The 144179-nt window shown below is 46.4% G+C and overlaps 1 protein-coding gene across 4 annotated transcripts; it reads right to left on the bottom strand.

Annotated features, from left to right (window-relative positions):
- Positions 1–73406: 73406 nt before the first annotated feature.
- ZFP64 (ZFP64 zinc finger protein) lies at positions 73407–135201 on the bottom strand. Of its 4 annotated transcripts, XM_054573365.1 has the most exons (9): positions 135000–135201; positions 131889–132128; positions 123894–124055; positions 122929–122991; positions 119740–119991; positions 87244–87393; positions 86955–87017; positions 77091–77342; positions 73407–74116 (listed from the first exon to the last, which is right to left on the bottom strand). In XM_054573365.1, exons 1-9 carry the CDS (start codon positions 135043–135045, stop codon positions 73407–73409), a joined length of 1938 nt encoding a protein of 645 aa, XP_054429340.1. In that variant the 5' UTR covers positions 135046–135201. The 4 variants fall into 4 exon arrangements, with proteins under 4 accessions (XP_054429340.1, XP_054429341.1, XP_054429338.1 ...); XM_054573363.1 differs by lacking the exons at positions 73407–74116; positions 77091–77342; positions 86955–87017; positions 87244–87393 and adding an exon at positions 112889–114168; XM_054573364.1 differs by lacking the exons at positions 73407–74116; positions 77091–77342; positions 86955–87017; positions 87244–87393 and adding an exon at positions 112889–114168 and having other exon boundaries at positions 131889–132122.
- Between the last annotated feature and the right edge of the window lie 8978 nt (positions 135202–144179).

The following is a 144179-nucleotide window of genomic DNA, read 5'->3' as shown; positions in this document are numbered from 1 at the left end:
AATTAGTGTAGATTTTAGACCTGCTTGGATGTGTTGGATGCTCTGTTTGGACCCAGGATGAAAAAAATTGGAAAGTTTATTTAAAAGCCAGGGTTTGAAAGCCATCTCATTATTCCTCAAACTTTCTTGATCATAGAAATCACTTGCTGAAAATCACATGCTCATGATCAAACCAGAAAACATGGTGCCTGGCGCGTACTGGTGCTCAATAAATATTTGTTGAATAAATGATTGAAGTAAAAGAATTGCAAGTTGAAAACAAAATGTAAGATCTGATGCGGTACCTATTCAGCAACTTTCAATCTTTAACTAAAAATTTTACGTGAAAGGGGAAGGAGCTGGAGGTCCCTCTTACCAGATCTCTCTTGACTTGTGTTCTCCACTTCGGTGACCACTAGCAACATATGACTACTGAGCACATGAAGTGCAGCTGGTCTGGACCGAGAGGTGCGCTACCTGTAAAATACACAGGGGACTTCAAAGACTTCAAATGAAAAAGAAAAAAGAATGTACAATATCGAATTCATCATTTTTTGTATTGATTCCATGTTGAGATGATATTTTACCTATATTGGGCTAACATTATTGAAATTGATTTCAATCTGTTTCTGTTTATCTTCTTAAAAGAAAGCTACTGGCAAGTTTAAAATTTCACATGTGGTTCACATTGCATTTCCACTGGACAGTGTGGGTCTGAACCTCTCCAAAGACCTATTGATAACACAAACGATATGATTTTCATTGTAAAAGGGCATTGCCAAAGGCTCCTGGAATCTTCGGGAAACTGGCAGGAACTATCATTACTGTTCCCCGGCTGGCGAGGAGTAAGCAGAGTGCTCCTTCAGGGTCCGCACTACTTTCCTTCAATCCCTGAGCACGTGGGAAGGACGGGGACGGTGGCAGAATTAAATGCACGAGGACCTATTCCATACAGTTTCTTCACAAGAGCTGCGAGTGACAGAGTCACCCCAGTTAGCTGAGACTCACGCTTACCATGTGTCCTTTTTTGTACTATTGAATAGTTTACATGTGGTAGCCCTTCTATTTTTCCTGTCCAGGACCCCTTTTTGTTTTAAATTTTTAGAATGTACTTCTTGCTTTTAGAGAGAGAGGAAGGGGGTGAGAGAGAGACAGAGACACAGAGAGAGAGAGAGAGAAATGCTGACTTGTTGCTCCACTTACTCATGCATTCATGGGTTGCTTCCTGCATGTGCCCTGCCTGGGGGCGGAACCTACCACCTTGGCGAATCATATTGGGACAAGGCTCTCACTGGCTGATCTACCAGCCAGGACCCAAGGCCCCTCTCCACCCCCGTCTTTTTTGTTTTTTTAATCTTCATTCAAGGACCTTGTTTCATTGCTTTTAGAGAGAGAGAGACAGTGCTGTGAGAGAGAAACACCCATTAGTTGCCTCCTGTACACACCCTGACCAGGGACCGAACCCTCAGTCTAGGTATGTTCCCTGACCGGGAATGGAACCCACAACCTTTCAGGTACAGGACGATGCTCCAACCAACTGAACCAAACCAGCCAGGGCCCAGGGCCCCTTTTTATTTCTAACATTCCAATAAAAGGCTATACCTCAAAAGCTCCACTATTCCAAACGAGTGTTTTTTGAGGGCTGGGTAGTGATGTTGGGGAACAGAGTTTCACCAAAGCCATCCAATGGAAATGTACAGGTTTATCGTTTTTTCCCCATTTTCTGACCACCGGGCTAAGCTCCCATGGTCACTGGTTTTTCAGAAGCCTTCGCACGCTTGATTTTCATGGCGTACTTCAAAGAAGCAGCGGTACTGTTTTTTTGTTTGTTTGTGTTGCTTTGTCTCTGAACGAATGCCGGTTTTCTCGGCAGAGCGCGCATCTCTCTGAGGGTCCTGCACCTTCCCCCAGGATACTGAAGGGCGGGGGCAGCAAGAAGAAAACTGTCTCCTGCGGAAAAACTCAGCCACCGAGCGGGTGGCTGCTCTGCCTTGAACGAAGAGGCAAGTGAAATCTCTGAGTTAGGAATACCTTCCAAAAAGCGAAATATTTCGGGAGTGGGTGAGGGGGCGAAGGCTTGTGGGAAGGGGTAGTGTAGACAGTCGCTGGCGTCTACGGTGGACCTCGGTTCTGGGCCAAGGGTGAAAGTCGGCACTCAGGGCGACAACTGCATGTATCATGTCATTAGCTCGTGTGTCACCGCAGGAGAGAAAATGCTTTCCATTAAACTCTGAACACCACGGATGATGGGTATCTTCTGATTTCAGTGATGTTAAACGGCGGCCGAAACGTGTGAACTGTAACCCGTGAAATACGGGGTCAAAATGGGCTCGGACATCTCAGGGGAAGGAGGGGGCAGCTGTGGAATGTGTGGCTGCCTCTTGGGCTGGGCGGCCACTGAGCCAGCTGGCTACCCGTTTGGAGAGCACAGCTCTGTGACACATGCATCTTTAAACACCTGGTGCCTGGAGTTGAGATGCTGGCACCCGGAACCGAAGCTGCGGGGAGGGACGGCGGAGTCAGAGGCACCCCCCCACCCCACTGTCTGGTTCTGTCAGGGCCCCTGAGCAGACTGGCGCATGGGGGACATTTCTCTTGTTAATTTCCCCAGCTCCTGGGGGCACATTTCCCCCCATAAATGTTCATGTGATGCAAATATTTACTCTTGCCAGGGACTATGTTAGATACTTCTGACATGGATTAAATAAGATTAAATAATTTAATGCTCTCCCTACCCCTATATGACGGTGCCCATCATGATCCTCAATTTACAGATGAGGAAATGGAGGCACAGAGAGGTTAAGCAACAAACCAGAAGTTACGCAGTACGGGAGGTGAGAATAGGTTGAACAGGTGCAGAGCTTGATGCTCCATTTAAGGAAGACGGTATCTGGTCTCAGTGCCAACGAACCCAAAATGAGTCCAAAAGACTCATTTAGAGATTTTAGAAGAATTTAGAAGAACTTAGAGATTTTAGAAGAATTGAGAAAAAAAAAAAAGTCTTCTGACCGCAGCCCTTTGCACACATTTAAGGAATCGTGGCCAACTTTAGGGAGGGAGGATGACATTTGAAATGCTTTCTGCTGGCCCAACCTGAATGGTTACCTGCCACTGGCCTGGAGGAAGCGGGCTTGTTCTCGGCACTTACACAACGGCCCTGCGTTTGAGTTTCAGGAGGTGCCTAGTGTCTCTACAACTTGCCCTCTCAGAGATGATGCAGACAGGATGGTTTTCGAGTGATGATCAAGATTCTAAGATAACAGCCGCAAGGCTAGAGTTTAAATTATATGCAAGTTTATAGCCGGGACCCAGGTGATATGGCTGTTTGTAGGCTCGGCAGAAACGAATTGGGGGTAACTTTAAGGATATGCTTTTTGGGGAATCCTGAGTCCAGGTTAAACGTATTGTCATGGTAAAGAGAATAATAAAGGCAATCTGTCCTTTGCATTCCCAAGAAAGATTCATAGAAGCAGCCAACAATTACAGTCAAACCTTGGTTCTTGAATGTCTCCCATTTGGCTTTCGGCCAAGCTGTTCGTGGAGGAAAAAACCATCTTGGTTGCCGAACAAAACTTTGGTACTTTACCCGACAGCCCTTTCATGCTGATAACCTGTTGGATCAGTCACCTGCATGATTCGGTTTTTGAAAAATTGCTTCTTGAAGAGTCTTCTGGAACGAATTAAGCTCGGGAACCAAGGTTCTTCTGTACTTACGCAGCTCTTTATTTTCTCATTAAAAAATGGCAACTTTTTTCTAAATGACAACTTGAATTCTTTTTGAGTGCACTCAGTTAGATTGAGTGCACTGGTGTTTAAAGCCTGAAGAATCATCCCTATTGAGAGCATACTGTTTACCAGCCACTATGCTAAGTTCTTTACAGATAGTAGCTCCCTGATTCCTCCCAATAACCCAGTAGAGGTGGGGAGGACAGGTTGAGTATTATCTTTTTCTTTTTTAAAAGACTTTATTTATTTTTAGAGAGAGGGAAAGGGAGGGGGAAAGGGAGGAAGAAAGAGAGAAACATCAAAGTATGAGAGAAACAACTATCTCTTGCCTCTTGCACGTCCCCAACTGGGGACCCAGCCCGCAACTCAGGCATGTGCCCTGACTGGGAATTGAACCAGTGACCTTTTGCTTTGCAGAATGATGCTCAACCCACTGAGCCACACTGGTCAGGGCAATAGAGTATTCTCGGTTTCATGGATGGGAAGACTCAGGCTCAGAGAGGCTTGACAACTTTCCCGAGCTCCCACAGCTAATGAGTGGCTAAGCTGGGATTTGAACCAAAATCTGTGGCTGCAAAGACCTTTATTTTATTTACTTACATACTTATTTTTAAACTTTCTTTCCTACATGGTCTCCCTAGAATATCTCACAAAACATCTGGGCCATGTTCTCCATTTGTTCTGAAAAAACACAGCTTTTTCAATATATGCCTAGAGAAAAAATTATGAAAACTTTGAAAATTAGAAAATTGGTATCTATTTTGAACTGACTCGCTTGTGTCCCTCCAAAGGCCACGTTGAAGCTCTAACCCCCACTGGAAGCGCATCTGGAGACAGGCCATCAAGGCCTTGAAATCATAGGGCAGGCCCTCTTCCCCCAGCACTGGCTTCTTTGTAAGAAGAGGCAGAGACACCGGAGAGCTGTGTCTCCACGTGCCCGCAGAGAAAAGGCCACGTGAAGACAGGGCCAGAAAGGGCCCCCTGCTAGCCAAGGAGGGAGGTCTCGCCAGGAACCAACCCTGATCTTGGACCTCCAGCCGCCACAACTGTGAGAGGGCCAACTTCTGTTGTTAAACCGCCCAGTGTGTGGTATGCTGTTAAGGGAAACCCGAATGGACTGAGACTGTAACAAAAAGAATATACGACAGGAGGGAAGAGGCGAGCTTCCATACAGAAAGCAATGCCAATGGCCCGTTTGCTGGCGAAGTCACGTGGCAAACAGGAGAGCAGGGCTCTGCGCCCCGCGTATCCCCTCCCAAAGCCTGTGTCCTGGACCAGCCGGCGGAGCGGAGCCCCGCCAGGGCCTCAGGGCTGCTCGCCAGGCTTATTGAGGGTGCAAGGCTGTTCCATCGCTCACTCTATCAAGGGACCCAGGACAGGATGCTTTCAGCTGCATGTACCCATGGGTGGACTCCACTCAGCTCAAACAATAAGGCCATCTTTTATTTCATGTAATGAAAATCAGTTCAAGGCCTCATCCAGGAGCTCAGCAGTACCATGGAGAAACCAGCCCGCTCTGTCCTTCCATGCCATCATGCTTGCCACATTGGCAGGGTCCCTGAGTGAGGGTCCTCACAGTCACAAGACAGCTGCTGCTACCCCAGACCTGCCTCCCACAACAATGTCAAAGATAGAGCCTTGAGCACCCATCTTTAGGGAGGAGGCAAGCTTTCTGCAAAGCCCCCTAGCATGCTCTCCCTTTGGTCTCTGTGGCCAGAACTGGGTTATGTGCCAGCTTCTAGAACAATCCTTGGCAAAGGGGTTCAATGGATGGGTGGGAAGGTGATGGATGATAGCTTACTTTCCTTGAGTATCCGCCTCTAGACATCTAAATAAAATTCCAGACCAGGTTGGTGGCAAGGAAGAAAGGAGAACGGCATTTGGGTAGATGATCAGGAATTTCGGCCATGATCTTGTTTCAGAGAAACCTCACCCGGGAAGCTGGACAACTGGACCCACCTCCGAAACCCCTGGGCTCTCTCTTGCCCTGCCGTCTGCGCCCTCATTTCAGGCTTTTGGACCACCTTGCTGCTGCCGGCCAGAGAAGCTGAGGTGCTACGCTTCAAGGCAGGACCGCTCCATTACAAAAATACTGCCGGTAATGAAAACCTGGATTACAGAGAGTCCAATCGGCGAGACTAGCAGGGTATACTTTAACTAGTAACTCCACTAGGGTTCCTAAAGATGGAAAGACATGAATTTGGAGAGCCTGAAGTTTGACAAAGAACAGGGCATGAAATCAATGTGTATGTAAATTACTCCCAGTCAGAACTTCCCGGAAGATAAGAGTTGCCATAGGTCACACTTTCTTCTGGACACTTCACACTTTGAAACTCTCCCCAGAACCAGCCTATGTGTTTCAAAGGAGCTGGACACAGATGTCAGGAGTTGAGCATCTCATTGCAAAAAGAAGAAATGCCATTTTCCTTGCTGGTTTGCAGGGAATGAAGAGTACACAGTGTGCTTCCGGGCTATGACTTATTTTCTTTCCGAGGGGGACCCACATCCTGCACCACCCTCCATGGGAAGAAATAATAATTATACCACAAAGAATTGAATTGTTGGTGCTACCATCCAGTTTAAGGCTTGAGGCAATCTTTCCTGAGGGATATCGCGCTTACTTAATTGAAGGAAAGAGCTAATGACAATATAGTGGATGATAGGGATTGTGATGGCTATAGCTAGCATTTCCAGAGCACTGGCTACACACCAGGCATTGCGAGAAGTACTTCTGTAAAACTAGAGCTGCAAACTGGATGGCTATGAACCCACAGAGGTGGATCCCTTTGCTAGGATTCTGCAGATGAGGAGACTGAAATTTAGGGGGGTTATGTAATAATACTGGCAGTCAGAACACTTACGCCTTAGTTCTTGCCCTTTTACCAGCCAGTTATGTAACTGTAGCAAGTTGCATTGTGGTCCCCAAAAGATAGGTCCAAGCCCTAATCCCCAATAGCTGTGAATGTGACCTAACTTGGAAAATGGGTCTTTACCCATGCAATAAATGTAACTATCTTGGGACGAGATGATCCTGGGTTATTAGGGTGGGCCCTGAATCCAATGACTAAAGTCTTTATTAGAAGAGGAGAGACAGAGATACAGAGAGGAGGCCATGTGAAGACGGAAGCAGAGATAGGAGTGATGCGCCCACAAGCCAAGGAGCACCTGGAGCCCCAGTGAGCTGGAAGAGGTAGAAGCGTTCTCCGTTAGAGCCTTCAAAGGAAGCGTCACCCCACCACCCCCTTGAATTTGGACTTTTGTTCTCCATAATGGTGAGGAAATAAATTTCAGTTGTTTGAAGCCATCCAGTTGGTGATGATCTACTATGGCAGCTCTAGGAAGCTAATGCAGTGACTACAAACAGGCAGGTCACTCTGGGCTTTGGACTGCACTAGAGGTTCTGAATGGGACACCACGGACCTGGGCCAGTCTGTAATGGAGGACAAGGAAACCACGGGCTCTCAAAGGAGGGCAGGGAAGATGCCACTGGCACCGGGTGGGCAGAGGCCAGGGAAGCTGCTGAACATCCTACGTGACATGGGACAGTCCCCACAGCAGAGAACGATCCGCCCCAAAGTGTCAGTAGTGCTGAGATCGAGAAACCCTGATGTATGTCATGCTAAAGTGCCTCTCACAAAAAGTGTCCTACTAAATTTGCACAGCCGCTTTTGAAGGCAGATATTTTTAGTATTATTTCTCCTATTTAATGGACAAGCTCTGTGGAGGTTAAGAGAGGTGAAGTAATTTCCCCAAGGCCGCAGAACTAGGAGGTGGTTGACTGACTGGTATTTGCGGTTTTGCTTCCCCAACCCCCAAATATAGCTATACTTATTCAATTAAAAGAATACCCTTTATTCCAAAATTGTCCTTCCCTCCTCTAATTTTTGGTATTACAACACCAATTCTTAAGTGAAATGATGGTGTTGGTTGATGCTACTTTTTTGACTTAATATTCTTTTGGTTTGTGCAATAAAAAGTTAGGAATCCTAGCCCTGGCCAAATAGCCCAGTGGGTGAGAACACTATCCCAATATGCCAAGGTTGAGGGTTCGATCCCTGGTCAGGGCACATACAAGAAGCAACCAATGTATAAATAAGTGAAACAAACTGATGTTTCTCTTTCTCTTTCCCTCCCCAGCAATCAATAAATTAAAGAAAAAAGTTATGAATCCTGTATCTTGCAACACATTTTCTTAGGAAATTCTACCGATCTGAGAGACCCACAATTCTTGGAGACCCACTAGAAGAGGTTACTTGTCCCATTTCTTTTGATTCTAACACTGCAGACATATTTCTGCCCCAGCTGGGTATCCGCAAGATCCTCTAAGATACTAACAACGTTACCCTAAGCATTTACTGACGATGGACTAGTGACCCGGACGGGGTAATGTCTGTTTTGACCATCAACTACATCAAGGATGCAGTGATTCTATTATTAAAAAAAAAAAAAAAAAAAAAAAAAAAGATGGCTTGTATAGTACCAGATACCAAGAATTAACTACCATTCACATTTTGATTTGTTTATTCACATTTTAAAAGCTTATTGGCCAAGTGTTTTAAATTTTCTGATCCTTTGTTTTCTCACCTGCAGAATGATGCAAAGTAACATAGGTTTGTTGAGAAGACAAAATGTGAACAGGAGTGGACAAGCTATGGCCTGTGGTGCAAATATATTCCACCAACTGTTTCTGAATATCAGTGAGCTAAGAATGGTTTTTAAATTTTTTAAATGGTTGGGAAAAAAATCAAAAGAAGAACCATATTTTGTAACACATGAAAATTTATGTAACACTCAAATTTCGGTGTCCACAGTAAAGTCCTACCGGCACGTGGCCACGCCCCTTACATTTCGCCTCTGGCTACTTTCACCCTAAAGGGCAGAGTGAGCAGCTGCCAAGAGCCTGCGTGGCCGCAAAGCTGAAAATATTTACTCTTTGTCCCTTTACAGACGAAGTTTGCTGACCCCTGGATTAGATGACAGATATAAATTCCATTCCAGCTGCTCAATAACTAGTGTTATAAATCATAACAAATAGAATGATGTATCACTGAACTGTCCTGCAGGTCTGAAGTCAGTGTTTAAAATTATAAACTCTGGCAGACTTTGTCATTATTTGGAGGGAAAAGAGTTTTTTATCCATTGAGTGACCCAAAAGTCCAAAGATATAGGGAATTAACACTTATTTATTAAATAGAAATGTAACAGGAACAAACAGCTTAATCCCCAAGGCCTATTACCTCTCTTCCGCGGCCTCCTGCCAGTTCTTATCACCTGCAAATATGTACATTTTCGCTCTCGTTATAAGCATTTCTATATATTTTACATTTTTTTAAAGTCTGTACTTTCTTACCAGCTACCCTAAATTAAAGGAAACTTCTATGCCCAACGAGGGGACAATAATTAAATGAGCTTGGGTACCTTTAATATTCTATAAAATCACATCCATTTCTACCAAAAAGAATTAAGACTTTGTAGCAACATGGGAAAGTAATTATAATATAATGATAATTGAAAAAATACAACGGAGACAAAAATATATTTGTATATATGCAAATATATCTTATTTGTATAGTATAAATATAAAATATATTTTACATAGAAATATATTCTAATGTTTGTTATATATTAACATATATTGAAGCAACCATTTTTAGAGCTACATTAACAAAAGTATCATTAATTAAATTAAAGTTATTTGATTTTAATGTTACCTTTAACAAACATTAGAAAGACATATCCCTAAAAATGTTAATAGAAATATCTGATAATGTAGTAATTTTAATTTTCCTCATTATAAGTTTATAAGTTTCTGCATTTTTCAGTTTTTGTTATAACGAGTATAAGATGTTTTTACATTAGGAAAAACATTAAAAGAAAAAGTCAGAAACATAATTGCAGGATTCTCTGGTTCTAACTGAATCACATACACTTTAAAAAAGGACTATAAATGAATACACAAAACCAGAGTTGTTTCACATACAGTGAAATTCAATAGGCCATGTTGTTATTTTCTATTATAATTTTATTTATTTATTTTAAAAAAATTTTTTTAATTTATTTACTTTTAAAATACATTTGTCTCTGCCTCCCCCTCTATTATAATTTTAAAAGTAGAAAATTATATTGTTACTGGTCCTGTATCTTGCCATTTATTTTTAAAATGATAATGCTACATATTTTACTCATAGGAAAGTTTAATTGTTTAAGACAACATAGTCTTAAATAGAAATTTTAAAATTACATTACGTTCCACAATGTCCACATTATTTTAATAATACCTCTTTTCTTAAACAATTACTATTGGCTTGCACATATTGGTTCTGTATTTTAAAAAAACTCCTAATGCTTGCCAAGTACTGCCCCACATTGGAAGCAAGAAGAATGCTTTCTAAGTGATCAGCTGTTACACTTCTAAACCAACTCAAACCAGTTTTTCCAGCTTATAAGTAACCTTTGAATTATGCAAATAAAAGTACAACCTAAAAAGTAGGTCAGGAGAGGAAACTCTAATTAATTCAGGTAAACATAAGGACTGTTGTCTTTCCACCTAAGCGTGCGTTTCACCAACCAGGTGACATTAAAGTTAAAACCAGGCAGGTTTATCGGACAACATAATTAGAGACCTTAACATCCAGTTGGACTAAACCAGAAAAGAATTTTTTTTAATCAATGGGTATCCTGCGTTGAGCTTACCACACTCTGGAACCTCAAGGTTAAATGTGATGCTCATCAATGTCCACAGGGAACTCCGATCTTTTATACTTTTCTTACATTTTTATACTACTTTTAGTGCCATGGATTACTGCGTAAATAAACAGTTATGTGTATGTGCATTACAATGTTATTGCTGAGTGGTGAGATTTCAGGTTATTTATCCATTTTACTTGTCTATATATTTCTAATATTTTTTCCATGAACAGGTAGTATATTTATAATAAATTAAGTAAACAACATAACAGTGAAATCCTTAATGAACGTACCATTTAATTCAGTCACTCAGCATGGACTCCCTCACCTGGTCTCTCCCTTCAGAAGTGGGTTGGAAGCCAGGTGGTGAAGCCAGCGTAGTCCACCCCAAGCATTTGGAGCAGCAATGCGCAAACGAGCTCATACATAAGAAAAGCATTTTGTAAAGTAAAAAACCTTAAACAAAATAAGGGATTAATAGTCTTATAGGCCTAAGCAGGCTATTCCCACCCCCGCCTCGCCCCCGGTAAAACACAGCAGGAGGGCAAACCGCAGCTTTGCCAGTGGTGGGGTGTGTGTCCCCTGGAAGATGGGGTCCACTGCCTGGCATCAGCTCTGCTGCTGTGCTGGAAAGTGGCTGTCGTCCTAACCAGCGTGGGCTGCCTGTGGCTCCAGAAACAGTTCACTGACGGGCCCTGCAACTTGGACTTGATAGGATTTTTAAGAGTCAAGAAACATCATTCTTCTTTTGCTTTTTTCCCAACCATCTGAAAATGGAAAAACCATGCTTAGCTCATGTGACACCCAGAACAGGCGGGAGGGGTGCTCGCTGACCACAGCTCTGGTGTTCTGTCCTGGGACGTGGACGGCCAGGCCGGCGGAAGCCCACGGCCACGCTTCCCAGGATTCATCATTCCCGCGGCACAGTCCTCACGTTCTGCCCCTTCTGAGTACTCCATACTTTACCTGGTGCAGAGAAAACAATTTAACCCCTGTTCTTTTACTTTTACGCATGTATTTTAAGAGGAAATTGTGTGCCTGCGTATCACTATTACCAACGGAGAACCTCGTATCAGTTATCATAAACAGAAGGTAACGGTGTCACAGGTGGGCACAGCCAACCAGGTTCTTGGTGATCACAGACAAAAAATTGAACCGAACACATAGAGTTTATACAGAAAGCAAAAGAAAGCAGATTTACTAAGCCACACAGAACATGGGAGCAGGCCAACTCTGAGCAGAACGGAGCAGAGAAGAGCAGAGCAGAGCCTAACAGCAGCATCCCCGAACTCAGGGACTAGAGGGCTTTTAGTCCTTAGGGTGGGTCTCCCATGATTGCCTTGACTGGCTACAGCAAGAGGGTCCCACAATGCTAATTTATTATAATGAATTATAATGAAGCAGGGTTCAGGTAGCATCTTCTGCACAGCTGCGTTCCTGATCCACCAGGATTCAATGCTTTTCCAGATGCAGAAACTACCAGTCTTAGAACAGGGTCTCCACCCTTTATCCAAGCTCTTTATCGTAGCCCTGGGGCACCTCTGGAGTTTCCTGCTTCCTGACTGTCTCCTGCCTCAAGAGTAGAAATAGATTTGTTTAAAATTCAATTCTTGTTAGGTACTCTCACCTGCTGCATCTTGTTAACTGGGGAATTAGCAAGTGGGGAAAGGCATCAGGACCAGGCAGAGGTCCAGTCAGATCCACGGTGAACCCTTTCCTTATTGGACGCCACGTCCATGTATCACCTACGAGACCTAGCACAGGAGCTGAGTCTCCTCCAGACCACCCGGGACCCCATTCCTCGCCTGGGAAACTGACGTTGCCGGCGTTTCTCTGAGCGTGTTCCATGGTGACGAGCATTAAAATGTCCCCAAATCCAAGACTTTCTTCAATTCTTATGTATTGAATGAAGCGCAACTTGACTTTTTAGGACTACGGTTTGCTTACCGATTAACTTACCTAAAACTAACGGATGGTCTGTGAGTGTTAGAGCAAAGGCAAAGGTCACAGACCCTCCATGCTGCATCCAAAGAGGGGCTTTGAGGACAAAACGAGAATTCCTAATGAGCTCTGCTGTTGTTTTAGGGGAAGATCTTATCTGCCACTAGGCTCAGAAAGTTCATTTGCAACCTCATTCCTGTGAGTTTTTGGGTTCCTTCCGTATCTATTCTCCTGCTTTGGGGCTTTTAGAGTTGAATTTACTATCTGGGAACAATTTCCATTTTAGGGCCAGAGAAGGCCTATTTTCCCCTCCCTCTAGGCAAATGAGACTAAATTAGTATTTAAATTTTGTGTGAAGTTTACCAACATTTTCCACTCTTTATTTTTGTTGTTGGTTTAAGAGTAAAAGTGTGTCTTGTTCTTTTACATCATAATTGCTACTAGAGATTCTAGGTTGTAATTTTGCTGTTAAGTAAATGTCATTGCTTCAATAGAAAAACCCAGTAAATAGTATTTATTTGCTTAATCAGCCTTGGAAACGGATTCCTTTGGAAAAGAAATGCAGAAACTAATGAAAGCAAGACCCAATATCTGCCTAGATCCGGCTGGTCTGATTTTAAGCGAGTCCACGGGGGAGTGAACGGCCTTATTCACAGATGAGATGATGCAGTTCCAGCTGAGCATTCTTGGCTGTTCCTGATGACCCAGGAGAAACGTGACCAATATGTCAAGTGAAAATACACTTTCTTGATTCAAGTTGCAGTAACATATTATATGGAATAGCATAGGGGGTATACATGGCTCACGTTCCAGAAATACTAGAAATCAGTGGCTCAGCAACGTAACCCGTTAAAAGGGACAGCTACGCTGGATCAGGGGCGGGCGGGGGGTGGGGGGGGGCGGGGGCGTGGAGCCGTTGCGGAAAGCTTTCCACTTACACACTGAGGGTCGACAGAAGCCTAACTTAACTTTTATTCCAGATTAAAAGAAGTGTATTATGTACTTACAGCCGAGAGGGATACAGAAAACCCTAAAAAAAAACCCAGTGCCTTAAACAGACAGTTTATTTTCTTCCCATTAAAAACTAGGTAGGTGGTCCATGATGCTATAAAGTCCCTGGACCCAGGTCCTTCCCCTCTTCTCCACTGCTTTGCACACTCACTGACCTCAGGGCGGAGGTGGCAGCTGCCACGTTCTGAGCAGAGCTGCGCACCAGACACTTGACACTTCCACTGCCATCCAACTGCCCAGAACTGAGTCTCCCGACCTTACCTAAGCTCCCGGAGGTTTGGACATCGATTTTTCCCCTCTGGGTGGAAACTCCCAGCCCAGCTGCAGGAGACAGGATGTTGAGGGACAATGAGAAGTTTCTACCAAAACAAAGCTCTCTTTCTGGATTGAGCCCAAAGTGTTATGTGAGTAAAGATGAACATTTGTTCATCTGTTCCGTTATTCACTCAATTGTTTAACTCAAGGGGTATTTACTGTGCACCTGCTACGGGGCCAGGCACACTCCTAGGGGCTGAGCTACCTGTGAATAAACCACAACTCCCTGCCCTCATGGAGCTTACAGGCCAGAGGGGAGAGAAAGGCAGTGAATAATAAACCTAAGTAATTAAATTACACCGTATATTAGAAGGTATACATTATATCCACATGATAAGGGATCGGTCTCTTAGAGAAGATGACATTCGTACAGACTCGAAGGGCACAAGGGAGAGAGCCTTCAGAAATCTGGGGGAAGAGGGTCCTAGGCAGAGGGGCAGCCGGTGCAAAGGCCCTGAGGTGGGAGCATGACTGACGTGTGCAAAGAGGCAGGGAGGCCAGGGTTGGCTGGTGCAGAATGAATTTCAAAATGAGGCCTGAGAAGTAACAGGATGTTCGCTCATTCAGCGGGGGCTCCTGTGGCCCCTGCAAGTCCTTTGGCTTTTACTCTGAGTGAAACGGGAGCGACCGCAGTGCTGGGAGGGGTAGAGTTCTAAGTGCACAGAATTTTTAAGTAAATAAATACGCCCATACCGAGGGCTGCCGCAGCTGCTGGGCTGCGTGGTTTAAAGTTTGAAGTTTGGAGATGACTGGCCGCACCTACATTCTGCAACTGTGCACAGAGAGCGGAGACATAATGGCCTATTTATACTACACTGCACTTTATTCCTGAGCAGGAAACTGCGGGGTCATCGTGGGTGGCAATAATCCCTTCATTCTCAGGGACATTTATCAGGAACTCACTGTGGCCAGCCCTGATCTAAGCCCTATTCACGTTCACCTGTTGCATCTGCACACTCACTCAATTCTTATCCTCTGTGTTATAGACGAGGAAACAGAGAGGTAGAGAGCCTTGCCCAAGTCACACAGCTGGGAAGTGGTGAAGGCAGGGCTGGACGCCAGGCATGTGAACAGCCCACACCCAGACGGCCTCAGACAGGCCACGCACGCGTGGCCCGCAAACCCAATGCCCTGGGGGACGCACTCACCGCTGGCGCTGTTTAAGCCAGTGGAAGGTAAGGTATAGCTCTGAACAGCCGAGTGGGCTGCCACCTGCCATCTCTGGTCTGTCAGTCTTGATGCTAATATGATTTGCTGGCCCATCATGTATGTTTGTGTAAGTCTGTTTGTGTAGAACTGGACAGGTCCCTGAGGGTTGTGATGATGGTCGTTATCCATTGTTATTCCTAGAAGGGCCACTGGCATGTGACCTGAAACAGTCACCTGCATTCAAGCCAAGCCTCCTACAGCTACCTCGTCCTTTAGGCTTTATACTGTGCTTGCTACTTCCACATGGCTACTAGCACCATGTCCGACTCAAAGGTAAAGCAGAAGAAAGAGTGAGATATAATTTTGGGTCAGGGAAGACTTGGGTTTGGATTTCAGCTCTGGCATGGGACAGCTGTGTGATGTTGCGCAAGCTGCTTACCCTCTCTGTGCCTCTGGTTCCTCAGTGTGGTTCCTCCCTCAGAGGTCCTGGGAAGGGTTAAATACGATCATGCACATGAAGAGCGCATAGTAGCTGCTCCCTAGCCGTGGGCTATTGCCATCTTTAAACTTACGTAACCCATCCAGTAACCCATCCACTATTTTCCGGTAAAACCTGAGTGATAACTGTTTGGAAAAGTACAACAAATGTGAAGTTATGACCCCAAAATATTTGTACTTCAGTAACCTGGAAAGCTGTTTCTGAAAACACAAATGTGTCCCAATGCAGCTGATATACCAGAAGGCAATTCAAACATAACACAAATTATGTGTTCGCTTATGTGCAGTTTCCTTTGCAAGAAACACAGGTGAATGCTGAAAACTGCACCCAAGGAAACAAGACAGGCAGGGACACACAAAAGGCACACGCGCACACCTGGATTCCCTCCAGCTCCCTCTGCGCTCTAGGGGTTGTGAGCCACACCCACCCATACCGGGTGGGAAAACTCTCCTCTCTCACAGAACAGGAACTCCTGGCTCCGCCATACCCGTGCCCACCTCCACGGCACACTTGAGGTCTTTTTCAAGGTCAAGGGCTATTGTAGGATGTTTATTGGGGCCTGTCCAGAAAGTACACAGCCACGCTTATTGGAGAAGATACAAGAAACACTGTACATAGGACAATGACATCTCAGTCCCCTTCAAAGCAGACACCTTGGGACCTCACACAGTTCTCCCAACCGCCATCAGCTGCCCCACTGTATTTTCCTGAATCTCATCAATGGTCTGAAATTTCTTCCCTTTCAAAGGTGATTTTAGTTTTAGAAAAAGCCAGAAGTTGCAGGGCACCCAATCTGGGCTGTAGGAGGGCTGAGACACCTGAGAGACTCAATGTTTCCCCCAAAATCTCTGCATGAGATGAGATGCATGAGCGGGCTCATTGTTGTGACGAAGCTGCCAGTCACCAGTTGCCCAGAGCTCTGGCCTTCTGAATCATCTGCATAGTTTGCACAGAGGAATGTTCAAGCTTAACGCAAAATTTGATGCAGATTCGTTGCTCTACTCGCTCAGTCATCCTGAATGCGACGGCCACACAGCACACATGCTCACTCAACGGCATCTACCACCCTCACGGATTAGTACAATGAAGTCATCATTGTTCACACATGCGCATTCCAGTCCACTCTCCTTGGGTGCAAAGTGACAATGTCTCGCAAACCATTCTCGTTATACTAACAACGGCTGGACTTTTTCCAGACAGACTTTGTATATACAGGGTGGGGCAGAAGTAGGTTTACAGTTGTGAGTATGTGAAACACAGAGTTTACTCGTGTATTATTTTCCATACAAACAACTGTAAACCTACTCCTGCCCGACCCTGTCTACTTCCAAACAGTTTAGTCAGTGTGAAACTGTGCTACCATTTTACTGCGTCCCTGTCTTGTCTTTAACATGTCACTGACGAGGTTTTGCCAAAAGCCCTGTGGCCGCCTTTGTGCAATCTGGGAGAGTCCAGCGGTGTTTAGGGATCCACACGACACCTTACAGAACTGACTCACTACAAAATGCATGACATGCTCCCAGCAGAAAATCTAAAACAAAGGTTAGTAAGAAAAAAAAGGACACCAAAAATCACCCATCATTCCACCTCTCAGAAGAAATCACATTCCCTAACTTGTTTTCTCTGTATCTACACACAACCACACATACAACCACATATAAGCACAATCACGCACAACACACACATACCGCACACAAATGCCTCCCGTCCCCACCTCCCTCCACAACCACACACACGTATAACCGCCTCCCACTCACCACTCCCTCCCCCTTCAAATGCAACCAAACACCGTCCATGCATTAAACCTTCACCTACCACCTTACGTTTGTAGGCAGCACCTAATTCATTGTATGGAGGAACCCCAATTTGGGTTTAAAAACATAACTGATACTTGTTTTTTTAAATCTCGAAAAGAATACATTTGGTGTAAATAAACTCAGACATTATTGTTTTCTATCACGTAGGAAGGCAAGGTTGCCTGTAATCTCACGCCAGCCATCTGTCTGGCGAATATTGACTCAGAGCCCTTAGATGCTGGTTCCGAGCTAACCTGACACCTCAGCAGAGGGAAGGGACAGGAGCGAAACCAGCTCTGGGGAAGAGAGCGGTGTAGTGAGGGAGGAGGAGGGCAATCAAATAGCCTCAGAAGGCAACATGGCATTGCAGGACGTAGTCAGGGCTGGGTAGGAAATGTGCAATTTGCAAAGAGATACGACTCAGGTTGGGCGTCTGTGTGTGCGCATGTGGGGGTCCGTCTGAACGCGCCCCTCTGCAGCGTGCCACCTGGGTTTTTTCACAAGGTATATGCTAATTTTTTTCTTTTCTAGAAATGGACCCATGCTTATTAATTTATACACTTGCCCCTTTTTGCCTAACAATGCCCCCAAGGCAGCTTTCCAAGGCCATGTAGCACAGTCAGTAAGACCCTGGCTTCTGGGTCAGACCGGCCTGGGTTCAAAGCCTGCCTCTTTGCCTTCTGCTAGCTGTGTGTTCCCGGGCAAGGTCCATAACTCAGAATGCCTCAGTTTCTTCATCTGCAAAATGGGAATGATAGAAAGGGTGTTGAAAGGATTCAAAAGAGATGATATATGTAAAACTCTCAGCACTCAGCAAATGTTAGGTAAAGCTTAATGGCTGCATGGTATTAATTCATTGAAATCAGCGTTTCTCAATCTCAGAAACAATGTCATTTTGGTTCAGATAATTCTTTATGGCGGGGGCTGTGCTGAGCATTGTAGGATGTTTAGCAGTATTCCTGGTCCCTACCTACTAGATGACCGTAGCAGGTTCCCATTATGACAAGCAAAAATGTCTCCTGATATTGACAGATGTCCTCTGGGTGGTTGGGGACAAAGATCACCCCTGGCTGAGAACCACTGCTTTAAGTATATACACACATAATTTTAAATACATGTATCCCCACACACACAATATAGAATATATTATACACTTATGTATTTAAATAAAGTATTTATTAAATAGGAATAAATATTTTATGCATAGACACATATACTTAATATATTATACATAAATATGACTATAAGTACATTCATTTGTATCTATAATATACATAATGCATATAATATAAGTATATTATATATTTGTATATAATATACTTACATATATACATTTTATACACCACAAATACAAATAAAATCTAAACTATGTATATAAACATATATAAAATATATATTTATTTATACTTAAGGAAAGCATTGATGAAGACAGTAAAAGTTAAAAAACAAACAATAAAGCCACGTATAGAAAAAGAAAAACCCCATGGAATCCGAGGGCAGGCCTAAACGCAAGCAAATGTGGTCTGGCGTCTCATTTCCGCTGAATTGAAGTGTGGACCCAATGAGGGTCGGGATGAGTCGGCTCCATAGAGGAAGGCAGTTCGCTTTGGGGAAAACAAGCTATTTTGTGTGCGGGCGCGCACACCGGGCTGAGGTGGCCAGAATGGTTTCTTGGTCAGTGGCCTCTTGGTCAAGACACACAGGCAGGTTCTGGAAGCACTTGTGGGGAGAATACCACACTGCACTACCCTTTCAGGGAAAGCAACGCTCACTTTCCCCTTCAAAGATGCAGGAAGCGTTGGTGAGGGTGGCTCCCCAGGCTGAGCTGCGGGCTTGAGCCACTCCTTCCCTCTCTTGCTCCTTGTCTGGGTTTTCCACGTACGGGGACAGAGCCCCACTCAGGGCTGCAAAGGCCTGCCTGGCAGGGAGCCTGAGGGCCAACGCCGCCGAGAAGCTTCGGTCTGTCTTGTGGAAGGAGCCTCAGACGGTAGGGGGATGGGGAAGGACATCAGTGGTAACATTTACCCAGCGTTTTTGGGTGCTGCGCCCTGTCCTAAGTGCATCACATTTCCTCCCCACAGGAAGCCCAGGGAGACGGTATGGCTGTTCCTATCTCACAGGAAACGGCGGCCCAGAGGAGAGAAGTGACAGGTTCCACAGCTTGCAAGGGACAGAGCTGAACATGGGCAGCTGCCCCCAGAGCCCGAGCTTCTCCCTAGACCAGAGGGTCTCAAAGGGGTCAGTGTGTGTGGGGGCATTTTGACCCCTAGGGGACATCTGGCAATGTGTGCAGATGTTTCCGGTTGTCACAAGTTGGATGTACTAGTGGAATCTAGAAGCCGGGGATGCTGCTACAGCTCCTACAATGCACAGGATGAGCCCCACCCCAAATTACTCAGCCCCAAAGGTCAGCAGTGTGGCTGTTAAAAAAACCCTATTCTATGGTCTTTCAAGAAAAGATAAAGCTATCCATCTTCCAGAACGCTTCACAGTTATTTTGTCTTCTAAATCACAAATAATACACACAAATCGGAAAAACAGAAGCAAGATTGTTGTCTTGCAAGGGGGAACCTGGAAGATTTTCTCCTCAGTCCTGTGCCCCAGAGTAAACTTTACAGACACTTGGGCACATTCCCGCCTTTTCTACTTGCAGACAACTGTCAGTCCATCTCACCCTCCATTTATCTCGTTTTTTTCCCCTTGTCAAAAATGGATGCCATATGTATTTTTTTCTTCACATCTTTCTTTCACTCAGTGCTGAACTCCACACCGCAAGCCTCTGCACCTGCTTTCTCCCTTTCTGGAATGTTCTTCCTCCAGGTACCCACTGGCCTGCCCCTGTCTGTATTAGGACCTGCGTGTCCCTTGACTTCCCTGTGTCCCCCTCCCCACCTCCATCCCTCACCTGCTTAGTTCTTTAGCCTTTGCCTCTGACACCTGCGTGGACACTTATTTGCCCACTGGTGTGTCTTCCCTAAATGTCGGCTCCCGGGGGGCAGAAATGGTGTGTCTCTTGTAATGCCGCATCCCAGGACCTGGGGCAGAGCCTGGCACACCATGGGCAATCAACAGATATTTATTATAATCAATAAGTGGCTAGATAGATGAAAAATCAATGAATTTATCATGTATAGCCTTCAAAGTCCACACACGCAAAAAACCAAAACCAAAACCAAAAACAATCTCATTCTCTTTTAGGGCTGCAGAAGTCACTTCTCCGTTTCCACGGCGACGGAACTTCAGTGGTCCCCACTTGTTCTCTGTGGGGGCGGTGGGGCGCTTTTATGCGTCATACCACAATGGGCATCTTGGACATATATCTTGGCACACATGTGGAGGTGTTCCTAGACCGGCCAGAGTCCCAGAAGTGAAACTGTGAATCAAGTCTAAACGTTTGCTCAGGGTTGCCACAAACTGGGACTCCAAAGGCAGAACGCCCTTTCCCCGGTATCCTCATCAACATCGGAGAATCAGAGCTCATGTTAACTTGCCACTATGGTCTAAGACCTGTGTATGTGTCAACCTAGTTAATCCTTAGAAAAATCCCCAAAGAGTAATAGTAAATATTTCTGCAGGAACTTACTGCGTGCTAGACACTGTGCAAAGTGTTCTGTACCTTATCTCGTTTAGTGCCTGTAACAACTCCCTGGGGTAGGTACTGTGGTTATGATCCCTTCACAGAAGAGAAACCGAGGCCCCAGGTGGTAAGTCCAGTAATTTCTCTAGGGTCAGCCAGCTAGGAAGTGGGAAAGCCCAGGCTAAACCAGAAGGTCCGGTTCCAGAGCTCCCACTGCTGACCATTCTCCTCTCCTGCCTCTTTGTGGGGTGAGGACAACACACACCCCATTTTACAGAGACGAAAACTGAGGTACGGAGATGCTTAGAAACTTGACCAAGAGTATTATCAATCTTTTTAATTGTTGCAAATGTGATGGGTGAGAAATGGTATCTTGTGGCTTTAATCTCCAAGGGTATCTCTTTTTCTTTCTTTAAATTGACAATTGCATAATCTACTATTTGGGTAAAGAGACTTTCTTAACTAAAAACTTGCATCCTGACTAAAAATAAATGTCTGTACAATGGGACCTCTTTTTGTCATCTACATCTGACTGATTAAAATAAGTCCAGGCTCTTTTTACTCCTATAATGCCTCTTAAAATTAATTATTCGTTAATTTCCAAATAAATTATTTTTGAGAGGCAAACCACAGAAATAGCCAAATTTATAAACACCCAGATGTGGTGCCCTGGACTGGCTCGTGGACAAGGAAGGCCTCCGTGGGGACCTGGGGGGATCTGCGAAGGCTGTTCCGTGACTAGCATTGTGCCTGCAGCAGCGTCTCAGTTCTGACGAACGTGCACGTGCGTGGCTCTGGAAGACGGACCAGCCGGGGAGGCGGGGCCCCAGATGCTGTGCATTCATTTTGCAACTTTCCTGTCAGTCCAACATGATGCCAATGAAAAGTCTGAAAAAGAGTGTTTGCAGCTATTTTGTAGGTCTGTAAACACACTCCTCATGTGGCTCTGCAAACATGGAAAACACCTGGTTATGGCCACGGTTTTGGGTAAAAAGGGGGAAAAAAGAGATCTCTGTTATCCTGCTGGACAAAAGGCTATCTTTAGCCTCAGCGTTTTTTGTTTTGTTTTGTTTTGTTTTGTTTTGTTTTGTTTTGTTTTGTTTTTGGTGCAATGACCTTTGCATTCTGAGGTGAGTTAGCGGTTTACGTGTAAGAACGTGCCAATGGGGCTCCGCGCTCCTGTGGTATTTCACCTGTGTGTGTGGAGCAGCGTCACCGAGAGGACGTTTTCTCAGGTCGACGCTGGCACAGCACATCTGTGAGGTCTGGGGGAGGCAGGCAGGGGCAGCAGGCAGGGGCGGAGGGGGTGGGCGACGCTCACCCCGCCTGGACCAATCCCTTGAAATTCCCGTGCGGCATCTCAATTGCATGGTTTATAATCATCATCATCATCGTCGTCATGATAATAACAAGGAAAATTGATAAGAAGTCACAATAAGTTATAAATTAATGTTAATACAATGATATTTACATTATTAAATTATAAATAATAATCATCATCTTCATTGAATTATTGCTTTAGTGTGCTCTTTCTCTCTGGCTATTTTGACCTAAAATAAATGACCTTCTATTTTGTGGACAAAGAATTGTTTTGTTTTGTTTTTCTATGTTTCAGATATAATCTGAGAGAAATGTTGGAAAGTAAACCATGTTTCCCTGACCTCTAACTTCATATTCACTTCTCTTCACGGCAAACATTGGACATGTGAACATCTGTGCGCCTTTCATCTGTCCTCTAACAACTGTAGCGTTTCCAAGGCAGATAACAAAGAGGCCGGGTTTCAGAGAGTTCTGGTCATCTTGCTCATTCACGTACCCCAGGACCTAATGCGGCATCTGGCACATGCCTTGTCCTCATGTCTGTAGGGCAGACGAATGAAGAGGAAAAACTGACATAATATTCTTGCATGTGAGGTCCTTAGCAGGGATGAAAGCACAGCCTCTGAAGGAAGGTTAAAGCAGCTCATCTCATAACACCATTAAAGGAGGATGTTTGCTGCCCTTAACGTGCACGTTGGAGAACAGTCTCTATTCTAAGCAATTTCCAAGTTAAAAATTAGAATGAGGCAGGTTATTTTCCACTTATCACTCAAATCCGACAGCGACCTCTCAGAAACATTCAGATGCTTACATTTCGTTTTCATCCACGAGACAAATGCAGGGGTTTTGGTTGGGCTTCTATCCAAATGACATTTTAAAACGGGAGCATATGTTTCAAGGAGTAATTAGCGATGGTTTAATATAACGACCCTGCAGGCTGGAAAGGCTGTAGGTCACAACTGTTAACAGGGAAAGCAATGAAAAATAGTAAAGCATTAGCAGATAGCATAAATAGTCAAATTTGACCTCCAGAGGTCAAGAGAGAACTAAATAAGTTGGTCACAGCACTGGCTGATTTAAATCAATGCAATCCCAATTTCCTCTCCTGCTGGTGTGGCTTTGGTATTCCACGGTCTGGTAAACGCCAGGAGTCAGGGGAGCGAGCGAGCAGGGGAGCGAGCGAGCAGGGGAGCGCCCACTCAGTGATATAATTTTACTAAATGTGGGTGGTTTCCAGGGGAAAAAGAACCAGAAGTATTTCAGGAACCAAATGAAATTATTTAAACAGAACACTACTTGGTTTTGTTTCTCTAAGAATGATTTATGATGGTAACACCAATATAAATACAGAATTAGCTGTGGAAGTGTCCTGTATCTCACGTTTCCCACATTTTTCTCATTTGTAGGCTTAGAGTTCAAATGATATCCTTATCCTATAAAGCTGAAAATCAGCAAAATCTGTACATTGCTACACCAAATGATAAACTTTTATCTTAAAAAAAGTGATCTGAATTTTTTTCAATTTCTATCCAGAAATAACATTTATAATGGAAGGATTCTCTCTCTCTCAACTACTTCTATCTTTCCATCGAGGATTACTCTTCTTTGTACGTCTCCCACGTCGATAACATGAGGCTGTTTAAGTTTATTTTTTAAGGTAATACACTGATACCCAGTTTTGATTACGAAAAGGACATTTAAAGGGAGGGGGGGGGACTTCAGTGATTACAAAACCACTTTAAGACCCAGGGGGAACTATGCCTCAGTGACAAAACAAATTTGCCACAAATCATTGTACAAAAGAACAGCAGGGCCTGAGCCGAAACTCAGGGATGGCGCCTATTCATCGTCCATTTGTTTTGGAAACTCCACCCTCCCCCTGCCATGTTCAATATCTAATTGGCATTCTGACCCTTCAGATAACTCAACATCTGCTACTCGGGTGCATCTCGGAAACCCTTTGTTCCCCGCAGGCGGAGTTCAAGGGGCTCTTTACTGATACACAGGGCTCATGCATGCCATTGTGCGCGCTTCGCCTGGCCCTGCGTGGGGACAGAAACGTGCAGGCCGATATGAAAAATGGAGCTGCCCCTGCGTCCTACCCAAATATTCAACAGATGGAAAATTATGAGTGGCTGAAGGAGAGGGCAGGAAATTAACCAAACCGTTAAGCTTCACGTCTTTAATAAGCAACTGAGGGCTGCAATCCACACATCTATTTTGACTTGGACTTGTTTATATATTTTGGCTCGATGACCTTTGTTTTTCACAATTACAAGCCACGGTCTATGCTAAAGTTTAAGCTCCCTAAATGAATTACATGGATGCGCACTGGGATTTTTAAGGGCAGCCGCACAGATGACTGACTTTCTAACCTCAGGTTTCACGGAGTCCAGGACGCCACAGACTGTAAGGTGTGTACGCACTTTATGTACCACTAAGGAAGAAAAACTTATACTAATTAACTTATAACAGGCCTTTGATTGAGACATGGGCCTAATATCAGAGACGTAAAAATGCGAACAGAGCGCCTCTGGGATGATGGGATGTGGCGGCACGGGCACAACCCAGCACAGTTTTCTGGGGACAATTATGCAATTTATGCTTCTGCAATTTACTGGGAAACATGCCATCTATTCCATCTGTTTTCTCTCCCTCGGTGACTGTGTTTTGTTAAGAGATACCCATCCGATGGTTGTCTCTTCTCCTTCACTTTTAATCCTCCTCTAAGGAAGGTCCCCTCTGAAACTGTCCCCCCCAAATGTTCCCTGGTGTCACGTGCGGGGATGTGTTCCCTGGGCCATAAGTCAAAACCACATGTATGGGTAACTGATTTCCTTTTATTATTTTAATGGGTTGGCCAAAAAGTTTGGCTTTTTCTGTAAGATGGCTCTAATAGCACTTAGTTGTCTTTAACTTCATTCAGTACAATTTTGTTAGATTGTATTGTGACAGCTGTCTTATCAGCGTGCCTTAAAAAAAAACAACAACCCAACATACCAGCATTGGTGAATTTTTGTGTAGCCATTTTAATGTTGGAGGTGGAAGAAAATACACAGCACTTGTGGTATGTTATGCTTTGTTATTTCAAGGATGGTAAAAAAACACCTAAAACGCAAAACGTGATTTGTGCAGTGTATGGAGAAGGTACTGTGACTGATTGAATGTGTCAAAAGTAGTTTGCGAAGTTTCATGCTGGAGATTTCTTGTTGGATGATGCCCCATGGTTGGGTAGACCAGTTGAAGGTGATGGCGAGCGAATCAAGACATTGACTGAGAATAATCAACATAACTTCACGTGGGAGAGAGTCAACACGCTCAAAATATCCAAACTGATATGGTGAAAATGGAAAATGTCTCTTTCATTTTATGGAAAAAACTAAACAGACTTTTTGGCCCACCTGACACTTGACAGTTTGGTGTAGGATCAGGATGATAATTAAACATTATCTTCTGGGAAGAATTAAAAGACCCATAATGAGCTGAGAAATGTTTAGGTCCTTTTGAAACTGTGAGCTGTACTTCTCCCAGAAATACCTGCCCTTGAAAGTTGTCTTAAATTTTAGATTTTCCTGGAAGATTCTACTGATAACAGCTTAAGGTTCAGGAGAAGCCAAAAGAAGGACATGAACTCCAGACAAACTAATCAGGAAATTTGGGGCACCTTTAGAAATTTAAAAACTGACTTATTTTCTTTCCCTGGTTTAAACACTTGTGATGGATGTTATGGTGTTTGGGTTTAAATCTCTGATCTGCTTCTTTCTAGCTAGGAGGCTTTTGGGCAAATGTTTCAATTTATTAAATTTAATCACAGGATTAATGAGTTGATGCATATAAAGTGTTCAGCTCAGTGGCTTGTATACATTATTAATTGTACGACGAAATATGATTATTCTTGTTGTTAGACCCAGTCCTTTTGCCCCAAAGTTGAATAAAATCGCATCACATGCTGGCTCTCAAACAGATGCAGTGTTCTCTTGCTATGGCCTGGAATTTCTCTGATTTCTTAAAGGGTAAACTCGCACCATTGTTGTTAACATTATTATTAATGATGTGCTTTTCTTCCATTGTTTCTGCTGTTGTCTTCCCTTAAAACTTTAAGCCAGCATTTTTCTACATCTGGCAATAACTGGCCATCCCGCGGAATGCTTTCTACATGTGCTTTGTTTGTTTGTTTGTTTGTTTGTTTGTTTTCCCTATTATTAAGACCTGCTTAGAAATATTATTTTCTAGAGCTCTTGGGGTTTCAATGTCAGCCCTTTTTCCTCTTATGAGTTGAAAAGCCGCAGAATCAATGACCTATGTTTTGGGTTTCATCCATCATTGTCATCTTTTGACTATTATCATTATTTGCCAGAATTTCTGAGCAGGAGGAAACACTGCCGCGATCAGAGATCTTGCTTTAATTTAGCTCAACACTTAGAATCACCCTTCCCTTGTGTGAACAGTTGGGGGCTCTGCTCTGGAGAAACACGTGGTGGTTGGGGGGGGGCAGGAACCCACCCAGCTATTTCGTTGCTTTACTTTTAAAGGCCTTTAAAATTAGTCATTAGCTACCAGCAAGCAGGCCTGCGGCTAAGGTAAGGCAGAAAGTTTAAGGGGGCACCCCAAAACTCGGTCACCAAAATAATAAATACTATTTTAAGGCAATGTTTTGATCCGCCCCTTTCTAGCTCTGAGGCGCTGGGTGAGTACCTTTTGTGCCTTGGTTTCCTCATTCGTGAGATGGGAGTAATTATTCATCTCACGGGGTTGTTGAGGATTAAATGAGGTAACATCTATGAAGCCTAGTAGCTAAAAAAAAATTCACGATGAACAACATTTCTAAATTTGAGATAAAGCCTGGATCAGAGAGCAAGGTTTCACGGAGTGAGTTTTGAAAAGATCCAAATGGGTCATTTGGAGCTAAAGAACTACTCTTTAACATTAATTGTGATTCCAAATAAAGACAAGGCTAAGCTTGTGAATTTCCTCCTTCCTGTCTTCTCTCTCTTGTTAGAAAGCAGGTACCCCGGCAAGGCACAGGGTCTCAAGTGGGGCTGCCTTGAGTTTGAACTCTGGATCTACCACTTAGGAGCTGGGCAACCTTGGGAAAGTTACTCAACCTCTCTGAGCCCTCAGAGAGGAGGCACTCAGTGAGATCAGGCACCCAGGGCAAGCACTCAGCAGGAGGGGGCTGGTGTTGCTTGGCACAGCGCAGCTCGAAATGAGAGTGTCGGCTCCTCACTAGCGGTGCGGGCCACCGCTCTCAAGGGCTTTCTGCGCTTTACCCAGGCAGGTGGGACAAGAATGTATCTTTGACTCAGTGGACAGAGCCAAATGACACAGGACTTGGAAAAGGTCCACACCCCCGCTGCCTCTCTTCGGGACATTTGGAAACGCGTATCATGGTTAGCATCATTATTACTTGTGTAAAAATGTTTAAACAGACCCCAGCATGAAGCGACTGGTACTCTGAGCCCATTACTCAGACTCAATCATTATTAAGATTTTGCTACACACCTTCAGCTAGGCTCCCCTCCCCCATCTCTGCCTCACGGATTTTAAAGGGTGTCTTAGAATTCACATCTTTTCACCCTACGTACTATAGTATTCATGTAGAAAAATACCAAACAGTGTGTTTGGAACACACACACACACACACACACGCACGCACACACACAGAGGCACATGCAGTGCCATTATCACATCTAAGAAAACAAGCAGTGAGTCCTTGCTGGTTCCCAACCGGCGCAGCGATGTCTGCTATAGCCTGGAATTTCTCCAAAGCACCCAGACCCTGCGCCACTGGCCCTCCGTCATCTCAAAACCGCCTCCTTTAAAACCGCCTCCTTTCCTCTGGATTTGCTCCCGTCAGGATCCCGACACGGTCCGCCCACTGCACTGGGGTGTCATACGAGACCCTTTTCTGTAAGAACTCACAGCAGGTGACTCTTGAATTTCTAACATCTTCTACTTCCCTGGCCCCTAAGCACAGAACAAAAACAAAAACAAAACAAAAAAAAACCCCTCTATTTTTCAAACATGTTTATCCAAGAGAAAGGGTGGCAGGCCGGGGGCCCCGCGAGGAGGGAAGGGACCGGACGGCCTGTGTCCCCTCGCAGCACGGCAGCCCGGGCCGGCCCCAACCTCACACCCAGGTGCGGGGCCTCAAGCCCACTCTGGCCATTGTTTATCGCCCTCCCGCGGATTAATCCCCTGTCAGTCAAGCCAGAGATGCTCTCGGGGAGACAGGCCTGCGTAGCATCCCATGTGTCAAGGGGCCCTTTGATACACTTTATCTCCCCTTATCCCTTCGGACGCACCATGACCCCCCGCCACTCAGAGCCCGGAGCTTAGAATCTGCGCACAGAGACCGACACCCCTCATTTGGAAAGGAGGTGGGGGATTTTTCTCTTTTTTTGACAGAAATCATTGTCGATCTGATAAGACCGTTTTTTAGGGAAATCCAGTGACAAACGGGGAGTGCTCTGAGGCAGGGATTCGGCAGCAGTTACAGGGCTAAGCGGCTTTGCCTGTCCATTTGGACTCCCATGACGCCTGTTGGTCCTGTCAAAAGCCCAAACCGGGGACTTCTTTGGTTTATTTTTTTTTGGAGGGGGAGGGCGGTTCAGGAGGTGTGAGGCAGGAATAGGGTTTTAAATGCGTGTGGGAGTTAAAAAAGGGCCCTATGTTCAAATTTCAATTCTAAAATATCACAAAGTGTTCACCCCAAAGGGAAAAGACAAAGACAGGGAGGTCGCCATGTGTTGTTGTACAGTAAGTATCAGTGTGGCAATACTAACATTAAACCACATTGCTGAATGTTAATAGTGGCTTGGCTGAATGTTTATTTATTTAAAATGTTATTTATTTATTTTCGGAAAGAGGGGAAGGGAGGGAGACAGAGAGGGAGAAAAAAAAATCGATGTGCAAGAGAAACATCCTTCAGTTGCCTCTCACACACAACCCAGGCAGGTGCCCTGACTGGGAATCCAACCAGCAACCTTTCGGTTCACAGGCTGGCACTCAATCGATTAGGCCACACCAGCCAGGGCTGAATGTTTATTTATTTATTTTTGCAGCGGCTATTGCTGTTTTTATTACTTTTTATTTTTATTTTTTAGCAGGTTTGTCTTAGAGTTTGAAAATCAAATTTCAGTTATATAAGCAATGCACAAATTCAATTTGTGTTGTAAGAACATTCACGCTTCAGAGGTAAAAGTTCTTGACTACCCTCCCTTAACTCAGTCCCCTCCTACCTAACAGGCAGCTGCTGCTGTTGGTTTGTTCCATACAATCACAGGCCTCTCTTTCTCTACGTGGACATTCATCTATGAGCTCTGGACTTAAGTTTTAAATCCTTCCCCGAGTCAGCATATGGATGCTTAGAGGCTATTGTCTGATGGAGAGGATGGCAAGGCATCTCCAGGAGCTCCTACTGTAGCACATTAACATACTGAGTAATGCATGCTAAGTACATAAAACCAGCCAACTGCACAAATCTCCTTGGTAGAGGTGCCCAAGAATCTCTTGTCTCCTTGGCTAGGCCCAATTACAATAGGATACTGAGGATCGAGGTGTCAGGGGCAATGTTGAAAATGATCCCTCTTACCTCCCGCCTCAAATCTTAGATTTCTAAAACGGTCTATCAAAGTGGGATGAGAAGGAATTTTTCTAAAGCAGGGAGTCCCATTCACTTCTTCTCCCCTCTCCCAATCATAATATTTTGCATTATTTTCCTGCACGTCTGCCTCCCATTTACTCAGCCCACTGAACAGAAGACAGAGCTGGAATGAGAGGTCTCAATCAAAATGTTGTGTTTCCTAGTGAAAAATAAACAGGGTCTCACTCAACATTGATTTTGCATTCTTGGACGTTTCCCCAAGCTAATTGTTTCCTGAGCCACCGAGCCTCCCCAGTCAGGGCCCGCTTGTTAATTGTTGATGCCAAATATCCCTGCCATTAAAATACAATCTGCGAGCCAAAACAAGTCAAACACAGATGCTTGTAATTCCCTCCTAATATAAATTAAAGCACCAAAAGTATAAATTCACAAAATGACAGTAAAAATAATAAGTACCACTGACTCATGAGAGTCTTCGTGTTTCCACGTACCACTCAAAGAATTTCGCATGTATTTTCTCATTCTATCCAAAACAACCCCGTCAGGGAGGGACGGCTATAGAAATGCGAAAGAAATCAAAGCATTGGATGAAGTGGACCCAAACCCTCCCCTTGCAGAAGCTTACATTTTAGGGCCAAATACATATTAATTAATAAGAAAGCAGACGGGTATATCAAATCCTTGCCAATGATACTAGGGCTATGAATACAGTGTGATCCTCTTTCACCTTCAGAAATACACATCACGCAGTCATAGTGCCTAATACCGGGCGGTGCTTTTCTAAAACCTGTTTTTACTCTTTTGTCCAGGGGTGTCCAACCTGTGGCCTGTGGGCTGCATGCGGCCCAGGATGGCTATGAACATGGCCCAACACAAAATCGTAAATTTACTTAAATCATTTTGAGATTTTTTGGTGTGTGTGTGATTATTTGTCACAATGTATTTAACTTGCCCTCCAATCCTGTAATTAGGTTCTGACCCCCGCTTTCTATGTACGAGGAAATCGCGGCTCTGAGGGAGGGTCCGAGGTCACACAGTTGACCAGAGGCAGGACTGAAGATGGAATCTAGGAGCCTGACTGTCCCGAGCAACTTTATGTGGGATATTGCATGGTTATTACTGGAGGCTGTCTCCCCCTCTCCATCCCCAGCCATAGAAAACCAAATAAAGCTCTTCCAGATCACCACGTCAGGAAAACTTTTACATGTTTGTCAAAGAGAAAGGGTCACCATGTCCAATTACTCAACAGTGTTTGCTGAACTGCTGTGGGAATTTGTTGAGTTGCTGGGGATGCTCCCGTGAGCTGGACGGACACAGGTCCTGCTCACCGTCTAGCGGGGGATGCGGAAAACAAACCTCAGAATGAATACATCAAGGAACAGACAGGCTGGTGGCGCCAAGAGCGATGTCTGCGGTGAAGGAACGGGCACCTGGGTGGAAAACAGCCGAGTGGGCGGGGGACTGAGGCGGAAGTTTGGCAACGGTGGTCCAGGAGGGCTCTCCGAGGAGCTGAATTCTCAGCTGACAACACCTGGATGATGAGATTATGCAAAAATGTGGGGGGAAGTGCCTCCTGGGGGTGGGAATCAGCGCGGACCCAGCCCCTGCTGTGGGCACCTGCTGAGGGGGTTCAAGGAGGGCATGCGGGCCCATGACCATGGCAACTCTACGTCATTTGGAACTTATTCTGAGTTCTTTGGGGAGCCGTTGGGAGGGGAAAAAAACCCAAGAGACAAAAACGGAGTGACAGCACAGGGCTGCACAGTGTCCTGTGGAAGCCCCTCGAGGGGCATTTGGCACAAGGGCTGCCGACTCCAGGGCCTCAGAAAGAATCAATTAGCATCAGCTCCTGTAAACCCTCCGCCCACAGGAGCCCAGGCAGAGCTTCGAGGCCGATTCTCGGGGGCGTGAGCACTGGGTGCAAACGTCAGCTCTGGAGGCGCGGCGAGGTGCACGCGCGCACTGCAGTGCGTTCCTCGGAATCCAGCTTCCCGCTTTTGCTGGCCCAAGGGCGTGCTACTTTCTGTGGTGAAGGTTCCGCGAAAACTATCATTTCGAGTCTTAGAAGAAATTCAGGAGGGAACCCCCAAATTACATGTAATCAGAGCCGTCTGGGAGCATTTAAATACGGTATTGTGCGTACGGTTGCACGCTCTTCGATCAACGCCCCTGCGTCATCGGGGCCCCTCTGGCGACCTCCGAAAGGGCCCCGGGAAGCTGGAGACCCAGGGACGACTTCTCCCCGTATACCCTTTGTGCCTTTTAAATACTGATATGAGTCTATACTACCCTGATTTAAAAAAAAAAAAAAAAAAAAAGTGGACGTTATATAGAATTTCTACTCATTTTACCAGTTAAATAGGCTGAACTTTTCATGGACACCTTGTCTCAAATGTATCTTAAGCTTGACATTTTTCTCTGAGGTTTTGCAAATGCTTTTCATTATTATAATGCCACTGAATGCCTCTTAAGTGCACATCTTTGATAAATTCTTTTGTAGAACAACTTTCTTAACCGAAAGCGAGGTGAATGGCAAATTACACAAAAGTCAAACCATTATGTGCCAAGTTTAATGTACTCTGTTCCTTAAAGGGTGTTTTTGTTGTTGTTTAGAGAGATTTATATGAAATCATCACAGGGCCTCAGTGACTTGGAGTGATTTATTTGGTGGGGGGCAGATGTTTGGGGTGGCTGATAACCTGTGAAAAGCTATATTCTTTGCTGTTTGTTTTCTCAGGGTGGGTTGGCCGATGAGGATAAATATTAAGGTACCACACTACCCGGTCTTACTGACATGCCTGTGACTGATCTTTTTTTTATCAGTTAGTCAAAAACACACACACAAAGAAAGAAAATTAAATAATAAGACCTGAAAGTGTACGTAGTTCAAGACGTTAATTAAATTTAGATTGCTAACTTGCGCTCTTGCGCCTTAAAAATTTTTAAACAATAACTCCACACACACACACACACACACACACACACACACACACACATAACCTGTGGGCCGTGTTTCTAAAGGACTAGTGCTGGGTAAGGAAAAAGAAACCCCAAAACATGCTTTGGCCGTTTGGTTTGAACAAGTAGTACAATTGCTATTTGTATATTTTAAAAATTCCGAATCTTGTTGAATTAGATAAGTGGGCTTGATGAAGGTGCGGGAAACAACGGAACCACTTGTGTGGCTAATTTCAGAAACTTAAAGAAAACACAAACTGAGGAGCAAAAGGGGGAAAGGGGGACATGCGTCATAGTGTCAACAGTAAAAAAAAATAAAAAAAACACAACTTCGGGAATGTCACATTATACGGTTTTCAGGCAAAAAGCAGAGTGGGGGATCCTTGGCCATTTGCTCGATTTTCCTCCTTGTATCTGGATGGTCCCATGGATCACGCCTTCATCATAAAGATTGCCCAGGCGGGGCCAGAAGCCCCCAAATTCCAGCGCGGGTGGGTGTCTCAGCCAGTGACTAGAGCTCCCAGCCCACCCCTCTGCCTGGAGATGGGGCGCCCAGTGCGTGACTGATCGCTGGCTCATTTGTGGGGTTCAGACTTATTTCTGCCCCGGCCACCACCAGCTGCTGCTCAGGGTACAACCCAAGCCCTGGACCAAGGCAAAAGGCAGGTTGTTCTTTGTCATCCAACCAACATGATATCTTGGGGACAGTTTCTCTCACTTTACAGTGAACTGAAAATCAGACCATCTTTCCGGCTTTGGAGATAGGATCGTCCAGGCCTTTCTGAAAGGAACTTTATTTTTGATTTCCAGTGCCAGAAATAGAAAACGGTCAGCGGATCACCTGACCCAACAATGGGTCGGTACTCCGGCTTTGTATCTTTAGATGAAAAATTGTAACTTGAGAAAAAGTAGGTGTTTATATGCATAGTGTGACACTTCAGGGGACATTATCAGCAAGAGGAGCATACCTGACAGAGCGCATCTTTTCTTTTCTTTTCTTTTTTTTAATGTGATCCTTTGTGCACACTTAGGAATGTCCCAGGGGATAGGAAAGTTTTTCCTCTTTGCATCTTTTAATGGGAACGAGAACTCTGATGGCTTCAGCCACATGGCTGTGGGGCGAGGCCCCACTGAGCTCAAATGCAGGCACTGGGGCTGTGTCAACATGGCTAAAAATAGTCGCAAGTTGAAAGATTCAGTAAGTCAACACTCAGGGGGCTGCGGAGGAAGGGAAATACAGTCAATAACTCAGCTTCTATAGGCTTCTCTAATTATTATTATTATTTAGAAACAACGACGACACAAGCAGGGTTCGAAGTGCGTTACGCATAGAAACTCGCTCAGATCTCACAGGAACGCATCTTGTCCCGATTTTCATGATGAGAAAACTGAGGCATGAAGAAGAAGAGGTGCAAAATGGTCCTCAGGCCACTTCCGGCCCACAGCTGGACTTGGTCTGATCTACAAGGAGTTTGAAAGGTTGATAAAACTCACATAAAATTCGAGCTCCTGGCTTGAAAAAAAGGTAAAGACTTGGTAATTTCGGATTTGAGCAAGAAGACGGACACACATCTAGATGTGCCGGCTGGAGAGGCACACAGAGACATGGCACCTGGCTATGGAGTGGTTGGAGTTGGTGACATTTTATTTTAATCCTCACCTGAGGATATGCTTACTGAGTTTAGAGAGAGGGAAAGGATGGGAGAAAGAGAGGGAGAGAAACATTGATGTGAGAGAGAAGTATCGGTAGGTTGCCTCTTGTATCCACCCCAAACAGGACTGAACCTGCAACCTTGGCATGTGCCCCAACTAGGAATCAAACCTGCAACCTTTCGCTTTATGGGACAATGCCTGGCTCACTGAGCCACACTGGTCAGGGCAAGAAGCGCTGCTATCTCTTATGGGGACAATAACGCAAGGACGCCTGATCCGGGAGCACTGAGGTGTGCGCTCGGTGGGGGGCAGAAGGCCCAATTTGGGGGCGCGGTGACTACCCCAGGGACTGAAACAGCCACTGAGTCAAGTCAGAGACTCCAAGATCCTGGTCTTTCTGTCCCTTAGACCCAAACTACACAGCTCCCCTCAGCCGGTCCAAGCAGCAGAGGAGGCAATGGCTGCTAGCTGTGGAGGTGACAAAAGAATCTGGTTCACACCCCAGTTCTTCCCCTTGCATTCAGCCCAGCTGCGGAGCACAGGGAAGTTGTTTGCGTAGACTGAAGTTGGCCCTATCCTCTCCCAAGGTCACCTGGGCAGAGGGCTGGCTGTGTTCGGGCCTCGGAGGATGATTTTTATGAAGGCCCCTTCCCTGTCCCTTCCCAACTGTGTGTTCTCCATTCTTCTAACTGCTGCCAGGACCTTGGAGTTCCACTCGGCGCCTCGGGCTGCTCCTAACGCAATCCGTGGACCCTAGATCCACAGTCAGCCCCAGAGTCAGAGGCTGGGACAGAACTTTGGATAAGTTGCAGCAGTTACAAAGAAGCCACCTTGCCCCCGTTCTTCCATTCCTATGTCTACAGTCACAACGCAGGGAAGCCAGCGACATTCGCCACTGAGATGCCCGGCCGGGGAAGGAAGGCCGATGCGCTAACAATGACACCCAGAGCAACTTGAGAAAGCGACAGGCTGCAAACGGGAAGCCAGTCCACCCTTTTAAATATGCAAGGACTTTTTTGTTTTCTTTTTTTTTAAAAAAGAACGTGTGATGGTTTATACCGGCATGGCTCCGAATGACATGTTCTACGAGAAATCATTTAATGCATTCGCAAGACTAAGCCAGGCTGTGCGTGGCATGTAGGTGCCGGTGAGCCTTACCGAAATGCCGGCATGTTCTCCGCTACTGTACCTCCCCAGTACAAGTAAGATGTAGGGCTGTCCCCCCAGGAGGGTCCACCAGCAGCGGGGGCCAAGGGCCGGTCCCCTGCCAGGGGCTTTACAAGGATTGTCTCACTGAGTTCCCTCTACCGCCCTATGGCTAGTAAGTCAATGCCGAGTTCGTTTAAGAAGTGGCTAAGATTATTTAACAAACCTGGGTTCTTAGCCACCACCCAATATAGTCATCCAGACATTATGTGAGTGACAAAAAGAGATAAAGATCCAGAAATAACGAATACCTATGAATTCAATGCAAAATGTGCTTTATACATTATTGCATTTGTACCGCATGTTGGTTCTGTGGGGAAGATTACTGTTACTCCCATTAGAGAGATGAAGAAACTGAGGCTTGGGGAAACCGGGTGCTGCAGGCCACACAGCTCGTGATGGATTCACGGAAAGGCTGTATCAGCAGTTACCTTTGTCAGCTCCAGCTCCTACAACAAGACTCCAGGCTGGGGCGGGGGAGTTTAAGGGAAAGACATTGCTTCCTCACAGTTCTGGAGGCCGGGACGTCCAAACCAAGGTGGCAGCCGGTCAGGTGGCCCGCGAGGCTCTCTTCCTGGTTTGGGGACGGCCACCTCCTCATTGTGCCCTCTGAACCGGGCACTGTGTGCTCCTAAGACACAGGGCTCCCCCCTCATGACCTCATCACCCACTAAAGGTGCCCCCTCCAGAGAGTGTCACAGTGGGCAGCAGGGTCTCGGCACGTGACTTAGGGGGGTGGGGCCACAAACAAGCAGCCCAGAGCGGCAGCTGTGTCTTCGGAAATCAGAGAGGAGGAATTTCTTTTCTTTGCACAGAGGAGGGCTGCGCTGCCCACTTCTGACGGTTTACTTATGCTTTTGCTCAGCGCGGAACGTGCTTGGTCTCCTGGGCTCCAAATATCTGGTCAGAGGTACGCGCCAGCCTTCAACTTCCTGAAGCCACAGATTAAAAAAAGTAGGTGGTTTGTTGCCAGTCATGAAAGAGTTACCAGCTCTTTTGATTTTCAGTCTCCATCACTGCTGGACCAGGCAAGCAACTCCCTGCCCCCTACCCCCCGAGAAAAGGTTGTAAGTAAACACAGTATATAATGATAGCTCTGTGCTCCTTAATTCCAAGACACGGTTAGCCCCGGAAGGCTACAGGACACGCAGGGACCGACAACACAGGGGTGGGCAAAAGCAGGCTCACAGTCCTGCCTACGGAAAATACAATGATTAATAAACAACCGTCATACAAGAATGAACTTTGTGTTTCGCATACTCACAACTGTAAACCTGCTTTGCCCACCCTTGTATATGAGGACTGGGGAATGGAGTGGGAGACAGAGGTCTCTTTTCTCTTAGGATAGGTTTTTAACAAAAAGTTGAAGACCATTCAAATCAACTGAAAAGTACAGAACGTAGTATAACAAACATTTACATCCCCACTGCCCCTAATCGCCAAGTATAGTCATTGTGCAGCCATCTCTCACGAGTTGTTAAAATAAAAAAAGGAACATCACTGATAAGGTTACCATGCCGTGCTGTTCCTGAGACACCACGAAACGGGTGTTTCCTGAAACTGGTGTTTCCCTGCAGCCTACGCTACAGTAACTTAAATAGTCTATGTGCATGCAATATGTGTATCTTTGTTATGCTATTTTCACTTATATAAACAGTTCCAAGTTCTACCTCCTTTGTTTCTGAGACAAGTGGATGCCCACGATTCTTCTCCAGGGCTGATCCAGGATCACATTCCCTCGGAGAACCCATCATGTTGCACGAGCGCCCGCGAAGGCGGTCTGCAGGGTTTTGCTCTTCCAGCAGGGCTGAGAGCCTCTTTAGGACCGTGTGACAGTGGTGTGTGTTCCTAAGTTGTGTGGTGGGGACTTGCGCAGTGTCACCAGAAATCGACTCACCACTCTCAAGGCATCGCAGAAACTTACTCTGACCCCGGCCCCGGCCTTCCCTTTGGGCAAAAACAAGCCGCATTCAGAGCAGATCCGAGCTCCTCTCTGCAGCCCGGGCGACCCAGCGTGACCTGCAGGGGCCTGTCCTGCCTTCTTTCCTGCCCCCTGCTCCCAGGACACACCCTTCTCGGCCCTGGCCTTGGTCTAACTGGTCCTGGCCCGAGCGGCCCCTCTGTGGCTCGGTGCTCTTCCCCAGACCTGAGCTGGCTGACCTGACTGTCATGTGCCCCAGTGGACACCCGCACTTGCACTGTGGCCACTGTGTCGGCGGAACTGGGGTTCTAACTTCACTGTAATTTAATTTAAGACTTGAAAACCAACACTTCATTCAATTATTACACCACCTTTAAGTATACTCGGTACCATTTGGTTATATGAATGAATCTACCTATCTACCTTTTAAAAAAAGATTTTATTTTTTGGGGGGGGTGAAGGGAGGGAGACAGAGAGGGAGAGAAACATCAATGTGAGAGAGAAATATCTATCAGATGCCTCTCATATGTGTCCTGACTCGGCATTGAACCCGGAACCCAGGCACGTGCCCTGACCAGGAATCGAACCTGTGACCTTTTGCTTTCCAGGACGAAGCCCAACCAACCAGTCAAGGCTGAATCTACCCTTTCAACTGTGAATGTTTTGAAATCTAAATTTAGGTCAAATCTTTGTGGAAATTTAGTGTCCCAACTGAGATGTATTATTGGTATAAAATACACACTACGTTGAAAAGACACAGAATACATAAAAGTAAAAATCTCATGTTATTTTTTTCAAAAATCATTTTGAAATGATAATGTTTTGGATACACTGAGTGAAATAAAAATAAAATACGAAAACTAGCCTCATTTTTTTTTTTTACTTTTTAAAATCTGGCTCCTAGCAAACTTAACATAGGGATTAGAGATAATAAAATATATGACTGAATCAATTTTTAAAAATAAAATAACTAATGAATAGGAATAAATTTAAAATGTACAGTTTTTGAAACTAAAAATTTAAATTATAATACAAACCACATAAAATATGTTACTAAAATATACTAGAAAGTAACTTTATTTCCACCCATTTCTTTTTACCTCTTACTAGACGATGCGGCACACCACACGTGGCTCGCGTTGTATTTTAAACAGAGAGCGTGCCTGTCTCTCCCTAAGGCGGGCTCCTCCTTCCCCTCCTGACCTTTGCTATAACACCATCTTCTCACTGAGGCCTTTCCCGACCAGACAAACTTGAGCGTCTCCCATTCAGGAAGCAGTGGGCCCGCCCCCACCCCGCGCCCCGGCTGGCCCCACCCCGGTACCTTGTCTGTTCTCCTCATTACCACCTGCCATCTGAGGGCTGTTTAGTTTGTAGTTGTTCTTCTCTGCACTGGAACACTCTCAAACACCTCCCCAATGGGAGGAGTCTTCCCTCCTTGGTCCAGGCAGCCTGCAGGGTCCTAGAATGGTACCCGCCTCACGGTTCATGCTCATCACTATTTGCGGAGCCAAACTCATCCCAACCATTTCTTATGCACTTTCCAAGAATTTACAAAACGAACTACAAATGTAACCTTGAAACCTAACCCGAGAGACAGCATCGGTTTCCCCTTGGGACTCCTGGCACAGTCGGATCTGAGGATTCTTACAACTGTCACCAGCTTCCCGGAAAGGTGCCAGCGCGGGCTGGGGCGGAGGGAAAGGAAGGTGCAGTTTGAGTTTACGGAGGAAGCAAGTTGGCCTGCAGCTTGATAAAAGATCAGGGCCGGAACAAAAAAAAAAAAAAAGAAAGAAAGAAATCAATCAATCATTCCTTCCTTGATGGCTCTTTTAAATATTTAGCTGCAATTGTCCTCATCTGGGCGTCAGCTGTTTTCTCTGCAAACACCCGGCCCGCTGCTCACACACAATGCTGGGAGGCTGGGGGCTCCGTACTCTGCCTTTTCAATGGAAAGCCTCTGGGTTGATGGCTCGCAGCAACATGGAAAGAAATATACAACTAGCGAGTTGAGAAAGCAGTTTTCACTCATAAAACCCTTTGATAGTTTGGCCATCTGGTCAGAGCGCGGCCCCACCTAAAAGGGGCCCACGGAAGGTTAAAGGGCACACTCTCTCAGGGTCAAGGGGGCCCGGGCAGAGTTTGCTCTAGCGGACGCCACTAAAAGGACGCCTGACAAATTATTGCGCATTCCACAGCCTTTTGTGTGAGTATTTGATTACAGTGGACAGGAATGTTGTTGATATTTTCAGACCTGAGTCCGGGCGGAGGGGCCACAGCTCTGTCCGCGAGCTCCTCGCAGGTCGCCTCTCGGGCCTGGGCCGGCCGGGCGCTCCCCGTGGGGCCTTGTGCGGCGGGGGGGCGTGGGAGACGCTCCGGGCAGCACCGGCCCCTTCGGGAGCCTTTGGCTTTGGCAATGGTGTGAAGGGATACCCGCCTTCCCTTCGGGGTGTCGCCCTGCATTGCTGGGAGAGCCCCTTTGCTATTTTTCTGGCTGTGTAGTAATAAAATACAAAAGGAAACAGCAGTGCTTGGTACTCTGTGCTCTTTCCGGTGTGAATGTCAACAGAACTCAACATATTTATGGCTTTATTTCTCAGAGGGGATCGCAGACAGAGGGAATTTGAGGTGATTAAGTGTCTTTTTCTCCGGAGGCCTGGACAAAAGCAGAGGAAATCACTTGATTTTATGGGGTCTTTGATAACACAAGTACAGTGAGCGAATGGCAGGTCTTTGAACAGCTCTTGGATACATCTTGGGCATTTAAAATGTGCCAAGAAGGCACGACCCTTCCTTGAAAAGGACGGATGAAGACAGTACCCGTGAACACACTTCCTGGTGTGGCTTCTGAAGGCGAAGGCCACCATGCATTCCAGGGAAGGGCAGTTTCATTCTGCGAAGAGTCACATGCAGGTCTTTTTGAATAAGACCTTTTTTTTTTGTTTGTTTGTTTGTAAGGTCAGGAGGAAAGGACGAGCTGGGACAGGCAGATGTGCAGGCCGGCGGAGGAGGCAAGCCCGTGAACAGGGCCGCGGGCTCCAGCGGGCAGAAGGTCCACTGTGGCCGGGACTCCTCCTGCCCTCGCCAAGCGTCCCTGAGAGGGACCAGAAAGTCCCTTGGACCTCTTTCTACTTCTTACTGTGGTATTATACACATAACACCAAACCTACCATTTTCATTATTGTTAAGTATAAGATTCAGGGGCATATTTAGTACATTCACAGTGTTGTGCAACCTGCCAGACTATTTCGTTCCAGAACATTTTTACTAACTGAAAAGGAAACTCCATGCCCTCAGGTGGGGACCATGCAGTAAGTCCATAAAAAGCAGTGGGAAATTGCTTACCGGATCTGTTTGTTAGCTGGATCCATTTCCTTCAAGATAGGATATCGGGCCAGGAATGAAACACATACATACGGACATGCATGCGTATATTTTGCTCGCTGTATTTGTGTGTGTTGGCGGGGGGCGGGGGGCGGGGGGCGCGGAATCAGGGAAGAGCCATTTCACCATCTGCTGGTCACGTGTAATTTTAAGTTCTGCTGAGACTGAGGACGCTGCGTGTCATTTAGTCATTTCACTAACCTGTGTCGTATTAAAATCTCCCCTTGGTAAGCCTCAGCTTCTCCACATACCGCAAGTTTATGAGAATGACTGTGACTTACAACATTAATGTGAGTACAAAACAGAGTTAACCGCACAAGGCGCAGTACAAGGTGCCTCATCGCTGACCCACCCAGAGTGGGAAGCTGCACCACGGGAAGAGTGGCCCATCGTCCCATCTTGCAGATTAGGGCAGTGAGGGTTCTGTACAGGCAAAGCTACACAACCGATGGGCGCCAGGACACTGAAACCTGAAGCTCAATGCCATGGAGAAAGTGTGTGTTTAACAGTCAACCATACATCAAGTAACAGCAAAAAAATAGAGGCAGGTACCTAACTATACACAGGCCGTACGTACAACCTGAGTTCCTGGAAAGGGGGGCCGATAGCGTGGCCTCCTGAACAGCCCCTCGCGCTCATTCCCTCTGACGAGACGCCAGTTCCGGGCGGACCTCATGCTGCCAGCCACCTGGGCTCGCCTACACCAGCCCTCGATGTGCTCACTTAGAAACGAAAACTGAGAGAGCACTGTGAAATGCTTGCTAATTCATTCAGAATAACCACAGTCATACCATTCCATGCTAATAAACATAAACAGCAATTTTATGAACTATGTGTGGAACAACAATATGTTCCAAAATTAAAAACGAAAAACCTTTGGTGAGCAGAGCGGCACTCAGTCTTTTCCAGTTTTCGCAAATCTCGCTGGTGCCCGGCGATAATAGAAGGCGGCAGGATTCTCACGCCTGCGTCTGCCCTCAGGCTTCTGACGTGAGGCTTTCGTTGGAGGAGGAGGGAAAAAACGGATTCTCACAGATACGCGTTTGGAAAACACAGGAGTGTTTTAGTGGCCTTTTCACCTCGTTGTGGGGATTCCAACTTGATACTTCATCCAAACTGGGCAAGTGGTAGTTTTTCCCCAAAAGGTTATGTGTATATAGACCCTGAAATCCTATCGATGGACTTTATACACTGTCTTTTATATCAAAATCCATTGCTCTGTCTTGCCCTCTGAGTAGATCTTTTACCCACGCATGATTTTTTTTTAAAACAACATGCACTGGTCAAATGAAAAATGCTGATTTATGTAATGATACATATCGTCTTGACATCGGCATATTTAATCAAAAAACATACAAAAAAGTCCCATTTGTGAATATCACCCCTGACTCCATTAGAAAAGACAGTTGTGATGCTGTCAGGGTCATGGCGGCGGGTACAATATTTCAAAATTCTAATTTTTGCATTTGAACAGTCAAATGGTATCACTGGCAACAACTACTGTGTGGTGTTGTCCTTGAAATGTGTTTACTTCATTCATTGTCCAGCAAAACTCTGTCAAACACTGCAGTTTGAAAAGCCACCGCCCGTTGGTTGTACTTGGATGTGAAGATGGTGCTCCTTGAAACACGCGGCCGGCTCAGCTCTCACGACTCAAACACGCGCCTCCCCTCCGCCAATCATGCACCGCAGTGGGCCGGAGTGTTCTCTTTGTCGGAACTTCCTCTTTCACCACACACAAGATTTTTAAAAACGTGTACTCCGGGACGCTTATTAGGACAGTAAATTTTACTGTTTCATTAGCATCAGGACCTTTTTTTTCTCCCAAACTGAGAATGCAATGACCGCTAGCAACGTGCCGACGGGCCGTCATTGGCGGGCGCCACCAGCAACTGCCCCCTTCCCTTTGTTCAGACACCATCAGTGCAAATGCCCATACCAGGAGGACACCAGTAAGTTTTTAGCATTATGATGAAAACTGTTTGGGCCGCGCGGCCCCCTTGACTTAGAGGGTCTGAGAGACCCCAGAAATCCATGGGCTATACTCTTAAGGACCAGCTAGTCTGTACCAGTCAGGGCAATTCTGTAGCCTTTTGCGGAATTATGACTATTCTTGACGAGGTCATGTGGCCCACTTCTGGCCAATGAGATGGACATCAGCTGCGGGCCTCTGAACAAGACTTTCCTCCCTGACAGAAAGAGGGAGCCACGAGGGGAAAAAAGGCACTTCTGCTCCTTATTCCATCTTCCTTTGCTGGGTGAGACTATGATACTGGTGTGATGGCAACCACCTTGGGACCATGAGGTACAATATCGGTAAAATGCTGAGAGAGGGCAAATAGAGAACAGGAAGAGCCTGTGTCCTGGATGACATCTCTGAATCAAGTCAAATTGGAGGCACAAAACTTTCTGCTTTCTGAGACAATTAAATACCTTTGTTTAAACCAAACAGAGGGACCTTTGTATAAAAATGCATGATACACTATATAGCACAGTACAGAGATACTGGCAGCAGACTTTGGAGGGGACAGCATTGGAAACTCAGTTTATGACTTAAACCTAGGAATGTATGCACATACTGTTCACTCATTCGGTCAAGAAATATTTACTGAGTCCTGAACGAGGTAGGGTTAGTTCTGGCTGTGCTGCACAGAACACTCAAATTAACAGTGGTTTAAACAAAGGGATGAGTTTATTTCTCTCAGGTCCACAGCGGAGCGCCAATGCGGCAGTTTCACAGTTACAAGGGACTGAGGCTCCTCCCATCTAGCCATTCTGTGATCATCAAACTGTATGATGAGTTCCAGGTATCACGTCAATATTTACCGAAGAGCAAAGAGGAAGGAGAGACCCTGTGCGTGCCGTTACTGGGAAGTTACCTCTGCCACTTTCATTTACGTCCCATTGGCCAGAGGACATCACAGAACATCTAGCTGCAAGGGAGGCTGGGAAATGAGGCTTTATTCTGGACAGCACTGTGTCCCGCCATCGACCAGGGTTTTTGCTTTTAGAGAAGAAAAGGAGAATGGCTACTGGGGGGCAAGAGGGGTCTCTGGCGCAGGTGCCCATCGCGTGCGTCTGTGAAACAGTAACGTCACCATTTATCAGCACATCAGCTTACACTCGGAAAATAAAGTCACTTTCCATCGTTTGTATGTTCACTTATTCAACAACTATTGCTTGAGGGATAGTTGTACAACCTGTAAGATATGAGACACTCTGGTGATAGAAAAAATCAAGCAAAAGAAATTTTTTTTCTGTAAGAGAACTAGACTAATGGGGGAAAGAAAAGTTTACGATCAAGAAGTTAAAAAAAAAAAAAAGAAGTAAATAAAAAGCCACCACACACATCTTTTCTTAAGGGAATAATCAAAGGTTTATGCAGAGTTCTAGCTATGAGGAAGCTCCCTGTACTTTTCTATAAACCCATGAAAAATGGAAAGCAACTAAACACAGTTACTTTTAAAATCAACTGTGGCACATATTTAACGATGCTATAAAAAAAAAGATTGTAGTTAGCATTTGCTTGTCATCTACTTTCTGCCAGACACTGGAGTGGCTCTTTGCCTGTGTTAACTAAGGTAATCCTCTCAACAGTCTTCTGAGATAGATAATTACGACTCCCCCATTTTACAGAGGAAACTGTGGCACAGAAAAGTAACTTGATCTGCAGGTGGTGCATAATAAGTGGCAGAGCTGGGATTTGAACACAGAATCAAAGCTCTTCATCACTGCTCATTTATTCACCGATTAATGTCATTGAGCCTCTATTTCGTACCAGTGTGTTCTAGGTGCTTGGGAAACCTCCTTACAAAACTTGCATCCTAACTGAGGAACAGGTGTTCAGACAATGAATAACATATAAAAACCAAGTACAGTACACAATGTCAGAAGGCTCTATGTGCTATGGAAAAACTAGAGCACGAAGAAAAGGATCCAGGGCCCAGTAGGAGCATAAGGTGCTATTAACAATAGAGGGGTCAGAACTATCATCGGCAATACGATGTCCCAGCGAAGCTTTGAAGGAGGTGAGGCCATGTGGACGGGCGCCTGCAGGAAGAGCACAGAGAGAGGGAACAGCCAGTGCCAAGTCCCTGAGGCAGGCGCACATCCAAGATGCTGGGAGAACAGCAAGGAGGCTGGTGTGGCCGGAGCAGAATGAGCAAGGGGGAGAGTGGAAAAGCGACCAGAGCTTTAGGGAGGGATGGAGGAGGGGGCTGGTCCCCTCATCAGGGCCTCCCCATTCATCGCAAAGACTCTGGCTTTGACCCTTGGGGGTTCCAAGTAAAGGAGGGCCGAGGGCGGCCTGAGGTTTTAACCACAGGGCTCCGGCTGCAGCGTGAACACTAGACTGCAGGGCGCAGGCACAGCAGCAGGAGACCAGAAGCACCTATGCAAGGACACACAGACAGGTGTTCACATTAGAGTAAGACCTTTTTTTCAGTTATGCAACAGTATGCACACACATTACACTATTGCTGTGGTAGCCTTGACCGGGGCTGGCGGGGGGAGGGGGCTGAGTGAAGGGAGCTCTGTGCTCTTTGCAATGTCCTGTGGGACTATAACGATGTCCAGATAAAAAGTAAAACACAAATAAAAAACAGTATGGATAGAGGGATCCTATTTTTGTTTAAAAATGTCTATGCAAAGAAATAACCCTGAAATCTTCAACAGTTGGTCTCTCTGGGCGGTGGGAAAATAGGTAATTGTTTCCTTCTACATATCTTTTATAAGTGTCAGCAATGTTCACTTAACTGCTTTTTAAGAAAAAGGCTTTGCAAGGTCATCCAGGACAGTCCAAACCTGAGGGGTCCGCGCACAGACAGTAAGAGAATGAAGTATGAGGAAGGCTCAGGAACCGACTCTCTCTACAAAGGCCGGCGCGGGCCAAGCCTTCGGGGGCTGACGGGTCTGGAAGCTGACCTGACCCAGCGCCGGCCCATTGGGGCATCATCCGACTTACGGCCAGGCTCTAACACGCTGCGTCCAACCCCCAGTCATCACATGTCACGCTCGCCTTGGAGGAGGCCGCCACCCCCCTGGTGGTTCCATTTGTCACCAGAAACTGACATGTTTAGATAACACTCTAGCCCCCACCGAGCCCTCCGGCTCCCGCTCTCTGCCCCGTCCTTCCCTCCCGTCTCTGGGGTTTCCTGACTCTGCGCCTGACCCTCCCTGTGGCAGGTGAGCCCCCTGAGGGCAGGTAGGGGGTCTAGCTGGGCTTAGAGTAGGAGCTGTTAGGCGATCTGTCAGAACAACTTTAACTTCCGCTTGTACAGAAAGGGGCAACTCATTTTTGTTTGTTCTGCATGTTCCCTTAAAGGCGCCAGGTTCAAAATTTCCCCTCACGGTAACTGTGAACGTGCAAGCTGGCAAACTACGAGAGGTGACACTTTACAGTGATGCAAAGGGTGCCCCTCCAAACCCCAGGTGGCTCCTGGACCAGCTATTAAACATTTTTTCCAAAAGCAAAATGTTGGATGTAATTTTTCTTCTCTCGCTCTCTCGGTCCCTTCTTTATCTAGCAAACACACACGGATCGTGTCCTGTGTTCTAGAACGCAGACCCAGCGGCGTAGCCCTGCAGCATAAACGAAGAACAAGAATCACAGGGTCCCGGCTCTCGCGAAGTGGGCCGGGGAGGGGCAGCCGGGGGCTAAGTGGCTGGGCCCACGAGAAGGCGTCCCTGCCTTGGCCACAAGGGCGGGAGCGAGAGCTCTGAGCACAGGGTGAGGGCGGAGCAGCAGCCCTGGCCGCGACGTGAGGGAGACCCGGGGGGCACTGAGGGCTTCCCGGAAGTAGTGACTGTTTGTTTTCTGGATAAGAATATCAATACTCATTTCCACAGGCAGATGCTTGGGAGTACCATTCAGGGGGAGCATCGGAAAGAAATCTGGCCATTATTCCAGCCAGTAAATTTGGATTTAGAAGTTAAATGGAACGGGAAAGAGAAAGAGTAAGAGTGTGTGTGGTCATAATTACAACCGGAATTAACAGGCCAGACTTTTCTGCGCCAGAGAAGAGAAAATGCAAATGGCCTGAGCGAACCGCGGGAGAGGAGGCCCAGGCAACGCGCCGGTGAGGCAGAGGGCGACAGGAGCGACAGTTCCGCGGGCGAGCTCCAGGTCCTGCATTAACGCCCCGCAGCACATTAGGGAAGTGGACAAGGTACAGGTTCTCTGGGATGGGCGGTCTCTCTGCCTGAGGACATCTGCCACCCCTGGACCCGCCCACTGAGTGTCAGGGACAGTCCCTCGTTAGCGTGACAGCCACAAACACCTCGCCAATCTCCGGCACACCTCAAGTTGGTTTAAATGTCACGGCTACGCTTCCTTAGGGTCTCCTTCCGGTAGACCAGGGCCACGTGGCGGCCCAAAGGTGGGGCGAGGGGGGAGGGGACCAGATGAAACAAGGGGCAGAGTCTTCCCAAGGTGTGGTGCGCCCTGAGTGGGGGACAACGAGCATGATTCTCAGCGAGGAGGGGCTGCACTTTCCCCGAGACCCTGGGTCTGAAAGGCTACAGTCAGGAATCAATACAAGAACGGAGGAGGTCCCCATCCAAAAAGGGCCACCATGTCCTGGGGCGGAGTCCCCAACCTTGGCACTAGTGACGCTTGGGGCTGGATCTCCCTCCGTGGAGGGGCTGTGGGGTGCACTGTAGGATGTTCAGCAGCAGCCCTGCCTCTACCCACTAGATGCCAGGAGCACCCTTGAGGTGTGACAATAAAAAATATCTCCAGACACAGACCAACGTCCCCTGGAGGGAAACGGACCATGGTTGAGAACCGCTGTCCTAGAGGAAATACTTTTTAGGCTGAAGAATGAGCAGGAGCTCACCTTGCTGACAGCCAGGGGAGTCGCTAATGGACAGACAGAGACCCCCGCAACACAGGGCCCTCCCCACCCCTCGCCAGAAGGTGTCTTCTTAGGACTCACGTTGTTCTCATGGCCCTTTCAAAGGTCTCCAGGATTAAGAGGAGGCTGGGGGTCTGGTGAGGGGCCGGCGGAGCAGGGCCTTAGGAAAGGGGCGTGGAGAGGTGAGCTGGGCCCAGGTCACTGGTCTGGATTCAGGGGGTGTGGGTGGTATTCATGTCGCTGCCACATTGTACTTTTGTCTTTCCCAACAATCACTGCAACATTATGGTTATTGAAGAAGAACAGAACCTTGTAAATGGCAGTACGTTTAACGGTTAAAAACATGGAGTGCAGCCCTGTATTAAAATACCATGCAGCTCTCTTGAAAAATGTGGTCGGCAGCTCCTTCTGTCCTGATGATACAGGTCAGTCTCCAGGAAGCACAAGGAAGTGAAGAAAGCAGATCCAAATCAGCGCATCTAATGTGCTTCTTTGGAAGCAGCAAATAAAAAAGTATAAAAATATTCGCTTGTGAATGTGTAACAGTCTCCGGAAAGACACAGGAGGAACAGACTGGTGGTGGCCTCTGGGGAGGGACGGACGGGGGGACCGCGGGTGGGACAAAGGCCTTTTGCTGCGTAGGCCGTTGCACCTTGGAATAGGGACCCACCCCAGGAATGGTGAACGGATGACCTCTTTTCAATAAATAAATCACAAAGGCGAACAACAAACAAAAATCCCAACTGCAAAAATAACACAGGACTGTCAAAGGCATCCTGACCTGTCAAAATCAGGGAAGATGGCTTAGAATTTTCCTCTGACTTTAATCACGTCAGGGAACGAGGCTCCCAGAGGAATTCACTGAGGGGGTGACGGGCCTCCCACAGCCCTGGTGCCTGGTGCCGGCTCTGCCGTTCCAAGGCCGGTTCTGAGCTCTGTGCTGAGTTGTCACTGGAATCCTCATGGGAACGGGACACATCATGGTGTCTCCGTGGCTTTCCCTGCATGTTGGTATTCCCAGTGACTTGTGGTGATTCTTTGTGGCTTAAAAAAATTTTTTTTTCGTGCTGTATATTTGGTAACTAAAAATGAGAAAAATCGTAGCCCTGGCTGGGTGGTTCATTGGTTAGAGTATCGCCCTGATGTGCCAAAGTTTCAGATTCAATCTCTGGTCAGGGCACATACGAGAATCAGCCAATGAATGCATAGATAAGTGGAATGACAAATTGATGTTCCTCTCTCTCTATCTTCCTCTCTTTCTCTAAAATCAATAAGAAAATAAATCTATCTAAAAAAATGGGGGAAACAAATGTTATTTAAAATTAATATAACAAATATTAGGTCCTGATAAGGAAACACAAAGAAGTCTTTTTTTTAAAAAAAGAAAAGACAGAGAAAAGAGAAAGAGACATCTGCCTGGCAGTTGAGACTGTAAGGTATCTTTACTGTCTTAGGAATATTAAGCTCCCAACAAGTAGATTAAAAAGTTTACCCTCCATTAAATCCTAAAACAGTGAAAGTGAATGATCCATCTCCGCAGTGTCCTATTTCCGGAGGGTGACCATGATTATGAATGTCTCTTGGATCTGTACGCTCCATTAAGCCCTGTTAAGGAAGAATACTTTCAAGCTCCAATAGACAATTAATATATGGCTGGCAATGGCATTCTTGAATAGATGACTGGGATTTTAATTACACTTGGGCAGAAAGTAATACTTTCAGGGCTGAGTGAAAACACTCTTCGGAAGTCAAGTTGGGGGTCATAAAAACTGGGGATTACTTTAGCTGGTCATTTGTAACAGGTAAAACTTCCTGGAGTTGAAGCAGAAGGGGTCTCTGAGGAAGAGGGCGGGGGCTGGTTCAGGCAGGGGAAGGTCTATATGCAGTTTCCCAGGATTGCAAATTCATCCAATTGTCTTATTATACGAAGGACAGAAGTTAAGGATTAACCTCTCTATGAATTGTAAGTAACCCCTTGCACGTTGTTTACCCCATGCATTTATTGTCACTATAAGAAACGCAGACATCTCACAAAGTTGTTAAGAAAAACTGGGAAAAGCCACCAACTCTTCAGATGACTTTCACGGTCCAGCCCAGAGGTTCCTGGGCAGGGGCGATTTTGTCCCCAGGGGACGTGTGTCGGGAGACATTTTTGGTTTTCACAACGGTGGGTGCTACTGGCATCTAACGGGTCAGGGATGCTGCTGAATACCCACAATGCACAGACCACTCCCCAAAACAGTGAATGATCCAGCTCCAAGTGCCAGCTCAAAGAGCTGAGGGGGAGACCCTGGTTCGGGGCTCCCTTGAATGACGTATTGCAGGACTCTGCTCTTACATCCAACATAACACCAACTCAGGGCAGTACTCCCGCCTCAGGATGGGTCTTAGCCTGTGACATGTCATTGCACTCTGGTGCCAGGAGGCCTCGCCAGGAACCACCCATCACTGGAGATCAGCCGGGGGGCAAGGGAATGTGATCTGTCCCCAAGAAAGACAACTTATCCCCCGTCACGTAAGAAATAGCTATAAAGGCGTGAAAAGCAGAAATAAGATATTTCGTTCTTTCTTTGGTAAGGAGGGTGTAAGGAAAGCCAGGCAGAGTTGAAAGAGGAAGTGTGGCCTGCTAGTAAACTCTCTTAAGTGGAGAAGGACCGGCATTCTTTAAAAGATGAATTTTTCACAGACCTCCTTGAAATCAAACGCAGAATATAGTTTGTCGGTGCAGAGGGACGGTCGCTTTCATTGGATTCTCAGTGGGACTTATCAAAGGAATAAGGACCACGGCCGCAAAGAGTTCCGAATACCACTTGGGGCGAAATGCATCTTCTTTTCTAGTTCTGAATGAGCCTCACTGCACACTTGCATGTGGTAAAAACAAGATCGAACAGTATGAAAGGGTCGCCAGACCACGAGGAGGAGGAGCAGCGGCGTCCAAGACAAGTCAGGAATCAAGAGAACTTCTGTTTTAAGGCAATATTGAAAAAACTCAAAGTTAATGAAAATACAAAATTCATAGAAAAACCCATGATGAAGAAAATGTAAACATTTTAAAATAAAAAGGGGGTCAGTATTCCGGATCCCTGCTTCAAGCTCCGCGCCGACGTGGACGGGCACTGCTACCAATGATGGACCTGAGAAGTTTCCTGGGTGTCCTCCCAGGGAGATTCCGCACAAATGCGGCAAGTCTGTACGGGCTGATGACCGACAGGCGTGCTTTTTGTTCCACTATACACCCCGTTCTGTACCTTCCTTCCTTCCTTTTTATTTATTTTTTAGAGATTGGGGAAGGGAGGGGGAAAGAGAGGGAGAGAGACACTGATATGAGAGAGAAACACTGAGCAGTTGCCTCTGGAACGCACCCCAGTCGGGGATGGAACCGGTGACCTGAGCATGTGCCCCGAATGGAAGTCGAACCCGAGACCTTCTGCTTTGGGGGGACGATGTCAAACCCACCGAACCACACAGGTCAGAGCCTCTGCTTTCTTCACTCGCTGTTAATTTCAAGAGTGTTCCATTTGGGAATGAACCACATTACATAGTTGTTAGAAATATATCTATTGCATCTTTCATAATTATGCAAGAAAACTCACTGTTTTCTCTTTTAAAGTACTGATTTAACCAATTGCTTTATATAATTAAACTTCTGTAAATGACCCTCTTTTCCTTTAAAGTCCATTCCTCTAATACTGGATGCTACATTTGGTTGCCAGGTCATGTTGTACTAAACAAACAAACAAACAAAACCCTCCAGAGACCCACACTCCGTGAGTCCTCTAATTTTAAAAAGTACACGCCTCCCCTCCTCCCGCCCAGGGCTGCTAAAGGGTCTGGAAATGGCGAGCGTGGCTTGGCGAGACGCGCAGGTACACCGAGTGGCCTGGGGGACGCACGGGCCTCCTCAAGTTACTGGTCACTGCTAATTAGTTTAGAGAATATAAACCCTTCATATTCTCAAGTTCCGTTTTCAAAGAAACAGGAGGCTTAAGTTGCCGCAGATGCGAATGATGTCACTTAGAGGGACCTCATGCGCTGCCGAGGAGGCTCGTGGGAGGCAGGCAGGGCAACATAAGCCCACCGTGCGGCGCCCCCCGCCCCCCGCCCCGGGCTAATGTCATTTAGCCAACACGGGGACCATCCGGCTCGTCCCCTCAGGAGCTCAGTGGTCTCTCATAAATTCTGAAGAATACGTGCCTCTTGTTTCCGTTCAAGTATAAGAAAAAATCATGCAGAATCCTGGAAAGAGGGTTTTTGTTGAAAATTTGACCAGTATCTCGTCACGGGGTATTTTCCTTATGTCAATAAAGGCAATGATTTTGTTAACAATCACTGACTGAAAAGAGGACCCCAAGCGGGTCCTGTCCTGTGAGGGTTAAGCTAGAGAGCGCATTTGAAGAAGAGAAAAAGTTTTGCACATTTTAAAGTGCTTCCCAAAGCTTACTTAATATAGTCCCCTATTTTTTAAAAAAGGGTTGTCTCATTTTATTTATTTTTGTACTAACCATTTTAAAGGACACAATTAAGAGGCACTCAGTGTACTCAGTGCATGTTGTGCAGCCACCAAAGCGCATTGTCTTTTGGAATGTGTACGTTGCATGTGACAACTCTGGGCATGGGAGAGTTTGTCATTTTGCCCTTTAGTAATTTAGTGTCCTAGAAAGACACTAGGGTCCCTCGAGAAGTTCCCAACCCCTAGGCCTTTAGCTAACCCAGGGTCCTGTCTCTTCTCAATCTCCTCCTTGAATTTCGAAGTCTTACAATCGCAAGCAACAAATGGCTGTGGGTATTTATTCACAGCCTCTGTGACAGATGTCTGTTTTTACAAAGCAAGTGAATGTATGCATCTTTGGCTACGAAGCCAAAAATAATCCAAGTAACAAGAAAATTTTAATTATAATCATACTTGAAGACATCCAAATACTAATATTTGTACACAAACTGAAAATAGACCCTCCCTCCCCACCACCCAATTTTATCAGGCTCTTTGGCTGAAGTCACGCTCAGTGCTTACTTGAAAATGCCTAGAAATAAACGTCGGGCTCAACAACATCCAAGACGTTTAACTGCCAGTTCGAAGCCTTTTCCATAGCTGGCAACTGGAGCTATATCAGTTCTTTCTAAATGTAAGTAAGTTATTTTCAGTATTATCAGGGAAAAAATAGTCTATTTGCAGAGCAGTGTAAGAGGATTACTTTTATAAATGGTGCCTGTTTTCATAGGGATGAGCCCTGTTTTAATTTCTAGACAGGTAGTTTTATAGATGCACCAATTAAGAGAGACCCCGGCTATGTCTCTGAGCCACAAGCAAGCCCTGCGTTTCCGCTCGTTCTCGTCAATGCTCGGGGTGAGGCAGTTTGTTCGTGATCACAACAGCAGCGGCATCCAGTTCAAAGTAGGGGGGAAACACCCTTAAGGATGCAAGAATTTCCAAAAGTCCAAACATCCCTGGCCACGCAGCTCCCGCAAATGGAAACGGTGTCCCATCTGCATCATAATTGACCCTCCAGATTTCCATCCACAAAAGAAGGATGTGGTCACTAAGTAGCAACACTACCCTGGCAACAGAAACCTTTTTGCAAACTTTCCCCTCCCTCCCGCCCAGCAAAGTTCAGCAACCGACATCAACTTCAGCGAAATCGCTCGAGATTATCGCCAGCAGGTTCCAAAAGTGTTCCGAAGAGCAGTGGACCAGCTGGTCTGTGCGATTTTTTTTCTCCTGAGATGTGAAATGCTGATAAGCAGCCACGTGAGAGGTCCAGCCCTTACCCGCCTCCCCACCACCACCCTGTCCTTCTTCAAAAGCAAAACCATTCGAGGAGTTAGAGCTTTTTGCCCCAGCCCTCCACAAAAACAAGGGGGAGGGGGGGAAAAAGAGGGTGAAAATGAGGTAGAGTAAGAGAAGAAAGGAGAAATCTGATAGATAAAAGAAATTAAGCGCGTCATAAAGTCTGCGCTTTATTTTAGCTGAGTGGTAGGGTCCAGCTGTGCTGCCCATAATCCAGCCGCAAGAGGGGTCCCTGCTGGGTGGCTAATTAAAACAATTACAAATACAAAGAGGGTATCGATGGCATTCCAAGAGTCAAACAAAGAGATAAAGCGCTGCAGATTTAAATGGTCGAGGGCCAATCTTTTTTAAAGATTCTGAAGGAGGCAGCGCCCCCAAGGCTCCCCAACGTCCTTCTGTACTCACTGGTGTTTGCTTATGCGGGACCCTTCCGCCGATCGGGGTTGCAGACATCAAAACACATCGGCGGCGGCATGAAAGAAAATGTATTTACAGACTCGAAAGGACTCTGTTGTCCTAGCACGCCAGGGTAGGGGTCTTGAATTTAGAAATAAAATCTTGCATGGCAACAGGCCCCCGACCCTCCTTTTGGGCTCGTATTTTCAGAAACAAGAAAACAAAAGATCTTAAGACCTTTTTGCCTCCAATTAAAGTGACCAAGTGAACGTCTATGTAACATGCGACTACATATCAGTTTTTTAAAAAAGTACTGTGGGTAACTGTAGGAATGTTAAGCATGTAGCAAGTGTGTCAGAATGTGATTTGCAGAATTAATATGTTACCCAACAAGAATGAAAATTTTCCTTAATTTCTTAGAACAAACATTCCCTCTGCCCCGACCTGGTTCTGTTTTGTAGGTTGAGCCCTTAAAGAGACTCTCAGAAGTATCATAACCTAGAGTTGCATAGATTATTTCTCTGATTACGGTAAAGGTTCTCAAAAGGGGAGGAACTGAAAGCGGCAGGTAAGACCTAGGAAGACCTGCGGCAGCTGTGAGTAGGTGGCAGAGCAGGACGAGGTGGCTCGGACAGGGGTCCAAATGGGGGAAGAGCAACGTTCTGGATTCCTGTGGGCAGGAGCTGTCTCCCGTCCCGGGGGTGCGCCGGCCTCCCGCCTACGGGACAGCATTCCAGATGCGGCCTGTGCCCGCCTTGTCGCAACCTGCCCCGCCGCGCGGAGACCTCAGGGCCCTGGGGGAAGACTCTGGGGCTGCCGGCAGATGTTCCCGGGGGGCCCTTGGGAGGGTGTTCCCTTTGCTCGCGTGAGCTTGGGGGTACAGTGAGAGGCTGTCAGCTGCGCTTCAGGAGGAGGCAGAAGGTCCTGGCTCATCCGCACAGGGAGCAACTCTCCTCACCCTCAGAGGAACTGGTGTAACTGGTGTAACTGGAGGAAGCGTAGAGGGGGAAGGCAGGGAAGGGCCAGGAGGCTGAGACAAAGGGGTGGGGGGTTTTGGCCCTAGAAGAATCCTTTCCCTTCCTCCCCTCCCCCCTCCTTTCTCAACTCCTCCCCTGCCTCTCCCTCTCCTCCTCCTCTTCCTTCTCACTCTTCCTCCTCCTCCTGTATTATTTTGCCTCCAATTTGGTGGGATTGGGGGGGTGGTCAGCACCAAGGGCCTCAATCGTTACCCTTGTGTTATCTTCTCCTCCAAGTAACCAGAAGGTTCTCTCTCCCTGGTATCGAAATATCAGTACAAAGGTCTGAGAGGACGTGATGGAAACTGGCCCAGAGCATCTACCTGCCACACAGGATGGTGATTAGTAAAAAGAAAAACAGAATTTGACCAGAATGGCTTTTTTTTTGGGGGGGGGGCATGGGGGATAAAAATATTGCTTCAAAAAAAAAGTTATGTCCAATGAAATGCCTTTGATGGTCTTTGTATTTTTAAATTATTATGTAACCAGAGCATTAATGCAAAGCACAGAAACTCCTCTGAATGTTCAACTCGGAACTGTTCTTGATTTGAATAAAACTCCATGCTGAAGCAAAGACGCGGCAACTCTGCCTACTGCCAACAGAGGGCAGTAGATACTGGGATCTGTCACTTCAGGCCCCTCACCATTTTTAGGCTATGGTGAGGGTGGAGCTCAAATGTGCTCAGGGGGCGAAGCAAAACAGACGGGTGGATCTTCCAACAACATCCGTGGGCTATGGCCAGGGTCACTTGTGCCAGGAAGTGTAAAAGTCATAAATCAAGGTGAACGAATCTTGAATGAAACATTTAATCCTCTTGCTACGACATATATACGTCCTTAATGACAAAAGTGAAACACAGATATCAAGCTTTTAATTATGATTCAAAATCAGAAAACTATAAAAGATGAGAGACTTTTCTTATTGCACATGCCTGGGTATTCTGCTGACTGGCTTCGGATATGATTAGTGTGAACAACAAATAGAATTTATGAATTATATATTTATCCCATAGCATTTCTTTCTGTTGCTTCCATTTCAGTAAAAATTGTTAAATAGGTAGTTACAGTCAAGTTTTTACATAATTTACATTCTTTTAAGCAAAGTTTGGCAAAATATTTTTGTAAAGAGCCAAACAGTAAAAGTTTTAGGCTTTGTGATCTCTCTTGTATATTCTTATTTATCTGTTTTACAAACTTTCAAAAATATAAAAATCATCCTTAGGTCATGGGCTGGCTAAATATAGCCCTTGGGCTGTGAGAAATAAAATCCTGTCATTTGTTGACCCTCTGATACTGACAATAATCATCTAAATGAAAAGATAGGGGGGGAAACCAAATACAATTATATTCTAAGTATAAAAAATATTCATTATATTCATTTATAATGGACATATATTCATTAAAAAATTAAATTTTAAAAACAATAAGTACCTCATAAATGTTTTAAAATATTTTCTTCTAAAACACTCAAAATTAAGATGGAAAGGTAAAATACAAATGATAAATGACTTTTGGCTTTATATCAAAGTTACCTAAATTAAAGGGCTCGCTACATCCCATTGAGTATTTGTTCTAAAACTATTTTCGATTCCAGCAGTGTTCATTTCACTACTGATGCAAAGAATCTAAGCATGCTACATCAAGACCAATATATAAGCAAATTTGAAAGTGATATGAATTGCTTAATATTACAAAATGTTCCTTAACTGCCACGTGCAACTGGCACAAATACTGTAATCTTTGTAAGCACCTTTGGAATAATGAGTTGGGACAACGAGAAACAAGAAGGCGGTGCTCTGTATAGCCGGGAGGCTGGCTATCCGAGTATCCGATGCGTGCACCAGAGCGCAGCCAGTGAACTCAGGTGTCGGCAAGAATATCAGGGCAAACGCGCAAGGCATTCAGAAGTAAGTGCCTTTATTTAAAAAAATTTATTTGAGAGAGAGAGAGAGAGAAACACTGACTTGTTGTTCCACTTATTGATGCACCCGTTGGTTGCTTCTTCCGTGTGCCCTGACCTGAGATCCCACCCGCAGCCTTGGTGTCTCAGGACAACACTCTAACCCACTGAGCGGCGGCCAGGGCAGCAAGTGTCTCTGGTTTGCAGGCCTAGGACCAGAGATGCAAAGTGCTTCCCTGGGCCTGAACCGCGTTTAGTCACAAGAGATGTTCAGTGTCACCCCTGAGGACCTGACACTGAGGGGCAGATTTAACTGTGATTTTTAATTAAAAAATATCTATGTATATTTATTTTTTAGAGAGGGGAAGGGAGGGAGAGGGGGGAAGGGAGGGAGAAAGAGAGGGAGAGAAACATCAATGTGTGGTTGCCTCTCATGCAGCCTCCCTGGGGACCCGCCCACAACCCAGGCACGTGCCCTAGACTGGGAATTGAATGTTGACCCTTTGTTTGCAGGCCGCCACTCAATCCACTGAGTCACACCAGCCAGGACATGATTTTTAATGTGTGTGTGTGTGTGTGTGTGTGTGTGTGTGTGTGTTTTCTACTCAGAGCCACGAAAGTGAGGAGTCCAGGGCAGGGGCCCCTCTGGCCCATGTGGAAAGGTTGGCTACAGGTGAGAGGGTCAAGGACTGTTGACTCCAGATGGCAGAAGCTGAGAGATGACAGGAAGTGGCAGAGCCCGCGGTGATCTGGGGGGCAGTGGCTGAAATGGCCACATCCTGCCCTTACCCCGCTCCAGACGTGTGGGAAAGTGGGCCCGGGGTTGCCGACTGTCTGCTTTCTCAACTGATTGCCAAATGTGGGTTTTAATGTAAAAAAAAAAACCTCATACTGATAACTAAGGCAGATTTTAAAACTTTTAAAAGACACATGGGTGGGTGGAAGGAAAAAAAAAAAATCACATCTTAGGCTAATTTGTTCCCAAGGCCATCGTGCTCAGCCTTCTGGTCCACTGCATTCTGCCATGTCTGGGCTTATTTTTGAAGCATTTGTGATCACTAATTCCTCATCACGAAAAAGTACTAAAGCAAAGACAGGGTCAAAAGTGTGGACGACGCCAAGAGGCATGTGATTAGGTTAGAAAAGACAGTGAAGGATATGTTTGTGCTGATGCCACCCGGACTTGGCAGGGCACGGAATCGGCAATGTCCCGTTTCCTGGTAGAGTGGGTTCCCCATGTGCACGCGCTAGCCTGGGTGCGGCCCTGCCGCTCAGTTTAGGTGATTAAAAAAAAAAAGCCAATTAATTATTTATTATTATCATTTTGAGAGAGATGGAAAGGGAGGGAGAAAGAGAGGGAGAGAAACAGATTGGTTGCCTCTTGTACACCCCGCAACCCAGGAATGTGCCCTGACCTGGAGTCAAACCAGCGACCTTTCAGTTTGCAGGATGCCGCTGATAAATTTTTTAAAAAGATCTTCATTGTACTTCAACTTATTTCCATTCAAACAACACAAAAGCTCCCTGAGGAAATAAATACCAGGTTTTCTAGAGCACTGATTTTTTTAAAGCCATTTTTCTCGTATACCCTCTAATTTTTTTTAAAGAAAATTACTCCCTTGCAAGTTTTAAAGTTGGTATCTAAATTGTTTTCGTATATTTAAATAGCCCAAAAGAATTCTGGGGTATAGTAATTATTTGTTACATCATTGCTTTAAAATTTATGTAATAATTTTGGGGGGGTTTAGAAGTCTTTTATTGATCAGCCTTGTCAAACTTCTTAGCAATAAAATTTATACACAAATTTAAAAGAAGCTTTTTAACTTCCTTTGATCAGAACTGAGTTACTGCAGTGTTACAGTCATTATTTTTACGTCCCGGATGAAAACAAGGTGAACGCACTACACGGTCAGGACAACAGAGGGCGGAGGTTGTTGAAGCTTGGCCGTGGGTGCGGACAGGGTCGCTGTGATTCTCCTCTGTGTGTCTGAAATTTTCCGTAATAAAAAGTTTAAAAAGATACTGAAGAAATTACTAAGTCATAAATTCTGGTTAAACACTCCTAAACAAACAAACCAACCAAAAAAAAAAGGGTAAAACTTGATTGGCAATAACATTTTAAGAAGATGGACGTGACTTGAAGGGTCCCTTTCCTGCATGCTGATCAAAGAGCAACACTATTATCAGGTTCCTGTGTATCTTCTCAGTGACAGTGGATGAATATACAGATAAATACTCATATTTTTTAACGTACCAATGACAGCATATTGTGTGTACATTCTGCATCAACCATGTATTTTTTTGCATATGTATCTTCCCATGACCCTGTCCTATCAATCTCTATGTATACATACATACGTGCATTTGCTTTATATTTTCAAAATGTCTTCAGAGAATTCCACTGAATGAATGATCCCACGTTATTTAGCTAGACTCCTCCCTTCTTGGGGGCATTTCAGTAGTTTCCAATCTTTTGCATTTATGATCAGTGCTGCAATAAATGAGTATTGCAAATACTGCTGTGCTCATCTCTGAGTTTAGCTTGGGAAAAAAAAAAAACCAACACAAGTTTTTAAGACCAGTTTTAATGGAAGAATGACTTCTATCACTAGCTTAAGAAATGCCTTTCACAGATTTAAAAACTGATCAAAATGGATTCTCTCGGCTCAGTTTCAGGTGGGACCCTTGTCCCCTTCCTGAGTTTCTAATCTGAACTGGCTGACCTCAGTGACCTCACACAAATCTCTCCTCTCCTTATTTTCCTGATATTTCAGTGCAGCCGATGCTTCCTTTTCCCGAAAGGACAGAAGGGGGAAGCTGGTATTTACTGAGAACCTGTGATGTGCAGGCACTATAGAAGGAGGTGTGTTATATGACACATTATCTCATGGAGCCGCCACAACCAACCCTATAAAGTGGACATCATTTAACAATAAGGAAACTGAGGCTGTGAGAGGTCACTTGCCCAAAGTCACAGAGCTGGTAGGTGGTGGGAATATTTATTCCCTGTTCTGTCGGATTTCAGGAATTCATTCATTGCCTGGGGAATCCTTCAATACATATCCACACCAGCACAGTCTTGTACGTTCCAACACAGCACAACTCTATTAACTAAACTAGACATTTCACTTGTATTTTCCCAGTTTTCCCACTGATGTCCTTTTCTTCCTGCTCTGGGGTCCAATCCCAAATGCCACATTGCCTGCAGGATTTTCCAGTACAAGTCATTTCTTTCCTGTGTGTCCCAGATCCCCCACTACTCGAGAGCAGGAATATGATTGGGCATTTGAAGTCTACCTAGTACCCTTCAGGATGGAGCTGGGCCCACAGCACGGAGTCAATCACGGGACGTGATTCACTGGGCTTGAACGGACATAGGGAGGTTCTGGCCGAAGAGGGGGACGGGCCGGGGCTTCGGGATATCAGGTGCCCTGACGGTCCTGTGAAGCCAGGGGCCCGTCAGCACCCTGTCACCTTGTCTGCCCAGAGTTGGAAGAAACGGGAGGTTTGTTCATCACATCAGGCCATTTCCTCCCTCGCTGTCCGGGCCTCCTGGCTCTCTCACCAACAGCCAGCGGAAGCCGTGGACAAGTCACTTAGTGACATCTTAAGGTGGGGCAAAGAAGTGGCAGGGCGAGCTGCTCCTAAACTCGAGGGACCTTCCAAATCCAGAGTTCCCCCCCTTGGATGGGTTGCTACACAGAAACAGGAGACATTTCTAGAGGAAATGGACAACAGAAAATAGTCCATAAAAAGAAAATGCTGCCATTTAGTTTTACCCGATTCCCACGCTATCTAGTACCTGCTACCCAAAATAAGGTTTGTCTGGTTTTTTTAAAATGTGGGAGGCCTATTCATTTATTCGTTTAACAAACATTTACTGAATGCCCACTACGCTCCTGGCTCTTTGTTGGGGCTGTAAGAGCAGTAAATGATAGAGTCCTAACCCCTGCCTGAAAACAGTTTATACAGATACAGAAAGCAGAACGACAATCGGTCGGTCAATTAATACAGGAAAGGGGCAGGTGAAATGTTTGCCAATTGTTTAGTAAGTGTTTTGAGCCCCTCTGGGCACTGTTCTAAATCCTGGAGATGTGACAGGGAACAACATAGTTCAACTTTGAGACACAAAGACAGATTCTAGTAAAAAGGGAGTTAATTTTAAATGGGAGAGGCCAGGAAGAAAAGGGACCCTTCAATCTGGGATCTAAAAGACAGAAAAAGGGGCTTCCGGTCAAGATGGCAGCATAGGCACACATGGCTCGCCTCTTCGCACAACCACATCAAAAGTACAACTAGGATATAGAACCATCACTCAGAATTGTCAGAAATCAAGACGAATGGAAGTCTGACAACTATGGAATTAAAAGACAAAAAAAAGAGAGAGCCTGGGGAAGAGGGTGGAGAGAGCGCTCCAAGCAAATGGGGGAGCGTGTACCAAGGTCCTACGGGAGAAAGGGGGTGGCAGGTTTGAAGAGGGGAGAGAGCAAGGGGAACATCGTGGAGAGTGTGCCTGTCTTTTTAGGTTCACTTTCCCAAACCGGGGCGGGGGTGGGGGGTGCGCGGCTAGAGCCTGGTACAGCCATGGTCCTCATTGGTCTGTCCGCAGACTTGGCCCACGCCTCTCCCTGTTGGGTCGTTTGTCTTTTACTTACGAGTTGGAAGGAGTGCATGGTTTATTCCAAATGTGACTCACTTCTCTAATATAGGTGGCAAATAGTTCATCTGGTATCCTGCTTGTCTTTGTACCTTTGCTATTGGTACCTTATTACCACCATACTCGTGTTTTAATTCTGGAGCTTTAATTCAGGGAGGTTTTGTGCCTTTTGAATAAAGTCATAAATGTATTCTTCCGTGTTTTCTTCCGCAACTGTCAGTTTTGTTGTTTAGGTTTGGTTAGTTATGTAACAATAGGATGCATTTTTGTAACTAAAGTAGAAAATCTAACTTCTTTCCAACTCAAGAGTCAATTTCCCCCACCACATTTATTGACTTGTCCCCATCTTTCTTTTTAAATTATATGTAAGATTTAAATCTTTTACAAATTATCAGTTATTTTTATAACAATAAAAGAAACACAATTAGTTGAGAAATGAAATCACGCAGTGATGTCTAGTTCTCTTGCATCTTAGTGTCTGCCACAATGCCAGGTACACAGTATGTGCTCAATAAATATTTCTGAAATGAAGGCACCAACTTGCCTGTTTTCTACTTCAAAGTATGCTAGGTAATATAATCTTACGTTAGCTACGGCATCATTACAGGATTTTGGAGGGAAGATCGTAACACGGAGGGTTTTGTTCTCTAAAGTGCTAGTTTTCCAGTGAGATGATAGAGATTCCCTCTCTATCGTTATAGAAACAGCGATGTTGAGTGCCAAGATTTCAAAAATGAGATCAGCACACGGTACACAATCTTCCGGCTCTCTTACACCCTTTCTCATTGATTGATTATTCCTGTCACACATTTTCAGCTCTTCTTAAACTAAGCTACTTTGCAGCAATCCTGTATCTTTTCCCAATTAAACGAGGACAGAGAAATGAGAGAAAGCGCAGCGGGGAGCCCTTAATAGAGACTAGGTAAGCACTTTTCTTTCCTTCCTTTTAAATAGGTGATGTTTTAAGTGACCCGGCCCTCCAGGTCCCCCACTCCTCCTCGAGGCGCCCCTTCCTGCTCTGACTTCAGCAGCCTCGTCAGCTTCTGCACCTTTTCTCCGAGTTTAGGCTGCCCTCCGAGTTTCTGAAAATCCAGCAGGGCTGAACATTAATTTTGTGTGTGTGTGTGTGTGTGTGTGTGTGTGGCACCGACCTCCATACCATTTCCTTGATCACTGCCTAGTTCAACTATCAAGAATTACATTTAATTATAGGAGTAGAAACGGTCTTGGAGGCTATTAGCAATGAAATATAATCAATTGGAAATGGTTCCCTGCTGGGCACTTTCCAAGCAGAGTCATCACCAAAACCCAACTGCGCTCGCAAGCTTTCGGTCAGGCGGAGCATCACTGTCTAATTAACGTCACAGCACTTGCTGAGCCTTGGGATTTACACACAAATGGCATCGAATATTGATGAAGCAAGTCAAGGCACTCGGGATAAACTCCCAACATTCTTGGGGCAAAAAGGCCAGGTTTTTAATAATTTCCCTTTTTGCTGGTTACTGCAATTATGTGTTAAACAAAGTCGTGAAATTTCAAATGATTTTATTGTCTCCACAGTGTGTCCTCTGCTGCCTCCTCTGCTGCTGGGTGAAGAGGTTGGTGGGGTTTATATTTGCATATTGACACCTGGTCATCAGCATGCTGGTAGTCCTTGGTTGTTTTTTTTTCTTTATCTTTTTTTTGCCATTCTTTTGTGTACTATATGATACATCACTTAAACTACACAAACATATGATCATGTGTGGGTTTTTGAAAGCTCCTCTACTAATGCTATTAAAAGTTCCCAAAGTAATAATGATAAGCAGTTCATCCAAGTTAGTACAGTACTTAATAATAACACCTAATTTTGAAGAAGGGGGCAGTGAACTTGGCCTTTCAGCATTGCTCATGAGTGTAAACTGGTTTAACCTTTGTGGAAAGCAATTTGGCAACATTCAGTAAGAGCCTTAAAAATGTTCATAACCTTTGACCCAGTAATTCGATTTCTGGGAACCTATTGGAAGAAAATAATCCTACATGCGGAAAAAGATTTATGCATTAAGATGACAAATGTAGCATTTTAAATGATAAATAATTAGAAGAAACCCAAATGTCCACTGAGAGTAATGGTAAGAAACGACACATTAGGTTTCAAAGTGCACACATTAACATGCGTCGGACAACGATATAAAAACATACTAAGCTGAGCAAAAGACTATAGAGGAAAACATTAGCAACCATTGCCTGTGGGTTTGGGACTACATTATAGGTAATTTTACTTTTCTGCATTATTTTGCATTTTCCAAATTTTCTACAAGCATGAATTTAACATATGATAAATATGACTGTATTGCAAAAGCTTTTTGAAATTAAGATCAGTATTTTCTTTTGGTGTGAAAATATCAATGATACGTTGTACTGTCTCCTAGTACAGTACTACTTGTTCTTAGAAGATGCGGTAATGTTCTTTGGGAATATTTTATTGAAGAAAAGCACCAGAATGGGAGGTAAGTTATAGATGGAATGAGGGAAGCTATCCATTCCATATTTTCTTTTTACAGAATCAAGTTCAGCCCTGGCTGGTGGGGTTCAGTGGACTGAGTGCCGGCCTGCAAACTGACAGGTTGTTGGTTTGATTCCCAGTCAGGGCACACGCCTGGGTTGCAGGCCAGGTCCTCCGTGGGGGGCTGAGTGAGGGGCAGCTAATCTGCATTTCTCTCTCACATGGATGTTTCTCTCCCTTTCTTTCTCCCTACCTTCCCTCTCTCTAAAAATAAATAAAATCTTAAAAGAGAGAGAGAGAAAACAAGTTCAGCTGCCGAATGCCTACTGCGCTAACTGAATAAACTCCGATTTCATCCTGAAGTTGGAATCCCGGAGGATAACAAAGAAAAGAATGAAGGCAACCAACTCTTCCAGGCTCCTGTTTAAAAAGAAGAGGTTCTGTGCAATTCGCAAATTGCCTTAAAAAGAACTTGCCTCAGTTTGCTACCCCAGGGCTTTCCAGAGACTGGCAGAAAATGAGGTTAGAATATACAGGTGGGAGACAAACGAAGAAGCAGAGCATAGATGTAAAATAAGAGAGGTGTTCATAGAGTTTTTAAATTCCAAGGATTTTTAAATTTACGTATCATGTATATTTAAAACATGGCTATCAACGTGAACAAACTGGCAGAGTGAGGGAGAATCTGGGAAGTAAATTTAAAGTTATTTTTATCATCTACTTAATATGGGCTTGTTGTACAATAAAAAGCCTAACAGAACAGAAAGGTCCTAAAGTAATAAAAGCGTTCCTCGACTCTCCATTTTTCCTTCACTTACCAGAAAGAGCCACCGCCCAAGTTACTTCATACCCTTTGAGACAATATCCACGCATACGCCTTCGTTTTTAAACTCCAGCGAGACCATACTGCACAGCGCAATGCAACTTGGGGTTTTTTTTTTTTCCATTTTTTATCCTCACCCCCAGATATGCTTATTGATTCTAGAGAGAGGGGGAGGGAGGGCGGGAGAGGAGAGGGAGAAACATCAGTGTGAGAAATATTGATTGGTTGACTCTCACATGTCCCTGCCCCGACAGGGGACCAAACCACAACCTAGGCCTGTGCCCTGCCTAGGAATGGAACCTGTGACCTTTCCGTTTCCTGGATGGCGTTCCAAACTGAGTCCCACTGGCGAGGGTGCAACTTGCTTTTTGCTTATTTAATAACTGACCTTCAACCACTCTCCATAGCAACACCTGAGGGTCAACCATGGCTTTTGTGTTTTTGAGATGTGTGTGGTCACCGTGAGTTTGGCCAGGGCGGAGACTTGGGCTGAATGCCGCTAACTGCTCTCATGGACAGGGCTCTCTGAACATCCTTGTACATATTCATTTGCATACTAATTCAAATTAATTCCATGGGAGAGATTCCCACACAGAGAATCGATGCATCAAAGGGTATTTACAGTTTATATTTTGGTCATATCTCTAAATTGCTCTCCAATAAGTCTCCCTCTAGCAGAGCACTATACCCCTGCACCCTCCCCTTCCCGTCTCTTCCTCCATCTCTGGCTGTGGAATTAAGTTTTGTTTACAAGGAATAGATAATTTTTATTCCACTGTGTTCACTTATTTCTGTCCTGTCCATTTATTTTCAAAGTACAAGCATTTTTTTACTTGACCAAAGGGGATTAAAGTTTGTCCTAAGATATGCGTAGCTTTGTCCTAATTGAAGTTTGAGCATCAGAAATTACTATTAATGAAGTAAATATTATGCAAAAATTATGTAATAACCTAATAATCACAAAGTCACACATGAATGACTTGAGGATTAGGGAAACTCCCCCACATCCCGGTAGGCATGGGTAATTGAGAACTGTCTGCAATTATTAACTACTCATTTAAAAATACAAATTCTCATTAGCTATCTCTTGATCTGGGGCTTATTTGCCAGACACTGTCCGAGCTCTTATTTAACAGTTCTGTGAAGTAGCCATGACGATTATCTCCATTGTATAGATTAGAAAAAACAAGGCACAGAGCTCTTCAGTGATGCGACCAAAGTCGCAAGCAAACACAAACACAACGACAGAGCCAGAAGGCAGACAGGCATCCTGGCTGTAGTCTTTGGGCTCTTAAACACCAGGCTATCCTCCAAGTTCCCCTTCAGGAAACATGGAGGGCGCCCTGACCCCACACAAGGCTTCCCTGACGGCATGCGCAACAGGGAGCGCTCCTTACCTGCCTTTGGGCGGGAGGTGCCCCCAAGCTCAGGCTGTTGCAGTGACGGGGTTACAGGTTTTTAATTTTTATGTTGCATTTCTACCTTTCCTCCCGTTACCAAATATCGTTTTTGTAAGAAGAAAGCAAAGCTATTTTTTTTAAATCCTCACTTGAGGACATGCCCATTGAATTTTTTTTTCTTTTTTCTTTTAGAGAGAAGGGAGAGGAGGAGGAGAGAAGGAAATGTCAGTTGGTTACCTCTTGTACGCACCACGGCTGGGGATCAAACTCACAACCCAGGCATGTGCCCTGATGGGGAAATGAGCCAGGGACATTTTGGTTTACTGGATGATGCTCCAACCAGCCGAGCCACACCGGCAAGAGCAAACAAAGCTATTTTAAAATATTGACAGTTCTTACCAGATGTCTTATCAAACCTACTACCCACAGCCACTTGGCACCGATAGGGTTTCGTGACCTCAAGCCACAAAACCACAGAGACACCAGAGGCAAAGCTGCAAAGTTCCTGATTGTAACATCTATCACATTTATGTCTCCCACAAATTGGGAAGAGACTGTACGCCCGAGACTGAACGCCGTGGAACGGAAGCCCAGACTGAGCGGCACAGAGTCTGTATTCCCCATGGAGTTTACCACTGGAGGGGGTGGGGGGCAGACAACTACAGACAAATCCCAAAGGAGAACTTAAAGAGAGCTATCATCTGCTTTGGAAAAGAAGAGGCAGTCGTCCTGGCTGGGGCAGGTTAGGAGGTGGTGTTTGGAATAAGCCTTTGTGAACTTTCAAGAAATGTATCACTCAGTGTTAAGAGAACATGAGTACGTCCACTTCCTTGAGAACGTCAGAACTGACCGTACAGCGTGTTTTCCAACAGCCGAAGTCCCTCAGGCTAATGTGCGAGGTTTGAGCCATCTTAAGAACAGTTTATGAGGAACAGGCTGTCCACAGGTATTACAAAGAGCCCTGTTGGGTGAGTCCCTCCCGGGGCAAGATTTATGTGGGTTTTTTTTTGTTTTTGTTTTTGTTTTTTGGTGGGGGGATAGGTATTCAAATGCTGGTGCTACTTGATCTAATTATGATGGAAGCAACTTCAAGTTCAAAGTTTACCAAGAAAACCAGACTCTAGAAATTCCTTTAGCATTGGAGGTCCTAACATAGGGGTTGGGGGACCGTGGATGGAATTTAGACCAGCCGTGGCTTGGATGGGAAAGAGAAGGAAATCTCTATTTCACCAGCCTCTAGCTGAACCCGAGCAATTCTGTCAGTTCCAGGGGTGGGCACCAAACCAGAGCAGCATTAGCAGAACCTGTGACTTAGTCAACAAATCAGACATTTCCATATAGTAATATGGTTCTTATACAGATCTCAAAATGCCATTTGTGCTAACTGCTATTTCAAAATAAGAAAAGTTACTAAATGTACTGCTGGAGCTTATTTAATCTGCTAACAGGATACGCGTAGCAATTAAAATTTTGAGAAGTACTTCAATCTAATTGTTTCCTTTTGCCAATCTATGCATTTTGTTTTATTTTTTTTAAACATCACTTTGAGAGGAGGCTCAGACTTCACTAGGTTCACAGAGGGCTTCATGACGCAAAAACAATGAACTCCAGGTTTAAGGCAGGTGGTATTAGGTACTAGAAGGAGTTCCACTTGGAGGCCTCAGACACTGGCTCTAATCCTGACAAGGTGCTGGACTGTTTAACCTCCATTTCTTCGCTATTAAAATAGAAGCCAGTCAGGGTGCACGTCCTGTGTCTCCTGAGCGTGACTGCATGAGCTCAAGTGGCCATTTCTGCTCGCGTGAGTTCAAGTGCCGTCACCATATAGATTGCCACTGAGGCGAAACCTACCCTGCCATTCTGCAGCCTGTCCGTGCTGGGGGATGTGACGTTGGGCGCACTCGCCCCAGCACCCGGCTGGACAGCCTAGGGATGTTTTCCCAATCATCCAACAATACCTGTATTTGCCGTTATTTTTCCCCCTCAAGCACAGACCTCACCATTCTTGCAAAAGGTCTTGTCCTGTTTTCGTGTCAACAGTTAGAACTCACAAGGTCCCATCCCTGACTCCCTCGCCCCTCTGCCGGTGGAGGCCGACCCAGGCGGAGTTAGTGGGCAGGTAGCCTGCAAACACCGCACAGGCCCCGGAGCGCGGCTCGCCTGGGTTAGACGCTTTGTACTGGCTGCACTGAGAATGGTAACTTTTCTAAGATCAGTTTTCCCTCATGAGGACGAAGGCGAATGCCTTTTGCTGTGAGGTCTGAATAGAATTGCGCAGGAAATGCTTGACCATTACGGTCAGTTGTTCACTGCTGTTCCTTCTGTCCGGGGCCCAACCCCCGCCAGGAGCCCTGCTTTCAGGGGCTGAGGCCTTTTCTGTACCGCGGACAGAGACAGACTTCCTTCGTAGGCACATGCTCTAAGGCTGGCTACATAATTCGCAGGGCCCCTTGCTCAAAAATTAAGAATTTCAAGGCTCTGGCTGGGTAGCTCAGTGGGGTGGAGCGTCTTCCCACTATGCCAAGGTTGTGGGTTCGCTCTCTGGTCAGGGCACAGGCAAAAAGCAAGCAATGAATGCATGGATGGGTGGAACGCTCTCTCCCCCCACCCACTTCCTTTCTCTTTCTAAAATCAACAAATAAAAACCAGGAATTTCAGGACAGCAGAGCGTGCCACCAAGTGCAGAGCCCTTTGTGGCAGCACAGGTGACCTGTCCGTGAAGACAGCCCTGCTCCTTCGACTGGAGTGGCTGCTCCCACCTGGGCGCACCTTAGAACCACCTGCAAAACTTCGGGAAGTGCCGATGCCCAGGCCTCTCCCTGCAGAAGGACACTCCGAATAGATAAGAGCTTCCCCGGTGACCACAGCCTGCAGCCACCGTTGAGACCCACGGGACTTGAGTGACAGAACACCTTGGAAGAGTGCCAGGGACCAGTGTCCTCAAAGGGGGAACAGAGGTAGCCCCCGGGAAACCCCGACAAAACAGAAATGCTCGTGTAAGGAGCACCCGGGCTGTTCAGGAGCTGTCCCAGGTGTTTCATGGAAAAGGCGCACCCAACCTGCGTGGGCAGCCAGGCTCCGAGGCAGAGGCCACCTAGGACCCAGCCTTTTAACCCCATGCAGCTCTCCCGAGCAACCATTTCCCAGCACCCTTTGCTGCAGGGAAGCCCTGTGACCGGCCAGGTCGGGGAGGGGTTCGCAGTGAGCAGTTCCTAGGCAACTTCCCTTCCCCCGTGTTAGAGGGAGGGGGCGTGGCCACCTTCCCCCATGGCTGGAGCTTAAATTGCCACCACCCTGGGGCACCAGTTGAAGATGTGGGTGGGAAATGGGAGATAGAAACCCTGATCCCTGATGTCAGGAGGTAGCAGAGCTAGTTCTTGGTCCTTTCCCACCCACCCTCCCCCCAAACAAAACAAGAAATGAGAAAAGGACACACAGGTAAGTCCAAACCAGTTGCTTTCATCATTACGCCAAATGTCTGAAAGAGGCCCATTTTACAGATGAGCAAAAACTGAGAATCTGAAGTAAAATCTTCAGCCAGATGCCAGCCAGTTATTCCCAGAGGCAGGGTTTCCTCACCTCCTGTCTCCTCAGCCCCTTCACTGACTTAAACAAAAGCTGTTGTGCGTTGTTACTTTTGTTTCCACAGTTCTGCCATCACCCTGCTCAGATGCGTTCATCACTCCAACAAAGTATTTCTTTACTGGAGACCCAGCCTAGCCCCTGAGTTACAGAATCTGGAGCAACAGTGCCTGGGGCCGAAACCCACTCTGTTCTAGGTCGTTTCTTTGCCTCTGAGCTTGTTTCCAAACCTGAAGAGGAGGAGGAACCAGGGTAGGGTGGGCGAGGCAACACCCTCGGGTGCAGATATCAAGTGCTGTCGAAAATCTCGGGGCTCGAGGTGAATGTTTTAATGCCATTTTCTAAAATCCAAATGTAAGGGGGGGAAAAAAGTCCACAATGAACAAAGGGTCAGAATTTTAATTAGAGGCTCCAACTCTGTCCTTGCCTGGCTCTGCCCGAACTCCCAGTCCAACTTCTAAAAAAATGTGTTTACAAAAGCAAAGTGGCTGACCTGTGGGTCATAGCTGGCCAATTAAAAAAAAATACTATATTGAGCCCTGGCTGGTGTGGCTCAGTGGACTGAGTGCTGGCCTGCAAACCGAAAGGTCACCGGTTCAGTTCCTGGTCAGGGCACATGCCTAGGTTGTGAGCCGGCCACCAAAGTGCAGGAGGCAGCCGACCGGTGTTTCTCTCCCTCCCTTCCCCTCTAAAAAATAAATAAATACTGCATTGAAATATTATTCCTTGGTTATTGAGTTTCTGGTGCCCTGAGCTAGTGCCTCATGCACCTCCTGGTCCCAGCTCGGGATGGCACCTGGGAGGTGGTGAGGGACACAGGTAATGTTCTCAGCATAGTGCCTGGCTCAGAGTGAGGACACAAGTCACCATGGTAACGGCACGGGGGCTCATCCTTCCTCTCTTTTGTTTAATATTTTCGATGGGTATAGAATTCTAGGTTTACGGATCAGTTTAAAAAATTTTTATTTATTGAGTTGAGAGAGAGAGAGAGAGAGAGAGAGAGAGAGAGAGAGAGAGGGAGAGAGAGAGAGCGCCCGCGCAACATCGATTTGTTGTTCCACCATTCATGGATGCATTCACTGGTTGACTCCTGTAAATGCCCTGACTGGGGATCGAACCCCCAACCCTGGGGTATCATGGTTGACAGTCTAAACCAGCTGAATTGCCTGGCCAGGGCTCATCCTTTTTCTTTAAGGAAGAAATTGAATGCAAGGACAAACAAGAGCTTCATGTTTTAGAGCACTTAGCAGGCAGCAAGACACCTTAAGCAGAGGCAAGCAAGAGGACGCCTGAGGTTTGGACTCTTCCCTGCAGACTTTACAGCTGATCTGAATCAGGAGCGAAAGGACCCAGTTCGTCCCAGTGCCCACCCACCGGGAACTCACCTGTCTCCTGCACGGCGCAGCACCCTCCTCCAAGGGAGCCCAGGAAAGGCAGCTTTCCTAGCAATTCTCCCTGCACGCCGACCGCCCAGCTCAGGGTCAGTCAACCACCCCTCTCCGAATCACGGCCTGCTTTTTTAAAATAAAGTTTTATTGGCACACAGCTCTATCCATTTGCTTAACTCTCATGCATGGCTGCTTCCGTTGCAATGGCAGAGCTGAGCGAATGTGCTACAGCAGCCCAGGGGAACCGACTTGAGCAGCTTCCATGAAGACGAGGGCCAGCAAAGCCCCAAATATTTACCACCTGGCCCTTTACTGAAAACGTCCACTCACCCCTGGTCCAAGTGAAGTCAAACCGCGAACACTCTCACCGATCAGCTTCCCCTTGCAGACCCACGCCAGCCCTGCACACGGAGGCGGGGAGAGGAACTTCGCTTAGCAGCCTGCTGGCCAGGCCCTGAGCCACTACGGCTGTTCCCGTCTTTTGGGGGATAATCTGCCTCTCTTCAGTCTCATCCTAGCAGGGTTGGCCAGTTTACTCTCCCACTTCCTGCACTGTTCTATAAAGTTTTATTAGAACAGAGGCCCGCGCATTCTTTTTATCGCCTACTACAGGGCTCAGTCCCCAAAGAGACCTCCTGGCCCCACAATGCCTTGGGTATTTACAGCCTGGTCCAAAACGTCCTCCTAACCCCGCTCCACTGGGAACCCAGATTTACCAGGTGACTCTGGGGTAGACATAAGACCCCTGAAGTCCATACAGCTATTGGGGAAGAAAAAAAAAAAAGCGCCTTCTAAAAGGGCTGATGTCCTTCCTGTTTATCTGAAGAGCTACAACACCGGAAGTAGGAGGAATGTTTATATGATTCTGATCTCTGGGTCCCCACTTGAAAGGTCAACAAGCCTCCTGCTATTAGGACAGACACACAGATAAGACTCGTGGCAAGGAGCACAAAGGTGACAACGCGCCGGCGTTCAGTAACCGAACACTTTTTGGAGCCATCAGAAACAACAGTTCCAAAGCAGAGCAGCGATTAATTCTAATATGGGGGCTGAGGGTCTTCTCATTTTCATCCTTCCTCCTTACAACAAAGGGATCCAACAGTGTGCATCACCTGCCTGATGTAGACTTCAATGGCAACAGATTTGTTCAAACAACATTCCTAACAGAAGCAGCTACGTATCCCTTGCTATTCATAAGGGAAATATTCCCCTGTATACAATCTATAAAAATTTGTTTTCACATCCTTTATCCTAGTTTACCAAAACCAGCGGATCTATTGAAGCTGTTTTAAGAGCACAGATTTTTGCCTTGATGAGGGAGACACAAGACTTTGTATTAAACAGAGACTGTATTTGAAGAAAAGACGCCAAAGGAGAACAAACAAAGCCACTCTGGACCAATTACAAAGCCACTGGTGTTCCATAGCTTCCTAAGTCGAGTCCAATGCGCATTTACAAGAGGTTTGGATTTTCGCTTGTTTGTTGGTTCAGTAACCACCACGTGCTCACTGTGATGAATGACGTGAAGACCACGTGCTCACTGTGACGAACGACGCTCGTCTCAGGCTGTCCCACACATGGCGTGTCCCGGGACCAAGCCCTGGGCCGCATGGGCCCCTAGTCTTTCTTTAGGAATACAAGTACACGCATCTTGAATTTCATGGCGGCCCAGTGACAGGCTGAGCTCGCGTTAGCTTGATCTTTGCTGCCACCTACAGATCCAGCTGCATTTCCTGTCACGCGACACGGAGAAGTCCTGCGTGTGGTCATGGTGGGTGAAGGGGAGGGAGGGGACGGGGAAGAGCGCACCACTACCTGTCTGTGGGAGAAAACGACGGCTCCTCTCGCATCCTTCTGCAGACGAGTCTGCCTTTTTGTTATGAGACAACCGATAAAAAGAACCACACAAAAACATGTAAGGCGAACGCCCTTATAACTCCCACCCTGGTCAGGAACTAGACCTTTCCCGGGACCCAGCCTCATCTTAACCTTTCCCACTATACAGAGCGGTTGAGTTTTACTGATCTAATGAGTAGTTAGAGCAGTAAACTAGTTTCCTAACTAGTTTAATAGTTGCATCAGAGGTGCACCAGTCTTAGAATTGGAATCCGTCACGAAGAAGCCGTCCCTACTGTGTAGAGAGCGGTGCTCGGTGGACCCCAGCTTTGGAACAACAGGTCAACTGGCTTAGGCGACTCTCGGGGAGAGAAGACAGCAACGCGGGGCGGCGCCTCCACAGTGACGGCAGCCGTGGCCTCTGGAGGCCTATGAAGTTGCCGGCAGCCGTGCCCTGGGGCTGGTGGCTCAAGTCCGGCTTGATGGCCTCGCCTACGGGGCTGGGCAACAGCACTTGCCTGGAATTCCAGACGGCTCGCCACCCGCTCTGCGTCAGTTAGAGGCGCTGGCTGGGCTCCAGGGAGGTGTCCAGCGGCCCCGCGGAGGCCGGGGTGCCGAGCTGCCCCGAGGCACCGCTTTCAGGCGGGAAGGTGACCAAGTCCGAGTTCTTGCTGTCACCGTGGTCGCTGTGCTGCTTCATGTGGCATCTCAGAGAGTCGTCCCTGACGAAGGCGGCCCCGCAGGTCTCACAGCGGAAGGCCCTCTGGGTCACTATTTTGGCCACGTGCGGAGAGCTGCCATCCCGGGGCCCTTCCCTGCCCTGTGGGACGCGGTTCTCCGTTCTGGCCTCGTCCCGGTGGACCTTGTCAATGTGCTTGGCCAGGCTGCTGGGCCGCTTTGTGTCAAAGCTGCAGAAGTCGCACTTGAAGGGGCGGTCCTTGCAGTGGACCCTGCTGTGCACGCGCAGGGCGGCCGCGCTGGAGCAGGAGTAGCTGCACTCGGGGCACTTCTCGGGGTGGTCGGCCTGGTGCAGCCGGCTGTGCTCCAGGAGGTCCGCCCGGTCCCGGCCCTGGAAGGCGCAGTGCAGGCACTTGAAGGTGTGCTTGATGCGGATGTGCGACTTGAGGTTCGCTTTCATGGTGCAGCGGACGTCGCAGAACTCACACTTGAAAGGCTTCTCCCCCGAGTGCACGATCATGTGCCTTTTCAAGTCCGAGCTGATTTTGAACTTGGCGCTACAGAGCCAGCACTGGAAGGGGGTGTCCCCTAGCAACGGAAGGTGTGTTTCCATTAGAGCAGGCAGGCAAAACAGAGCTCCCCCCAAACATGCGTCAGAACACTTGGCCGCAAAGCCACACAGTTGGGTCTTCTGAACTCCAGCTACCTGTGGCCTCCTAATAACACCATTCACCACGTACAGTATTAACTCGCTGAATCCTCACAGCAGTCCTGTGAGTGGGTCCTATTACCCCCCATTTTACAGAGGGGTAACAGAGGCTCAGGGAGGTCAAGTTACGGACCCAAATAGCAGGGACTGAACCCAGGCATCACGGCATCCAAGTCCATACTCTTCACGAGGTCACTTCAGTTTGGCTTCTAAACTCTCATTTAACCTGATACCCCAAAACTGAACATGGAAGAGGGAAGAGGTGCATACGCTGTTACAAACAACTGTTCCAAATCCAGCTGAGACTTAGAAACATGCTTCCTCTAAGTGTTTAAGCTATATTGCATCAGTTAATTGCCTGATGTTACTAGTGAAAGTTTCAGTTTCGCAACTACAAGACTGAATTGTGTTTATAAAAGTAACAAATTTATGTCAGCAGGGGACAAATACCAAAAAGCCATAGCCTCCTCCGCGCCCCTGGAGGCACTAAGGGTTTTCTGTTCTGGAGGTTGTTACTTTACAAACGGCACCGGCAGTGACACAGGCCAAATGAGACTCACTCACTGTACGTGTGTGTGGCCCCCCGCAGACTCCTGTCTGGCTGGCTGTGGTTTTACTCCTCCAGCCTTGCCTTCTAAATTGAGTAACAGCCTCACAACTTTTAGTCCATCAGCCTAAAAGCTTCGTTTTTACATTTTAAGTTCAGTAACACTTACATTCTGACCTGGGACTTCTCATGCTTTACCTAGTTGTTCTCAACGTGAGAGTCAAGCTCCACTCAGTCCTCTCACAACGTTGTCAGTGGGTTCTTTGACTTTAAGTGGAATGATGTCTAATGAAACCAATTCCACCATTGGCTCAGCGACATCAATACGGGTTCCACGCCCATCCACCTCGCAATGAAACAACGTTGAATGAAACAGTGTTATTCGAGGACCTGCTGTGGAAGTCGGTCTATCTCACGACCAGATTATGATGTTCGTTAGAGCCAGCTCCTGCGCCTGGATCATGCCCACCCTGTTTCCGGGTCACTGTCAGCGCTGGGCCAGGTGTTAAGTGTCGCTAGCATCAAGGTCGAATTGAACCTACAGGCTCATTTTGGGTCACACTTTATCATGCATGCCTCTTGACTAGACTGTGCATTTCTCGAGAAAAAAGAATCTCATGATGATCTCAGGCCGTCTAGCTTCTGAATTATGTAAGCATTTACCCGGAATTTCTAATGGATTTCCTGAGTTTCAGACTTGCTAATTCTGTTCTCTTAACCTCCTACACGAGCATTACCCTGCTATCTCCCTTTACCGCAATCCCAGTTAGCTATATGCAGATACTCACGTATCAAATACCTCATGCGAAATGTTTTCTCCCTTGTTTTGCTAGAGTTTAGCTTCCAGTACCTTCCACTAGAATGGTAGCTTAGAGGCAAATCCCGAGACCTTGCATACACCTCTGTCTATTCTGCTTTCATACTTGAAATAGTCTGGCGGGGTAAAAATTCTACGTTCAAAATGACTTTCCAATTTGGAAGGCACTGCTCTACTGCCTCCTAAAAGCCACTTCTATTGCTGAGAAGTCCTTCCAGGCGTGGCTTGTTCCAGCGACTTGCCTTGGCTCTGCTGGGCACCTCGGGAGCCCCCTTCAGTCCTGTGTCCCCTTAGAATTGTGAAACCCCTTTTCTCATTTCCTCACTTCCATTTTCTTTTCTTCCTAGAACTAGTCAGCAATCAGACATCCAGCTTCTTATTTTTTCTCAGTTCTCCAACTCAATTTTTTCCCCCCTGATCTCCGGGATTTTTTAACTTTATAGCCAACAATCCTAGTTTTAATTCACACCTCCTTGTTCTTACTACCCTTTTTACAGAATTCTTCTTAGATGCAACATTTCTGTCAGTGGGTAGTTACCAATTAGAATCGACAAATTCTTGTCTATCACCCAAGTACTCTGTTGGCCCCAGGATAAGTTATTTGTTAGACTTGGTGCTTTTTATACCATCGTTTTCCATAAATGACTTATAATCCATAGTTGATACTTTGTTTAGATACTCTAAACACAAGTAGGACCAGACACAGGTGACCCTAGGTGTCACCTACTTGGTAGTTTGGGCCATTGTGCCAATAGGCTTCAGCTTCCCTGAGCTCGGTGGCCTTGGCAGACTACACGCCAGTTCCAAGCCAATACTCTCAGGACAACCAGACACTGGCTGGACAGACTGGCTCCCAGCTGTCTGGCTGCCGCCCACTTGTCTGTCAGGACAGCTTTCTTTACTCAGTTTTAGATGTCTGTCAGCATCTCTCCTTCTGTTTGCCATCTTACATGAAGACACTGAAAATTCTCACTTTATGAACCGCCTCATGAGCCTCCCAACCCCCATTGCTCTGCACCATGCTGGGTTGGTTGGGTCTGTTGATTGACCGATCGAGCAGTATTTCAATGGGGACTCACAAAGAAGGGAAGGAAAGGCTCTCTGCAAAGTCTAACTTCTAGAACTAGAAGTTTGTGATCTGTGGTAACAGCCAACTGATTTTGCTACAAGTTTCAGAATTAAGCTATGCGATCAGAGTTCGCGTGAAATGACCAAAACGCCTACTTTATACGTCACACTATTCCAGATACCTCTTTGCGCCCTGACTGCCGTGCTCGCTGGCTGCTCGCCCGCAGCTGTCAGATTCTCACGTGTAACTAAAAACCGCTGCCCTGCCGAAGAAAACCCCACAAGCTTCACGATCACCCCAGAAATGCCAAATTTCTTTACTTAACCGCTGAGCGATTGAACTTGCTTGTGTTTTAGGTAGATGAAGGCTAAAGCACTGGAGAGCAAGTCAGGCGCCACGGCTGCCGGGCCAGGGCCTTACCTGTGTGGGACCGCAGGTGCACGGTGAGCTGGCTGGAGTTGCGGCTGGCGTAGGGGCACAGCTGGCACTTGTACGGCCGCTCATCGGAGTGGATCCGCAGGTGCTTCTTGAGGCTGCTGCTGTCCACGGCAGCATAGTCGCACAGGTGGCACTTGTGGGGCTTCACGCTGGTGTGGCACCGCATGTGCATGGTCAGGTTGTCCTTCCGGCTGAAGCACTTGTCACAGAACTCACACTTGTGAGGTTTGTCTCCTTCAAATACATAAAAGAGCCAAGGTTTTACGGGTCACTGTATCATGATGGCCACAAAGAGATTTGACCAAATCAGTTGCCTGGGTGCGTGGGGGTTGCCTCTTCCTGCTGCCCAAACGCCCAGGCACAGACACCTAAATCTAGATGATCGCTTTGGGAGGTGAGAGGCTGTGCCATTCACTGATGGCTCAGAAATTACAGAGAATCCTGAAGGACAGATTACATAAAAACCAGACTGGGGGAGAAAAGCAGCGGCCAAAACCCATTTGGGAAAATGCGAGTGGTCACTAGTATTTGGGAGCAGAAGTGGCAGGTCTAGGGGTCTTGCAACAGGTTTGTGGCTCCCGAGCGGATGAACCACATGAAGAATGGTCAGGAGGACTCCCTTCCTTGCACCAACCTGCATGCAGCAGTGGTACCTACCCTCCCAGAGCTCCCTTGCCCCCAGCTATTGGGAAGCAAGGGTGCTTAGACTGGAGAAATAGAGCAAAAGCCCCAAGTAGCCAGAGATGCCCTGGAAGACAGAGAACTCCATGCCTGGGACATCTTTACCAAATAGAGGGCTCCCTTCCTCCCCTTCAACCCCTGCAGACTGATCACATCCAAATGTAAGTCATTCCACCCAGGACCCGGATGCTTGGGGTAACCCAGAACCAGGAAGACATGCCTAAATCAATCTGCCCAAGGTCACAGATGTGGCTGAGGCTGGGATGTGAACCTAGGCATTTTGGCCCCAGTACCTGTATGTGTAACAGCTACACTATGCTGTCTCAGCAACCTTTTCTGGGGGGCATGCCCAAATCAAGAAGCTGGAGTCATAAAAGCAGTTTTCATTCCACAGTAAATTCCATTCCCTCGACTGTCAAAATAAAACTTGTAGTTAGATGACTGGCAAAAAAGGATGTTTTTAAAAAAAAAAGAAAAACTTAGAAGGTAGAGCTAAAGATTGTCCCAGAAGGCTGCCCGAAAGGACAATAGGAAAGGTACAAGTTAAGACATGAAAGCTAGTTCTAGATTGTGCAGGAGAGAACAGAGCAAATAATGGTTTCTCAGCACTAAAGACAGCCCCACGTCTTAAAATGTCTTATCTAGAGGCAGGGTGGCCAAGTTCGAAGCCCAGAGTGGTAAGCTCTTAAAGCTTTTGGAAAGAAAAGTGCCCAGATCAGCACACAACTTCTCAGACAACACTGGGTGGTAAGCAAGATGGAACAGAATCTGTAAAGTTCTGTAGAAATTGTTTAAATAGAATCCTATGCTTGAACTAGCTTTCAATGGAAAAAGAAAAAACCAGCTGACAGCTGACATCAGGAAAAAAAAAGAGGAAGTGGTTAAAATGTAGGATATAAGAAATCAACGAGGTGGGAAGTATTGCTTCCAAACCGACATTAAAGAGAGAACCGACATTTAAAAACAGCAGCAGCACACAAAATTAAGTAAAAATCAAACTAAATCTAAGTACAACAAACAGAAGTGGATTACATTTCCCTGTTAAAAATATAAAAAAATCAGCTTAATGTACCTAAGATACCAAAGTAAAAACTGAGTACAAAATAGTAGAAAAATATTCTGGGAAAATGCTCAAAGAAAGCAGGAACATCAAGAATCGTGATGAGAGCCATTAGAAATTTCTTACTAAAGAGATAAAACTCACCAAGTAGACGTGAATCCAACGGCTATCAATCTAGCGTGGTCTCACAAAAGGTTTTCAAAAAAGGATCAGCTTGGAAGTTGCGGGGCACATTATAAACAATTTCTGTTCAAGAACCCACATCCGATTACAAAGCTCCTAGAGATGCGCAGCAAGAGCCTGCACCGAAGCCTGCAGCCCACTGCTTTTCAGAAAGTGTACAGACTTAAAATCATTAAGAGACTGAAAGCAAGTGAACCGGAAGGAGCAAGCGAAGATTACAGCGCTTGATCAATAAAACCAAAATTGGTTGTTAAAAGGGGATGTTTGCCCGGAAAGAGGCGGCTCCCATAGAACCCTCAGGGTCGTCACTCTCTGCACTGTTGTCCTTTGGGGCCAGGCGCTTCCTTGCTGTGGGCCGTCCTGTACTTTGTAGCAGCATCCTCGACCCCTCCCCGCTAGATGCCAGTGGCACTGCCCTCCCCAGCGGAGAGTCAAATATGTCTTCAGGTATCGCAAAATGCCCCTTTGTGGAGGGAGGGGTAGCGAGTTGTACCTGGCTGAGGGCAGAGACACTACCAAGAGAAAGGGGACTACAGAGAGACAAAGTCAACCACAACTATTACGCAGAACTTCACCCCGGTAAATTTAGAAGACTCGCAAACATGGATGACGGCTCAGGAAGATATAAAATTACAAAGTCGAATGGATCAATGACCACTTGAAAAGCTGCTAGACTGGACAGGTGTCCCGAGGCGAGCTGTTTACTGTCGAGGCATTGCTGCCCTTCTTCTCAGAAGGATCCTGGCCCCGCTGGCCGCAGGCGTGGGCGTGTGACTTGCTCTGCCCGCTGAACCACGCACAAAACTGGTGAGTCAGTTAGGCCGGCGCTGTTACGGGCCAGTGTGTCATCTGCCACACTCATTCCTCTTGCCCAAGATGACCAGCAACATTCCAGATCAGGGATTCTTCTTGCGGGACTTGTAGATAAACTTCAGAGGGTCAAAGACCCAGTAGGGGACGTGGTTACATTTTGTGTTTCTAAAACCTGTAACTGGAATTGAACATTTCCTCCCATTTTGAATGCGGTCACGAGATCACACTAATGGTACCTGAGACACTCATGAATAGACATGAGCCACGTTCACGACATGGCACTTGCTGCAGTTCTCAAAGGGTCATTTACGTTCACCACTGGGTGGACAACGAAGGGGGTCAGTAGACCAACCATGAGATCCTCACATTGCACGCGGGCTTCTCAGCGCCACTACCATGTATTCTAATTGTCTGGTGGTGGGGAAGGTGCCTTTAGAATGCCCCAGCTCTCAGCTATAACTGACATGTAGCTTTGTGTAAGTTTAAGGGAGACGATGTGATGATTTAGTATCTCTCTATGTGGAGAAATGATTAATCTTATTGTGGTAATACCTCCATCACCTCTGATAATTACTTTGGTGGGGAGAACATTAAGATCTACTCTCTTAGCAACTTTCAAGTATGTAACACATACCATAGTCTTGTTAACTATAGATACCACCCTGCACCTTAGATCCCTAGAACTTCATCTTATAACTAGAAGTTTGTACCCTTGGACCATTATCTCCCCATTTCTCAAGCTGAACTTGTAAAAACAAACAGTAAAACACAAGTTTCTGGGTAAAGCCTGAGACACTGCATTTCTAACATTCTCCCAGGGGAGGCTGACACTTCTGGTCTTTTCCACACTTTGGATCGCCAGGGCTTAGTATATTAAAATACCACACATTTAGCATTTTGGTAGCAACTGTTCTGAAATACAGATTTTAATGTGATTTTACCATATTTAAAAACATTCTGGGAGGGGTCTGTAGTCTTCACAAAATTGCCCGGAGCCCACAGCAGACAAAAGGTCAAGAATGCCTTTATCTGACGTGTTCCAGACAGGCTGCTCCACCCTCGGGCACAGAGCTGTGGCCGACGGGGACGGTGGGACGGGCAGAACAGCCATCACAGCCTAATCTGCACCCCTCCGGCCTCTGAGAAAAGTCACAAGTGGAGGGAGGACTGAGGGCACATTCCATCAAGTTTCCTGGAAATGCTTCCACATTCAATAACTTGAATAGCACAGGGAAAGATGTAAAAAAAAAAAAAAAAAAAAAAAATCGCCTGGACACGCTTCCTGAGAGATTACCTCGGAAATCAACGCCAAATGAAACTATACAGAGCGGTATTAAAAATACCAATGTGCAAGTCAATCTCCTTTACGAGGCTAGATAAATTCCACGGGACTATTTTCAAAGGAGCAAGACACCTGAAGTTCAACCATCATTCTTGATTAAAGATGGCGACACCAAAGCATTCCTTCCAAAGGCTAAGATAAGGATGGCTTGTTCTTACTGCTGCTCTTCAACCCAGACCTGGAGGCTCTAGACCAAGGCACCCAAGGTCAAGTGGGAAGACAGAAAGGGGATAATCCAAAAGAAATAGACTTCAACTGTTAGAGTAAGTGAGGACAGCAAGGAGCCTAGAGAGAACACTTGACTTCTTCACGTGGCTTTGCTTCTATTAGTGCTCTATCAAGTTTCTCCCCATAACCACATTCTCTGAATTGGGGAGGCGGGGCGTGGTGATGATTTAATGCCAGGTGACATGGTGTTCAGAGCAAGTCACTGTGTTGCTACAGCCAGCCTGATGAAGAAAATACAGTATTTATGTTGTATTTTCCCTTTATTGCTCATGGGCTTCTCATGTGAATACGGGTATTTATATTCTTTTCTACTGGGTCGCCTTTGACTTGTAGGAATGCTTATGTGAGCCGAAGATCACTTCTGCCCTTTGCTGCAGATTTCTTCTTGGGGGACCGTTGTCTTAACTTAGTGGCCTCTTGTTGTAAGTTTTAACTTTATTCACGTTAATCTGTCGTCTTTGCGGTTTTCGTTGTCTACTTATACCATACGTTTGCCCTACATTTCCTAAGTTCTGTTACTCACACTGTTTGCATTACAGCTTTGTGGTACTCTAGTTTCTGATTAAGCAAAGGTTTTGCGCTCCAGGATTTCTGGGCTGCTTTTGCGCCTTCTTTTCTCTTCTGTATGAATGTTAGTCTCCAGAGAGCAGGTGGGATTGCGGTGTGGAAGCAGAGGTGGCAAAAACCCTCATTCCTGTTATTGTTAGCTTCCAAACGATACCATGTAGTCATCTTTGAGTATAAGAGCAATGTATATTTACATGAATGGAACTGGAGAATATTAAGCTAAGTGAAATTGGCCAGTTGATGAAAGACAAATACCATATGATCTCACCTATAAGTGGACTCTATTCAACAAAATAAACTAATGAACAAAATAAACTGCAGGCAAAAAAAAAAAAAAAAAAGGGCAATGTATATTCAATGTATATAAAGTTACAAAAAATTTGATGGTTTTTAAACCTAAGAGATATTTTACTGTTTACATCGACTTTTCTGTATTTCCTTGCTTAAGATTTTACCTGGATAAAAAACAGAACACATTTTCTATTCTGCTCCTCCTCCCTGTTTCTATTGTGTATTTGAAAATTTAGGTTTTTATTTCACATCCAGGACAGACTCACATTTAGGATATAAACATATTACATGTTTTTATACACACCACATCCCCTAACATTACAATGACATTACAATACAGATAATAAAGAGTCAATCCAAGCTCAAGGCCTGATTTCCCAACACTCCCCGAGGAAGCCATCAGCAAGCCTGCATCTAGGCACGCAGACGCCTGCTGTTAGCCACTCCTACATTTGCCTGTCTCACATGACCTTTTTGGTCCTCAAAGTCCAGTCTGGGAGCGCCTGGGAGTCCTTGAGACTCTTCTGGTTGAGTCTGTGATCAAAAGCATTGTCCCACGTCTATTACGACAGGCTTTGCCTTTTCCACCGTCAACATTTTCCCTGACGCAGGAGCAAGTGCAGGCAGGCGTGCTGGTGCCTCAGCCCTCATGGCCTTCAAAGCCACTGCCCCCCAGGGAAGCGGGAGCCAGACTCACTATGGGATTCAATCTCTCCCCCTGAATAAGCCTCTTCAACACCCTGTGTGATGAAACGGAAGCATGCAAAGGATGCCTCTGCTGAAACCCACAACACACTGGCCGTCTGAGAGCGGGCGCGGTGGGGAGGTGGCCTCCCAACCGTATTCAGGCAGCGCCATTTTGATTGGACAATGGACACACTAATTTTTTTTCCAGATCTGCTATTTGGCAGAATGAACTACACGAGCCTGTCATTTCGAGGAAAGCGACCAGTATTGCAACAATAACGTTTGAGCTCTAAATGTGCAAGTTAGGATTTCAAAACATGTATCTGCTTGCAGCTTCCTGGTTCTTAGCATTTTTTTTGTTTTGTCTGATCGGTAATATTAACAGAAGTGATTTTTCCTGTGGTATAACGAAGTGCAGAAGAATTACATAAGTTGGTGAACCAGCGGTTTCCCAATGATCAGTGCATGACATGTCAAAAATCAAACCTGGGTAAAAGCTTCAAAGTTGAAAACCGACCAATGGATTCTAACTTTACAGTTTGAGAAGCTTATGGATACGTGGTTGCAGATTCTACTTGGCAACTAATCTTTAAGAATCTACCATTTGTTGTGTTGTGGCATAGTACTAAAGAAAAAGAATTATCTGAAAAGGCTGTCCACATACCCCTCCATTTCCAACTGCATACAGGGTGGGGCAGAAGTAGATTTACAGTTGTTCGTATGGAAAATACGGTAATTAGTAAATAATAATACAAGCATAAACTTTTCCCCGTACTCACAACTGTAAACTATTTTTGTTCACCCTGTATGGGAGGCCAGATTTTCTTCACAGGTTTCAACTAACACAACACATGACAACTGTGGACAGAACCAGCCGCGAGCATCCGGCCTGCTATGAAACAAGACATAAGAGATTTGCAAAGTTATAAGCAATGCCACTTTCTGCTCTGGAAAATGCTTTTTATAAAACTGTTATGTTAACAGACTGGGCTTTGGGCTTACTGTTATTTTTAAATGAATAAATATTTTAAAGTTTCAGATGGCTAATGCCACAAGTACAGATAAAACAAAATACTGGTTTGAGAACCAGTGTTCTTCCTATTTGGCAAAAGATTTGGGCTTTTTTTTTTTTTTTTTTAAGAGATTTTATTTACTTTGAGAGAGAAAGGACAAGAGAGAGAAAGAAAGAGAAACATCGATTGGTTGCCTCTTGCAACCCAGGAATGTGCCCTGACCAGGAATCAAATGGGAGATCTTTTGCTTTGTGGGATGACGCCCAACTGAGCCACCCCAGTCAGGGCTGGGCTCAGTTGATTGGAGCATCATTCTGTACAGCAAAAAGGCTGCGGGTTCGATCTCCAGTTAGGAGCATACCTAGGTTGCAGGTTCAATCAGGGTACATGCCAGGGGGAGGGGGCAACTGATTGGTGTTTTTCTCTCTCACATCAATGTTTATCTTTCTCTCGAAAATCAATAAACATATACTTAGGTAAGGATTAAAAAAAAAAATCACCCATACATATATGGCCATCCCTGCCTCACACTCACAGCTGGGTCAGAGACACCATTTAGCCTACGTATCAGTTCTCTTCTTTCCTGGTAAGAGAAACTTCTCTTTGTAGCAGGGCACTTGGCCACATGGACTCAAGACTTCATTAACCCGAGTGATGTGTGCTAATGTCTGGGCTGTGTCTTTACGGGTGCCAGTACGCCATCTCAGACCTTGCCAGGGAGAGCTACATCCTTGGGGTGTCAAAGCAACAGAATAAGAGCCTGAGCCCCGGAAGCCATGGGCCAGCCACCGCAGGGTAGAAACACTTTGGTGTTACGCCACCATTAGTTGGATCTCACTATTTCACTCATTACAAGGGATACTGCGTCTGGGTCATGTCCTGAGGGAGAGATGCTCTGAGACCCCAGGCCCCTCTCCTACTTTTCACTGGCTAAGGGACTCAGAACTGGAGCAGGTGCCTTGGACCCAAAGGAGGAACCTAAGTATCCCTCTTTTAAAGGTGTGGGTACCCTCCCTCAGGGTACCCACCAAGGACAGGGCCTTGCCTGTATTTTCTGTACCCACATCATGTTCTGTGTAACTCCAATACATCATTGTTAATCCAGCCACTGCCTCTCTGTCTAGGTCACCCTGGCATTTGGGGCCTGATAATTCTTCCTGTAAGTGCTTGTCCTGGGCACTGTAGAATTCTGGCAGCACTTTTGGCCCCCACCCACTAGATGGCGGTAGCGCAGCCACCGTTGAGAACAACTGCTCCACAGTAGGTATTCTCAGATTGCCTAGACCTGCCATGTTCAGGAGTCTAATTGTTTTCAAATGGCTCCTGCCATTCGCATGCTCTTACTGACATCGTCTTCCCAGCAGCCTTGTCTTCCAAGGTGAGGAGCGACCATTCCTTTTGCTAAGAGGCTTTTCACGGTCTACCCTTCCCAGGAAAAATTGGCCCTTTGTTCTCTCCTTTCCACAGCACGATGCCCCCCATCCAGAATGCTGTCTTAATCAAAGAGCCGCAGAGTTTGAGCTGGGCATGTGGCTGTCCTTCTTGAAACCATCTCTCGGCCCTCTCCCCCACCCCCCATGCAAAATTGGCCAGTTCTAGGTTCCGCTCCTAGTTCACTGGTCACAAGGCTTGTGGCTTCTGGGGCAAGAGGGAGGGAGGCTGGAGCCCCTCCCGATCCACTGCCGCTGGTCACAGAATCTGGACCTGAAGGTGAGGCGCTACGTTAAGGATCCCAGAGCCAGCCTACCAGCTGCGGACTGCCCGCTTCTTAAACTGTCCCTGGGAGAAATAACCTGACGTGATTAAGCCACCGAGTTTGGTTTCTGTAGGAGCAGACAGGCCCGTACCCTGATTCTTAGAGCCTAGTACAGGGTCTACACTGGAGACAAAGGTTGGCAAAGTTTTGCGAAGGGCCAGGCAGTCAATCTCAGGCTTTGTGCACAATCCCACTTCTCTAGCGAATGCTCCATAATGCAACCGCAGGGCCAACGCCGCCACCAGCAACAGGCAGGCAAAGGGGCATGACACCTTGGGCCACGGCGTACAGTCCTTGGCTGTAGACCAGTAAGTTCCTTCACTCCAGTCTATCTTCTTTTTTTTTTTTTAAATAGATGTGTTACATTTTTTATTTTTTAAATAGATTTATTTATTTTTAGAAAGGGAAGGAGAAAGAGAGGGAGAGAAACATCAATGTGTGGCTGCCTCTCATGCGCCCCCTACTGGGGACCAGGTCTGCAACCCAGGCATGCCCCCTGACTGGGAATCGAACTGGAGACCCTTTGGTTCGCAGGCCGGCATGCAATCCACTGAGCCACACCAGCCAGGGCCCCTCTAGCATATCTTATTTCTCTATGTTCTCGGCAGCTGGTTGCAGCTTTAAGAAGCAACCTTATTGTTCTTCTCTAAGGTTATTATAGCCAGAGGCCTCGAGCAGCCCTCCCTCGGACCACCTCTCCAACTTCATCTCACGCCTATTTAAGAGAAAAACAACAAACATCATCTTAGTAAATGTCTGAGAAGCAGACTCGCTGATCAGTTCTGGATAAAGGTTTCTCATTAGGTTATAGATTAAGATGTTGGCTGGACCTGCAATAACGTGAGGGCTTGCCGAGGGCTGGAGGATCTGTGCTCAAGTTCGCGCACCATCTCGTGGCCAATTTTGTGCCTCCCAAGCCTCTGCACCTGCTGCTCACCTCTGCCTGACTTGCTTCCTTTTCTCCCATCTTTTATACTTCAAGATGCTGTTCTTCAGAAAAGCCCTCATGAGCAGCCTAGGGCAAATCCCTCTAATACAGGTTCTTTAGCACTTCATCCTCACCTCTGTTAGTTGCCATTTCTGCCTGTTTGACCATGGTTCATGAGGTAGACACTGTTACCTGTCCTGCCCATCACCACATGCCTAGTGCTTAATTCAGACCCCTTTCCCTGGCTGGTTGGTGATTTTTAACACTGAAGTCCTGAGCAAATCAATGAACACCTACCCGTGTGGATTCGTAGGTGGCGGTCCAAGTCTTTCATGCCATGAACAGTTTTGAAGTGGCAACCTGGAAGAGAAGGGAAAAAACCCAGTACTTAAAATGTAGCCGCAAACACGGAAGCTACTATGAACTGAAGTTTCGCGGGGGGTCACACGCTGAGCACTGAGGTCTCGGGACCCACAGAGGACGTTCTGGCTGCGTGTGCGGGGAGCATGGGGATTCAGTGAGCGAGTCCCCGAGGGCTCACCCAATGGCGCCTGGAGGGCTCGCCAAGCCCCCGCTTCTCCTTTACCTGGATAGCAACAGTTGAACGTCCTCTCTCCCAAGGTCGTCGTTTGTTCCTTTACCTCGGAGGGCGGAGCCACGACAGGGGCTTTCTGGGTGTCCCTGTCGTCTGTGGAGGGACAACTTGGTTTTGGAGCATCATTATCTAGTTCTAAAGCTGAAATGGGGACAAAAAGAAGTGTTGCTTAATTTCTCAACTAGAGCCCATGGCAAGTCTCATAACAGAGCAGGTGGAGCTGACCTTGCCTCCCTTTGCCACCTCTCCAAACAAACAAACAAACAAAAACATTAAACACTGAAAACTGAATTTGTATATGCTGGTCTTACAAAAGTCATCTTGCTCTAACAACCCAATTCCAGGAAATACAGGAGATGAAAGAACACACTACCAGGACGGGAGAGGATGGCAAGATCCAGCCTGTGAAACTTTACCAAAACAATTCTCAAAGCCCTAGTTTGTAAGACCATTTCCGATCTAGCACATGCCAATATTTAATAAAAGGACATACACGCAAATTATGAGAAAAGTAAAATAAGACAAAAATAGGAGCCCAGACGTTCCTATCAGCTGTAACAGAAAGCTGTGTCCTGGCGATGTCGAGCTGTTTTTAAATGCTTACTCTCGATTTCTGAACGTGTTTTGTCTCTATCCAGTACCAGGTCACAGGCTACACATCAAGCCTCACTTCTCTCCAGGACAAAAATGCAGGTGTTTCAACAAATAACGTGAAAGTAGGGAAAACCCAGAGACTAAAAGACGTGAGACGATGGTCTATACTATCAAGATTTTGATTCCGATTTAAACATATTGCAAAACCACTTAAGATGGGGAGGTGCAGAACACGAACTGAAAGTTTCATGAGGGGTGATTTTTTTTTAAGGTGTGAAGATGAAAAATTAGAATTTTAAAAACATTCTCATAGTTTAGGGATGAATATTTGTAAGTTGCATATATGTCTGATTTGGTTCAAAATAATCCAGGGCAGGGGAATTGTACAGAAGAACCGGGGTTGGCCACGTGCCAGTCACTGTGGAAGCCCAGGGTCATTCTATTTTTAGTAACGTTGAACCACATAAAATTGCTGTTTTCATGGGCCCACGTGGTCAGATGACAATTTCATGTGGTTCAATCTAATATGTAGTTTTAAAAAATTTCTGTAAAAAATATTAAGTATTCCCAAAGAGGTGCTGCTATCCATGTCTGAAATCTAAAAAAAAAGAAAGAAAAAAAAGAAAAAAGAAAAGATCTTGACTACTTTATGAATTATAGGCCGAGGTCTGGCACTTTTCGTTTGCCCCAGGTATGCAAGGTCGATTCCATTTTCCTGGAGGGTGTGTCAAGGAAACCACCACAAGACGCTGTGCCGCACACGGTGCATCAGTGAGGGCTCCTGTTCTAGGAAGAGGGCTTACTTAGCCCTAATACTAGCCAGGTGCTTACTGGCAACTCACTTGACCCTTCAGAGCCACAGTTTTCTCAGCTGTGAAAAGGAACTGCTGACCTGTCTCAGGTTGTAAAGAGGTGAACAATATGAGTTTCCGGTAGAGCACCCAGCCTGAGTCAGTACACACTTTAGGGAGGAAGGACCAAAGCTAACACATAGGAATAGTTACAGTGCAAGGGAGCCCCTTAACAGGGTCTGAACAAGTGACTCACTCCTGTGGCTGACAACTGGGGTCATTCTGTCCTCAGAGAACATCTGGCAATGCCAGGGGACATTTTTGACGATCAGGATCAGGTGGGTGACAGTGGCCAGGCATGTTGCTAAACACCCTACAATGTACAAGGTGGCCCCCATACCTGGATGAGCGCCCCCTGAATTGTGGGTTTAATGGGATTTCCCAGGGCGGTAGGTTAGGGTAGATCCCAGGAATCTGCACGTGAAAGCGCTCCCTAAGTGACTGTCATTGGACTCCGAACCTTTGGTAGTCAAAGGATGGTTGGCAGAACACTATCAGCAGCACGACTGGGAGCTAGTTAGGAATGGCGAGCCTCAGACCCCCTCCCAGACTCCGCCCCACAGACACCGCCTGCATTGAACAAGGTCTCCAGGTGATTCCCTGCTGGTGAGAATCTGACCACAACGGGCATCGCACTGGTATCACCGGAGGGCTCGTTAAGAGACACAGGTGTCTCGGGCCCCACCTCTCCAGTTCCTGATTCAGGTCATCTGCAGTGGAGCCCGTGATTTTTCTAACAAGTTCCCAGCTGATGCTGCTGGTCCAGGGGGCCACCCTTTGGGGACTTCAGCTCTGTAAGGAAGGGAACTGATGCAGGAGACACTCAAGGTCGCGGGGCCAGAAGTTTTCAGCTGACCAGGACTCACAGTTGTCATGTCGGAAGCTCATCACTGTGCCCCTCAGAGAAAAACACCAAGCCTCGCACTACTTAGCAATTCCCATTTTAAAAAGAAACCCGTCAGACTCTTGAGGGTTTTAACCCCACAGAAACCAAGCAAGACCGAAAAGCTGCAATCAAAGTGAGAGGTTATACAGCACCGTGGTTTGGTCCCGGGACTGACCGGGGAGCCAGCCAGTAAGTTTCAAACTCCAGTTCTATCATCTATTACCTGTGTGACCCTTGGTACATTAATCCAACTTCGCTGGTCCTCAGTTGGCACATCTGTAAAATGGGGATTTAGCCCCTAACTCATAGGTTAATCTGAAGATTATTAAATTTAGCATCCATAAAAGAACCCAAGTCAGCACTATATAATCATTAGGGGTTTTATTCATCGGTGTGCACTTCTGAGAGAGGAAAATGCATTGTGCAAACCTCAAAAGCAGGCAGTCGGGAGACAAATGGGTTAAAATGATCAGAAAACTGTGTCCGACAGCTATCAAGGGCCACCCAGGTAGTATTTAGGGCAGGGACTTTCCTTCACCTTTAGACATCCAGGGAAGTCCCCGCTCTCCTGGAAAGGGAGAGGTGGAGCTGGGGCAGACACCTGTCTGTCCTGACAGGCGGGGGCAAATTCGACAGACCCTAGTTTAGCACAGTGGACGTTTTTTAACCCCTTGAGAAACTTCAGATGTTTATTGTGTAAGGTTGTTTCCCTGCCCCTGTGTTACTTTATTTTTTTTTTAACTCGTGGGGATGAAAGTCTACCATTTGAGATGAAAGTCTACCATTTGAGTTGCTCCATTACATTTCCTCTGAAAGCTACTCTGGTTGCAAAGCCATTTCTAGGAATGGCCCGAACTGGGAGGAGGGTAAAAAGAAAAAAAAAAAAAAAAGGCAAGCCTCTGGCTGAGCACCACCGACTAAAATACAGGTGGAAAACCCACCAACTGTACGGTTGCTTCTTCTCCGCAGCGGTGGCTGCTGTCAAGGCATGTTGGGGTGCCCTGACCTTGCCCTGCTCCCGTAGGGCACACCCCGTTACTGCCCAACACAGAACACCCTCCCCAGCACCTTCCAACACAGGGCGTGGCTCCGGGACTAAGCTGTTTGCAGGAATAAAAAGTAGCCCACAGCAGGAACTTGGAAAAACAGCCTGGGGTAATTCAGGAAGTCTTCAATAATCGCTTCTCCCTAACAGTTCCCAATAAGTCCCTAATTCCCCTTTCGGAGGATCGGCAGGAGCCCCCGCCCCACCCCAGACAGTACAAGTCCAAACCGCCAGTCCCCATTCTAGGCCTTGGGCAGAGTGGTAGTTTTAGTATTTTGGTTATGGTAACTCAGGCAGCCAGGCTTTAGTTTCAAATACAAACTATTAATTTAGGAGTGGCGGGGTTACGCTTTTGGCCCTCCGCCACCTCCTTGGGAGCGTGTGGTCACCAACGGCCCCGCTGCTGGGGGTCTGAGGCTTCTCAGAATGGCGACCCGGGACCCTCCGGGCCCGGCCAGGAAAACGCAGGGGAGGCAGAGAAGGTAGTGCAGTTGAAACTCCTCTCCCCACTTCCTTCCTAAGAAAAAGGTATCAGCTAACCACCGCGGGGGGGGGGGAAGGGGAGGGGGGGAGATCTAGTCGGAACCTACATAGTCTGAACCTGAGCGCGAGAGAATCCGCAGGGGAAGCGCTTTAGAAATGCAGATTCCCCGACCTCACTCCACCCCCGACATTCCAAGGGGTGGGGTGGGGGTGCCAAAGAGGAGCGGTTGGAATTTGACCAGTGAGCAAAGCTCCCGACCCACAGGCACTTTAGAATTGGTGGCTCCTGAGGCCACAGGGTGGGAAACGCTGCCCCGGCCCCGGGGTGATAGGGTAGCCGAGGGTCTTTACCCTGCGCCCAGACCTCCTCAGCCACGTGGCACCCCGGGGGAGCCCGCTAAACCTTACTGTGGCCCCGCCCTGCCCGACATCCCCTCCCCCCTAACGGCTCCACTTCTCTAGGTTAAGAGGCAAATTCCACGTGGGTCCCTGGCGCCCCCGTCACCTCGCGGACCTCATCCGACCCGCTGCGGGCTCCAGCCCGCGGACGCCCCCGCCTCCGCACTCGCCGATCCGCGGCCTGGAACGCTCTTCCCCGAGGCCACCTCTTCGGCGCGCTCCCTCAGAGTTTTACCCGACGGTGCCCTCCCCGGTGGGGCCCGCCTTGGACAAAGCCCTGGAAAGGGCCCCCTGGCCCCAGGCCTCACACCTCCCTCCACTGCTCTTCTCATGTCCCCCCAGCGCACCCCTAAACTCTTAACACCCCACGGTTTCAACTCCTGTGCCACCGCTCTCGTCCCCACTGGGCCATAAGATTCACGAGGGCTGGAATTTTGTCCTCGTTCGCTACTGTCCCTTTCCAGCACTTAGCCCCGTGTGCTCGCTGTGGGTAGGACATTTTTCAGGTATTTCTCCAGCTCCTAGATTAGAAGGTCGTCCTGCGCGCCGGTCTCAATACCCACTTTCCAGGCGCTTGGCCCCAGCCCAGCGCCGGGGAGCTCGGGGACCTGGGTTCCGACACACCCCGAAGGCAGCCTCGGAGGGGTCTCAGAGCATCCTAGCAGCAGGTTCGGAACAGGAGCCGCCGTTTACCAGCGTTGGCGGGGAGTGGCTGGAGAACTCCCCGCGGAGCGCGGAGCAATTTACCCAAAGAGGGTGAATTTACAAGGTGGGGGGAGGGGCCAGGGGTTCCGAGGTCCGAGCCCCAGAATTCACGTTGGAAGCTTCGTCCGCCCTTCCACGCCTGGTGCCGGGACCTCGCACCCGCGCGAGCCCGGGAACACCCGAGAAACGGCGTCCGGGCCCGGGCGGGGCGACCGCAGCGCTACTCACCTGGTCCCCCGGCCACCCCGCGGGCCGCCTCCTCCAGTTCCTGGCGCGCAGGCTGCGGCTCCTCGCAGTGGAGGTGCTGGGGCTTGGTCTGCTTGCGCCGCGACATGGCGTAAGGATCTGGGCTCCCGGCAAGTCCCTACGAGTGGCCTACTTCATACAACCAATTCCCGGAGTTCGGGAATTGCACCCCCTCAGCCTGAGCGCGCATGTCTTGGCAATTCTGCTCCTCAGCGGAGCAGGGCGATTTATCACGAGTCCTGACGGCTGATTGGCCCAGAGCCAGGGCCTCGGGGTCCTGGGGAAACGCGGTCCCGGGCCTCGCAGCCCGCACCAACCCGGAGCTCGTTAGAAATGCTGACGCTCGGGCTCCACCCCAGACCCGCAGCTTCAGAATCTGCATTTTAACAAGCTCCCCAGGTGATTCGCATTCACGTTCAAGTTCGAGAAACCACGTCTGCATTTTAACAAGCTCCCCAGGTGATTCGTGTGCCCATTAAAATTTCAGAAGCACAGCTCTCCTCCAACTTTAATGTGCGCAGGAATCACTGGGGATCTCGTTAAAATGCAGATTCTGACTCAGTGGGTCTGGGGTGGGGGGCCCGAGCTTCTGGATTTCTAACGAGCTCCCGGGCGAAGCCCTCGCGGCCGCTGCGGAGCGGGCCCGCTTTCGCACTCGGGTTTAATTGGCCTGGACCGAAACGTGGGCACGGGGGGGTCTGTCTGTCTGTCAGCTCCGCAGGTTGTCTGGAGAGGCAGCCGGGGGCGGGAGGCGCGACCTCCACTCGTGATGCTCAACCTTGGCTGCACAGTCGCACTTAAAATTTAAACGAGGCCAGAAAGTCCCCAACGGCGGCGTCCTGGAGAAGCCGATTAAATATACAGATTCTGAAAGTTTGGGCTCCAGGTGGCGGAGCCCGGGAACCCGTGTGTCTACACAGCGCCGCCCCGGGTCCTGGGCCACACAGGAGAAGCCTTAGGGCTCAGGGGCGCGGGCCCCGCCCAGCAGGTGAACGAGGCGCGGTCCTCGGGGGACGGGGGCGGGTAAGCTAATTGGCGTTCGTGCTCAGACTGGCCGGGACCTCGACGAGACCCGAGGGGAGGGGGAACCCCTCCTTGCACCAGGCGAACTGCACCTTACAGGGAGCAGAAAAGCTAACCGACATCCCCCAGGTGTTTACTTTCTCCCCTTTGGGGTTGTTCCTGAAGGCGGGTCTGTGCCCCGAGCTTGCCCGAACCTGAGGATCACGTGGAGTCTTACTTAAAATGACCCAGCCAGGTTCCGCTCCGAATCCGGGCGCGAGCCTGGGAATCTGTATTTCCAACAGCGCCGCGGCGGGGGCGGGGGGCGGATTTCCCGTTGCGGCTTGTGCGGGCCCCGTGGGGTTGCACGACGCCGGGCAAAACGTCGGCTGTGAGGCTACGGTTGGTAAACCCTAGGAGACCGCCTGCGAGAAAAGCATTTTTATATTTCTCAAACATTGAACTGTTTTCCTCAACCTTCCTGTTGATTTTCAAGCTGTGAATTGATTCCAACGATGTCTGTGTAAATGGAAGGTGAAGTCACTCGAGGGTAAATTTAAAAAAAAAATTTTTTTTTAAAGCAGTTTAAAAGTTTTCTTTGGGGTGTGCATGTAGCTGCACATAAACTAATGCTATTTGGAAACATCCATAGGTGCTCGGGTTTCTCGTGTTTCCTTTTGGAAGGTCACAAAAGGATACTGAGTACACTGGGGACAGCGGTTGCCTCTGGGGAAGCTCAAAGGGGAAGTGCACCTAGCATGGAGGATGGGTGACATCTGACACCCTTTACATGCTTGGGGTGTGCACGTGTTTGGGTGGAGCTCTCTTTATTCCTCAGCCGTGAGGCGCACAACTGGATTAATCAATCCTTGCTATATGCCACCTTGTCCTTACGGATCCATCACTGGCCTGTATTTGGCTGCTTGCTTGTTCCCTGTCTTATTATGATATAATAAACACCAGGGAACCCACCACTCCAAAACTAGGACTTCAACCATAACCTACACCTCCTTCCCCTACCGCTCCCTCCTTTAACTTAATAGCCCTCAACTTAAATTCTACGTACGCATTCCTTTGCTTTTCCTTTTTAGCAAGTTTTTTTTTTTTGTACCTATAAGTATTCTTTAAAAATATACACCACTTTGTACTAGCCGGGTAGTTCAGTGGGATAGAGCGTTGTCCCCACACACTAGGGTTGGGGTTCGATCCTTGGTCAGGGCACATACCAGAAGCAACAATGAATGCGTAAATAAGTGGAACAACAAATTGATGCCCCCCCTCCGCCTTCCTGCTCTCTAAAATCAGTAAGAAAAATGTTTTACAAAATATTTTTAAAATGTCATTTTAATTTTAAAATAATGTCATAGAAGGGTATGTAATCTTCCAGGAATTACTTTTCCCACGTTTAGCAGATTACTAGGATTGTCTATCAATAAATTGCTGCCACTAGAATTCATCCATTGTCACTGATGTGTAATACTCCGTGGTGTGAACATACCAGAGTTCTTCCATTTGCTCTCCTGTTGATGGGCACATGGGTTGTTTTCTGGTCTTTGCCATGTGTATAGTGTGACTATGACTTATGCTCTTTCTAAAAAGTGTTAGTTTCTTAAATGAATGTCCACATTGGTTACAGCACAGGTGACTAAGAGATAATGCCAAAGCAGTGGCACTGATTTATACTTGCCCCACAGTGTAACAGATACTGTGGAGCCACATCCTGTGTTAATTTTTGCCAATAAAATTGATATGCAATATTTTACTGTGATCATGCATTTTCCCTGTGTGCAATGTTTCAAGACAAGTAACATTATTAATGTTTTTCATAAATATAATGACAGCAACTGATTAAATTTGTTTCCTTTCTTGAAGGCATTGTTTTAATATTTTACACTATATGCATTCAAAGTTATGGTGCTAAATTCATTTTAATACCATGCTTGGTTTTTATGGCTTGATTTCAAGGGTCATAATTGAAAATTGAAAAAAAAATATAAGTCACAGGATACAGAGATCTAAATGAAAGCAAGGTATCATTGGCTGTGCTTAATAAGTTATGGTTGACTATTTTCATCCCATTCACCAATTATACAAATTCACTGGTCATTTTTTCTTTTTTTTTTTATCCAGGTTATAAATTTTCACCTTCCCTGATAAACAGTCTGGAGCTTTTGCAAATTCAACTGAAGAGGGTGCATTACTCTATGTTTAATAAACGGATTTCACACCCACTGTGGCTCCTTATTTGGAGGATGTTTAAACAGATTAACAATTCTGCTAAGTTTCAACAAACAGATAGAGGTTTCTCTGTCATAATTTTTCACTGTTTTCAGCAACAGAATCACTTAACAAGGGAATCAAGGCCAAACATGCATTTCAAAATACTTCGGTCCATAGGATGTTTCTCTTGCAAACTAGTTACTTTCTCATTCTTTATATATCACCTTTATCCTGACATACTTTTTTTCAATGGTTAAGTGATCCCCTTTCTTCACAGAGAAAGTCAATAAATTTTCAACGCTTGTCACTTTGTAAAAGAAAATGGAGAAATCTGTAATTTTGATAACTCTTAAGTACTTGGACAAGAGGTAGCCGGTGCACCTCCAAACTCCACCAAAGACTCTCCTGGCCACTCTCTACAAAGCGTTCCCAAGGCTCCGGAGGCTGCACAATGTGGTAACTGAATTTTGGCACAGGCGCAGCCAGCTCCTGTTGGGATCCTGACTCCGCTACCGGGCGACCTTGGGCATGCTGCTCTGTGCCCCACTTTTCTCATCCATGAAATGGCAATGCTAACAGCCAGGGTGGTTGGGAGGATGGATTCCTCGGGGTCAAGTCCACCGCGCAAGGCGCGTATAGAGGCAGCACTCTCTATGTGTTACCAGCTATTATTGACAACGATGCAGTTAGAGTTACAGTTTCCCATAATAAAAGCTAGCACTCATCTAGAATTGGTGGCTCCAATTAACTAGGCACAGACACTGTTTCACGTGGAAATAAATCGGGTGAAAACAAGCCTGTGTTGACGTTACTCAGCCCCCCTTAATTGCGCGTTGCCTGTACCTGCGTACTGGCTTCAATACATATATATAAAGAAGATGAGTAATTTAATACTACTCATTTAACATCGCTCAAGTAATTGTTTTATTTTTCAAGAGAAATAGATAAAAATAAAGTATAATTGTCTCTCTGATTGTCCTGGGCCTCCCAGCCAGGGTGGGAGCGCACTGCCTGGGTCACGTGCTCCCCTAAGTCCTCTCATCTGACTTCCGTCATCTCCGCGGCTGTTCTCCACTACAGATACAGGACTGAACCAGTGACTGATTCCCAAACGGGTGTACCTCTAGACAGAGGCTAAGCTTATGTCGCCATTGGCCAGGAGCTCATTAATTTGTTCCTCGGATAATAACGTTTTGAGCCCACATGACTGCCTGGGTCTATTCTAGGTGTTGGATGGAGAGCGATCGGCAAGCCCAACAAGGCCCAGCGGCGCAGTCAGAGGAGGGAATTGAGAATGAATGAATGCATGCATGCATGCACGGACGCACAAGGTCATTTCAGATAACGAAGACTGCGGCGATGGGGAGGAAACGGGGTGGTATGGCGGAGAGTCAGGGGCGGTGGTGTGGGGGTCCCTGAGTCTGGCCAGCAGGGCCTTTTGAGCTAAAACCCGACTATAATAGGCAGTCATAGGGAGCACCAGGGAGGCCGCATTTCTGGGAGAGGAAACCACAGCAGAGGCTCAGAGGGGATTGGCTTGGGTGTGTCTGAAGCAAAGTTAAGATTCACTGTCTAGCTGGTTCCCAGAAGAGAAAAATCCAGCTCATAAAAATATGAAAAAAATGTCCAAGCTCAATTGTGATGGAAGACAGGCAAGTTAAAATGGACTGAAATACTGTTTCAATTTGTCTCAGGGCAAGTAAAGGGGAGCACAGGCTACGACCCAGCTCTTCCACCCGACACCGCCCTCTCAAACTTACCACACAGGAGAACCGCCTGGGGACCTTGTTAAAATGCAGATTCTGACTCCAGTGTATCGCAAAATTTAGCATGGACACAGAGCACCTGGGGACCTTGTTAAAAAGCGGATTCTGATTTCAGTGCTCCTCAAACTTTAATGGGCAGGAGAATGGAGATCTTGTTTGATGCAGATTCTAGGCAACAGACGTGCAGGAGGTGTTTAGCCTCACTAATTACAGGGGAGTGAATATTAAATAGCCATAAATTCCCCTCTCTTTTTATTTTTCACCTACCAGATCAATAACAACTAAGAAGGCTGAGAGCATCTACTGTTAGCAGGAGTGCAGGGAAATCGGTCTTCTAATGCGTTGCTAGCGGGAGTGGGAATGTTTATCGCCCCTTTGGAGGGCAGTTTGGCAATAAATTTTTAAATTGCCCTGCCAATGATCTAGCAATTAATTCTCCTTTCCCTCTATTCTTCTCCAGAGAAACATCCTCACGTATGCACGAGGGAGCATGTCCAAAGACGTTTGTAGCGACACTATTGTCTCAGCAAAAAAAATTGACAAAGAAACTAAATGCCCAGCCATAGGGGAGCGGTTAGATTAAACCGAGGTTTAGCCGCACCATAGGCTACGAGGCAGCAAATAAAAGCAATCTGCTAGATTTATGTATACGAGCATGGCTAGAGCCCCCGATAAACCGCATCGAAGAAAAAAAGGCAAGTTCGACCTAGATTTAAACACATTCAAATCCATATATATTTCCAATGAGGAGACATGAAAACCCAGAATAAAAAGGCGCTAGAAGGCAACCCACTGGCTATGTGTTAAGCACAGTGGGGATGGGAAGATTGAAGAGCCTAAAACTCCTGTGTGTATGTTAAGAGAACATTATCCTTAATAATACTGCCCTTAAAAAAACTAGGGAAGGTATTCACATACTACTTGATAGTTAAAAAGCAATCAATAACTAAATTGTGTTTCTGCCATACAATGGAATAAGTTCTGTAGGACCATAGAAAAGTATAATGTACTTCTTTGTGCGCTGATAGGAAATATTATTCTTCAAGATATGTAAGTGAAGTGTTCAAAGTGAAGTACATAAATTATGCTGTTGTGTGTATGTATATATGTATATAAATACATAAGTATCTAACAACATCTCTATTCAATTGGACATATGTATACACACACACACAGGACAGGGCAAATGGAGGTTTACAGTTGTGAGTACACAAAATAGTTTATTCTTATAATATTATTTATTAATATTGTATTATTTTCCATATGAACAACTCTAAGCCTACTTTTGCCCCGCCCTGTGTACATGAGCGCACACAGAGCCTTGCGAATGTAGGGGAGACCAGAGGCTCGGTCACAGGAGTTATCCCAGAGGACGGGAGAGCAAAATTCGCGATGCAATTGTCTGAATGACTGACATCTTGCTACAGACCTTTCTGCAATGTTTCAAGTTTTAAAATTGGAAAACTCCTAACATGTGTGTGGCACACACCCAAGAGTATATAACATAAATGTGCAATTAAAGGAATAAAGCAAACGCTCAGGGAACTGCCAACTTTAGATCTAGAACATTCTTTGAGCCAAAGAAACCCTTCACATGTTTCATCCATAAGCTTCTCCTCCCTTCTGCCACTTTGTTCCCCTATTTCTACTTCTGGGTGATTATTATTTAAAAATAGTTTGTCACTCAAATAACATGTTGCTTGGTCTAGCCACTTGTTGGACGGTATGAGTCATTTTCCTTTCCTTCTTTCAGTTTGTGAGATTGAACAGGTGGTCGCAGGTGGTTGTATCTCGTTCGTTTTCACTCTCACGTAACCTCTGGTCTGTGAATAGTATGAATATACCATATTTTGTCTGTACCTTCACTGCCAATGGGTGGTGTCCAGTTTGGTCATTATGAGCTATGTAGCTATAAACATTTTTTCCACGGGCCCCCTGATTCACACAGGGAGGTTTCTCTATGCCCAGCATCTGCCTTTAACAAGGTCTCTAGGTCGTTCTTCTGCCCATTAAAGTTTGAGAAGCACAGGAGGCAGAATCTGCTTCCTAACACGTTTCCCAGGTGACCGGTACCCATGTTACATCTGGAGACACACTGGAGCCCGAACCTGCATTTGAACAGCGTCTCCAGGTGATTCTCATGCATGCTAAGTTTGAGAAGCGCAGTGTGGCGCGGGAAATAGCTGGATCATAGCATACGCTCCCCTTCAACTTCTCTAGGAGATGCCAAACTATTTTCCAAGGTGGCTATCTCAATTTACATTCCCGCCAGCATACATAACTTTTAAATGAAGGAAGGAAACTAGTTTAAAGGCCACTAGGGCACCGTCTCAGTTGAAAATGTAAGTAACCAGGATACAAACCCCTCGCTGCTTCTTCCTCTTTCCTTTTTGCTCCTACCCCAAGTCCCACTCCTGAATCTAAAATGAAGAAATGAAATACTGGCAGGGGCCCCTGTGTGGGCAACAAAGTGGACCAGGGACTTTATTTGCAGAGAAAATAAACAGCCTTCAATTCATCTGATGGCGCCTACAGGTTTGGAAGTTCCTGAACTGTAAAGGAATGTTGTCCAAGAATAGAAATTCAAAGCGTTTAGACCTGGGGCAGGGGGCGGTGGCCTGGGGTGGTGAGTTGTTTTACCTACTCCTGAGAAAACTGAGTTTCTGATCCCTGTCTAGCAACACTGAAGTCTCCCGGACCAAGAGTTATTTTCCACGCCTTAGGCCACAGTCTCCCTGACTCTGACATGTTCTGTCCTAATGGGTTTGTTCCAGAGCCGCTCATTTCTTTAAAAAACAGTAACTGGGCTCTGTCTGGGTATGAGGCATTAGGCTAACCTCTGGGACTGCAACAGCAAGCCTTTAAGGGAGCCACACAGTCATCAGGGGGAAAACCAAGTGAACAAGACAGTGCAAGAAAGGTTCATACCGTGGTTGGGCAAAGCTTTCTGCAAGAGGCGGATTCATAACCCCAGATGGCTGGGTCTTGGGCAGGCAAAAAAGCGAGGTGAGGAGGGCTCCAGGCTGAGAGGACAGCTTATGCCTAGACCAGGAGGCAAAAAGATGGACTTCTGAGGGACATCAGTCTGGCTGTAGGTGGGCGGGGGGCTGGGGATAAGGGGAAGGAGCGGGGTGGGAGGTAGAGGCAAGCAGGATGTGAGTAAACCACTTCCTAGTCCTCCTTTCCCTATTAACCCTCAGACCCATCCTGAGGCCAGTCCTAGGCTGGTTCGGGAAGTTCGTTTACCTCTTCTTACCTGAGAAGCAATGACGTACAACAACGGTGAGGGCGGTGGTAAAGACAATGGAAAGAGTGTGCATTCACAGATGTTCTCCATGAGCGAAGCACTATTGTAGAAGACATTTCATGTGTCTTATCTCACCAGAGTCCAGCTCCTCATGGATGTGTGATTTTGGACAAGCTCTTCACCTCCTTGAGCCTCAGCTTCCTCATCTCTAAAATGAGGATAATAATTCTACCTACCTCAAATGGTTTTTCTGAGAATTGAAAGGGACTATATGTAACAGGAGTGACAAACAGTATATAATCAGGACTATTAGGTATTATTGTTATTGGCAGTCATCTATCTGCTACCCTTGCACTATAACTTACAACTATTTAAAAATAGAATAATTATTATTGCAAACTTATTGATTATATTGAGACCCTACATTGTGCAGGTGTGCCGGGGATACATCAATGAAAAAGATAGGAGGGGTGTGTTTCGAACACTTAGTTCAGCCATACTATGAAATGGGTCCTCATAGGATCCCATCTTCAGTTAGGCTGTTGCTTTGGGCTGTTTAACAGAGACCAAATAAAAGTGACTTAAATAAAACAGAAGGTTTATTTCTGTTGGATGACGCTCCAGGAGACCATCTAGGGACCCATCTCCTAGCTTATTGCTTTACTATCCCCTGGAGTGTTTTCCTCAAGGCAAAGATCCACACCAGGGACCCAGCCCATGGCAAGGAGCAAGGAGGAAGAGGAGGATGAGCAGCTGACCTTTACAGAGGTGACCAAGAGTGTGTGTCATTCTTGGTTGTGTCCCATTGGCCAGAATTTAGTCACATAGTCACATGTAGCTGCAAGGGAGTCTGGGGATGTGGGTTCTAACAGGGTGGCTGTGTGCCCTGTTAACTAAAACTCAGAGGACTTCTGGGAGTTTATGCTACAGATACATAGGCACACACACCAAATGACCTATCTACAAGATTATTCATTGTAACACTCTTTGAAATTGCAAACACCTAGAAATAACCCAAGTGTCTGTTTATAGGTCACTTGCTAAATAAACCATGGTAGTGCCACTCAGTGGAAAACTCTGCAGTTGTAAAAAAAAAAAAAAAAAGAGTGAAAAAGCTCTTATGTACTAATATGGTAAGATCTTCTGAATATATTAGTGAAAAAAGCAAGGGATAGAACTGTGTGTGTAGTATGCTACTTTTTTTTTTTTTTTTGCAAAAGGGAAGTGGTCATGGAAGAGTACCTTCATACTAGTTTATGAATTTGCATGAAGACATACTGGAACAGTATGCAGTGTAGCAAACACTGTTGGTGCCTCACCCCATGCCCTCCTCCTCCACGTTGCCCTGGTGCATGCTCGACTGACCTGCATCTGCCGGCGCTGGAGGTTTTCTTTTCTTTCCCTGAGGGTTTTCTCTGGTTGCCAGCGTCCCTCTGCCTACTTGGGCCATTAAGCCCCTCCTGCCACCCCAGGATTAGCCCTCCATCAGTGCGTGCTGGCATTGCGGGGTGCGGGGCCCGCCTCCCTTGCCTGGCGGGCGGAGAGCTCCGAGGCACCGGCTCCCCCTCTTCTGTTCCAGGGGCTTCCAGCAGGAGTAAGTGCCAGTTGTCCGCAAGGGTAAGAGTATGGTTAACACGGTCTGTGTTCTCTCCTTCTCTCCTCTGCTTTACTTCCTGTCCCCACAGTGTTGTTTCATGGGATCACCTCCCAAACCACCTACATGCTCTCTAATCCTTGTCCCAGGGACTGCTGCTGGGGAAACCCCTCCAAAGAGTTACTCGAACAAGCAGACCAGAAACAGACTCATAGACACAGAGAACATTTTGATGGTCGCCAGGTGGTAAGAGGGTTGGGGGAATGGGTAAAAAATGTGAAGGGATTAAGAAGTACAAATTGATAGTTACAGAATAGTCATGGGGATATAAAGTACAGCATAGAGGATATAGTCAGTAACATTATAATAACTATATATGGTCCCAGATGGGTACTAGATTTATTGGGGTGATCACAGGAAGTCATATAATATCTAATCACTGGGTTGTACATCTGCAACTAATATAATATTGCACATCCACTGTAATTGGGAAATAAAATATTATTCTAAAAAATCAATAAAGGTAGTCACCCATAAGGACCAGGAAGGGAACACAGGATGGGAAAGAGACATCTCCACATACACCACCTTCTATTGCTTTGCTATTGGGACAGTATGAATATATGAACTATTCATGAAAGACCTCACAAAAATGTCAGTGGTTCTAGTCCTAAAAAGGACAGGACCCTAGTTATCAGGGACAGTTAACAGTCTTTGCCGGAGCATCCCGTTCCTGCTGCTCTCCTTTCTGCTTGATGTCAAACCACTGTTTGTCATATTGCAAAGGTGGGAGTCTCCCTTCTCTGTTCTGCTAAGGGGACAAGGTCAAGGCTGCAAATGAGATGGGGAAGTTGAGGGTGACGCGGACCGCTGGCACTGCCGGTTTGGCAGTGAGCCACCAGGACTGTTGGGCCTCAGTGTTATCACCTGAGAAGTGGGCGTACTAAACACCCATTCAGCCTTTTCAAAGTTATAAGAAAAATTACTCCTGCTGGATCTAAGGAAGCTCACCCTCAATATCTCTTCAGGCCTGAGGAACTTATTAGGGATTGCTCAATCAATCAATCAATAAATCAATATGGTCAATGTATTTAACTTGAGGCACTGGGCTTTACTTCTACAAATAAGTAAAATGCATGATCTTTTTACCTAAGAGGAACTCATGGAAAAGTAAGGCAGCCTAATGAATGCTCAAAAATGCATAAACTCTCACACAACACAGAGCTGGTGAAATCATAGTTCTAGAGCCTGGAGCAAATGGCTTAACATTTCTGGGCCCTGGTGTCCTCATTTGTGAAAAGAGCGTTATTGCATTATCTCCTGTTCTGGGCTGTCCTGAGGGCTGATGACACAGTTGTAACATGCTTAGTGTATTACTTGGCACAGAGGAGGCAGTAATGAAAAATGACCTTTTTCTACCCATTACTGTAAATACCCAAGGCATCTTTTGACTCAATCTCTGTAACAGAGCATCTTTTAGTTGGGATTGTGTGCTCCAAAGTAACAAAACACCCAACTAGTACTGCCTTAAGGACAAAGGAAAAACAAGAATTTGTGTCACATAACTGCACGGTGGGGGTGCATTTCTATTTCAGCTCTGTCTTGATGCAAGGGCCCACACTTGGCTTGGTCTTCCTCTGCTCCTCTGGGCAAACAGGGACTTCCTTAAGGGGGTGGGCAACTTCTGACATGGCTCCTAATGAGCCCCTCCTCCTGATATTCTTGCTTTTGGCTAAACACCCCCGCTAGAGGTCGGGCTAGACCCAGAGACACACTTATTTTATTTTATTTTTTTAAATGCAGCCAGAGATGCCAAGGTCTGGGATGGAGCCTGAGGTTCTGCATTTCTTTTTTCTTTTTTTAAAGAAATATTTTGTTACCTTTTTTTTTTTTTTTTTTTTTTTTTTAGAGAGAGAGAGGGGACGGCAGAGAGAAGGAGGGAGAGAAACATCAATGTGTGAGAGAGATGTCGATTGGTTGCCTCTCACATGCCCCCAACTGGGGACCTGACCTGCAAACCAGGCATGTGCCCTGACTGGGAATCGAACCGGTGACCCCTTGGTGTGTAAGCTGGTGTTCAATCCACTAAGCCACCCCAGCCAGGACACAGGCCCACGTCTAACGGACAAAATTTGGCAAAAGTGATGGAATGTCACTTCTCAGATTAGATTACAAGAAGGACTGGCTTCTCCTTACTTGCCCTGTCTTGTTCTCTCTCAGTTGCTCCCTCTTACGGAAGCCCGCTGCCACGGGGTAAGCCGTCCTACGGACAGGCCCGTGGGGCATGACCTTGGTGACAGCCTCCGGCCAGCAGCCAGTGAGGACGTGAGGCCTTCAGCCCAACGACCCGCAAGGAACTGAATCCTGCCGACACCCATGTCGGTGAGCTTGGAAGCACTGGGGCTCCGGCTGAGCCTCCGATGGGATGCCAGCCCGGGCCAATGCCCGGAAGACAGCCTTGGGAGCCACCCCGAGCCAGGGGACCCAGGTAAGTGGTGCTTGGATTCCTGACCCGCCGAAACTCTGAAATAATACACGTGTTTTGTTTTAAGCCACTAAGTTTTGGGGTAATTTGTTACATAGCGATAGGTAAATAATACGTCTCTACTTAGGCAATGATAGCCTCCTATTCTCGTAGATCCAAGGAATAGAAAGGTAAAGACAGTGCCTCTGCTATGATCGTGCAAACAAAAGTCCCAGGCGTCAGCCCTGGTTAGGCTGGGTGGACTTGCCTTGGGTCATGTGCCCATCCTTTAGACCAGGAGCTGGCAAACTGTGGCCTCTGGACCAAACCCAGCCCACTGCCTGTTTCTGTAAATCAGATTTTATTGGAAAACAGCCTTATTCGTTTCCACATATTGTTTATGGCTGCTTTTGAGCTAAAATTGCAGTGTTGAGTAGCTGTAACAAAGATGGGATGACCCTCTATGTCTGAAATATCTACTCACAATTATTTCTGTTGAAACCAGCAACCATTTCTGTCACTTTATAAAAAGCATTGCTGACCCTTTCTTTAGACCAATAATCCCGACCAAAGTCGTAGGGTACTGTGCCTGGCCAACCATGGGACACACGTCCTCCCTCATGTAGGGAGTGTGTCAGCCCCATTTGAAGCATGTGGGTGAACGTGGGGGTCCAGTGGACCCCCAAGGATCTTTGGATGATGGTACCTACCACCTGCTTAAGGGCTATTTGGGTGTGTCTACGCTCTGTGCACTGGGTTAGGTTGAAAGCCACTCTGTAAGGATGACTACTGATTTGCTAATTTGCAAGAACTTTTAATACTAAAAAAATTTAAACGTTTGCTGAGCCTTCCACATACCAGTCTTTCATATTAATCTGATCTCTGCTTATCTTTCGGAAGAGTTGGCTCAAAATGAACCAAATCCTCTCTAGGAAGGTGTAACATCTCCTATGAGCTGAGGCATCTCCGGGACTTGGTTCTTTTCACGGAGCTTCTCCTGGGAGGGCCTGAGTCTCGGAGCCAGTAGGGAAAACGCTGCCTCTCCATACAGGCGTCGGTACGGAGGCTAACTGTCTCAGGTAGATTGGGGCAGGAGACCCTTTCCCATGAACGGGACCAGAAATGAAGATAAAAAAGAGGAAAGAGAAGGAGGAGAAGGAGGAGAAGGAGAAAGGAAAGGAAGCAAGACGACTCCTGCTGTATTTGTATCTAAATTTAACAAGGACAAGTACTTTTTTCACTGTACGTGTATTGAGAGTGATTTGAAAGTAGAATTGTAGGGGGGACATCTTTTCATTCGTTCACTCAAATAACCGACCACTGGCCATGGCGGTTCGGCAGGTAATCCCACGTTGAGGGCTGCAGCGGCAGCCTCCTGCGTGAGCCAGTGTTTGCTGGGAGACAGACAACCTCAGAGCCCCCGCGGCTTTCCTTAAGAAAACCTGTTTTTCTTTTTTACTGTGAGTTCACTGTGGCCCTGCTGGGTTTGGCTCTAGGCTGCCGCTGAGGCCAGGTCCACATGTCTGCTCACGCCTCTCTGGGTACGTTCTTCTCATGACAGGTCACGTGGAACCAGAGGCTGAGCCACACCATACCAGCACCTTCAAAGCCCTCTTCCAGTCAGGTCCACTGGTATTTCGTTAGCCACACAGCCAAATGAAAACAATCACTTGGCCCGAAACCGACAGGGCAGGGACGAACACCCGCCGTGATGCCAATGGGCGAGGGTGGATAAATGTAATTCCCTGCCAGGGAGGGAATGCCGACTGGAAATACAATCTCACTTTCCACATTTACTGACGTTAAAAGTAGGAATACAATCAGGTGATGAAGGGTACACAGACTGATAGATATCGTTATAGTAATAATAAGTGTTTATCTAAAACATTATGCAGAAAACCTAAATTCTGACCAGCTTTCTGGCATGTGGCTTATTTTTCTGGAAAACTGACCCGTGGGCTGTGAAATTCTAATCTTTGCTGCTTTGCACCATTAGAGTGAAGCGCTGGTCATTATTTTTACAGTTTCTGGGCTTGGCCTTTTATTGGTAATAATGGTGAATCAGAAGCTGATTTACACCTGTTCTTTCAACACAATTATTGATAGTGCCACTTCATCCTAAAAGGTGTCCCAGTTTGGATGACAAACTATATGACCATCTTATACATGTGATAAAATTGTTTTCCAGAAATAAACAACCATCCTAAGAGCTAACATTCACCAAGGAGCATCAACCTTAAAAAATGTTTTTTGCTTTCCCTTCTACAAAAATGCTCCAATTACAAACGACCTCTCTTCCCCCGGACCCGCATAGTTTTCCAGCCCACCTCAGCATGCCCACCCCCACTTCTCTGTTTCCTGCGTTCAACTGGGCAACTCCTACCCATCACTTTGACTTCCCTCCCCGGGGCCTCCTCTCTGGGGCTGTCCAAGTCTGGGCTCTATGGCTTGCTGGTCATGCTGCTATGTCCCCTATTAGCGCATTTATGTGCTGTGACAAATGTTATTTGCCTGCCTGCCTTACTAGGCTGTAACCTCCCGGCAAACAAGGATGCTGCCTCCCTGAGTCGCCACCTTCACACGCCGCTTTGGCGATTAGTATTTGCTGAATGACTGTAATTGTTACTATTGTTTTAATTATTATATGTCTGACATGAAAAAAAACAGAGACTACTGCTGCCCTCCACTCACCTTCTACCTGCTCTTCTTTCTGATGCTCCCCCTTCTCTGGCCACCTAACCCTTGGGCACCCCAGGCACACTTCTGTTTTAGGGTTTTGCACTAGGCTCTTCCCTCTGCCTGGAACACCCTTCCTCTTGGTATTCACATGGCCCCTTCCTCTCTCCCTCGGTCCAGTCTTTGTTCTCACCGTAACTTCTCAGGGGGGCTTTCCCTACTACCCTACTTAAAAGTGCAACCCTTCTCCCCACATCTCCCCCACGAAGCACTTACTACCTTCCAGGACATTGTATAAGGTACTTGCGTGTTCTGTTTATTATGTGTTGCCTGTTTCCCCACACTAAAAAGGCCACCCCACCAGAAGTCACACTTTTTGTTCCTTGACAGTCCCAAATTTCCAGAACTGGACCTGGCACATAGTAGGTGCTCAAGAAACACTGACTGACTAAATGACTGAATGAATGAAATCAATGAGCATGTCTGTCTGGGGATTAGAGTGGTCAGAATCAGTCTCAGCCCTCAGGATCCACAGTTCCGGTAGGGAAAACAACAAGACAGGAAACTATGGCACTCTCAGTTGTACAATCTAGTGTCTTCCTCGCTCTCTGGGCCCTTTGACAAGTTTCATACATGTATTTGAAGGAACCTACCAATAAACCGATACTGTAACAGCAGATGGTGTCCAGAACATTTGCCCTATCATCTCCCTTTTCCTAATAATCAAATATCACCCAATTTCACCTTCCAAATTCAGTGAAGTAATGCTCAGGAAAAGATAATACCAGAGAAATATAGTATTATAGGATTGTACACCCGAAACCTATACAATTTTATTAACCAATGCCACCCTAATAAATTCATAAAAATTAAAAAATAAAAAACGTATAAAAAATAAAAATGATAATACTAGGTAACTGACTATCATCATTGTTAAACAACCATAAAATTAGCATTACAAACTTTACTTCCTAAAGTAATGCTTTTAAAATTTTATAGTTAACATTTTGGAAAAAATTAAGAGACTGGTTTAAGGAAGAATATTCAAAAATACTATTTTAAACTTAGAGTTTGCAAAAAATCTTGACTAGCCTAAGAAACCATGTTTTAAAAATACAAATCAAGCCCTGGCTGGGTAGCCCAGTTGGTTGGAGTGTCATCCTGATATGCCAAGGTTGCAGGTTCGCTCTCTGGTCAGGGTGCATCCAAGAAGCAACCAAGGAATGAATAAGTAAGTGGAACAACAAATTGGTTTCTCTCTCTCTCTCTCCTTCCCTAATAAAAACTCTAAGTAAAAATTAGTGTAGAAAAAAATGACCTAAGTACATAAAAACCAACACCCAAAAGAACCACATATTTTATATTAAATTGGGAAATTCTAAAGCCATTCAAGTAAAAGTTAGAGATGCAATAAAGATGCCAGCTGTGGCAACACTGTTTGGAGGTTTGGGCTAATGCAATAGGATAAGAAAACAAAATTAGTATAAATATTGTAAGGAAGAGCTAAAACAACCTGGAAATAGGATAATTATATCATAACCATCATAAATCATATTTATCGTAGACCAAAAGTTTCTCATAAGTGCTGTTAATAAGAATTTTTGCTAAGATAGCTCAGCTCAATATGGACAATTATACCCAAAACGGCTATTCTTTATGTTTGCAACAAATAATTATTTTAAAATGGAAAAAGATTGTATTTATAATTATAGTAAAATTTAGAACATGAAAATACAGACCTATATAATAAAACCAGATTGTATATGAAGAAAACTATGTATTGTAATTTCACTGAATAATGTTTACAACATTTAAATGAAAGTTTTTGGGTGGAATATTTAACATTTTTTAAAAAGCCATTCTTTTCATAAGCTCATATATCATACTGATGTAATTCTAATCAAAATCCTCAAAAGATTTTCTTTTTTCTGGGGCGGGGGGGGGGTACCGGACAAATGAGTTAATTTAGAAATATGGATAGCTAAGAATTGCTGAGAAAATTCTGGAAAAAAATATCTGCAGAGAGGCTTTGTACAATAAGTCTGAAAGATATTAAAGTTCACATTAATGCCAATATAACCAAATATCTGATGCTGGCAAACCAGAGAAGACACAGAGATCAGCGAGCCAAAACAGAGAGTCCAGAAATAGACCCAAATATGCTTGGGCACTTCATCTAAAGGTGAAATTAAGATTTCAATTCCAAGGAAAATACTACTTTGTCTAACAAATGGCCCTGGTATACACGGGCCACCAAACTCCTCTATCACAAATCTACAAATATGCATTCTGGCAGCACTGAGGTGCTGACTAAAAACAAACAATAAAAACATTAAAGGAAAACCTCAGAAGGGAGGGATTTCATAGAAAAGGCAGTAGCCATAAATTAAGTAATAGAAGAATCTAACTGCATAAAAAGATGGGCATTTAAAAAAAAAAGATTTTATTCATTTATGTATTTTTTGGCGAGGGGGAGGGAGGAAGAGGGAGAGAAACATCAATGTGTGGCTGCCTCTTGTGCGCCCCCTACTGGGGACCCAGCCTGCAACCCAGGCCTGCGCCCTGACTGCACGTCGAACTGGCCACCCTTTGCTTGGCAGGCCAGCGCTCAATCCACTGAGCCACATCAGCCAGGGCAAAAGATGGGTATTTTTATATGGAAACATCATAAGGAAAGTCAAAAGGCAAAGGACAGGAGGGGAGGAAACTCAGCAATATGTGACAGACATTCAGGTTCACATCACTGAGTTCCCAACAATCCAGAGGAGAAAAATGAGCATGTATGAGTTTAAAGTTCATAGGAAAGAAAAATGCAAGTGATTAACTAGTCTATGCAGAAATGTCACAGAAATGCAGATGGAAACACCAGCAGGGGAAACTCACAAGGACTAGGTAACTCACTCCACTCATTGGGCTAACAAGACTTCGAGATGGAGAACACCCAGGACTGCTGATAGCTAAGCCCGCGCTGGATGAGACTTTGAAATCTATGCAGGTACAAACTACGGAAACGCACTGGATCCCCAAAAGTCCACCTGAACATGAGGAATTATGTAGGATGCTCACTGGGGCAGTTTGTAATGGCAAACCAAAAACGAAAACAACCTAAATATCCACAAATTAGAAAGACTGTCGAATAAAGCATGGTTCAGTCACTTTCTAACTTTTGCTTAAAAAAATGATGCTGGGGTAGTGGTATGGACCCTCAATAGTGTTAGTAATGGAACAAGAACAGGGGGGAGAGAAACATACATAGTGTGATACGATTACTACAAAAATAGGAAAAAACGTTTTCTAGGTTATCTTTTGAGTTATGTATGTTGGCATGAACACAGAGAAAACTTTACTTACCTTGAGTGGGGTGATAAGGGCTGGAGCTGGAGATTATTGCTTTGGTTCTGGTATAATTCTGCAGAGTTTATTGCAAAGAACAAGTTTTTTCTGTTGTAGAGTGTTTCATGAAAATCTAAATATATGTGTATATTTGTATATGTTTATATGGAGGGCAGCAGTTAGGTAGAGTTACAAAGATAGAAAAAGAAATATAGTACCTGAAAAGGCAATAGTGCGCTCGATTCAACCTCAGCTCTCTGACCAGAGTAGAAAACATACCGACATAAGCATGGAGAAAAGATTAGGAGATAGTCCATCAAAGCAGTCCTGATTTTTACGTCTGGACAGTAGGATTATTCAGTGACTGATTTTTCTAAATAATATGTTTCCCATACTTTCTATCTTGAATACACATTCCATTAAGAATCAGGAAAAAAATTCCTTAAAAGCTGGTAAAAAGGGGGCACTCTGCAAAAAAAAGGAAGAGGTAGAAAACAAGTTCTTGACCATGGAAGCTTCCCAGCTAAAATTCCGTAGCTGAGCTTCCTAAAGAGACGGATGCAGTATCCTAAAACAACAACATTACTAAAACACTAACATGGGATGATGTAAGCTTTCTTGATTTCTTATCAACCCGCAGTTAATGAATCATTATTACCATTGCTGAGATGAAAATAAATAAATTTTGGCAAAGCAAACACAGCGAGTTATCAGAATTGTGTTCAAATATTAAGGGGCAAAGAAAGACAGACAAACCCAGCTGAAACTGTATCTATCTCCCAAGAGCAGCTGACTCCATTTTTCTTAGTTTGTTACTATCTTTTATGTAAAAGTGAGCTGATGTGCATGAGAACTTTAATAAGTTTGTGTGTTAGGGAAGTTAAAGTGTGTGAACACTGATGAAGTATCAAAGTGCTCTTACAACATGTTTAATATACTCCGCTCACGAGTAACCTCTCCAACTCACAATCCTGGCTGACACTCTGTGAGAGCATGCTTCATTCATTCAATACTTTTTAAGAGCCTACCATGAATTGACGATCATGCCAGAGGCTGGAGATAGATACTATGCCTGAGTTCCTGCCTTTGGGTATAAGCACGGGTCATCCTGGCTTGCTCTCTGGCGCTACCTACTGGTCAAACAGCCCTTCCATTCAAAACAATAACATTTGCATTTCCCTCTTCTCAGCACAGACTCTGTTTTGGAAAAACCAAGGGGCTTCTCATCTGTCTCTGGGATTGCACAAACATTGGTATCTAAAACAATGGCATCCTAGGAAACCCCGTCCTAAAGGCTAGTAGACACTGGCATCATATTTGCCTCTAAACAGAAACTTCAGGTTCGTCCCTCTGAAGTTTCAAAATGAAAATGACCGTGACGCCACTTTAGATCCCACACATTTAATTTGACAGGTAAGGAAGTAGGATGTTTTCTCTGAAAAACGATTTTTGAAAGAGGACTACGAACCTTTGCTTCTTCAAGTTCTCTTTAATATAATTCACATCCCCTCCACTCCAAATCACACTGTGACTACAGAATCATTAACATTCAGTATATTTTGCTCATGTAGCAATTTATTAGAAAACCATTCCTTTTTATCTCATTAGCACTAAACTTTTTTCTTTTTTCCCTTGGTCAAACACCCATGTAACATTATGTAGAAAAGGGTCCATATCAGAGATTCCTATCCATATGCTAAAACACTAGTACCCCAAACACCAGGGGACGTTCCAGAGGGGCACATAAGAAGGCCTGGGAAGTACCATCTACTACACAAGTTTAATGAGATGGAAAAAAACCTTTTTAGAGTTCGGAGATCAAGATGGAAACAAATGTGCTGACTACTCAATGCATTTAATTCCAACCCCTACTCGGAATTATCCTGGTACCGTTTAAGATTCTACAACAGTCACAACACTGTGATTCAGAGGGGGGTCTCAGAGTTATTACAGCATTAAAAAATCATAGTGAGCAGTATAAAATTACCATTTATTACGGGTGGGTGTGTTTTCACAATATTCTTTAAAAACATGAAGGGCATGCCTCTTACAGAACTCTCTGTAGGACATTTTTTTTGGTCGCATTCCCCCCCCACCCCCACCCCTCTCTTTTGTTTTTTAAGCACTAATCTGGTATGGAATCCGCCGGACAGAGCAAAGCGGGGTGGGTCCCTCCTTGAATGATAGAGTAAGTCTGCTTGGGTAATTCTTGCTGGGAAGAGGAGAAGATGGGGGGGGCCGTAGTGGCCACCGCGATGTTCTGGCCCCCGTCGCTCACCACAGTCACTTCCGCTGTCCCCTCCTGAATCAGAGCATTAAGGCCTTCAAAGTCAGTGCAGGTAATGCCGGAGCTGGTGATAAAAGTCTGGTCGCCAGAGCCTTCCTGGGCGCCGCCTGGGGCGGCGGGGATGAGGGTCTGGTGCAGCGTGGCTCCGTCTGCCTGGTCGTGCGTGGTCAGCAGGACGGCGGGCTGGGGCATGGCGCCTGCCTCGCTTGGACACCCTGAGGACTGGGGAGGGGCGATCAGGTTGACCTGGCGCAAGATCTGCAGCCGGCTGTTCCCCGGGAGTTCCTCGGGGTTCTGGGCCACCAAGGTGGAGGGCACAATGTTCACGGCGGCGGCGGCGGCCTGGACGATGGTGTTTGCCTGGGGCACCTGATGGCCCACGATGATTTTGACTCTGCCCTCGCTGAACTGGGGCACTTGGCTGGGCTGGAGCGGCACCTGGAGGTGGCCCACCGTGAGGGGTGCGGCCGGCTGCCTGCTGGGGTCGATCTGAAACTGCAGCACGGTCACGTCCGAGTTCTTATTCTCATTGTACTCACTGTGTTGCCTCTTGTGGCTCCGGAGCGAGTCCTCCCGCATGAAGGAGGCATCGCATATGTCACAGTGGAAACTCTTCTTGGCGTCCAGCTTGGCCACCTGCCGGCTGCTCTGGCGGCCTGCGTCTTTCCTCTCCGTGGCCTCAGTCTTGACCATATCCCCATGGAACTTCTTCATGTGTTTGCTCAGGTTGCTGGGCTGCTTGGTGTCGAAGCTGCAGTAATTGCACTTGAAGGGGCGCTCGGTGCAGTGGATGCGCTCGTGGATGCGCAGCGCCGCCTTGCTGGAGCAGGAGTAGCTGCACTCGGCGCACTTCTCCGGGTGCTCGGACTGGTGCACCCGGCTGTGCTTCCGGAGGGTGGCTTTGCTGTCACCCAGGAAGTCGCAGTGCGGACACTTGAAGTTATTCCCGCTGTGCTTGATGCGGATGTGGGACTTGAGGTTTCCCTTCATGGTGCAGCGGACATTGCAGAACTCGCACTTGAAAGGCTTCTCCCCCGAGTGCACGCGCATGTGCCTTTTCAAGTCCGAGCTGATTTTGAACTTGGCGCTACAGAGCCAGCACTGGAAGGGGGCGTCCCCTGTCAACACAAGGTGAGTTTCGATGAGAACAGGCAGGCAACAACCACAGCGGATCCCCCCGAAGCACACACCAGAAAATCGCTTACACCAAGGTGGGCGGGCGGAGACCTTCTAACTGCAGCTCCTAGGAGCCCCTGGGAGAAAAAAAGGGGGCGGGGGTGGGGGGCTTCTCTTCTTTCCCCAAACCTGAGCCATCGCCACATGCTTGGTGCACCACCAGTTACAAAACCCAGGAGAAAAATGGAGATTGGAAAGAGGTCTTTTTAATCGTCCCAGATAAAATAAGATGTGTGAATATCCTTAGCATAGTCGTTAACACAATCAAGCTATCGTTCCTAGAGTTAATGTGACCACTCTGCCTCTTAATGGTTCACAGTTGTACCATTCTGCATAATCCGTTGATTTTGATGGAGTTACATCTTGCAACAGATTGAAGGACATATTTTCAAATCGGTCATCTCCGCGCTCACTCATCAGAATATTCGTTTTACAATGATTGAAACGCCCCGCTTATCCTTCAGGCAGATTTTTTTATTAACAAAGATGCGTTTATTGAGCAAACTTTATTTATCCCACATTGCCAGCTGCATTCTTTATTTGTGAAGTTACAAAATCCAGCTGCTTGACTGTTTTTTTTTTTTTAATTTTAAATTCATATTCGCTGAAAGATGAACAGGGAAGGTGAAATTGAAAGTGAAATTGCAAACATCGGAATGGCCGTGATATTCCAAATTGATTTTGTCAATGAGCGCCAAGTCCAAAGCATCTAAGGCACCTTGGCGACCCTGCCCATTGCAATACTGGGTCAATACGCAAAACAACAGCAGCCACCATTCTTCACGGTCGCTTCCGGGACGGCAGGCACTCGGCTGGGCACTCCACCAGAACGGTCTCGGATGCTCCCCACAGTCCCATGCGGTAGGCACTATTAGCAATATTATTATCATTAACGCTATTATTGCACACACGAGGAAACCGAGGCCTCGTGAGGCTATAGAACTCCTTCACGGTCACCCAAGAGTACATGGCAAGGCTGGGATCCCACCCCAGGCTGACTCCAAAGCTGGCGTTCTCAGATGCCAGGTAATTATCAGGACCTATGGCCGATGCACCCTTTCTTAGGCCATAAGCTCAAAAGAGTACGATTATGTTCCGTTTTTTGGGGATAAGGCCTAACGCATCACCATGAGCTGCTTAATACAGGCAATTAGAGATGACAGGGAGCAAATACAGCAAGCTTCGAGAAAATGGGGAAGCCTTAACAACGTTTTATGTATGACTAAGTACCACCAAGATCATGCACCCTAAATTCTAGGACAAGGAGTGGTAAGCTATAGCCAAATCTGGCCCACAGTCTGTTTTGTAAATAAAGTTTTATTGGTATACAGCCACACCCATCTGTTTATGTGTTGTTTATGGTCGTCTTCAAGGCAGAGGTGAGCAATTGTGACCAGCCATATGGCTCACAAAGCCTAAAATATGCACTATCTGACCCTTGGTAGAAAAAGTCTGCTGAGCCCTGCCTTACAATGCTATTCCTACCCCTTTTCATACCACTGACCCCCTTCCCAGTTCAGTGAAACCCACCGACCCGCTCTCAGAATAACGCTTGCATATGTAAACTAAAAATGAACAGGAATGCAAAAGGAACCGATTATATAGAAATAGTCATTTAAAAAAATTAAAAGAAAAAATTTGTGATAGAGCTATGTATGTGCTTTATCAATGTATCAAATAATAAGATCTAATGGCGTGTCCAGTAACTACAATCATTTCTAAATAGAGAAGAGAATACAAGAAATTCTGATCTGCTTGCTACTGTGGTGAAAAGATCTGTGATTTCTACTAGCAACAAGGTCACACACACTGTTATTGGATTGGTTGCCAATTCCAGCTGCTTGACTTTGTTTTTAATTTTAAATTCATATTTGCCGAAAGATTAATTAAAGGATACATAATTTCATAAATGAAGGACACATCAAACTTCAGTACAAGTTAGTGAAAATGAAGCTGTAAAATGATTGCCCGTCCAACCTCACGGACCTCCCAAATTCCATTCCTGGACCCCTGGGCGGAGCTGTCTGCAGACTCAGAGTAAGGATCTCTTGCTCCAGAACGTTTTACTAGGTTTTCCTGTCACAGTCCTGCGCAAATGAGTGACAATCTTTTTGTTTCTGTTTTTTTTTAAAAGCAATTAGCGGATGTGGAACCCAGAAAAAGCAGATAACCAAATCTCACAGAGCTTAACATTTTTGACATGAAAGCCAAAGGTTTAAATCCCTTTGTCATGTCCTCTTTCTTCCCCTTTAACCACAGATTTCTTAAACGAGGCATCCTAGTCAGTGAGGGTCCCCCTGGGCCATGTGCTCTCCAAGGCTAACGACCATGTTCGCTCCTGCCGGCTACCCGGTCCTGGGTATCCGGAGTCTGACAGTGTGGTCGATCGAAGCGAAGGAAGGGTAGAAACAAAACCCTATTAATTTCACAATTTGTAAAATTTGAGAAGCGCCACAGACTTAAAAGGGGGAACGGAACACTCCACGGAGACAGCCGCATACGCAGCGCCCGTTTGCAGTTTTAGGAAATACGCCGTTTCTGGACCAATGCAAAGACGCTGCTGTAAACGGTAAGTTTCTCCTTGTAAGACAAAATGATTCTGAACCATTTCCAGAAATGAATCCTTTTGCTCCTCTCACTTAGGGTGTGGAGATTTCTGAAGAAAATCAGTTGGCCATCAGCTATGTCCATGTCTTCAGGTGCTACAGCAGATCGCAAAGGTGTCGCCCAAAGCCCCCCATCTCCCATCCCTCCCCTGTAGCCATGACCTCCGACTAGGGCACGACCTGCCGTGACCTCAGATGACAGGACCGATCACGCTGTTCTATGTAGCTGCGCAGACGTGACACAAGTAATGACGTGAAATGGGCTCGCGCACTGGGGTTTGCTCGCTCGCACGCCTGCCGTCCTGAGCCATGAGGAGGTCGGGCCCGGCCCAGCCCGCTGGTCCCAGGAGGAGGACGACAGGCGCGTGGCGCAGAGCTTGCGGGCTGCGCAGAGCCCCGTGGGCGGCCAGGCCTCGGCCAGCAGCGCCTCCGACTTGTAACGGAGCCCTGCCAAGACCAGCAGAGCTGCCCGCCGACACCCAGCTGATGCCCATGTGTGAGCAGAAAAGGCACGTTGTATCCACTGAGGTGGCGTGGGGGGGGGAGAGGGTTGTTACACTGCATTTGTATGACACTCGATAAGTGACCCAGCTATAAGCCCCGAGAAGTGGAATGTGGCCGTACAGAAAACTGAACTACGTAGCCCTGGCTTTCGGGTTGGCTGGTTGGCAGGCAGAGGCTGACTATACACCATGTAGTGGCAAACATCTGGTAAAACTGTCACCTGCGGTAACTCAGAAGATAGAAGATACACCTACTGAAGTTTGGACTTGATCGGAGAGGTTAATTCTGGGCAAAAATGCTGGATGTGTCTCACAAGCTGCATGTGACAAGCTACTCCAGGAAAGAGACAAACGAAAAAGAACTGGCCATTTTCTAAGTGGAACTTAGAGAGAATATAGAAAACCAAAGATGTGCTGGGTTGGATGAAGATTCTCATCTCTAGCCAGTAAAAAGAAAGAACAAAGCCGGTGGCCCAAGATCTTACCCAGGGAACTGATCTCAGGGGGCGGGGGAGGGGGAGACCGAATGAGAAACGAAGGACGTGCGCGTAAGGCTCTGTTGCAGTCGCCAAAAGAATGAAGTTGGTGCCAAGCGGATTCTCTTGGCTGTACAAGAATTCCTACAATTCTCAAGGGATTCAACCCCCAGGAGCTTATGTGCCAAAGTGCGGACTGCTGGCTTTAGGTGAAAGGCGTGTCTCCGAAAAACTGTGGGTGTGGCTGGTGACACACAGACAGAGGAGACTCACCCCGTTTTTGACAGCTCCACCAGCAAAGCCGTCTCCAACCTGGACTCGAAAACGGCCCCCAATTCTCAGTTGGCAAGACGTAGCGTGAGAGAGTTCTCAAAGGCAGGTTTTGTACTCCTTTTCAGAAGGAAGCTAAGGAAGGTGCTGGAAAGATGCTCCAGGGGTCAGGGTGAGGGACCAGGGAGAGGAGACAAAGCCTAATCGAGAACAATTCCCTGTCCACAGGGTGGGGGGTGGCCTGGGACATTGTCAGAGCCACTTCAGTAATGGGTGGGCCTCCTTTCTCACCCTTTCAGATTGCGAGCTTATTGTGGTTGCCCTGGCTCTGTCCACTGGGAGTGGGGACAGGCGTCCGGGCGGAGGGGCCCCCCACCGGACGCGATGGACACCGCGAGGTCCTGGCCTTCAGGTCTGATTCTGTGACTGGCTGTGCCGTCTGTCAGGGCTCGGGAGGGTGTGAATACATTTGCACGCCGGGAAGATGTGAATGACGGCGGGGTGGACTGTCGTTTGCAAAAATGGCCCCAATTCTTTATCCCTCCTCGTCTCTCTGGCCTTTGACACATAACCTTGTGGTGACCCTCTGCGGGGGAGCTCAGCCCCACCTCCTAACACCAGGATAACCGGCTTTAGCCAATGGGATTCAAGTAGAGGTTGGAAATGGGGTCACGTACTAGGCTGTACTTCCTTGTATTACTGCCGCTGGCTCAACAAGGACGAGCCTGGGGGAGCCCGCTGGTCCCACAAGGTGGCTGAGAAATATGAGGAGCAGAGCCAGACTGCCCCAGCCAAGGCAAGTGGACAGCTAGGGAGCTCACGGCCAGCAGACCCCCAGCCAAGGCCCGTGGACACCCAGCCTTCCCCACGCATGTGACGGAGCCCAGCCAAGATCGACAGAGTTGCCTGGCCAACTCACTCCTGGCCTGAAGTGTGTGAGCATTAACTACTTAGTGTGATAGGCCACTGAGGTTTTGTGGCAGTTGTTAAACAGCATCACTCTATTAATAGGTAATGGACATGTTTGCCAAAAGGAAAACATACACAATCTGTTACGTTACCTACTCTGCTGAGTTTTTCCATCACGCTGTCTCACACTGGGCTGATCAGAGTATACTTTAAAAAGGAGTAAAGTGACTAACAAACGATTATGCAGGAGTTTATTTAAAATGCATCACTTATATCTCTATTTCATTTAGCACATCTCCTCAATTAAATACTTTACTAGTGAATAAGTCATAAAGTTACATACACATATACATACAGGGTCTGGCAGAAGTAATGCCGCTGGAGTGTGGTTGCTAGAGTAATAATATGGGTATAATAATTTATACTTTTAATCTGCACATTTCATCTAAAATGTCCTATGGTGTGCTTGAGTGTGACATTGTTATGTTACAGAATTACACGCTTATGATTTTGTAATAAAAAAAGGGCGCTATTTGTGCCAGACCCTGTATATTTATAAATTGATGTTTTCCACTATTTTACTGGAGAGTATCATTTCTGGGGAGGTGGAAACAGCAAAAACTGCATTCAGTGGGGTGCCAAACGCCCCCAGCTCATTTACTTACGTTGTGACTAAACACTTTAAGGTATCTACGCCCGCGGCAACGGGAGGCCGGGAGCACAGGGCGGGAACAGCACGAGGGCCTTACCTGTGTGGGACCGCAGGTGCACGGTGAGCTGGCTGGAGTTGCGGCTCGCGTAGGGGCAGATCTGGCACTTGAAGGGCCGCTCGTCGGAGTGGATCCGCAGGTGCTTGTTCAGGCTGCTGCTGTCGGCAGCGGCATAGTCGCACGTCTTGCACTTGTAGGGCTTAACGCCTGTGTGGCACCGCATGTGGGTCTTCAGCTTGTCCTTCCGACTGAAGCACTTGCCGCAGACTTCACACTTGTGGGGTTTGTCGCCTTCAGACACACAACCAGAGGGTATCAGGAAACGATCATGCAAAAGAGGAAAAGGGTTACCTGCCCCTGCCTCATGAAAAGAGTGACACACGGTCACCAAAGGCGATTTAGAGAATGCACGAGCTGGACGTGCGATGCCAGAGAGCTGACACCCTGCGGCAGGCTTGCTCTGTTTTGAAGATGAATATGCTCTTATTGGTATTTTTCTAATTTTTCCTACACTGAATATGAGTTTCCTATTTATTAAAAACAGAACGCACCTCAAACTTCTGAAGTGCAGCTAAGTGAAATAAAGTGTTCGCTGTCCCTTGTATCCATTCTCTCTTTTTTCCTGTTCGCACGAGGCATGCCCTCAAACCCAGAACCCTTACATGTTGGGAGCTCATGGCTGACCAGCTAAACGTGATGTTTCTCAGCCTCACGCACAGCAAGGTGTGCTTCTGCGACAGAGCCCTCGTCAGGGAAACGACAGAGACGGCCAATGTGTCCTTTCCGCAAAGAGCAATTGTGCGCTTTGCACTTTTTCTCTTCCCCCTCCGTCCTGCCAGCCGTGACCAGGGGGTGGGGGAACGGCAGGCGCGCACAGCACACCTGCAGGGGGCGGATGATGGAACGCAGGGGGCTGTCAGGGCACGGAGGGGTCTCACCGCCCCGCACCACCTCACAGGACAGAGCTGCCTGCCCGCCCAGGGCCACCCGCTCACCACTGGTCAGTTCCGCGAGGGGGGCACAAAGCCCCGTCTTGTCTGAGCTGGTGCTTGGATTTCTCTGCAGTAGCAGCTTAATCTCACTCACTAGTCACATGTCAGCTGATACAGTTTTTGACATATTTTTCCAAACTCTTTTGTGTCTGCGTGGACCTGCACTTTTCCTTTGGTACAAAAAGAACTCTTGGGTGACGTAAACATTTCCTTTCTGAAAGGCACTGTGCCTCTGAGTGGTTTTATTTAATTCTCTCAACAACTGAAATTAGAATCCGTGACTGTCTTGCTTTCTTAGCCAAATGCAACACTGCCTCTCCTTTGACGACATCTTTTCACATCATTAATATCCACAACACGATTTTTAAGGCTGAAGCACTTCACATAGAGATGTTACCACGAATTACTGATCCAATTTCTTACTTGACCGCTGAAAAGAATAAAATAGATATGTACCCACTGACGAAGAAATATGTCCAACAGTGAAAAACAGCCAGTTATAGACATTATACAGTATATAATAATATACAATATTAACTTAGTAAGAGATGGAGAAAGTAAATTGTGTGTGTTTCTTAGGCCCAGTATCGGCATGCCAAAATCCAAGACTGAGACAGACAAGGTGATTAATACTGGTGACTGGCACTGCATTAAAAAACGGAGGGATGTGAGTGAGGACTTTTACCGTTTCTTTCATACGATACATGGAATAGGTATTTTGGACATATCTTGCATAGCCAAGTGCTCATGTCAATTGTCAGCCGAGACTAATCATTACCATCATAGAGAAAAACACCTGGGCCTTGAGAACACACCTAAAATATATCATTTTTTTTTATTAAAAATGGTAATAGTCAAATTGGCTAATCCAGGAACAACACCTTCTCATCCCTGCCAGCTGCCAGTGAGCGGGTGGGCCCCTGGCCCGTGGGCTTGCAAAAGCGGGTGGGCAGATGGGAGCGGGGGGATGGGGGACGCAGCGGGCCTGCTGGTACGGAGCCCCGCCCTTCCCGCCCGGCCACGCCCTCTTCTCTGAGCGTAACCAGGCTGAGGGCGCCTTCTTGTCAACACCCCACCTTAAAGGTGCTGATGGAGATCCTGCAGCTTTGTAGAAACTATCCTACCAACCCAAGCTTGGCTAACTAACTGCATGTAAAAGACGCTTTCTGAAGATGTGCAGAATGGCGCGGAGGTTGTTGCCCCGACTTAAGAGTTTCACAGCGCCTCCCCAGTCCTCACGAGTAACTACAGCGCTGCGCTCGTGCCGTGATGAATACGTGATGCTTGACGGATGGAATGGCCACGCACGAAAGCCACGTGGAGAGGTTCGCTGCCTGTCACACTGAGAATGCTGAACAATACTGGAACCGTAATAGCTTAACATTCTGATCATTAGAATAAATTCAGGTGACATGTCACTGTGAGGTGGACTAGATGTGATGGTGACCCCCAGTGCAGTAAGGCAATCATTGGCCATGGCCAAGGAGTATCAGAAATAACTGATCTTCCGAAGGCTGAGGCGAAAAGGTCAGCTATGGGCAGTTAGTGACACCCAAGCCAAATTTCACTGTGTCCCTACATTGCACACGTCCATGCCACTGAGCTACGGGCATCTCACACTTTGTTTAAAACAGTGTAAAAAGCCAATTTCTTCTCCATGGAGAAAGCTTGGGAGACATAAAAATAATGCATTAAAGAAAATTGAAATCATTAGGAAAAAAAAAATCACATTTTTCTTTTTCCATGCATCAGTCTTTCTCCTTTAAAAAAAAATATTTATTAAATTCCCCTTCAAAATTGCAAAAATAACACACTCACTATATACAATGATATGATGTAAAGATGCATAAACGTTACTATTCTTCCCCCCTTTAATCCTCTTTACCAATCACCTCACACACACACACACCCCACACATAGGATCATCTCCTCAAAATGAGAAAAATAGGTGCATTTAAATTTCCTAAATTCTGGCAGATTAGTTTTCAAAATGGCTGTAGCTGTTCACATTTCCCCTAGTTAAGTTTGCTCACATCTGTTTCAGCCCTGGACTTCATTGCTTTCAACATTTTCTGCCAAAGTATGCATAGAAACAGCATCTTATTTTTATTTAATTGGTATTTGCTTTCCAGTGAGATTCCACGTCCCATCACGTGCCTGACTCGTCGGGACCCCGAGCCCCGAGCGCAGAGCACGCATTCAGGGCGTACGTGTGTGCTGAAGAAATGTTTCTTACCTGTGTGAATTTTTAAATGACGCTCCATGTCCTTCATGCCATAAGCAGTCTTGAATTGGCAACCTTAAAAAAGGCAAGGGGAGGTTAATGACAAAGGAGAACATAGCGGCTGAAGTCTAGTCACGAGGAGACATCAGACAAACCACAACTGAGGAACATTTTACACACTAACCAGACGGTACTTTGTAAAAAATGTCAAGGTCGTGAAAGGAGAGTTTAGGATGAAAGGAAATGACACATGAAAACTAAATGCAACGTGTGATTGTGAACTGGATCCTGGGCCAGGGGAAAAATGTTTTTCTTTTGATAGAGAGACAATTGGTAAAACCTTAATAAGGTCAGTAATTTGACAATAGTGTGTATGAATGTGAATTTCCTGATTTTGACGATTGTACTGTGGTTATGAAAAACAATGTCCATGTCTCTAGGAAGTACACATTGAGGCGCTGAGGGGTACAGGGACAGCATGTCTGCAGCTTACTCTACAACGGTTTGAGGGAAAAAATTATGTATATATGGAAAGAATGACAAAGCACATGTAGTATGTTAACATTTGGGAAATCCAGATGTAGGGAATATAGAAATTTTTTGAACAATTTTTATAACTTCTGTGGAATTATTTCCAAATAAAAAAGTGTTCTTCCCCTCCACCCCCCAAAAAAGTAAGAAGAAAAACATCTCTCTGGATGTCTTCCTAAGCAACAGCACAACATAAAAAGTTCACAGTAACCTTCAATTGTCACCAGTCCCGTTTCAAAGTCCCATGGCTATAAGAGCCGTAAGAGTCTATGCACACGGTGACTAGGGACAGCGAGAGGAGGCCGTATGTGACGACGCAAATGCTGTGGGCTCGATTTTTCAGCCCGGCAGCTTGGAGCACGTCTGTGTCGGGTGGTCAAGCGTTCACGAGTCGGGACCCTGGAACCTGTTTGATGTCCCCATGTAGGACACAGTGGTGCCTTTACCTGGATAGCAGCAGTTAAGCCTTTTCTGAGCTGGCGGGGCTGTGGGCTTTTTGGCACGTGACTTGGCAGGCAGAGAGATGACAGTGCCTGTCTGGTTTTCGTTGCTTTCCGTGGGCAGGTAGGTTTGATAGCCATGCTCGAAAACAAACTCTGGAGCTGAAACTAAAAGGCACGGTGCTTATTAATTTTCATAATATGAATACCCAACAGCTATTCCTTTTGCCTACCTTCAAGAGAACGAACAGATTGAATTGCTTTCCCAGCCTCCCCAGCTGTTTAGGAATGTTCACGTGACCCCGTTCTAGCCAGTGAGACACTTAAGAACACCTGCTGGGGGGGCTTCTGTAAAAGATTTTTTCACTGATTAAAAAACAACCAACCAACCAAAAAACCAAAGAACAAGTGAGGGGACAGAAAGAGAGACAGTTGAAGAAAGCTCATCCTTGCTGCCCTGGTTGCACCACTTCTGTCTTTGGACGCACTAGAGTGAAGGTGTGATGCCCGGATCTATGGCGGCCATTCTGTAAACATAAGGAAACATCTAAGGAACATTGAGAAAAATCAGATGTTGAGCCAGGGCTCTGAAACCACCCAAATCTAGACTTATTAAATAAACAAGAAATGTCCCTACCATTTACACCAGGTAGGTTTTCTGTTCATTTAGCCAAAGGCATTAGGTACTTCCACAAGATTTACCACAAAACCCTAACAAACGAAAGGAAATGGTCGGAGAAATTCTGGGCAAAACTACACATTCACTCAAAAACACTCTTTAACACAATATTCCTAAAAAATAAATAAATAAAATCTTTGTACTCTCCCTGAAGTTTTGAGGAAAAAATAAAAAAAAGAGACCAAACATCTTTATTGTTGTAGGAGATAAAACAGGTAGTCTCAAATTCCTTTTTTTCTTTGCTATAAAAAATTTTGTGACAACTTTGTTAACTAAGTTTACGGTTTGGGGTTTGGAAATGTTTTCCTCTTTCCTTTATTGTATGTAATTTGTCCCATGGAGATTTGGCTTCAAATAAGGAGTAAATATGACGAATGGGGCTCGTTCATTGGGTGAACTTGTCACCTAGAAGTCTTAACATGATTATAAAAGCCACTGTCCTGTTTCCCAGAGTTCAGTCAGGAACTCTGGAGTGGACCCCGCGCTCCGCTCCAGCGACCTGCCCAGGTGATTCTACGTTTGAGATGGGCGGACGCCGAGGACCCTTCCCCATGGACTTCGGCAGGCCCGTACCCTCCCGGGGCCCTGGCTGCGCTGTGACTCCCGGCTGCCCGCCTGCCCCTGTACCAGGGGCCTCGGTACCCGCTTCGCGGCAGGCCATGGGGCCATGCTGGTATTACCCGCTCCCCGGAGTGGTTCGCAAATACTGTCCCTTCGCAGGCCGTCTTCATGTCTGTTGTTTCCATTGATGCCCAGGAGTTTGATGCAGTCCCATCGGTCCATTCTCGCCTTTGTTGTCTTGCAGGGGAGAGGGAGGGGGCGGGGGGCAGCGCAGGAAGCAAAGGGCCAGGCACCTGACTGCACGGATCATTTTGGAGGTAAGGTCAATCACACATGACACTGAGTCCCCGCAAAATAGATGGCTCCTAGACTGGAAAAGCTTTGCTCGAGAGCTTGGGCTCTTAAGTCTTATCTCCCTTGGGCCTCAGTTCCCTCACCTGAAAAACAGGGGCAATTCCCATTCCTGTCTCCTTGGGCTGTCGTGAGGATTAGAGATCAGGCATGTAAAACTGTCAATGCTACCGACTGTCAAATGCTATTGTCATGACTCATTGATTTATTCGGCAATCACTTATTAAGCACCTACTGTGTGCCAGTAACTCTTTTAGGCACTAGAAACACACTAGTGAGCCAAAGAGGCAACGATCCCTGACTGCACAGAGCTGGCCCTCCATTTGGGAGTGTGCATGCAACAAATACTTTCAATAAATGCTATGGAGAAAAATAAAGCAGGGAAATGGTACAGGAGGTGCCAAGGGCATGTGATTCTAAGTAAGGTAATCCTGGAAGGCCCAGTGAGAAGGCGACGTTTCAATATGGAACATGGAAGCACATAATTATGAATAGTATTCTGCTGCAGGTGCCTGGAATTCATGAGCCAACAAAGAGGCACCGGGGCAGCTAGCGACCCAGTCTTCTTGGAGCCTTCTGGCAGTTGTGTGGCTCTGCAGAGGGGGTCCTTGGGATTGGCTTCCACTGCTAAGCTGTCCTCCCTCTCCCTTGATGGCCCAGCTACCTCTGTGACAATAGAACTGGGCATGTGTCCCATGTTAGCCAATGGGATCTGGAGTTTCTGGGAAGCACCTCCTTTCTGATAAGAGAGAAGCTATCTCTTTCCCAATCTGTAGACAGGGCTGAGTGAAGACTTGATGCATAAAGCAGTGGCAGCCTTCTTACCACCATGAGGTACACAAAGAGTGAGGCCAAAGGACAAAGCCCAAACCAGGACACCAAGAAGATGCAAAGCCCATCTTTAAACGATAGAACCGACCCTGGGTATGCCCTGCTCGTTCTTCTCTGAAGAGATAGCCAGTGTCTTATTGTCTGGCCCATTTGAAGTTGGGTGTTAACAACGGAAAGCAGTGGCTGGTACAGATTCCCAGGGCGCTGCTCAGATCCATCACGATGTTATCCCCAGGGGAGGGGTCTGGGTGACTGCATTTTTCACTGGAGCTCCAGGCATTCTTTTGAGAAACACTGCAATGAGTCTACTAAGGGGCAGTGTGGAGCACTTGAGCACCCCGCTTCTGCAGCCAGAGCCTGGAGCGGAGACCCAGTTCTGCCGCCCCATCATCTCAGACCAATTGCTTAGCCTCTTTGTTTCTTAGTTCATTATGGGTCAAATGGGGATGGTATTTCTCAGTATTTAATTTATGGTTGTGGAAAGGACTTCCTACAGAGGACTTGGAAAAGTGATTGGCACCTAGTAAGCACTACCTAAGATTTGGCGAGTGTTATTGTCACACCCTATGGCAAATCACTACATAGTTTGACTTCCATATCATTCGTGTGCTCAATAACCTTCAGTGGCTTCCGAGCTCCTTCCAAATAAATGTCAGAGGTGAGGCGTGGCTCCTCTCACACACTTGCTGTGTTATCTCCGTGCACTGTTATCAGCTCTTGCTGTGAGCGGCCCCACCCCCAGGCCACCGTACAGAAAGGTGCCCTTCCCACCATCTTTCTCCCACACGCAGGTGAGTCTTTTAGGACCTATTATGCCTTTGCTCTCACAATTGTGGCCTTCCTCCTGGGACCAGTCTACTCCATTAACTCTTGGACAAGGCTGTGCTCCTCACAGATGGCTGGGCTAGTGTGTCTCACAACCAAATCATCCTCCCTGCTCTTGGGCTTGGTGTTCTCCAAGGGCAAGCGTCCCGTGATCCTGGCTCCCGGACCGGGTGCACACCAGCCCCGAAGCTGCTCTCACCGGGCTCACACCACGGGGCAGGCGCCGTGCCTCAGGCCTCACGCACATTAACGAATTGGATCCTTACAGCCGCCCTGTCCCGTGCTCCTCCGGGGGCTGTTTCACTGAGCACCTGTGTGGTGCGGGCCTGTCTGCTGGGAGACTGACTGTCTGGCGGACCAGAAACTGCATCTCTGGTTTATGGCTCAGATGCCAAACTCAGCCTTCAGGTTCTTTTTGAAGGTTTTCAAAATCAGTTAGGTGAGTTGAGTCTCCCGTATGTCCACATCCTCTGGCCACAGACCACCACGGCCACACCAGGTTTCTGACTCGTTGCGTTGACGGCACCCACAGACCATGGAACTGTGGTGTCTCAGTAACAGGGTGTTAGGAAGGACTCTGGTTTGGGGCTCATGCTAGATGACTTTGGGGCAGGGTTCAACGGAGCCCGCATCACGAGCTGTCAGGAAGTAGGGGGAAGGCTATGATTTGACATCTTAACAAATATTACCAAGGAGCAGAGGAAGCTCACGCTGTAACAGGTAGAGAAGCAGGTGTCTCTCTCAGAATAGTGGGGGAAGGGGTGTTTGGTGTTTTGTGGCTCAAACATGATGATGGAGGCCTTTTGTCCTGTTCCCCCACAGTCACAGAGGGGCCCTGCATCACGGTGACGTTCTGTGAAACTGCCCAGCTCAACAGGAGAGCAGCGGGGCCTGTGAGAGCTGCCCAGCTCCGTGCGACACCGGGGCCTTGCGGACGAGAGCTGCCGGCTGTCTGGGCTGCCATCCTCCTCAGCTGGTCGCCACGGGCCTTCCCGCTGCATCCACTACGTTGTCGGACCCAAGCAGCATCTGAATTCACTTCTCTGGCTACGTAAAGATTGCTGGTCACCAAATAACCGATTAATCAACACTGTGGTAAGTGTGAGGTGGGGAGGCAGTGAGGAACCTAACCTCAGGGGTAGGAGGAGAAGGGGAAATCATGGCAAGCTTCTAGGTGGAGGTGACTTTTAAGCTGGCACCTGAAGGGTAAAAATTAACCAAAAGAGGTGAAAAGATTATGCGAGGTCAATCCAACTAATAGTGGTGGGGAGCAGACCCTGTGCCGACATTTTCTGTGTGCTGTTCCATTTACTTTTTACAGCCCGAGTCAGCAAACAAGAGCTAACATGCAGGGTCCACTAATGCCTGGTTACAACCCTCCAAAGTGACTGCAACTATCATTACTTCCATCTTATAGTTGGGGAAATGGAGACACTGAGACGCTCAGTGATCTGCCCAAAGTCACCCAGTTAGCAAGCAGTGACTGCAGGAGTTCAACCCAGTCTGGCTCAGGGCCCCAAACTTTCTCTCTAGTCCTATCCCCACTTTAAAAACGAGACGCCAAGAGTCCTTGTAATGTGCCAGGATCACACGGCTGGCTCCTCAGGCCCTCGATGGCCAAGACTCAAACCCAGGGTCCTGATGCCAGAGCCCCATGGTTTGAACCCATGAACTTAGAAAACGCATATGGGATGCTTTTTTTTTTTCCCTTCTCACCGGCATCAACATCTGATTTTACTGCTCCCACAGGGAAGTTCTTAAATGAAATGTGAAACGGCAGGAGGCTTTTGAAGCTAGCCAGCAGAGAAAACATTTTCCTTTATATCCAACTATTACGGGGCAGAGAGGAGACCTATGAGCTGCGTGGGGAAGGGTTCCACTTAATCAAGGTCCAAAGAGGGACAATTAAGTCTGGACAATGTCCGGGGGAGGGTATCTGGAGAGCTCTGCCAGTGTCCGGGTCCGGGCGGCGGCCTGCGGCAGTGAGTGACTGTCCAACCTGGCGGAGACCTGGAATGGCCCCGGGGAGCTTGTTAAAAAAACCAGACGCCCGAGCCTCGCCCCTGAGGTCCAGAGTCAGGAGGTGCAGCCCAGGAACCAATATCCTTAACAAGCTCCCTGGGGACTCTGGTCCACAGGCAGGTCTGGGAGCTGTCACTCATGGAACCTTGAAGCCCAGGCTCGGGCGGAGGTGGGCCCAGGAAACCAAACCAAGTAGTATAGAAGAGGGGGAACAAAAAAGCAAGATTCTGCTTGTTTTGTGGCCCCAAAGCAGGAACCGTCAGAAAAAGCAGCTGAGTCAGGCAGAAAAGCAGCGATCTCACCAACTGTTCCTCGCCTGTTCATCCATCTCCACATTCACAGAAGTGGTCGTTTACTGAGTTCAATCACTCTGCCCCTGGCCCTTTATGTGGATTCTTGCAGAGTCCTTGCAATAACCCAGTGATATTAGGTATTAGACACCTAATCCTATTACCTAATAGTGCTAAGTACCATTATAACCCGTTTGTACAGATGAGGAATATTAATCAGAGTGAGTAAGTGACCTTCCCGGTCTAGGGCCGGGGGATGTTAAACGGGGATGCGGAGCCCGCAGTCTGTCTCCGGAGCTGGGGGCTCCCTTCGACACGGTGCAGTGGGTGGCACTGTGAGCTGGGCACAAAGGACTCCGGATCCGCCCTGAGCGTACAGAGCAGCCAGCAAAAATGGGGCCCGGCAAGAGCGAATGGTTATGGGGCAGTGGAAATGCTGAGAGGAAGGTGAACATCTTCAAGCAAAGAACTAGGAGGATAGAAGGAGGAGCAATGGCAGGGTGTCGGGTCAGCCCCCCTGCCGGATGTCTGGGCAGTCAGCTGTTCACTTACTCAGCTGAGAACGAGAGGCCTTGTGCCCAGCTTCCTCCGCTTTTCCGCAGGCTCCGCCATTCCCTAATACCTATGCACAGCTTATATTTCTCTTGCCAGCATTACCTGCCTCATTTCCTGTTCTAGAAGCTTACCGTTAATATAATGCTACATATGTATGCATATGTCTGTTTTTTACACTTACCTGGAGAATTTCCCTCTGTCTGCACACAGATCTAGCTCCCCTTTTCAAGGCTATGTCATATCCCACTATCTGAATTTTTGATAGCGATTTATCTAATTTCTTCTTGACATATACATATAAGAGGTCCACTTTCTTCACAGTATATATCGTCCAGTTTTATAGGATAAATACCTGGAAGTGGACTTACTGGGTAAATGTGTTTTACGTACATTTTGAAATGTGAAAGATTGTAAATATTTAAAATTTAAAAGGTATCACAAAATTGCCCATGTTATATGAATGAACATCTCTAGGGAAAAAAGCAGATCCTCGCCCTAAGCCTCCTGTTGACATGCATTTCTTTAACTACTAAGGCAACAGAGCCCACTTTTATGTTTAGCGCCTCCTGTATACCACCTACGGCCCTTTGTTGACTTTTCCACTTGGTTCTTTTTCTCTGCTTTATCAATTTTAGGAGTTCTTCACATATGAGGGACATCAGGCCATAGTCACAGATGCTGCAATTTTTTTTCTCCAGTTTTATTTAGACTTTTTAATACATTGTTTTTACTTTGGAAAACTTGCAACTTTATTTGCAACCATATATATGATTCTTTTTCTTTTTTTGAGGGAGTGTCTTTTTCGGAAGGTACAGTAGTAACACATATATATGTGTGTATATATCCTCATCTGAGGGCATTTTTTTCCATTGCTTTTTATAGAGAAAGGAAGGGAGAGAGGGAGTGAGAGAGGGAGAAACATCAATTGGTTGCCTTCTCATATGTGCTCTGATCAGGAATTGAACCTACAACCTGGGTATGTGCCTTGATCGGGAATCGAACCTGTGAACTTTCGGGCTATGAGATGATGCTCCAACCAACTGAGCCACACCAGCCAGAGTGTGTGTGTGTGTGTGTGTGTGTATTTTTAATTTAAAATTAGAATTCCTTTAGCTAAGGAATACATTCTTCAGTTCCCCACAGGACCCCGCAATGTCTGTACTGTCTCATAAGTGGGTTACTTCATATTTTTAAAGGTATCTGTCTGATCCCTGAAGACAGATTATACAGGTGTAAGTGTAGGTGAATGCGTGCGTGTTTTTGTGTCGCAGTGTATTTGTACACATGTGTACATGAGTGTGTATATTATTTACTCTAGGACTTTCATGGTTTCATTATACACGTTTACATTTTGGATCCATTTGTAATTTATTTTTGACGGAGTAAGTGGACCCAGAACTGGGATGAGCTTTTCTTTTCCTGGTTGCAGTCCAGGGGAGGGGGTGGGCATCAACACCTGCTTGTAGGTTTAAAAACAAACAAAAACTCTCTATTTTTGGTCCCTTCATACAAATAACGCAAATTCAAGGATCACACACATATTCCCATTACCCAAAATAACACATCTTTTCTTTTTTTTTTTTTAACTGCAATATATTTCCTGCAAGTATTTTTTCTTAGTAGATAGGTTTTTGTTTTTGAAACTTTTTTTTGGTCTGTTTGTTTATATTGTTTTACATGTGACAACATTTAAAACTGCTAACACTTAATGTTTTAACCCAGCAGTTCCCAAACCTGGCTGGGCAGCTGGTTTTCCAGTGGAGCTTGTTAAAAATAATGAACCCGCCACCCTGGGGGGTAGGCCCCGGGAAACGACATTTTTCACAAGCTCCTTGGGGGCGTCTGGTTCATGGCCAGCGTTGCCGACTCCCCGCCCCCCAGTCCTACCTGTGATCGTCTGCGTCTCCGAGGTGATGGTCCTGGCGGTGGTCTGAGTCTGGGTGGCAGGCACCGTCTCCTCCGACACAAACTGGACCGTGCTGGGGGCCGCCCCAGGCGTGCTGGTCAGCTGGCAGCCGCTTTGCTTGTGAGCCACAAAGGTGTCCAGGTTGTTAAACTGCTGCTTGCAAATGCCGCAGATATGGATGTCGGGGGTCAGCTCGACCAGCACCGTCGTGCCACCTGGAACTCCATGGGACAAGGGGAAAGTCACCGATTAATTCCAAACAGCGTGAAATTACAACACAAACCAGGTCTGCGGGAGGAAAAAGCACCTGGTATCAGACAGGGCTGGGCGCCAGCTCAATGTATGTTCTGCGTCCTTCTTTGTTGGACACAGAGTCCTAAGTCTCTCCTAGCAGCAACATACAGGGACCCAAATAATGAACTCGTAACACCTTTTTGTCCATAGGGGCACTAGGGACATTTTACACAAGAAAGTTCTTTGATGGGCACACCTGCCCTGCACGTCGAGGGACCAGCAGCCATCTCCTCCCTCAATGAAACAGCAGTTGCCCTTCCCTGTCATTATGAAAACCAATCCCTCCACATTTCCAACCTCCACGCCCCCCACACTGAAAGAACCACTAGTCTAAATAATCTTGGTCCCTTACATACTTGGGAACCCCTCCAGCACGCTGCTAAATGAGCTTCCGGGGAAAGTTTGGCTTTCATGATAAAAAGGGAACAGGCATTTTGCCTTGAATGCAGATGTGATGAAAGGGGCTTGCGCAGCCATATTGAAACTATGAGGAAATGCTAAGATCTCTACAGATACTGGTCCTTACTTCACTGATCTTCTGAATCAACCAATTCCAGACTCCTCATTAGGCTAACACAGTTCAGTTTTGTTATTTGTAGCCAAAATTAATTCCTGAATGTTAGGGACATTATTTCTTGATAGCAATGATATCAAGAGTTAATACTGTGTTAACATTTGCAAAGTACCCATCGCAGTACCTGGCACTCTATCGGAAAGTGCTATGTAAACGTTTATGGAATAAAGAAACACCACTAATTAGTAAGTCTCTCATATGAGAACCTTAATTTTAATTTTAATTTTCTTTTCCTTATCATCAAGAAACTCATGTTTATAACAGAATATTTGGAAGAGAAGCCTCAGGGGAAAGCACAATCTTTCACACGTACCATGAACATTACAAAATATGTTCTTCTATTCATCTTCAATTAAAAATTGTTTTTCATTGAAATTTGTTTCAGCTCATAATGCATTGTAAAGTCAATCTTTTCTGCACATAATCTCGCATGAGCACTGTGCTACATCTCTAAAATATATTTATAAATATAGCCATGTAATAATATGTTCACATTAGCCCATGTTACCCATGATTCATAATCTTCGGTAACTAACTATAAGGCCTCTATATTATTTCCAATTTTCCCCATGCCTAAATACTAGAAGTACTTTGTGCATATATAGTTGGCATCCATGTATGATAATTTTCTAAAGTTTTGTAAAACCATTACATCGCGTTCACTTTCCCCTGGGACTAACTAAGGCGGGGTCTGTGTGTGGAATCGCAGTTTGGGTGACTTGCTAAGGAGAGATGCTGCCATCTCGCAGAGCGCCCTGTGCACGTAAGTCCTGAGAAGTCACCAGACAGAAGGCACAACGCCTTTTCTTCATCTCTGGAACACACCCTGCCTGTCGCTGCCGAGGTGCTCATTGGACTAACCAGAAAATAAGGAACCAGGAGACAAAGTGACCTGCATCATGGAGGGTTCCTTAATGATTGAATGGGACTGATTCCCAGACTGAAATGGGAAGAATAGTTTAAGGGTTAAATGACATGGTGCTTGTAGCAGGCCAGCAGAGGGGTCCCCATCCCCCAGCACGTCTCTTGGTTGGGGCATTACTGAGGTACCCTATCTCATCTGAATTTGAAGGATCCCCCTCTGAACATCTGGAATGACAAAACATACCTACTTCTCCTGCTTGTTGGGAGAACGGACTGAGACCAAGTGAAAAACACTAAGCACAGTTTGTGCTCACCACCATCAAAAAGGATCTCTCTTTGCAAAGTTCTCCAAACCTGTTCCAGCATCAGAATAACCTGGGGGAGGTGGGCTAGGAGTCCCACAGGGAGCCCCCGAGTCCGACTTCTGAGAGGACTCAGAAGGAGGCGGGGTGAAGGGAGGCTGGGGTTCAGGGAAATCTGCGCTTTTCACAAATTATGCGAGTGTACCCAGCCAAGTTTGGGAGCCAAAGTCTCCCATACTGTGAACAGCAACAGCTAACAGGCTAAGCGCTTCCTCGGTGCTAGCTGCCTGCAAACCCCTGGGCCGGGGGTTCTCAAACTTTCTGTGCACTCGAACCTCCCAGGGAAGGCTGGCGGCTCTCCCTTCCCCTCCATCCTCCCAGCCCGACGCCGACCTGATGGGTGGGGCCCGGAGAGCTTTATTTTATTTTATTTTTTACTAAGCGCTCGCCCTCCAGGAGGCTGGTTTGCTCTCACTCCCTGGACCATACCTCGGGAAACAATGCACAGGCGAAATCAGGGACTGCTTGTCCTCATCGGGAAAATAAAAATGCACCCCAAACTCAAAGAAAAGGACAACGGCTCCATTCCCCATTCAAATCTATACCTTTAATATGGATAAGGCTTCGCAGAAGGCGGCAAGCCCAGCCGTCCAGACCTCGTGAAACCCTCCGATCCCCAGACTTCAGGGGTTTGGGGCCACCGAGGCAGAAGTTTTCCCACCAGTGTTGCAGCGGTTACCCCCAACCGCACGAAACTCCGCCACGGGGCCCGGGAAATGTCCCACGGTGGTAGGAATGTCTGAACGGAATGCCCTCCCCCACATTTCCTTCCCAAAGGGGTCTTGCGAAACTGGTGAGCGTCCCCAGCCTTGCGCCAGGTGGGGTACCCTCACCCCAAACCCACTCCCGCGCCTTCTGCACGGCGCGCCCGCCGCGGTCTCCGAGATGCAGGCACAGGGCCGTCACCCCGATTTCGGGGCCCCGGGCCTGCTCACTGCGTCGCAGACGTGCTTGGGCCCGGGCCCCGGAGCGCGCACTGTGGCCGGAAAAGCACTTACTTTGCACGGAGCCCGGGAAGCTCTCACCCTCGCTGTTCGCGTTCATGGCCAAAGACTGGGGGTCCCCGGCCGGCCGGGATGGCAGGGCGGGGGGCAATGGTCTACATGGTATAAGGGGTTTTCCTTTTATTTTTCCACAACCCCCCAGCCTTCCTTCTCCTAACTCTGCGAGGCGGGAGGACGGATGTAAAGCAAGCTCCACTTCCGCTGCCTAGAGGGCGCTGGCCGGACTCAGCCGCCCCAACCCGGCTTTGCAACAGCGGCTCCCGGGGGAAGCTGCGGGCCAATCCCGATACCCGGGCCGCCCGCCCCAGACTCGCGGAGTCCTTCGGGATCTAGAAGGCGCCCCAGCGCCCTGGAGAGTAGAGCGAGTGCTAGTGGTGAGGGATGCGCCCCACGCCCGCACCCCTGCTGTGATGGCCCTCGCTTTTGGCTTCCCCAGCTCTGGCGACTTTGCACCTGCCACCCTGGACGCCTGGTCCCTGAGGTGGCCAGGCAGCCGCGTGGCCGAGATGGAGCAGTTGGGGTTGCAGAGAGGACCCCGTAAGGCTGCAGTTGGTGGGTGGGTGCTTAGACTGCTCTGTACTTGGGATAAACCCCTGCTGAGCGGCTGAGTCTCAGGGCACAGCGAATCTGAGCGCTGGGCGGGCCTCTGAGCGCTGGGCGGGCCTCCTGCCCAACTAGTGAAATAAAAAATATTATGATTGAGTAGGTAAGGCTAACACCTGGGACCAAACGGTGAAGGCCGCCCTGCTTCAGGGGCGTGCCAACTTTGCTGTGCACAGCCACCTGGAGGGCTTGTTACAGCGCAGACTGCTGGCCTCCCCCCCCCCCCCCCCGCCCCCGCGCCTTTCTGACTCAGTAGGTCTGGGGCGAGGCCCGAGAACGATCATTTCTAAGTTCACAGGCGAAGTCCCAGCTTAGAGAGGCCATCCTTGGCTTGCCCGTTCTCATACCGCTGCTGTCTTTCCCTCCACCCCCCACCCGCCCTCGCGTCCTTCCCTCCCGTCTGCTTTATCTTTCTTCTTAGGACTTATTACATCTAATGTTAGAATATATCCGGAGTCGATTTATCTATCTGATAGATAATAATTTATGTATTACCTGTGTTCCCCTTCTCCCTTACATTCAATAAATCCCCATGGAAATGGGAATTCTCTCTTTTTTAAAAAATCTCTTCGCTTCACCAATATATCCATCACTCCCAGCAACTTGGCCTAGTGCCTGGCACATAGCAGGCTCTCAGTAAGTATGGCTGTATAACTAATGGAATTGTCCCTGTTGCCTCCTTTAAGGGTGTGTTCCTTCCTCTAGCGACTCTCTGTTTATAAGTGTTTGCAATGTGCCGGGCACTGTGTTAGACCGTGGAGGTACAAGGGTGATCCCAAAAGAGAACTGTGCTAGTGGCTGGCTTGGCAGTCAACGCTAAGCAAATCGGCAGTGCAATTTCTTCATGGTGACAAGGTCTCAGGAGACATAAAAGAAGGATGTGCAAAGACCAGCTGCAGGAATGGTCAAGGAAGGCCTCTCTGAGCAGGTACAATCTGAATGGGGATGGAGCGGGGGCAATTCCAGTGGGAGGACCTGGCAGGAGCAAGAACCCTGGGGGCAGGAATGAGCTAGATGTGGATTGACTGCTGGCCCCCAGTCCAACTGCCTCTTCCTCCCTGCTCTCTTGCTTTGCTCAGGCCAAGTGTGCGATCCTCCCTGCCACTGCTCCAACACGACCAGCCCTCCCTGCCCCCGAGACTCTGTATCTGCTTCTCCCTCTGCCAGGGTTGCTTTTCCCTGGTCTTTGCAGGAACGGCTTCTGTCACTCAGGGCCAAATAGAGTATCACCTTTCCTGTCTCTTTTCTAAAGCTCCCCCCTTCCCCCCGATGTACTCTCAACTACATCACCTTCATAATACATATCCCTAGATAACACGATTCACAAAGGCGCTACAGCTTAGGACAATATTTGTCTCTTAGTACATATATGCACAAATGCTTGTGTGGTATGTCCGGAAAACATCTAGCCATTGTTAAATATGAGAACAGTTTGTGTGACATGGAGTAACCTGGCAGCCAAGGTGAGTGGACTGGAATGCGCATGTGTGAACAATGACGACTTCACTGTACTAGTCAGTGGGGGCGGCAGATGCTGTTAAGTGAGCATGTGTACTGTGTGGCCGTCGCATTCAAAATGACAGAGCAAGTACAGCAACAAATCTGCATCAAATATTGCATTATACTTGAACCTCCCTCTGTGCAAACTTCAAATGATTCAGGAGGCCACAGCTATGGGCAGCAGGTAATTGGCAGCTTCATCATGACAACGCCCCTGGTCATACATCATGTCTCCTGCAGAGTTTTTTGGGCAGAACAACAAACCACCCGGGTGACTCAGCCCCCCTACAGCCTAGATTTGGTGCCCTGCGACTTGTGGGTTTTCCTAACACTAAAATCACCTTTGAAAGGGAAGAGATTTCAGACTGTAGACGAGATTCAGGAAAATATGATGGGGCAGCTGATGGCGGTTGCGAGAACTGTGTGAGGTCCCAAGGTGTCTGCTTTGAAGGGGCCTGAGGTGTCATTGTCCTATGTACAGTGTTTCTTGTATCTTCTTCAGTAAATGTCTCTATTTTTCATAGTATATGGATGGATACTTTCTGGACAGACCCTGTGCTTGCGTGTGTGTGTGTGTGTGTGTGTGTGTGTGTTGCAGTCATATGTTTTATAAAAGTATGACTATAAATTACATGCTATTTTTATATCCCCTTTGGGGGTATATAGTATGACTATTATTTTAAAAATCCACAAATAATACATGACTACCTGAGATCGCACCAACTGTAGGTAAACAGTCCTTACATCTTTATGTGCTGTATATCTTTGTAGACTTTTATCCATAGAAATAGAATAGAAGGAACCACATAAACTGGTGATATTGTCTTTCTTTAACTTAAAACTATTATTTGCATATGGTTCAAATTAATACAGGGGTGGGAGTAGAATTTTACAGTTGTGAATACACGAGTTTATTCTTGTAGTATTATTAATTATGATGTCACATATTTGTGTTACAACTGTAAACCTACTTTTGCCCCCTATCTACCCCTGTATGTAATATTGTACTTATGCTAGAGATTGTTGTTTCTGGACCCAACATTGGTTGTCTCAAATGTTCTTAGTAGAATTTCTGATTTGCAGCTGAATATATGGCCTCCTGACAAAGACTTTTCCCAGCCTCCTTTGTAGCTAAGCATGGCTATATAACTAAATTCTGGCAATGTGAATGAAATGTTGTGATGCAACTTCTGGGAAATCTCTTAAAAATAATAGTTTTCATATGCTGCTTGGCCCTTCGTTATCGCTCCCTGCCTCCATTGCTTGGAATGAGGATGTGAGGGCTGGCGCTCTAGCTTCTCTCTTGGACTATGAGAATGAGGCTATATGCTAGGTATGGTGACGGGGCGGGGGTGGGGGTGCAGTGCGTTGCATGTAGCCCAGGTCATTAACTTCTTTATGGAGATGTCAACTTGGCTGCCTACTTTTGAGTTCCATTTACATGAGAAATGTATTTTTATCTTGTTTCAGCTACCGTTATTTATGTGTGGGGTGGGGAGGGGTTGTTTCTTTCACATGCAGCTGAATCAAATCCTAATAAAATACAACGCTATGCATACTGTTTCATAGCTGGCTTTGCTTTTGTAGAGTTTTCAGTTTGGCTGGTGCATGAGGATGACCCGTGAACTGGTTCCCTATACAGACACCCCAACCCCATTTGTGGAGACGCCTGCGAGAGGCCTGGGGTGACGCCCGGGCTTCTGTGTGTTTGCCAAGCTCCCTGGGTGAAGCTGATGCACTCGCCAACTCCTGCTTCCTACTCGTAGTTTGTACGGTTGCATAATCTTTCATTATAAGGTTTTATCATAATTTACTTGGTATGCGACTGGAGGTTAATGACCCTGCGGCAGCTTTGCTGGTTATTGGTCCGTGGGAGGCGAACACACCCTCTCCATGCCGGCCACTCTGAACAGAGCCGACGAACGAGTTGCAAGGACTTTTCTTCCTTTCCCTTTTCAGACCGTTTTCTCAGTGTGAGCTCCTTCCAGATGAATTTCTCAGTAAAGATTACATTTCTTAAAAAGTTAACAGCATTTGTTTGACTAGAATGCTCGTGATTTATTCTCCTCTTAAGATTGTGACTATTCCTCATTTAATAGGATAACACATATTTTAGAAATGGCAAACTTCCTGTGAGGTACAGAAACTTTTGGTACTCCTTACCCCATATTTGAAATTTAGGATCTTCAATAATTGGAACCTGTTGCCAATGTTTAAAGATGATAGATTTCTCATAAAAATTGAGATTTATAGCTTTTGTAAAAAAAAAAAAAATGTAAAGACCTGGCGAGTCTTGGCCCAATTGCCATATAGTAGCACTTGGCGGGGTCTAGGAAGCTGCTTTGCATGGAGCCTGACCGCCTCGGTTTATCCCTCTCCTCCCTACTACTCCTGATGTTAAAACTGAGTATCAGTTCACTATGTCATTGCCCTTGTGCTACATGTATTTGAATTTATTAAAAATTTCCAATATGTTTCTAACAGAGAAAGCGACCGACCCTACCCTATGGTTTAAATTTTTTTTTTTTGACTAAAAATCTCTGCCAAGGAATTACCTACATTACCTGTACTATGTCATTTAATCCTCTGAACAACAGAGAGTTGGACACTACCATCGCTGTTTTATGGGTATAGAAACTGGGTCTCACAAAGGTTATGTGTTTTCTCTAGTCCAATAAAAGAGCTACCTCAGATAAGAATCTTTGAGGGCAAGTAACAGAAACGATAGAAGAGCAGAGATTTGCTCAGTGTTTCAAAAATCAATCTATTAGAATTACTTCCTTGCTTAAATAATTTCTGGAAGGAGGTTTTCAGATACTTTCTTAAATTATTAAGAGAATACACAATTTCTTATTCTGGTAGTATTAATCATAAGAATAATGAGGTCATAGTTACTGGATTCACTGACATAAGTTTTGTGAACAGAGATACTCTTAACAAAATAGTTTGTAATTTTAGGTGACCAAAATTTGTTCCACAGCAAACAATACAACAAATGTTTCCGATAATGATCATGCATAGTACACTAAAATGTAAGGTCTCAGGACAGGACTTTTGTTTTCTTTTGTTGTACATTGGCATCTGTAAGAGTGCCTGGTATATAAAAAGGGATGGACAGATGAATGAACGAATGGATAAATGGGCAGATGAATGGATAAATGGGCAGATGAATGGATGTATGGATAGATGGGTGAGTGGATGGATGGATGGATGGATGGATGGATGGATGGATGGATGGGTGGATGGATGGATGGATGGGTGGATGGATGGGTGAGTGGATGGATAGATGGATGGGTGGATGGATGGATGGATAGATGGATGGGTGGATGGATGGATGGATAGATGGATGGGTGGATGGATGGATGGATGGATGGGTGGATGGATGGATGGATGGATGGATGGGTGAGTGGGTGGGTGGATGGGTGGATGGGTGGGAGGATGGATGGATGGATGGATGGATGGATGGATGGATGGATGGATGAGTGGATGGGTGGGTGGATGGATGGAATCAAGGTTCCTTTGGAAGATCACTATTGAAGCAAACCTTTAACCATTATAAAAAAGCATTTTCCCCTTTTTAGTAAACATACAAAGTGTGGTATGAAGACAGAACCTAGAAAAATTATAGATTCCATTTAAATTGTATAATAACTGGTATTCAAATATTTTCAAGCCTCCCTTATTTTTTTTAGACAAAGGCTTACAAGAATAGGTAACTCAGGGCTTTGCATTCTTGAGGGCACTTGTTTCAACAAACTCAAAGTTTCTCAAAAGTGCCACAGAAAATTGTGGCCCAAGTCTCCCCCGCAAGAGTAATGGAAGCTGGGGGATGGCCTTGCTTCTGTTGCCCTCGATCCCCTCCTCACTTCCCTGCTTGGCTCGGCCTGTCAGGACAGCTGACCTGTCTGCGTTTTCCAGGCACCTGGAACCTCTAGCCTCCTGCTGGGTTTCGCTAAAGGGTTGAAGGGAGAAGCCTGAGTATTTCCTCCCCTCCCTCCCTGTCTTGGGGGCAGTGGCTGTGTCTCCTCTGTGGCCGCAGGTCCAGGTGGGTGTGCTGTGGCCTCAGCTTCTGCCACAGCGCCCTGGTTCCTTGTCTCTGAAAACTGCACTTCCTCACTTGGTTCCTATCCTGCTTCCCGGTAGAAGGGGTCATGCTCCAGCGGTGAGTAGTCTCTGGGATGCTGAACCATTCCCATTCGGCTTCTCAGCTCTCTGGCCACCTGTGCATTAAATGTACATTTAATTCCCTGCATTAAATGCACTGAAATCCTCAGCCACTTCTCTTTTTCTTGTTGGGCCCTGACTGACATTGCTGGATTAAGATTTGTAGGTTTTTCATTTTTTCCTGCTTTTCTAGACACCGCACGTGATTCTTAACTGGAGGGTGCCTTTGCATCCCCTCATGAGCTTGCCGAGGTCACACCACCCAGCTGCACTGGGATCAGTCTTGGGAGGGTGTGTGGTCATGCATGCAGCCTGGGGACATGCCTTGGGTCTCTTGCCACCGCTCCCGACTTCATCACTGGAACCTGATGCTGCGTCTTGGAGTGGGACCAGAGGAAAATTTATTCCAAAACTGATTCACCAACAACACGTACCAGCTGCCTGTAACCCTTGCATTCACATAAAAGTCAACGAAGATACACTTGAAAGTTAAAATAAGTGCTAAAACCTCGGTAATATGCTCAAGACTCAACCTGTTGGGCATTAAGTGGTGATTACACAACCAATTATTTGATGAGTGTTGGTTTTGAGTCTTGCCTGGCACCTAGCTGAGGGCGACACACCTGTATTTAGCAGTGTACTCCCTTAGATAACTGGATATGGGCAAGCGTACGCAGGCCTGAGTCTCTTCACTGTTTCATGTAGTTGGCGTGTGAACGTGGAAGTACTCAGGAGGGCGCAGGATAAAGAGTGAGTGAGCGCCTCTTCAGCCTCCCCGAACCCCCAGGTTTCCTTTCTAGGAAGCGACAACTCTTCCCAGTTTCTTGTCCATTTCTTTTTTTCCTCCCAAATGATACTGTAATGCAAATAATTTACACTCTGCTTTTTTTTCCCTTTTGCATAACAATGTCTCTTGGGAAATACTGTTTATAAAGGGATCTAGATTTGCCTCTGCTTTAGGAAGAGTTCAAGCTTCCACTGTGTATGCGCACATTCTAAGCTTTGCTTCAACAACCCTTATTCATGGGCATTTAGTTTGTTTCCAGTTTTTCTGTTACTACAAAACTGCACTGAATATCTGTCCCTATATCTGTATTTGTACCTGAGAGTGTATCTGTAGAATAATGTCCTAAAATAGAATTACTAGGTCATATGCATTTAAATCTGGAAGTGCTCCCCGGGGTTGTGACACTTAGAACGCCCATCAGTAATGTGTGAGAGCACCTGTATCCTGCACCCTCACTCCCACGGTGCTATGGGTGCTATCGCATTTCTGATCTTTGGCAACCTGATGGGTACAAAATGCTCTGTGGTAGATTTAATTTGCACTTCTCTAAACTGATACAAGGTCTGAATTGAAGCAAACAAAAGCAAACTCTTCACACCCATTTCCAACAAAGCAAAACAATGTATTGGATTGGCCAAAAAGTTCATTTAGGTTTTTTCCCATGAGATCGCTTTAGTAGTACTTAGTTGTCTTGAACTTCATTTGAAACAATTTTGTTAGGTTGTATTGTGACAGCTGCTGTATCAGCGTGCATTTTTAAAAAACCTTATCAAAATTGGTGAATTTTTGTGTAGCCATTTTAATATTAAAGATGGAAGAAACTGCAACATTTTTGGCATATTATGTTTTATTATTTCAAGAAAGGTAAAAACACACCTGAAACAAAAAAAAAAAAAAAAAAGAAAGAAAGAAAGAAAAGATTTGTGCTGTGCATGGAGAAGGTGCTATAACTGATGGAACGTGTCAACAGTGGTTAGCAAAGTTTCTTGGTACTATTGACATTTTGGCCAAATAATTCTTTGCTGTGGGTCTGTCTTATGCATTGGAAGATGTTTAGCAGCACCCCTGGCCTCTACCTACTAGAAGCCAATAGCGAGAGATAGCTGATATACTCAAAATACCCAAATCAATAAAGTTGTTAGTGAAAATGAAAAATGTGTCTTTCATTTTATGGAAAGAACTAAACGGACTCTTTGGCCAGCAGTGGTTACAACCTATGTAATTACTGAGTCTAAAGACGTTCAAGTGTAATGCATAGATGGCAAAGGAGACACTTTGTTTCAAAGATGGAATGTCAAAGAGCTAACCTGAAAGTACAAGTGAACTTGATGGGGTCCCCAGGGTGTTACAAGTCAGCTCTAATACTGTGTTTTCAAATGGTGGTGAGAAGATAAAAATTAAAGCAGATGTTGGCGGAGATGTTGAAACACCCTCGCTGACACCACACTGATCTAGTTCTCATGTTATGGAAGTGGAAACTGAGGTCCTTCCCTTCCTGTGGGAATCCAAAGCTTTTGGTGGAAATTAAACAACATTTTTAAAGATCTTTTTTGAATGCCTTCCTATACCCTTTTATTCTGAGACAGTTGAAGGCTCACAAAAGGTTGAAAAATACTACAGAGTGTTCTCACATACCATTCACCCAACTCCCCATCACAACTGTACTGATAATCCAGACATTTCATTAAAATGTCCTGGAAAGTAGTTAGGGCCATACTTTTCTACCGAAATTAATATCCCCCAAAATACAAAGGCGCAAAGTCCTAGAAATTTACCTTCTAATCCCGCCTTGGAATTTTCTAAGTGTTATGCTAATCAGATGACTTTTGGAAAGACCCTAGGTAACCTAAGGGTGGGGACCGATTGCCCCCACCCCCTGCTTCCAGGGAGGGAGGGAGGGAGGAAGGGCTGAAGATTGAGTTCCGTCATCAATGGCCAGTGATTTAGAGAACCAGGCCCCTGCCTCAAAGCCTCCACCGAAAAGCAAGGGCGAGGACGGGCCTCATTCAGAGGGCTTCCGGGTCGCTGAACTTGTGCAGATTCAAGGAGAACCTGGAAGCTCTGCGCCCCTCCTCCTGTACCTCGCCCTGTGCGTCTCTTCCATCTGGCTGTTCCTGAGT

Source organism: Pteronotus mesoamericanus, unplaced genomic scaffold (genome assembly GCF_021234165.1).
Source record: "Pteronotus mesoamericanus isolate MK-2021 breed Mesoamerican mustached bat unplaced genomic scaffold, CSHL_Meso_final contig_25, whole genome shotgun sequence".
NCBI lineage: Eukaryota > Metazoa > Chordata > Mammalia > Chiroptera > Mormoopidae > Pteronotus > Pteronotus mesoamericanus.
The sequence above is the reverse complement of the archived record's forward strand: the minus strand, read 5'-3'. Positions and strand labels throughout refer to the sequence as shown.

What these genes read in the sequence shown, in the direction of transcription:
- ZFP64 (XM_054573363.1), bottom strand. Translation starts at nt 135,045, where the DNA reads ATGAACGCGAACAGCGAGGGTGAGAGCTTCCCGGGCTCCGTGCAAA. An exon ending in CTTCCCGGGCTCCGTGCAAA is followed by an intron (nt 132,129 to 134,999) that starts GTAAGTGCTTTT and finishes TGTCCCATGGAG; the next exon opens with TTCCAGGTGGCACGACGGTG. An exon ending in GGAGACGCAGACGATCACAG is followed by an intron (nt 124,056 to 131,888) that starts GTAGGACTGGGG and finishes CGTGCCTTTTAG; the next exon opens with TTTCAGCTCCAGAGTTTGTT.